This window comes from Pseudopipra pipra, chromosome 13 (assembly GCF_036250125.1).
Source record: "Pseudopipra pipra isolate bDixPip1 chromosome 13, bDixPip1.hap1, whole genome shotgun sequence".
NCBI classification, from domain to species: Eukaryota; Metazoa; Chordata; class Aves; order Passeriformes; family Pipridae; genus Pseudopipra; species Pseudopipra pipra.
In genome coordinates, this window is record NC_087561.1 from 18,524,136 (window position 1) to 18,637,917 (window position 113,782).

At 46.9% G+C, this 113,782-nt stretch overlaps 3 protein-coding genes and 1 long non-coding RNA gene across 12 annotated transcripts; 2 read left to right on the forward strand and 2 right to left on the reverse strand.

Moving 5' to 3' along the window:
* Window positions 1–338: 338 nt before the first annotated feature.
* Window positions 339–30,366, reverse strand: LOC135421610 (ligand of Numb protein X 2-like). Of its 2 annotated transcripts, none has more exons than XM_064670210.1 (10): window positions 30,281–30,366; window positions 17,473–17,927; window positions 14,770–14,996; window positions 13,219–13,415; window positions 11,490–11,855; window positions 9,325–9,507; window positions 8,105–8,279; window positions 7,723–7,933; window positions 3,512–3,670; window positions 339–2,449 (listed from the first exon to the last, which is right to left on the reverse strand). In XM_064670210.1, exons 2-10 carry the CDS (start codon window positions 17,871–17,873, stop codon window positions 2,314–2,316), a joined length of 2,055 nt encoding a protein of 684 aa, XP_064526280.1. In that variant the 5' UTR covers window positions 17,874–17,927; window positions 30,281–30,366; the 3' UTR covers window positions 339–2,313. The 2 variants fall into 2 exon arrangements, with proteins under 2 accessions (XP_064526280.1, XP_064526279.1); XM_064670209.1 differs by lacking the exon at window positions 30,281–30,366 and adding an exon at window positions 30,132–30,261.
* A 3,110-nt stretch (window positions 30,367–33,476) lies between these two features.
* LOC135421616 (uncharacterized) lies at window positions 33,477–78,514 on the forward strand. 5 transcript variants are annotated; one of them, XR_010434123.1, is made up of 8 exons: window positions 33,477–33,622; window positions 35,494–35,688; window positions 43,340–43,465; window positions 47,813–47,950; window positions 49,686–49,868; window positions 55,030–55,080; window positions 65,255–66,181; window positions 71,156–78,514. It is a non-coding gene; the product is annotated as an uncharacterized LOC135421616 (long non-coding RNA). The 5 variants fall into 5 exon arrangements; XR_010434121.1 differs by lacking the exon at window positions 43,340–43,465 and having other exon boundaries at window positions 33,480–33,622; XR_010434122.1 differs by lacking the exons at window positions 43,340–43,465; window positions 55,030–55,080 and having other exon boundaries at window positions 33,481–33,622.
* Window positions 63,763–75,093, reverse strand: LOC135421615 (ras-like protein family member 11A-like). 2 transcript variants are annotated; one of them, XM_064670216.1, is made up of 4 exons: window positions 74,949–75,093; window positions 73,534–73,590; window positions 71,227–71,309; window positions 63,763–66,439 (listed from the first exon to the last, which is right to left on the reverse strand). In XM_064670216.1, the coding sequence occupies exons 1-4, from the start codon at window positions 75,091–75,093 to the stop codon at window positions 65,972–65,974; spliced, it is 753 nt and encodes a 250-aa protein (XP_064526286.1). In that variant the 3' UTR covers window positions 63,763–65,971. The 2 variants fall into 2 exon arrangements, with proteins under 2 accessions (XP_064526286.1, XP_064526285.1); XM_064670215.1 differs by lacking the exons at window positions 73,534–73,590; window positions 74,949–75,093 and having other exon boundaries at window positions 71,227–71,661.
* Window positions 78,515–81,214: 2,700 nt separating the features above from the next.
* LOC135421619 (ubiquitin carboxyl-terminal hydrolase 12-like) lies at window positions 81,215–107,539 on the forward strand. Of its 3 annotated transcripts, XR_010434126.1 has the most exons (10): window positions 81,216–81,420; window positions 91,768–91,848; window positions 95,134–95,347; window positions 96,279–96,505; window positions 97,692–97,768; window positions 98,551–98,634; window positions 99,274–99,471; window positions 101,364–101,442; window positions 105,229–106,329; window positions 106,451–107,539. XR_010434126.1 is itself a non-coding variant. In XM_064670224.1 (9 exons), the coding sequence occupies exons 2-9, from the start codon at window positions 91,823–91,825 to the stop codon at window positions 105,328–105,330; spliced, it is 867 nt and encodes a 288-aa protein (XP_064526294.1). In that variant the 5' UTR covers window positions 81,215–81,420; window positions 91,768–91,822; the 3' UTR covers window positions 105,331–107,539. The 3 variants fall into 3 exon arrangements, 2 of the variants coding, with proteins under 2 accessions (XP_064526294.1, XP_064526293.1); XM_064670224.1 differs by having other exon boundaries at window positions 81,215–81,420; window positions 95,274–95,347; window positions 105,229–107,539; XM_064670223.1 differs by having other exon boundaries at window positions 105,229–107,539.
* The last annotated feature ends 6,243 nt before the right edge of the window (window positions 107,540–113,782 follow it).

Below are 113,782 nucleotides of genomic sequence, written 5' to 3' on the forward strand. Positions count from 1 at the left end.
GTGGTAGTGCCAGGGGCAGCTAGGAAGTTAAGGTTTTAAATTGTTCTCTTTTAATTAAATAAATAGAGATCAAATGCTTGCCCTTAATACCAGGGAAACGATCTTTGCTTGCACCAGGAAGCTGCTGCAGGTTTGCTGGTGTTGGATGTGGGCCTACAGTTGGTGAGGGTTGTTTTCCCAGCCCCAGGGTATTTCAGGATAGTCCAGCTCCTTTCCTGGGGGCTGTTTCCTGCCACCCAGAGCCAGCTTCCTGGAGCAGTGTCTTGTCGAGGTCACCTATTCAGGGGGCATTAACTGATACAGTGGAAAGAAAGTGAAAACCACACCTATGACACATATTTTTCAGCAATATTACAATAATTTATAAAGGCATCAAAACAAATTCAACATCTATTAACAAGCTGATTTTTGAAACAACATTTAAATTATGAGGACATTTTGGTGAAGTTGAAGGCACCTTGGAAGGAGGTGGAGTGACAGTAAAATCCTTCTGCAGCTCCTGCTCCCTCCCGTTGCCCAGCAGCTCTTCCTCCTGCCCATCAGCCACTGGCACGTGGTGCAGGCAGGAGGAATGGCCCTCTCTGTACACCAATATTTACTGTTCCACCCCAGGCACAGGTTCTGCACATTGATTGGAAAGAGACAAAACATTGCTTCAGGTTTTTGTGTTCCTTTGTGTCCGAGCAAAGGTCGAGGAGGAGTTTTCCTGTGTGAATGATTTTGCTCTCAGCATTCAGGAGAAACAACAGGGTGCTGTCAGAGTCCCCGGGGTGTTTGTCAGCCAGAGGGAGGCTGTTGTGGGGCTGGATCCCGAACTGTTGCTGTGTGCTGGCTCTGGGAACAGCCCTGCTGTGCCTGCCTGGAGCTCCAGCGCGGGCAGTGGGGGCCCTGTGTGTGCAGGGGCCAGGGCCAGCTCTGCAGCAGCCCCAGGGGCAGCCTCGCTCAGCCAGGGACGGGCTCCACCTGCAGGGGCACTGCAGGGAGTTCAGCATTTCGCCAGAGGGGACTCTTGATTCGTACAAAGCTGGTCCTGTAAAAGGTGCAGCAGAGGCAGCAGGAGAGGGGAGACCTCTCAGTGCAGCCCGGGTTGAGAAGGACCTGTCACTGCTCCTGCTCACTAAGGACCTGCTGGAAGAGGATGAGTTGCTTCAGGTGGAGCTGGAAAGGAGGAACGTGGCAGGCTGTCAGGACAACCCCCCTGGCCCAGCTCCAGCTCTGCAGGTACATTTTCCCTGTGCAGAGGGTGTGAACTGAAGCCAGGCCGGGCACTGTCCTGGAGGGACTTCCTGCTGCCCTGGGCACAAAGTGGCCAAGGAGCAATGGCCCTTGGAGCCTCCCTGGTCCAGTGAGTTGGTATTTGGCTCCAGCTGTGAGTGGGATGTGAACAGAACTGCAGGAGCAAATCTGCTCTGCTTGACCATGCAGGGGCTCCTCCCCCTGCCCCAACCCCGCCTTGGGCACTGGGATTGATAAGGGAAAGCCAGGCAGCTGAGAGAATCCCAGACAGCATGTGGGACACAGGGTGCTGGTTACAGCCTGTTTACTGAATCACCTGCCTTCTGTGGGAAAAGCTGCTTTATCAAGTCATAAAACCAGGGAAGCTTCTCTGTGAGCCTTGCCATCGCCCTCTGCTAAAGTCACACTCTGCAACATCACACGTCAGTGAAACCACTTCTGCTGCTCCCTTTGACAGGGGTTCTTTAAGCAGTTTAAATTGTCCATTTGCAATAAATCAGTGGAGTTGGCAGGATCCTAAACCAGGATTTATGACAGGACCTTCGTACAGGTCAACACAGCCCCACCATCCTGCCCCAGCAGCTCTTCAGGTGCCAGCTCTGAGTTACCATTGGTTTTTTCAATGTATTAACACATTCCTTGGGTTACTGAAACCTGAAAATATCAAGAGTGGGTCCCTGTCCCTACAGGATGATTTATTAGCAGCTCCTAAGAGCCACTGGTTTAACCTGATCAAAATAGGAAAAGGAAAGCTGAGCCCTAAAATCAAGGGAAGTGCCTGACCAGCCTCCAAGGCAGGTTGTGAGAAACGCTGGGAAGAGCTTCCTCTGCAACAGCAGCCTAAGGAGTTTTAATGAGCCTGGGAAGCCACAACTGTTGGATTAACTGTTCCTCGGAGTTCAGCTGCCAGATTTGGTGACAGCCTTGGCACAGGAAAATGTTTTCCACAGGAAGGAAGCAAAGAGTCCTCCCTGGCACTGCCCCGGGAGCAGGAGCGGAGCAGGCCCCGGGTCCGTGTGTCCCCCGTGGTGGCAGCTGGTCCCTGATCCCGCAGGCAGTGCTGGATGGTGTGAGCTGTCACACGAGGCTCCCTGGCCAGGACACCACCGTCAGGGTGACTTTGTTGCGCTGCTCCTTCAGCATCGGGATCAGCTCCGCGTTGCTCATTCCGATGGCCGGGACGCCGTTCACGGCCACGATCTCGTCTCCACACCTGGGAACACAGGACACGCTGGGCAGGCTGAGGCAACCCGGAATTGCAGCCCCCAGGGTCAGATCACCCACCCTGAGCCAACGTCACCAACTCCTCCTGGGAGCAGCTTGTTCCCTTGTGAGTCCGAGGGAAGAGAAAGGGAGGACACTGCTGGTGGCAGAGGGAATGGCCCCAGGAGCACGACCAGGGCAGGGACAGCAGAGGGAGAAGCTGCAAGGGCAGGTTTGTGCTGTCCCACACTCCTGACCCAGGTCAGTGCTGCAGGTCAGGCACAGTCCCCCAGGGGATGTGCTCTGCAGGCTGGAGCTGTACTGTCACCCTGCAGCTCAGGACAGCAGGGGCTGAGGGTCCTGTGGGATCTGCCCCTCTGGCACAGCAGCACCTCTAGAGGGCTGGGAGGTGCTGGAACCTCACCCTGGCTCTGAAGGGGAGACACATCCCCTCCTGTCCTCCCACTCCCACTGAGCCCAGTCCTCCCACCACAGCTCTGGCCTCTCCCAGCTCTGAGGAGAGCAAAGCCCGGCTTCCTCCACCCAAACCACAGCCCCTGCAAAGACCAGCCTCTGTCCTTCACAGTCCTGCACCTGCAGCCTGTGGGGAACCAGTTCCTGCTTCCCAGGGATAGCACTGGGGCTCCTCCAGCTCCACTCCTCCCCTCGGGGATTTCTCACTCACAAACAGCTCGGCAAAGCTCCATTTTAAGTTTCCTTTTGTTGCTTCTATTGGGATACTTCTGCTTACCCAAGAGATATTATATTCTAGAACCTCCAAGATTCATCTCAAACATCCCCTTTCTACTTTTCCCTAATTACTCAATTAAGACCTTTACAGCCCTTTAAAACCTAACTGTTAATTCCTTTTCATTGCACCTTTATGGAGAAACCAAAACGCTCCTTAATACAGGACTTGGTTTGTTACATGTTTGGCATCAGCATTAACTGTGCAGTTGAGTGTGTAGGAATTACAGTCATTAACTTTTAGCTGGGCTGGTCTCAAGGGGCAAAGGGAAAACCCCGGGACTGTTTGTGATGCCCCCCAGCCACCCGGGTAGTTCACACCTACTTGAGCTTCCTGTCCCGGAAGGCAGGAGTGCCGGGCACGATGGTTTTGATGAAGAAGGGCTGGTTTCCTTTGCTCTCCTCAAAGCCCCCAACAATGCTGAAGCCCCAGCTCTCCAGGTTCCCTTTACTCAGGACAATGTCCTGGCAGAAGTGCAGGTAGCTGTGGCAGAAACAGAGAGAGCTGGTGAGAGCCTTTGAAGGAAAACTGCCTGACCAGAAGCTTCTGATTCCTCTCAGGGAAAGCACATGGATCCAGCTGTGTCACAACCTCATTTTTTTCCAGGATTTGAGACACCCCTTTGCAGGGCTAATTCTAAAATCTGACCTTTGGACTCTTTTCTCAGTGTTGTCAAAGAGTTAACAGGAAATTCCCATTCTCTGGAGGGGTCTGTGACCTGAAAGACTCGGGAATACCTTCAGGAATTCTCCCAAGGAACACATGGCCCAGTGACAAACTCACGCTAACGGTGAGCAGCAGCTACAGCCACACAATTCCTGAGAGCAGGGCTTGCTGTCCCAGCTGTAAGGGCAGGCAGAGTGCAGGCAGGCACAGGGCAGGCACAGGGCAGGCACTGAGCAGCTGTCCAGCCCTGGGAGAGGGCAAACACGGGAGGCAGAGCTGCCTTTCCTCTGCCTGCCAGCTCGGAGCGTGGCCTGTCCTGAGGATGCAGGGTGGCTGTAAGCTGAGAGCTGCCAGGCCCGTTTTTGGCTGCTGGCCATGGAGGTTTGTCTCCTCAGGGAGCCTGGGAATGCGATGTGAAGTGCTCAGCAGCACTTGCTGCCCAGGGTGGCACAGCAACACAAAGCCTTGGCCAGGCAGGGAGGGGTGGCAGGACCGTCCGTGTGCCCTGGCTGCCACTCAGGGCTCGTGTGAAACTGCTGCTCCTCACCTCTGAGCTGTTCCAGCAGCTAAGCTTTTCCTAATAAACGTTTTGGCCTCGAGGGCTTCGCTGGAGCCGTTTGCAGAGGAGTTTCAGATTTCAAAAGCCTTCTCAGTTCACTTCTCACCAGGAGAAAGATCCAATTATCTACTTCAAACTGTTTACTTTGGTAGGAGTTTTTCACACATAAACACACATAATCCAGCTCCAGCTTACTGATTCCTCCATGGATTCCTTCACAGGTACCACACAAGTGCAAAACCAGCTCTGAGACACATCTGGGGCAGTGCAAATAAACAGCCCTGAGAGCAAGAGGGGCAAGTGCACAGAATGGAAATCAAAGCATCAGACATAAAGGCAGTTTGCTAGAAATCAGTTTTCAGTACAAAAGAAGAGGTTTTAGGAAGGGAAACATTAACTTAGTATTATGTAAAATGACTGTGGGAAAAGAATTGAGGACTTTAGGGAAGGTGGAGGTGCCGGTTTTACAGTGCCAAGCCCGATGCTGAGCTGGCACTTCCTCAGCCCTTTGGGAGTTTGGAGTGTGCAGCTCCAGCAGGGCCCAGGCAGGAGCACCACAGTGGTGTGGGAAGAGCTCAAACTTGTCCCTGTCTTGGACAAACCAGGGAAGAAGGCAGGAGGAAAACTGCTTTTCCACCCCCAGGAGTTACCCATAAGCCATACTGTGCACAGTTACTGTTTTCAAGAAGCAAAGGTTTTACAGAGAAAAGATACATCAGTCTGTGACCTTGGTATTTCTGGTACCTTTAGGGTGCAGTGTTTAGGACACAGACCCCCTCCAAACCAGCATTTGAGATGGTATTTTGTACTGCCTATGGCTGGTATTGATTTAACATAATACCATCAAGAAATCAAAGTTTCTATGCTCTATCTGTGACGAACAAGCAGCAGCAATAAATGGTAGGAAACCACTGGAACCCTCTCTGCCACCAGTTAACGCAAAGAATGGAGGGCAGTGAGTTTATGAGGACAGCAGGTTTGCATTACAAGACAAGAAATGCCAGCCCCTGGGTCAGCACAGCCAAGGAGTTGCTCTCCAGAGTCCCAAAGAGGGCACAGGACCAGGGCTTTCCTCTCTCTCTCTCTCTCTCTCTCTCTCTCTCTCTCTCTCTCTCTCTCTCTCTCTCTCTCTCTCTCTCTCTCTCCTAAAACCCACAGCAGTGCCTGGCACAGAACCCAGGCCAGGCTGCAGGGGCTCCACTGTCACAGCACATCCCCAGGAGTGCCCAGGTGGCAGCTTTTGGCAGAAACAGGGACCACAGATCAAGAATCAAAGCCTGAGTTAAGCACTGTGGGCTCAAGTGCTGCAACAACCAGATATACTTCCCTAGTTTGGGTTCAAACTAGAAAGAAATACATTCCTCTAGAAACAAAGGGATATTTCTGCTGGATCAGAGGAATAACTGAAAAAATAAAAGCTGAACAAACCCAAAATTGCACATGCAGTAAGCATTAAACTCTCCCACTGCACTGCAGAAGGTTCTGGCACACTGAGGCCCTTCAGCAGGGCAGCCCAAAGGAACAGGTGGCACTGCTGAGGACACAGGGGCAGTTTGGGCACACTGCAGGGGATTCCTGCAGTGCAGGGTCAGGGTGGCACACGTGGGGTCTGTGCAATGGGCTCCTCTGCAGCACTGCAGGGTCAGTCCTGTCCCAAGGAAACCCAGCTCAGGGGGTGACCCCAAACACTGCAAGGGGGACACTGGAGGGATCCTCATTTCAGCTGCACCTCCCTGAAACCTGAAACCCCAGGTAGCATTGCCAGGGGACCAACAGCGGTGTCTGTGGGTCACCAGCCAGTTCCTACCAGGTCTGACTGCGAGCACATGGGAAAAGGAGTGAGGAAGCACAGGAATTTTTATTGTTGGAAACAAGGAAGAAGATTTGGTGAGTTCTTGAAATGAAATGACCTCACCAGGTGCCTTCTGAAAACCCTCACGACCAGAACTGTACACAAGGACAGGGGCTGGAATTTGGGCTGGAGCAAAAGGAAGAGAAGAGCAGAAAGGGCACCTGAAATCCTGCTCCAGGTCCAGTCACAGTCAAAGGAAGGGGGGCAACATTAACACCAGCAGCAAAGAATATCAAGCAATGTATTAAATGGCAGGGAATGCCAGGAGACTCCTGAAATGAGGGCAGGTGATCCACAAGCAGAGAGGGACTCCAGTCCCTGGAGCAGAACAGGGTGTGGTGAAGCTGCAGGTCACCCACATCCAAAGAAACTGGGAAAAAGGAAGAAAGGAAGAAGTACAGCCAGGTTCTGTCTTGCTCTAGTGCTGCAGGAGCACCCCTGAGGAACACACACAGGCAGCATCTGAGGGTTTGTGCTCCAGTTTGTGCTCAGCTCAGGGCTGCTTCCCACTAGACCTGCCCAGCACAGACAGGGATTCCTGGGAGAGCAGAGGGAATGGAAGGAGAGTGCTGAGCACAGGCCAAGTTACAGTCACTCCAGACACAAAAGCCCTTCCTTGGGCTGGTTTGTTCAGCATTTACAGGCTGCTAAGTAACTCAGGGGTAACACAACAGAGCCTTTGTCAAGTGTTTCTTCTTTCAGGTGCCTCAAGAAACAAGGCTGTAAATAATCCAGGCTTCCCACAGAAGGGTTTGGCTTTACTCTTCCACGTGCATCTCCTGCACAATCCTCCTCTAGTCACTGGGATGACAACAGGTTCTGCCTTTCGCAGCTCAGTTGCTTTTGGTGCAACTGCACAAGTGAGCAAACCAGACTTTCACCTTTCCAGGAAGTCTTAGTGCTGTCACCTGGAACATCCCGTGATGCTGCTAAAAGCTGTGCTCAGTCTGTGCTCCAAAGCCTTGCAGCAGGAAAACTCAGCTATTCAGAATCATTTCTGCTTCATGCTAAAGATGACACAATTACAACAGCCAAGAAGAACAGACTGAAAGAATGTCTGCCCCTAAGTGAGATGAGCAGATTAGAAACTACCAAACAGCTCCGGGGTCTGGCCTGTGTGAGGAGATCTAGAAAGGGAATTCAGTTAATACCAGAACAGGGGCTGGATCAAACATTGACTATTTCTCTTTGAAAAAAGGGGGTTCAGGAGCTTCTACCACACGGTTACTGTCCCACAGGAGTGGGGCAGTGATGGGTCACACCATAAAAGCCGTGGAAGTTTCTTATGCATTCATTACACTGTGATCTCATTGGCAAACAAGGCTTCCCACTGCCTCACAGCTAAATGGGAATGCCAGCAATGCTTCCAAGGTAGTCAACAAAGCAATTAATTCCCAGTGTTTGAGTGAAAGTCAGGCCTGTGATTACCTGCTCTGCACAGCCACTGAACACACATACCTGGGCAGTCCCAGCCATGTGATCCAGAGGGGGGACCAGCTGAATCCCTGCTCCCTGATGTCCAGGGGTGCCTCTGGCGAGTTGAGGCAAAGGATTTCCAAGGCTTTCAGTGTGACTGAGTGGGAAGCAGCATTAGATTTCAGTGCTGCCACAGCTTCATAATAGTTCAGATGAGTCAAATCAATGCCATTGATGCTCAAAAGTACATCTCCTGTTGATGAAATAAAAAGGGACTATTATAGACCTCCTGCTTCGAAGCCCGTTTCTGCCTCAAGGTGTCACGTGGAATCCTGTTTCCAGCCTCACTTTGGTGTCCAAGTCCACCTTTCACTGAAAAAAAACCCCATTTCCAAAAGGATAAAGGGTCCCAGAGCCTCCTTACCTCTCTTGATTCTGCCATCCCTGAAGAGGCACCCGATGGGCTGCACACTCGTTACATAAATAGGGAGCTTGTTTTTGTTATCCCTTCCACCTCCAATTGTTATTCCTAAAGATTCCTTTGGTTCCTTTTTGATTGCAACTGTCTTTTCATGACTTGCATATCCCTGAGGTAAATCCTACAAAGGAATGACAGCACAAAATGCAGCTTCAGTAATGTAATCAACACAAGAACCCAGACCTGGGAGATAACCACACAACATTTATCTGTTATCCAGAACATTCCAGCAGTGTTGCTGGGTGGCAAAGTCAGCTCCCCATGTCTTTGCTCTGGGTGGAAATGCAGAGTAGTGTTTCCCTGGTGAGCCAGCAGGAGCAGGGCAGTGCTGTCCTGGTGTTCCCACATCCATTTTGCTGTGGAGATGCTCACTGAGGAAGATAATTTTACACTGAGGAAAAGCTTTGAACTCATTTCAAGGCCATTCCTATCAAGCAATCAAGCTCTGACTAAGTGTTGAGGTTGCAGTGAGAGCACACATTAGAGCACAGGCTGTACAAACAGTATGGAAATGTTCCTGCAGGATTAAATCAAGGAACCACACTCCCTGTATGACAGCTACCTACAGGACTCAGGGACACTCAAACACACAAGCCTAAGCACATGCAGCAAGTTTTCTCACCCAACTGGAAGTTCTAAACACAGAGTAACTCTCTCCTGGTACACTAGGCTGGTGATTCTCCTCTGGCTCATGGTGCCTTCTGTGTTGCACAAACACACACTGCAGCCCCAGAGCACCAGTGTCCTCTGGGATTCTGCTCCTGCACCATAAAGGCCTCTGGCCCCACACCAGCATCACCTGGGTCAGTGCAACACCCCGAACATGTGGGGCTTGGAGGGTGTGGAGAAGCAAGTCTCGAGCAACACATGAATGGTAAATTCCTCATTGCCCTTTCCAGACAAGAAAGGATTAAACACCAGTTCTGCATCCACATGAGAGACGCTTGAAGAAATTTTGGCACCTTTTCCCTTAAAATGATGTTTCCCAGCAGATGACAAACTGGTTCTCCAATACCAAAAGCCAGAAACCTGCTGCTTTTCAACAGGTCAAGTAGCAATGGAGCTGCTGCTCAGCCTTACAGGATAAGTCAGCACTGCAGAGCAAACACAGCCCCTGTGCTGGGCCAGGAACAAGCAGCCCTTCTGCCCTCCTTTGCCAGCCTGACCTTCTGGTAGGTGGATTTCCGTCTGTAGTGGTTCTGGTCCAGCCGCCTCCGGTGGTGGACGGGGCTGCCCCCACTGCTGCTGCTGCTGCTGCTGCTGTTGGAGGAGCTGCCATCCTCTGCTGGCTCTGGCAGCTGCACCCCGGGCTGCCTCAGGATCACAAAGTTCACTCTGGATTCAGTGGTCTGCCAGGAGAAACCAAGAGTGTAAATAAAACAGAGAGAAAAATAAATGAGCAGTTAGGGACAGCCCCTGCCATTCTCCTGGGGAAAGAGAAGGGTTGGCATTGATCCCCACAGAGTCTGGAACAGCTCCTTGACATGCTGCAAAGTCTTTTGTGAAGAGCCAGGGAATGCTGTTGGAAGAAGAGAAGAGGATTGGCAAACACTGGCCAGAAGGAACAGGAGGAGACGCAGGCTTCACTCATCCCCCCTCTCCAACAAATGCCAAGCAAGAGAAGGTGGAAAGGGATGATTAACTCCTCCACTTGAGTACAAATAGCCAAAATGACATCTTGTGCTGTGATCCAAGGTGAGCAGAGCTGGAACACTGACTGGGCCACACCATTGTCGTGACGAGCACTGGAGGCTTTCCTTCCATTGTAAAGAAACTTCTTCAAGCTCTTTCCCTCCCAGCCTGTGCTCTCCATTGTTCCACATCTCCCAGCCATTTTTCCCCCAGAGTACCTGAAGACACGACCTCTGCTCTGAGTCTGCTGCCAATTAAACACTTAACCAGCTGTATGTCTGGCCTTGGCAGAACTACAGGGGAAGTCCCCACTATTGTTACTGCTCTTCTGGTTTGGTTTGTTCTTTCAGATCACTTGACAAACCCTTATTGGGAAGGACTCCACTGGGGTAGGGTGGATGTGCTCCCTTGGGTGTTTCCTACAGGGCATGACAGAAATACAGTTGCTGCTTCACTTCTTGCCACAGAAGGACCCCATTTCCCTGCTGCCACAGCACGCAGGCAGCAGGGAATTCCCTGGCCTTGGAAGAGGGACTTTTTAAGTTACATTTAACCAAGAATTGGAGTTAGCCCTCAGAAGAACAGATAACGTTTGGAAAACTGTAACAGTTTCACAGAAATATTACTTCAAAAGGATTCAATCCCCAAACCTAATGAAGCCAGTTCTGAGACTTCAGTTACTGGTTCCAGTGGGATGAGACAGAGTTCCTCTTCTGGGAATTGTGTGTCCACATTGCGACAGAAATACAGCAGCACTTGTGGGATGCAAACAAGTTCTAAGAGGCCATAGAATGGAATCACATATTTAACATGAAAAGGGATCTCAGTAGTGGAACTATTCCCTTTCCCTCCTTTTCTCCCATGCACTGTGCTCCTCTGATTGCCAGGAAGAGAACTGGTTCTCCCTCAGCACTGACCTCACATCCTTTTGGGATATAAACAGTGTGATGAGATGTATTGTGTCAGGATCCTCAGATAAAACCTCAAACTGGAGGTACTTGCCCAGGAGATAAAGAACTTAAACTGATCTATGTGATATCTGCTGCACACGAGCAACCCTTAATCCTTTCACCAAAATTCCTTCCCCATGCTTCCCCCAAAACATTTGGCATGCTGCAACAGCAGCAATTCCTCACTGTACAGGGGAAGACCACCCCTCCTCTATCCATTTAGCATCTTGGAATGTTTTCGGTCTGAGGGGCCCCACGTTGTTTTCTAGACTCTTCCCAAATACAGGGAAAATGGGGAAAAAGGGCTTCAAATCAGCCCGAAGGGTTTTGTTCTGTGCTGCCAGCCCATCACAGCTCCCAACAAGCACCTTCCCTCTGTTTGAATCACAAAGGGCTGTCCTGATCCCTGCTCTATGAATCCACACAGTGCAGACAACATTCCCTCTGCAGGAAAGGCTGCAAACAGCACCAAGGAGATCCAATCACCTCGGGTGAACCACTGAGCCATGAGCCACTGCCTGGCCCCAGAGCTGTCAGAGTGACTCACAGTGATACACACTCTTCATGTTTGTCTTCGTGTGGAAGTGGTGATCCCACACATCCGCAGGGAAGTCACTTTCCCAAAGAGATATTTGAAGGAATGCAGGTTGCTCCTGTGTGTTCTGCCAGCCCTTGGGTCAGAACAGGAGCCCTGCCATCAGCCAAAGAGCTGCAGAGCATTCCCATCCACATCTTACACCTGAGCTCACCTGGATGATCTGTGCTGCGGCCTCAGGTGTCCCTTGCCTCAGATCCTGCCCATTTATTGACAGCACTCTGTCATTCCGACTCAGCCTCCCATTTTTGGCTGCCAAACCTCCCTCTAAGAGATCCAGAATAAAAATCCCAGCCTCGTCAGTCTTCCTGATCAGTTTGATTCCCAGGGGTTCGGAGCGGTCTCTCTTGATCAAGGTGACGTGGATCACTTCCCGGTTTGCAGAACTGGAATCCTGCTGTGCAGTCTTGTTGGAAAAGCCCTTTTCCTGCAGGACCATGAGGTGGAGAACAGGGCCTGGGTGGCGCAGGAAGGAGACAGCCTGGCAGTGAGTCACACTGCTGATGTTGACACCATTCACCTGAGAGACAAACACAGCACAGGCTCTAATCAGGATCCATGGAATCTGGGCTCTGTGCACAGGGTGGGACATCACCCAGCTGGAGCAGCACGTCAAACTCCCTGTGCAAGGCTCTAACTGCAGCAGCTGCTTCTGAGGCACGTCAGAGAGTAGTTTTCTCAAAAAGAATGAAGAAAGCTGCAGATGAAGTTAGACTGTAATTGCTGGTGATTAACTGAGGGCAGGGAGAGATAGGACACCTCACATACCAACAAACCTGACACTGTGAAGTGTTCAGTCATTCCTTCCATCCCTTGGCAACTTTCCCTTAACTTCCAGCCTTCAGTACAGACTTGGAAAAGGCTCAAATTGAAGGCTGCCTATCCTCCCTTTTAAGCTGAGGAGTGGTCCACAGTCCACAAGCTTCTGGAATCACCTGGCTAATGACGCTGTCACCAAGGTAACTCTGAGAGTTCTCATTTTGTCAGATATCACGTAAGACTCTGTGCAGTCTTTTGGGACTAAGTGTGGGGACCTGCCCTATTAACACCTAGCCGAGACTGAGACATGTACAATCCCACTGGATAACAGAGAAGTTACTCCAGTGGTCTCCCTAAGGAACCAGGTCAGAGATGGGATCAGCCACTTGTGCATGTGGGGCTGCCACTCCTTCATGGAACCACAGTCATGGAATATCCTGAGCTGGAAGGGACCCACGAGGATTATCCAGTCCAACTCCTGGCCCTGCACAGGGCCATCCCCAGGAGTCCCACCATGTGTGGGCATCAGGAAGGATCCCACAGGACAGTGAGGTCCTCGTGGCCTGTCAAATGCCTGGGCAACCAGGGCTGGAGGTGTCCCCTCCCTGCTGCACAAAGCTGGTGTCCCCTTGGTCCCCCACTGCCACACAGGTGACTAACCTGGGAACTCCCCTGACTGTGGGCTGGTGCTCTGCATTGCTCACATCACATGTCTAATGCTCACTTCACTCATAAGGTCACTTTGGACCTGCCCATGGAGAACATGCAGCTTAAGCAACATGGGAAAACAAGCAATTATGAGACTTCCTGACTAGAGCGTCACCCTTTGGAGAGAAACAGAGCTACTGTGTGAAAATTACCAGATAGAAATCTTCCACTTTATCCAAAATGGTCTAAATTTAGACCATCAAATATGCAAGGGAAATATGAGTGTGCCTGTAAGGAGCCACAGAAGTCTGCTCCTCAGCCCCAGCAGATACACAATGCTGCTGACACACAGGTCTGATCAGTGCTTTAAAACCCTCAGCTGTGGAAATTTCCCAGTTTTTCCAGGCAGCTCTCCTCCCCCAGCCCTCATGTCAAGTCAGGAGTAGCAATGGCACTACCAGTGGGGTTTTTCCTACCTCCAGAATATGATCCCCAGGTGCTATTCTCCCATCTGCAGCAATCACAGAGTCCCGCAGCACTTCCTGAACAACAATGTTCCCCAGTGGGGTGTCTTTACCCCCCACGATCCTTATCCCCAGCTCCTCCTCCAGGTCTTCTCGGTGGATTTCAATGGTGGTGGTTTCAGCCACAAGACTTGTTCTGTGAGGGAGGTCTGCTCGAGGAAAGTGAAGAGAAAAAACAAGACATTCATAGAATTTTCCTTCTCGTAGCACCACAAGATTCATACCCCTGGCAGGCTGTGTTCAAAGCCTGGAGGGAAAGCAGCTATCAGGAGACAAAAGGTCAGATGAAAGGCTTAAAAACCCTCTGTTTCTTTACAGTTCCTCCAGAATGCTTCCCATTTTCTCCTAGCTTATGTTGAATTCAAACTCTTTATTATTATGGCTTGAGTTCTATTAAAGGGCATTCAGTATGTTTTGGCTACTCTTTAGAGGTGTATTTTCCTCCTGCCACAGCTGTCCTGCTAGAAGCACACACATAGCAAATTCCAATTTCCATGATGCCCATTAGGGAAGGGGACTACCCAGTAATTACTGCTCTGCTGCTGCAGTGACTTTACCATAGGCACCTCACCGCAACTTCCTTCCTCTAATTTCCTCTGCTCCTCTTTTCCCAGCCCCCCTGTAAAACAGGAGTCATGTTTGGCTATTTCCCAGCATCCTGAGGATGAAGCAATGCCTCACTTTGAAGATGAGAGTAGTTGTTAGCAGGTCCTATTGAATCTCCCAGCACTGGGCAGCCCAGCACGGACACAGCCCAGAGCACTGCTTGGCAGGGTGAAGGGCACTTGTCACCAAACCTGCTCCAAGTGCACTTGAGGAGAAGCCAAGAGAGAAGTGAACTGACCTGTGTGTTACCTCTGTCCCAGGCACAGCAGTTGTCAGCTCCAGCTCACTTGGAAGCTGAGAGTAACTTTGAAAGAGGCACAGGGATTTCCACGCTGCTGCCTCCTAACAGGGCTTGAGACAAGCAGTGCTACACTGGAGATGGTTATTTTATCTGCAAGGCTTTCAGAACTGACTATTAATCCAAACCCTAACTTATGCTGTAAAAACACACTCACTGCACACCATTAGGGAGGGACTGACCAGGAATATACAGGAAACTGTATATTTAATTTTCCTAACGAGATTAAAAAGAACCTGGAACAGTTCCTAGTTACTAATTATTTGGCTCCACGTTCACATGGACAGGGACTGCCTTTGTTTCTGCAAAGAATTCTGCAAATACTGGCTGCTGTCTAACAGAGGCTCTCCAAATTGTTTTGCTCAGTTCTGTGCTTGTGAGCAGATCCTGCCACCCCTGATGCACATGAACACATCTCCCTTCTGCTCAAGGACAAGCTGAGCAAAGAGATTACTCTGATGGCTGCTAATGGCTGAATAGCACTGAGGATGTCTGAGAGTGCTGGGGGCACTTTAGAAACTGAACTGTCTGAGATAATTACCTCATTTTTATATTATAAAAGATAAATACATAATTACACTTGTGTATCAAACTCTCACCTTCTTCAGTCTCCTCAAAAGCTGGATTAACCAGCCCAGGCTCAGCAGTCCCCAGTGACACCACAGCAGCTCCAGAGCTTTCTGCCACAAGTGATGAGCCTCCACCTGGTACCTCTGCATCCTTGGGTGTGTTTGTCTCCCCCTTGGTGGGAGGATCTTCCTTCCCTTTGGAAATGGGATTCTTTTTCCTCTGTAGTTCAGATTTGTATTTCTTGAACCCGGGACACCTGGAGAGAGATTGTCAGGGTCTGTCAGTGCTGTCCCTGCCTGGATGACCTGGCACATGCAAGCTCTGGCTGACAAATGTATGTTCCAGATCTCACCAGCTGCAATGCTGGTAGCACAGATGCTAAAACTTATTCTCATTTGACCTTCAGCTTCCACCTGTACTAATATCAGCTTAAGAGCAGGCTTGCAGTTTCACTACTTTCAAAATTATTAAGCAAATTATTTTAAGAAGGAGAACATAAGAGGAATGGGAGTCTCCCTTGCTAAATATTTACCTGGCAAACACTCCACGAAGAGAACAATACTTAAAATATAAGCAAATACTCAGCTCTGACGTTTTAGAGACGACTATGAACTGTATCTTTATGCAAAGAAGGTGGCTCAAGTTTCAAGCTGGGCCTTGAATTAGGCTTTGTTTTTAGCACACAAGAGCAGCAAGGGAGGCTTGTGCATTTTGTTTTGTGGAATGAGCCCTGCCCCTCAGACACACTCCAGCCCCAGCCTCCTCCAGTCCATGCAGCTGACGCCTCTGCCTCAATGAGAGCAATTTAGAGTTTCTGATCCCACTGGGTACTCCCCACACAGAAGTAATTCTCCATCCAAAATGTTCCCTGTGCTCAAATACACCACAACCAGCCTCTCTCAGCACAAGGGGTGAGGAAGAACAAGCTCTTTTATCGTGAGTCCTTATACAAAAGGTGACGGGTGAGGAGGGTGGTGAATGCAAAATCATCACTTCCAGAGACATGGGTAGTATTGGGTGTTTACCACTCACTTTTCAAATTAAACTTGACTATTTACATTCTGGCTAAACAAGTCTCACCCCAGTATTACTTCCTCTGGTTTATTCCTACTCATTTATTCTCCAAGCAGTAAGATGGTCCTGAAATTTAACGACAGGAGCTGATTGATCCACTTGTGCCCTCTTTAGATGGCAAGAAAAAAAATCATTTTGCAAATGGCAGAGAAATCCCCTGAGAAAATAAGTTTTTAGATGCTTCTTATTTTCTTAAATCTTCTGCTATCAGTTAATCTCACTTAAAACTGAAAAATAGGAACACCCAAATCCCAGGGTGAGTTTTTAACCTGTTTCTTTCCTCCCCATTTTTCAGTGTGACTACAGCCACAGCCCAGGTGAAACAGTTTCACTTCCTAGAATACACCCCTCAAGGGAGATACAAACAACTATGAAGTGTATAAGAGAATGATACAGTTTCCAGACAGCTCTCTAAACATTTGAGGGTGCCTCCCTCTCTCCTCACTCTTGTGCCAGAGGGATTAAGGAGTGACAGGAGTTTACTGATAGCAGGGCAGATTTGCAGAGCAGAGGAAGGCCCAGCCCTGGTGTGAGCCACAGCCCCAGCCCTGCAGTCTGAGCACTCGGCCTGGTTACAACCAACCAGGACAAAGGGCTACTTCGAGAAAAAGGAGATTGTAAACTTCCACTGCTCCAGGGAAAGGGGCACACAAGCACCTTCCAGCACTTCCCCTGCTCTAACATAAGCCCTCAGCTCATGGGAACCAAAGACGAACAAGAACCAGCAGGGACTGCAGAGGTATCCCAAGTGTAACTGCTCCCTGCACGTTGCTTGGCTGATTTTTTAAATATGCCACTGCCACTAAAAGCTCCAACACAGCTGAAGGAAACAGCCCCTGGAATTTCTCACTGCCCACTAACAGAACACACAGTGCCAAGGAAGGGCTGCTTCCACCTGTACAGGGTTTGTACTTAGCTCCCTGTCCTGCAATCATTAACCAGGCAAGAACAAGGGTTCAAGTGCCACAGCAACAGCTTTGTCACCTGCACTTCTTTTAAAGCAACATCATTCTGCCTGCCAACAGCTCAACCAGCAGTGGAAGCACTGAAACACAAAAAGTCTCCCTTCCTCTACACAAGAAGGACAGAAACAGAAATGAAAACTAATTTTCATTTTCTTCTCTTTCTTGGAAAAAGAATGAGAAGATAATGGAATTATAAGTAGGTGATTCAGACACTGTGTAATGTGCAGCTTGGAGGGACTTGCATTATTTGAATCAAAGACTTATGTATTGCACGTCTTAATTGGACCAATTAAACTGGCAACACTGCAGGGTCCCTGCCTTTCAGAGGGCTGACTCTGTGCCTGTCTATCTTCTCCGTGCAAGTGAAACAAGAATAAGCACGTTTATAATCGTTTCAGAGTTGAGTGCCCCAGATCAGGATATACAAACATATTTTTTGGTAGGTTTAGTGTCTGCAGAGGAGCTGCAGGTGAGCAGATCACTCTTGGAGCACGTGTGAGCTGGGCTCCCAACACACACACACACACACACACACACAATTACCCTGTCTGCACACACCCACCTCTGCAGCCTCACCCTCTGTCATCTCTGGTGTCCCACCTTGCCCCAGTTTAGGAGCTGCTCTGAGAGTGGATGTGTCTGCTGAGCAGCACGACAGCCCTGGTGTGACACAAGGACAGAAGGGGACAGCACCTGTTGTGCAGATGAGCCTCCAGCTCACAGCGCTGCATGGTCTGCTGGCACTCGGCCTTGAAGGGACACAGCACAATCAGCTTATCCAGCAGGTTCCGGACCAGCAGGCTGGACTTGTGGCACTGCTGGAAGGAGAGCTTCTTCCTGTCCATGGGGCAGAAGCTGTACTCCTGCATGAAGTTCTCGAGGCACCTGAAGCAGTAGGTGTGCCCGCAGGGGGTGTCCATGGGCTGCAGCAGGGGCTGCAGGCAGATGTGGCAGATGAGCTCATCGTCCACCTCGTCCTGGAAGTTGTAGAGGTGATTGTCCAGCACCAGGTGGGACTGGCCACACTCGGAACACAGCTCAGGCACCTGGGACACGTGTTCTTCCAGGGCAGGATCAGCCATGACAGCCAGCATCAGGCACTCCCTCGCTGGGGACTCTGCTCATGCAGCAGCTCTGCCGCAGGACCTCTGGGGAGAGGGAGAGAGAGACATTTCCAGCCAACTGCCCTCTGGAGAGAGCTAATTAAAAATTAAACTGAATGCCTGCCTTAAGCTTCCTCCCCCTGGAACCTTCACCCCCACTCACCCTCCTGGGGCTCTTCCTTCCGGAACACCCCCATGGATGAACAACCCAGGGATCAGAGACCCAAGGCCCTCGTTCAGCAAAAGGTTTGAGCACGTGGGCAAACTGAAGCTTGAGTTCCTTTCCATACACACCATGACACAGGCCAGACAAACCCTGCCCAACACGTGGGCTGGCACAGCTGAGACAAAGCCTGCGTGTTCTCCAAGGAGAACAACCCAGGGAGGGAAGGCAAGGATAACCAAGACAGTAATTTTTAAACTGACAATTTTTCCCTTGCTTTCCAGATTATACCAAATATTTTGAAGATATGTACATCGAAAAAGCCATTTGGAGACTTCCAGTTGTTTGGATTTTTGTTTTGCTTTTTTTTTTGGGGGGTGGGGGGGTGATGTAAAAGAAGAGGAAGAAATTTCAAAAGAAACTTAAATCTAAACCACATTTCCTTCCTTTTAAGCCCACTCCCTTAAAAAAAAATTGTTTTAACAAACAATGCATTGTTCCCCACTCATCCATGCCTGAGTTCAGCCATGGAAACAAATTTCCTATAAAAAGACTAAAGCTTCCTAAGTGGAAAAAATGTAAAGAATTGTCCACATCAGTGTTGTAACATCACAGAAAGGTTTGAGCTCTCAGTAAGGGAGAGAGAAGAGGTAAACTGAGTCCTTTGTAGCTGTTGCTTTGATTTTAATAGAAATATCTTCAGTCACATCCATTTTGAATGTTGCCTGTTGTAATTCATTTCAAATTCCCTTGAGTTTGCTAGCAGGTTACTCTACAGCACAGACATGACTGCAGGGAGGGCTTTTTGAACCTGGCAGTTATTTTAATGAAGTAAGAAATGTGGTACTAAATGAAGCAAACACTCTGTGAGACACAGTGGGGGGTTTTGTGGTGCTGAGGTGTTTTGAAGAGTTTGGAGTTGGGTAGTTTCTTTTAAGTTTACATAAAAAATCCCAGGCTCTTTTAAAACAACAAAAAAAAATTGCAAAACTCTGAGGAAATGGAAAATTTCTGAAAGGCAAGGTGGAAAATATCTGCAAACAATTGCTTTCTCTGGAACAGGTAAAAGCCAAGCAAGAGTGAACACTGGTCTGTACCAGTGCCTGGAGGCCATGGCTGGCACAGCAGCACCTGGGGAGGAGGGGAGACAGAACAATAAGAGAGCAAGGATGGCAAGAAAAAATTAGTCATGGGCTTCTAGTAAAAACCATCCATCACTCCAATTAATTCCCAGCTCTTTAATTAAAGGGATAACGTATCACCAACAGAATGAAGCCATTTCACAGGAGAACTTTTCCCCTTGTTCACTTCAAAACATTCAAAGGTTCCTGTCACGGTTCCAGGTGGGTACAGGGCAGGAGTTGTTTGCTCCTCTCTCCTGCTGCTGCAGTGCTGGGAAGCACCTTCCCCTTGAGGAGCTCAGGCTGGTGAACATCCCTAACTCCTGTTTGCCTTTACTCCCTCACTGCTGCAGGGCTCACTCGGTGCTGCCCAGAGAAGACAGCTCCCAGACAGCACATGAGCTAATCAAAGCACATGTATCCATGTCCTGCTCTCCCGGGAATACCCTGTTCCTTGGTGCTTTTCCTGAAACAGGCACCCCTGCCATGTGCTTTGTAAGAAATCCTCAGCTGCTCTGGAGTTATCTCACAAGTGAAAAAGAAACATTTCAACATCAGCCCATCACCCAAAGTCACCTCCCAGTTCTAATCAATCAGCTCAGCACCAGCAGTTAATGAACACCAGCCTTCCAAGGCAAACACCTTCCAATAAGAAACACTTGTGCTCCGGGTTGTACTATTTGCATAAAACTTTGGCAGGTTATTAAACAAATCTACTTTCTCAGCAAAAACAAACCCCATGGTAATTTTGCTGATAAACTACTTTTATATGGGGGGTTTTCAGATTGTTTACCAAATTCATTCTCTCCTCTCTGTGTTTAAAGGTTATAAAACATGAATCCCATTTATGAGTAATTTCAAAACTCCTGGAAGATAAAAATATCACCACAATCTTGCTGCTTTTATCTTCCCTGGAACTCTAAGCTAATCTGCTGTCTCACCTCTAGATCCTTGAAAGCCAGGGGTGAAGATTTCATTTAAAGTGCTGGGGTGAATTTCACATTTATGCCACTGTCCTTTCCTTCCCATAAGGAAAACAGTCCTGCAGAGCTGGGGAACCCAAGGCTGACACCTCAGAGCTGAAAGGCAGCCCAGAGCCTTGGACAGGGTAGGAGGCAGAGAGCAGGAGGGCAGCAGGCTCCAACAAGCCTCCTGCTGCTCAGTGACTCAGGCACAGAGCAGATGTGCTGGGAGAGGAGAATTGCTCACCCCTCATTCAGCACAGACCTCTGAAGGCTCTGGAACATGCTCTGTCTCCACACAGTCCCCTCAGCTCCAACAAGCCAGTTTTAAGGCAATCTGAAGTCCCCAGCAGTCCAGCTTTGGAGGGGAGGCTTGATACAAACTCAGCCTTTTACAGTTACCATCACTTCAGTCACTCCTTCCAACCTCTGAAGGTCAGATCAGATCAACCCAAACAACCCCCTTGGTTCTTGTGTTTGTCTTCTTGTTATCCCATTCTCCCCCTCCAGCTTCCCCCCAACAATGCCACCGTGGGTGGCACCTTCTCTGCTCCTGCCTTTCTCCACAGTACTGGGGTCTCTCCCTACACCTCACGTAATGCACAGAATGAGGGAATCAACATCAGGATCTGGCTTGGTCCCACATTACCACTTACTGAGTCCATGGAACTGCTAAAGCCTGACATGTACATGTGCTGCTGCTCCAATGGACTGTGCTGCTCTAAGAGTATAAAATGTCTCTGGAGCTTGAATTATTCAGGGTAACACACCCCATTCCTACACATAACAAAGAACTGAAGAAAATAAACCAGCAGATATCTCTTTATATTTCCTCGTTTCTTACCCCATGTGGGTTAGAGAAAGGATTGCTTTGGGATCACCTTTATCTTTACTATCAAAAATGAAATTAGAAAATCAGTGTTGGCTTTCTCTTTTTTTAAAGTAGGATTTCTTGTACTGTAACACTGACTCAAAGAACAGATTTTTTTTGAAGAAGAAGACTTATCGGGCAGTCTAATCTATATTCCTGCCAAAGCAAGACTATTCCTGACAATATTAGCACATTGCCTATTCTTGTTTGAACTGTGCCAGGGCACAGAGCCTCAGATAACACCCCCTGTGCACATGCACATCCCTGGGAATAGCTCTGGCAGGGACAGTGCCAAGAACCACAGAGCAGTGAGCCATTCCTGAGGGACACACTCTGCTCAGCACCCCAGACTTGCAAATAGAACTGATGACTCACTTCTACAGCTTTAAAAAAAAAAAAAAAAGGCACAATTATCTAAGAACTCTTTCCCTCCCTGTGCCCGCCCTGGCGCTGGGTAACAGGGAAGGACTGTGGCTGTGGCACCTGGCTGTCCCAGGAGCAACATTTCCGCTGCCTAACTTGGCATCTGAAGCCTCAGCATTTCCAAACACAGCTCTGGCTCCTTGTTTTTAAGGCATTTCATTCTGCCCCCTTCAGTGAGGAACACAAATTATGGCCCCATTCAGTCCAGACCTGTCTGCTCAAACAATTCCAGCATCTGATCCAAGTCCCTTTGGGTCAGGAATGTGTTTACCTTCATGACATCCTCCTGAGGTTTAACATTGCTGCTATTCCCATTTAAAGACTGATAAATTACATCACCAGAGGGTAAAAATCAGACACATAGAGGCACCAACTCATGGGAATTTAACACTTTAGTTATGACTCCGAATAGGATCTCAAGGGACCTATCTAGGATCATACAGAAAGCTCCTGGGAAAAACAACCAACCAGCTCAAAACACAAAAACCAACCCAACCGAAAGAAGAAAATCAAGACTGTTTCTGTTAACTAACTGATTTATAAAACCACAAGTATGGTGAGTAAGCCAGAGCACATATTGCAAAACACAGAACCATGCAGCCAGTCTGCAGTGAGGACACAGAACAGAGTGTAAAATGCCTCCTAACAGATATGATGACTAGAGGAATGTCTCCAACTGTTTCAGTTCAAAAATAATTAAAAAATAATAATCTCTCAAAGAAATGGTTCTCAATATTACAGAACTAGCTGTACCATGGAAAGTATTTCAGAAACACAACTGGTTTATGCTTTTGTGCAGCTGTGGGTTATCACTGATGTGTTTCTCTGGACTGTGCTATTGAAAAGCCCAATAAGAGCTGCAGGTGTGTGCCCCACATCTGCTGCTGTGCAATGGTTCACTGCAATAATTATGCCATTATTATATTTATAACAACATTTCCCTGGGAGACTGGAAATGCAACATTCCAACTAAAGGCTAAACAATTAATTAATTTTTTGGGGCTGGACAAAACAAAGCCAGCACATTCTGGATTAAGAGGACTGAGGGCACACAGCAGCAGGGCACTGACCCAAACCCACCCGATCACATCAAAGCGAGTTCAAGGGGGATCTGAATGGAGCAAACCCAAACCTGCAGCAATAAACCTTGAGAAAAAGTGGCAGAACTCTCACTAAACTTTCTTTAAACAGTTTTCACTCAGTTAAGAAGTTTTGTGTTTCACAGAATGCCACTTTTTTGATTCTAAAAACAGAGAGAAGTGCATTGAAAGAGTGTTCTGTAACAGGACGTTTTGTGCCAAATTTCGTGGCGATTTGGAAGGAAGATTTCGGGTCCCTGGAATGGGACAGGTTTTATATGACACACTCTACGGTCCTGACTGAACACTTTCAGCATGTTCCACAGCATTTCACAACCACCAGTAAACTGTCTCTAGTTTACAAAGTGGCCCAGAAAATAGTGTTGAAATATCAGAGGATTTGGATAAGCAATACTTAAAGTAGGTCACTTTTACGAAAAACACAATACCAAGCAAGAATAGTTTCAGGTGTAAATACATTTTCCTATTATCTTTATTATTTTCTGATATCACTGAAGATCAGGCCACTGAATGTAAAAGTAAGAAGTCTAATCTCATGTAAATGGTGAACTTATACAGCTAAATAAGAAGCAACCCTTTCACTACCTGACTGCCTTCAAGCCACAGGGTTTCTAATAAGCCACCTCCCTCAGCATGTGTGTGAACACTTCAGCTGAGAAACTCTACATCAAAGCTGCTTCACTGGAATCAATAGAAAGATTGACATTTTAAAATTTCCACTGTCCCTGTCATTTATGCCCATTCTTTAACCATAAATGTGAAAACAAGTTGTGTTCCAGCCCTCTGGGGTTTCTGGGTACCCTCTGGGTATTTGATCTGCTTGAACCTCTGGGCAGTACCTGTTTTCCCAAAAAGAAAACAGAAAACCAATTGTATTTTCACTAGTTATAATCAGAATTGTTATCCTGTTAGACTAGAAAAGACTTATTACTCCAGGAAATCCTATCCCAAGAGATGTGCTAAAAGGTTTGGTTGAGTAGAGCAAGACTTTCCCAAGGAGTTTTGTCCAGCATCAGCTCTCCAGCAGGACACACAGATTTCCATTTTTGACATAACTCACTTCAAGGCAGATTTACTTTTTTAAAAAAGAAAACTGTTTTGTTGTTACATTTGAAAGTTCAACAGAAGAAAAGATGTCTTAAGTTTGTAATACTCAATTTTCAAATCTCACTAGCAATGAACACTTCATATTGCAAGCGTTTTTAATTTTAGCAGAATGAAAAGCTGACATGAAAACTTGAGAAGCTGGTACTTATGGTTTATTTCTCTCTACCATATGTTAACATAATTTGCTTCTCAGCTCAGTTATTGATTCCACAGAACAGGGACTGTCTCACAGGGACCCTAAATGCTAAAGGAGCAGGGCTACACAGATGTGATTTCGACAAGGAATCCCAGTTCTTTCTACAGAGCAGGACATTCTGCTGTCACCATTCACTTAATATTAGCTGGGTAACAAGAGCCAATAAATTTCCTCTCTCCTCCCTTCTTAAGGAATTAAGCAGTGGTATAAAATGCTTTCTACCTCCCCTTTTCTTTCAAGGGATCAAATAGGAACTGTTTTAACATATGGCTCTGAAAAACAGATAAACTAAATGCCACCAAATAGAAGACATTGCTGCAGAAAAAGCTGTTTTATTGATTTGTCTTCCTGCTTCTCACCCTTGCAAGATGCTTCTACCATATCCACTGTCCTTCCACACCCTGTGTTCCACAAAAACATGCAAGTTGCTCCTTTTGTGCTCACAGGAATTCTTCTGTCAGACCAGCCACTTAAATCAATTTACAGCATTTGGCCCAAAGACTCCTATGGAAGTTTTACCACTGGCAACTTTTGTGGATTTTCTTTATTTTTTTTTATTGTCTCTTTAATAATTTCTTGCTAGGAAAATACTCCTACCTCCACCCTCACCTGCATTTTGAATTTGGCAGCTATCTGTTATTCCATACCTAAAAATCACTTTGATGTTTGTGGGAGAAGCTTTCTACAGAGCAAGAAGGATTACAGTGCTATTATTTATGGACCCAATCAGTAATTAATAACAAAAGCTTCTCCTGCAACTAAAGGAAAAAGCCCAAACCCAAACAAAGAGGGATTAGGAGATGTGATGTTAAGATTTAGGTTCATCTGAGTGTCTGGTGGTACATTTACTTTCCAAAGGGCTGGGTTTGCTTTTGGGGACAGGAGGTAAAGCTCGTGTGTCTAATATATATTTGAGTATCAGATGCTCTTATCACATTGTTGTCTGTGTGTCTACCCATAAATTCCTTGTTCACAGAGAGAAAACAGCCCCATGGTTTACAGAAGCTGCCAGAAGTGTGTAACATTCAGTCCCGCCTCGGTGCAAAGCCTGGCAGCCAGCCCCCAAACCTGCCCATGGCTGTTCCTTTGTGACCTCGGGTTGTGACACCAGGCAGGGAAAAGCAGGTGCTCTCTCTCACAGCCCCTCTGAAGTGCACAGTGGAAGGAGCAGACTGTGCAGTCCATAACTGTGTGCTTTTAGAAGTCACTGTTCAAAGCCCCTCACCGAGATGGTCAGAGATATTTAAAAGTAACGTGAGAAGGGAGGAGGTGGGAGAGAGAGACTCTTGCTTTTGGTAGACATAAAGTATTTCTATAGCTCTAAGCCTTGCCTGCCTTGTGAGAAACTCCTACAAAGCTTTAATCTTTATCACTCTATCAAGTGTTACTTTGAAATTAAAAAAAAATAATTTCAGTTTAAAGCAACTAATCTTGGCTACTCTCAACCTTCAGCATGAAATAACTCATTTTCTAGGCTAGCTAAAACACAAATAAACAACAGTTTTGCAACACTGTTTTCTACAAAACTTTACCATAAGCAATCCAGCAGCATGAAAGCAGTTCTGCACCTGGGGATGAAATGTTTCCTATCAACAGACATAGTTTTTAACATCAGAAACACCAGATTAGGGCTTTGCTGCAGGATACAGAGCACAGAATTCCTCATTACCCTGTCCAAGTCTCAGCTACAGTAGCACTGCTTTTTTAATGGTGTTCTGTTTGAAGTTTGGCACAGTCTGTAGCAGCATCCCTTTATATCAACAGGCATTTGGAATCTCAGCTCCACAGATACAACCAGACCATTACATTCCCCTGGCCCAGCTCTCTTTCCCAACAGCTCCAGCCTGTGCCTGATGCCATGGGTGACAGCAAGGTGACAGCAGGACACATCACCCTGCTCGTACCACACCCCAGACTTCCTTTCACAGAATCACTGGGCATTTTATCAAACCCAGTGCAACAGACTTTCTAGCCCAAGCTTGTTCCCACTAACTTAAAAAAGTGAATTAAGAGATAATTAAGTCTGTAATTCCCCTTTACATTGCATCTCACCAGGTAAAGGGGAAAGAAAGTAAACAAGTTATCTTCATTTCAACAAAAGAACCCAATACTTAGTTCTCTAGAGCAGGTCTCCTCAAACAGCAGCTAAGTTTGAGGTGAACTTAAACTCCTGCCAGTGCCCCTGGGCAGGCAGAGCTGCTGCTGCAACCGGGAGCTGGTGAAGTAAATAAGCAAAACAGCAGAAATAAAACACTCCAAATAAAAATCTCTGGATTAAGAATTACATACAGACCAGTGTTATGGCTCAGGTTTACAGGACTTGAGATACAACCTGCTGCTTAGGACACCTGGATTACTGGTGCAGGAGCTTGACTACAGCTGCACATGGAATTTCAGATGCCTTTTCATAGGACAATTTCTCCTGGCGTATCTTGTTCACTTGAAACAACCCTCACAGCTGGGGGAAACAAAACTGCAACACATTTTTTTGATTTGAGGTTTGTTGTTTTTATTTCAATTCCTATCCTGATTTAGAGCTTTGTCAAAGCAGAAACAGAACAATAAACCCCACTGTCATGTCACCGTATTGGGCACATATTTGCAGGGTGCGTGAATTGATAATTACATTTTCCCTTGTTCTAAAACTAATTTAAAAATGGGTGTGGCCGTCCCGCCAGTTCAATGAGCTGAGACAACAGAGTAAAGCTGTTCCCAGATCAATGCAGCCACATTCCTCCCTAGCCACCCGTGAAGACCCGCAGCCCCGCTGGGGGCAGGAATGGGGAAGCAATTCCTTCCTCTGGCCACTCTTCAGCCCTCGAGTAGGAGCAAAGTACCCCCGGGGTGAAACTCCCCGGGAACTGTGTTTTATCCCGAGGACAAAAAGGCCCAGAAGACTCATTCCCTGTATTTTCATGTATCCTCGAAATAATCAGGAGGCAGTTTCTGTTCACTACCAAGGGAGATCAGTAAAAGAGGAAATCCTCAGATCGAAGTTTCCCAGGGCAGGCACTGCTTTAGTTATTTATTTGCTATTTAGAGATCTGCAATAGCGTTTATGAGGTGAGAAGAATTCATCTTTATCAACCCCCAGCCCTGGGCTAATAGATAAGTGAGAACTTTTCAGATAAGGCTGACCACGATTTAGAGGACTTTTAACAACTGCCACATTGATGGCACAGGTGAATCCCTTAAACTCTCAGAGGAGCAGGTCAAGTTTTATCTCAACCCGTTTTTAACTGTCAGAAAATCTGCTTTTAAAGAGTCTGCTACAGCTGTTTACAAAACTTGCATGATTTAAGGTCCAGGCAAAGAGTAGGCAAAGTTGAACAACACTTTTTAAAAATACATAATCCCTTCTAGTACTTCCCTTCCAGAATATTCTAAATGAGGAACACTACAGTCTTCAACCAAAATTTGCACAGAGACCCTCTAAACTCAGGGGATCACTACATATCCATCAAACCAGCCTTGGCCTGTAAGCTGCTGATTGTCTCCCCAAATCCCTCCAGCTTTATTCCATTTCCCTCCTTCCAGCCTGGAGTGCTTTTCCCTGGACCAGTGCAGTAATTCCTACTACTCGTTCATCTAAATCCCCTCTAACCCTTTAGATGGTTTGTGAGATACTGACTCACAGGCAATTTCTTATCTGAGGCATCAGAAAAACTGCCAGATATTTTCGTATTTTCAAACTCAATTGGTGTCAAGAAATTCCTAAGCCAAGAGCAACATTTTCTGTGTTAGAACTCAGGGAACATAACGACGAGGGACTGTCAAATGCAATTCCTAACAACTATGTGAACAGCACCACTAAAGCAAGAGGAGGAGGAAAAGCCAAACAAGAGGGGTTTGTATTAAACCAGCAAAACATACTCAGGGCTGTGAGTAAGGCAACAGCTGCGGCTGCTCTGGCAAGACACACACGAGCAGAATGAAATGATGCAGCTTCATTTTCAAAGTGAAACCAATACTGTAGCTGTTGCAGCAGGATTTTTTTTTTATTTTAATGCAGAAAAGAATATATGACAATACAGGAGGAAGAGTAACTAAATACAGCCGGGGTGCTTCATGAACTACAGATATTTCGTTCTGCACTTATATTTATTCTTATTAAATAGCGTAAGTCTAAGACTCTACAGTCTCAAATGTGTAAGTTCTTTTATTAACCATACTTAGGGAAGTACTGCACTAGTTTATGAAACTAATTACAATTTCTAGAAGGTACTGGAACTACAATTCAGGCAGCACTGAAGTTATCCAGAATAATCCTCAATCTGTTTCATCAGGTATCTCCAAACCTTGTGGGTTTCTTTGGAGGTCACATGGCTCTGGTCCCTGCTGGAGCTGTTTCTTCCACCTTTTTCAGCTCTCACTCCCCAGGCCATATGGTGGGTCTTGCTTCTTAACTCTTCCTCCCTTCCCTCAGTATTCCTTTGGTTAGGAACTTGAAACTTGTTTAACAGCCGAGGTTCCTTTTTGCTGCACACCACAGGTCCTTTCTCCCCATTGCATGGGGTTTCTTGTAGTGTAGCCCCATTATTTCAATGAGTTTCCTGTGCATCCAGCTCTCCTGCCAGCTCAGACACACGGATAAGGTGAGTAGATTTACAGCACAGCTGGCGAACCCCAGGAAAGGTTGGCCTCCTGTTTATCATTTCTCTGCTCTATCCTCAGCCATAAGACCCCTTTGTTTTTCCCTGGACAAGCACTGGTGCTGTTCTGACTTCATAAGCTGGTTCAGGGAGCAAATCTCTTTGGGGGAGGGAATAAATATTCCTACTGCCTTAGGCCCTTTCAGCAGCAGACACACTACATCTGCTTAGAGAAATGGTGAGAGATGACTCTGAGTGTGCAACTTCAGAGAAAGAAGTTTTGTTTTGAAGGAGTCGTGTGTGCAATGTGCTCCCTCTGTGCTGGAGAGCTGCCAGAAGAGCTCTGGCCTCCCCGCATCAAGGACAAACGTCAGTGCCGTCTCTCAAAGGCACACAACTGGCACTGCTGGAGAGCCACAGCTCTTCAGACCACATCACCCAAACCTCGGGCTGCTCTGGACCCTGCAGGGGCAAAAGGATTACATTGGACAACCGGAAACATCCCTGGGCTGCCCATTATCTCCATAGGCTTGCGTGCCGTGCCCCTGCTCCGACACACCCTCTGCACAGCAGAGACCTTCCCGACCACTTAGTGTCTGCACTGGAGTTGGAACAGTTTCTCCTACGGAGACTTTATATCCTGGTTCTTCTGCTTTGGCTAAAAAACTGGAGCAGAAGTGAAAATATGACCCTTTCTCGGGTTGGTAAGCAACGGGGAATCACTCATTTTGCATTCCTTGCTTTACCAAGGTAGAATAGGACCCCAAAACCGCTCAGGGAATTGAAAGTGCCGTTTCAAGCGTAGCTTAAAGCAAACTAAGCCTGCACTGCCACCGAAAGGGGCAGTCCCGCTCTCCCTGCCACCTCCTGCGCTGGCTTCAGCCGGCTGCTGCCCCTCCTGCTCCTTCTCAGTCCGACAGCGAGGATCATGTCAGAAGGACAGAGATGTCAAGAGCACACAGCCAGCGCGGGATCACCCTCTCACAGCACGGCCTCACCCCGCTTTACACCCGTCATAAAAAACTTCCAAATAAAAATCTTTCCACATATATGGTAACTCTTAAACACAGGTTAAACTTCAGCCTGTCCAGAGCATTACCTCATATTTATCACCACCTGTACCTCCTACCTTTAAGGCATTTCCAAAAGGTCCACCATCCTCACCTTGCAGTGCTTTGCCTGTTATCTCAACTTCTATTTATAGGCTATTTTTCCTGCATTAATTACCAGTAAACCCGCCGACTCGGCCTCTCTCCGTCTCCCGGCAAAGACACTTTGCCCCACAGGCTCCCTCTGATCCCCGGCGAGAGGAGTCCCGCACAGGACCGAGCCCTGCTGGGCGGCAGGGCCGAGCTCCGAGGAGCCAAACCCTGGGGCTGAGCCTCCACCTGCGCTCCCGATCAGGGGCATGGGCTCGGAACCCTCCTGGAAGGGCCGGGCGGGACCTGCCGCCCTCGGCTGATCCGCGGCCCCTCGTGTCCCCTCAACCCTCCACGTCCCCCGAGGGGACCCCCGCGCTCCTCAGCCCCAGTGGGACCTCCACGTCCCCTGAAGGGACCTCGAGTCCCCTCAACACTCCACGTCCCCTCAGGGGACCCTCCTGTCCCCTCAACCCCAGCGGGACACTCGCTCCCCTCAGCCCCGGTGAGATCTCCCCGCCCTCAGCCTGCCGGGACCCCCGAGTCCCTCCCACCCCGCACACCCCCCCGCTGACCTGCGGCCACCGGGGCTGGGAAAGGGCTCTCTCGCCCCCGGGAAGGGCAGTGAGGAGGCGCGGGGAGCCCAGCGCCAGCCCGGCCTGCGACGGCGGCGAGCGCGGCGCCTCCACCAAGTTTCCGGGCGGGGAAGAAAGTCGAAACCTACGTGAGAGAAGGAGGAGGAGGAGGACAGCGCAGCCGCCCAGGTGTCGTCCGCGCGCCCGCCCGGCGCGGCTCTGCCCTCCCCTTCCCTCACACCGCCGCGCTCTCCTCCGCCTCCGCCGCCGCCCCCCGGGCCGCCCACACACCCGCGGCAGCCATGGCCCGACCCGCCAGAGGGCGCCGGGGGGCGCGGGGCACGGCCCGGGCCTCGGCTGCCGCTGCCCTCAGGGCACTCCCGCTGCCCTCGGGGCACTCCCGCTCCCCTCAGAGCATTCCCGCTCCCCTCAGAGCATTCCCGCCGCCCTCGGGGCACTCCCGCTCCCCTCAGAGCACTCCCGCTCCCCTCAGAGCATTCCCGCTCCCCTCAGGGCACTCCCGCTCCCCTCAGAGCATTCCCGCCGCCCTCGGGGCACTCCCGCTCCCCTCAGAGCATTCCCGCTCCCCTCAGAGCATTCCCGCTCCCCTCGGGGCACTCCCGCTCCCCTCAGAGCACTCCCGCTCCCCTCAGAGCACTCCCGCTCCCCTCAGAGCACTCCCGCTCCCCTCGGGGCATTCCCGCTTTCCTGAGAGCACTCCCGCTCCCCTCGGGGCATTCCTGCCGCCCTCAGGGCACTCCCGCTCCCCTCAGCGCATTCCTGCTTTCCTGAGAGCACTCCCGCCACCCTCAGGGTATTCCAGCCGCCCTGAGGGCATTCCCGCTGCCTTCGGGGCACTCCTGCTCCCCTCAGGGCGTTCCCATTCTCTTCAGGCATTTCCAGCTCCCCTCAGAAGTGTTCCCGTTCCCCTCACAGCACTCCTGCTCCAACCAGGTAATTCCTACTCCCCTCAGGGTGATTCCCACCACCCTCAGAGGAATCCCTGTCCCTTCGGGGCATTCCCGCTCCCCTCAGGTGAATCCTGCTCCCCTCATAACATTCCAGCTGCCCTCAGGGGATTGACTGCTCCCCTCAGAGGAACCTCACTCCCCTCAGGAGTGTTTCCATTTCCCTCAGGGCAATATCGCTGCCTTCAGGGGCATTCCCGCTCCCCTCAGGGTATTTCCACTCCTCTCAGGTCAATTCTGCTGCCCTGAGGGCATTCCCTGCTCCCCTGAGGCTGTTCCCTGTCCCCTTGCTGCCTGGGGTGACTGCTCAACCCCCTGCCCTGTGAAGTGTAGAAGGCTCTTTCCTTCTACTAGTGTTCTTAGGTCTCTGCCCTGGGAAAAAACCCCTGTAAAATAGAATATAGAGAGTAAACCTAGTGCTGTTCTGAGTGCAAGGAGCACATAGTAGCTCAGCTGGCTGAAAACCCACAGAATTTGGGGGGAAATTATTTTTTGCCCTTACATTCTGCCCATTCTTCTGGGCAATAAATGGAAGTACTGGCAATTGGGAAGGATTCCGCTGCATTTAATTTGTTGTCAAGGCAAACCGTAAAAGTTTAGGAAATGAGTGAGCCTGCTGCCAGCCCTGGTGCTGTGGGGCCACGGGGCACCTCGTGATGCTTTTTAAGAGCCAGGGAGGGGATGGCACTGGATACAAGGGAGTGCTGATTTGCCCATTGTTTCTATAAACTCTAAACAGGTCCAGGTTCCAGTGTTCACACTGAGGCAGCTCCCTGTAACTCTCATGCTTCAAACCAGTGGGGCTTAAAAGTTCTCAAGCTATGTTAGCACTACATCCAAGGTAGGAATTCCTCCCAAAGGAACAGACCAACCCCCCCAAAATTCACCCCATCATATTTTCTGGGTTATAATTGCCTTCTCTGATTCATCACACAGCCTTGGAAATGCCCTTTCTGCAGAGGAGAACATCCTGAGGTAATAAAGAGGATGATGTTTCAGCCAATAAAGAAAAAAAAATGAACTTTAAACCATCGTGTAGAGGAGGATCTAAGAAGGAAACCTTTGTATATTAAGAGTATGTGTGGAACTAGCACAGACCTGTCTGCATTTGATCATTTGGGAATGTCCCAGAGTTGCTGATACAGACCTAAATGGAGAGAGAAGGAAGTGCTTTCTATGCCCTGAAAACACCTTCTCTGCTTCAGCAGGGCTGGGGATTTGTGTTATTCAAGAATATTCAGGAAATGTTGGTACAGAGAGAAGAGATCATCTTTTATTTGGGGACTGGAACTAGATGATGTTTAAGGTCCTTTCCAACGTAAACCATTCTATGATTTTATTTCAGTTTATCCATTTTGTGCTAAATTTCCCATGTAATCTTTCTGGGTTTGTCTGTAATTCTGTCTGTTCCCTGGTTTTGTCTGTGAAAGTGTCCCAAGGAGGGGCCGTGAGCTGTGCTTGTCAGTGAGTGAGGGAGACTGTAGGAGATGCACCACCAAAAACGCAACAAGGCCCTTTCTCCTTTTCATTTAGACCATTTTTGGAAATCCACTGGAACTGAGTCACACCAGCAATCCATCTTTGCTCCGCAAGATCCGTGTTACCACTGGACCTGAAGTGTCAGGCATTGACTGAGAACTGTGATCCACTTGTGCAAACCCACTGATTTTGCTTAGACTAAATGAAATGTTTGATAGCATTTCTTCTGAAGCACCAAGGCTGAGGAGAATGGATAACATCTATTAAACATTCTGAATGAAAAATATTTTAGGAATAAAGCTGGAAGTGCACTGCCAGCTCAGAAACGAGCATGAGAGCCTGGTGCAGAGACATCAGGCTGTGTCTGCACTGGCAGCCAACCTCACACCACAGCCTGGATTCACTAAGCCAGAACTCACTGATATTGAATAGTCTTGTGTGTAAACAGGCATAGCTTAAGCTGAGCTCCGTGGAGCTGGAGGTCTCCTGAGGGGAGAGGTTTAAACCTTAGCACAGAAGCACTCTTCTCCATGCAGCCTGCAGCTCCTCAGTGAGGACAGGAAGTGCGTGGGTGAACTTGGGGCATCAGAGACAAACCCCGGGGGAATTCCTTTAAAATTAGGAATTCTGTCTAGTTAGCACTCGCTGGAGATTTTTATCCTGTGTGCTGACCTGTTTTTCTGAATGGACAGTGTGTCCATCCATAATTAAGATATGGTGAAAGTTTATTGTACAAGTATGCTGGAATTTTGGTTTGGTTTTGCAATAAAGGAATGGCACTGAGTCATGGTTACTAAATGGATTCATGGAGGACACTGTTCTCCTGGAGAGCAAACACAAATGTGAGGAACTGAAATTAATTTCTGGTTTAGTCCAGGCAAAAGCAGCCACGTTGTAAATAAGGCTGTGTCTTGATGATACAAAGTCTTTGCTCTATTACTGGTTCCTACTTACTCCTTGTTCCTTCCTTGTTACACAGCACACCAGCCCTCAGCTCTGTGTGGTGCACTGGGAACCACATCTGGACACTGAAAAATTAACCAGGTGGGAATCTCTATAAAGATATTTTATGTAAAATACATAAACACTTTTAAAATAGGTGCATGTATTTTTAAAGCCAGATAGATCAGTTCCCCAGTCTGGTTTCTAATTCAGAGGTGGAATGGATGGATGAGATTCTTCCCTGCTGGTACAGAAAGAAACAGTCACAAGAGCAATGTGGTTAAATATGAGCCTGATCCTGGTGAAAAAGGATCCCAAACCAGAGCTGAATATTCAGTGTGAAAAGCATAAAACGGATTTCTCCACTGGATTGTTGTGCTAGCAGTTAATGTATTGTGTAGATCTGCGTGGCACTTTTAGACAGAAACATTTTGCTTGGAAAACATCTCAACATTTGGGAGAGAAACAGTTTCTGGGGTAACTCTCAAATGGTAGCTTTGATTAACCTTATGTTGGTGAGAATCTCTGTCAGCTGTGTCTTCTCTCACAAAGCCCCCACTCTTATGATCTTCACCCTATCGATTTTGAAACAACAAAATTCTTCTGCAGAACTCTAGGAGTTTTTATTTACTTGCAGTTCTGCTGAATTACTTGTGTAGCCTTTGCTAACTGAAAAGACTCTGTGACAAAGTACAGCAATCTCAGCTCGAGCTTTTATCAGCTCTAACTGCTGATAATTTCCTGCATGTGATTTGTACAGTAACCACTGTGTGAGGAAAGATTATGGGCCACAGACCTGTGCAATGCATGTGCCAGGATTAAAATGCTGCTTTCTGACAAACAGAATCAAAAGTATCAAATAAATATGTGTGGCTGTTTATAGAATATTAAAAATAATTTTTATTTCACATGAAGATTTAGAAAGCTGGGGTTGTTTTTTTTGTAAAATAGGAAAAAGGAACATAAAATTCAATAAGCAAACAACAGAAAAAATAACAGCAGGGAAATTGAATGAGAAAGCAAAATCACATCCCACAAAGGTTTATAGATTAGTTTAATCCCATTGATGTTGCATAAAACTTGGTAACTGTGTGTGTTGCTGTCGTCCTCTTGTGGGAAGGTGCAAGGAATATATGACTGCACAGTATTAATTGGGGACTCAACTTTGATGTTCCATCACAAACAAACCTAAATTCCCAACCCACACACAAGAATGTAAACACAATTAGAAAACAAATCCCACAAACAAGGAGAGAGAGTCATCCCAGGAATTTATGATTAAATGGCCTGGAATCTCCCTTTTGTGGAAAGCAGAGCAACAGAAGCACACGTGCATGAAGACACAGGGGATTCTGGTAAATCCAAGGCCCAAAGCACATTGTCTGCATCCATTCTGCCAGATTCTACAGCACTTTTGTTGCTTTGGCATTATTTTGTTATGTTTGCTGCAAATTACTGCTACCTGTGCACTACATACTGTATATTTGTAGGAAGCAGTCAGAGTCCCAGGGTTGGAATTTGTCTGTGGAAGCAACCAGAATATTAAGAAATATAGTATAAGAATCTTGCATGTGTTAGTAATGATTTAGGACTGTTTTACATTATCTTTCCTTGTGGTGTTTTATTAACAGTAGTCAGTTATTAATGATGTTGGAGTACTTTATTTGATGGATCTGTAGAATGTTTTCATTACATGTAAACAGATTGATTCCCTGCTTCCAGAAAAGTGCCTGTTGGCAGAAAGAGGGCATCTGGTTTTTCTTAGGAGGAGAGTAACCCATCTGACTTTTTACAGTGGAGCAGATATGACAATATAAGAGGGGGAAAAAAGGTACATGAAGCAAATCACTTTCCTGGTTTGCTGTTGTGATCATAGTGATGGCTTTTCCTAATTTTTAAATTACACTGTTGAAATGTTGCAGCTGCTTTGTAACCAACTCAGATTTCTTTGTATCATAATGCTTCTGTTGCAGGATTTTAAATGAGAAGGCAGGAATATATCACCTCCCAAGAAAGATACTGTAGCAATAGATAAAATAACATTCCATTGGGTCAACTTCGGGTCCCACTGAATTTTCTGTTATTTTACAGCACTGGACTTGATCTTTGGTGATGCTCAGCCCAAATGCCTTCACTGCCCTCCCTTATTAACTTCTTGAAGAAAAGAGGTAAGGTACCACCAAGATTCTAGCAATTATTTCTATAAAGCAAGTGTGATGTTCAATTTACTTTATAGCCTTTAATTGCAACACTGTTCTCTTAGTTGAAACTGATAACAGATACTAAGTAGATTTGATCCAATTCAGCAATATTATCAGTATAGTTCTGTGCCTGGGAGGTACTGCTGCTCTCTAATACAGACTATGAAGAAAATAATGTGTCTCTGAAGGGTTTAGAATTTGACCTCCAGCCACCTTTGTTCTGTTAACTGTTTAAAAACAAACCTGACTCTCCTCCGTCCGTGTTTATGAGCAGACACTCCTTGGGCAGGGGGGCCAGAGGAAAGGGCTGTGTATGTCAAGGGGTATTATCCTGTCCCTGACAGGAAACACTTCCCCTTCAAGTCCCAAGGGGACTGTGCAGCCTGCTGCAGTCTTCCTGGAGGAGCAGGAGGCACGGGAAGTCTGCAGCAGCAAACTCCCTGTCACAGGGTTTGGGAGCAGCAGCGAGGAGTGCGGGACACAGAGCAGAGGGAGCTATTTCTGGAGCATGTGCGGGTCTCGTTCATTCATTATTTCAATATAATAGATGAAGCACCTTTATTCCTACAACATGAGTGTAAAATACTCAGTAGAGGTGAGCTTGGGGGTTTTAATCACCTTTCACTTGGAATCGTTGCTAGAGGATAATCTTTGGACAGTTTCCTCCCAGCCTCCTTGGCAATGCAAGAGCTGCTTGCATTCTGCATGGCCACACAGTGTTCTTCGCTGGGACAGCATCTACATGTGGAAAACTAAAGCAGAGAGCCCCTTGGTTCACACCACTACAACCTCTTCCAAGTCCTTTTCGAGAGCAGGATCTTCCAAAGTGTCTCTTTTTGGTGATATTTCATCCAGTCACACACCTGGATCCAAGAAATGACTGCAGCAGTCCTATAGCCATCACTGAGGGGACAGTGCTTTTTGACAGCTCTGCAAAGAATGTCAAAGGATAAAAATGAAGATCCCAAAACTCATAAAAACTGACAGGTTCCTTTCATCAATTCTCCATCAAGAGCTTGCTGCAAGCCCTTCAGAACAGCAGGTGCCAAAGCAATTGAAATCTGCAAGTAGAAAATATCTCCATAGGGATCTCTGCTTTGTTACCTGATTTTCACCCACTTCTGGAATGGAAGAGAGACTCATGTCCATTAATTTAATAGTATTTAACACCATCACAAGAGAGTGAAGAAATATCTCAACATTAAGACGTTAGAGAGGCAAAATGTACTAAGACACCTTGACGTTTCTTTTCTCATCAGAGTTTTTGGTTACTAAAATTGCCCTAGAACACATCTGGTATTTACAAATCAATTTTTAATAACAGTAATATGCATCCCAAAGGAATGAAAAGAAGAATGTGGGATGGCTGCAAGTCTCATCAAGCTCTAACGTAGCTCTGGAGCCATACTAGTTAAACATACTTTTCTTCAAAACTCTGTTCAGGCAAAGTGACATATTTCTAGTGAGACTGTTCAGTCTCCACCAAGAAGACAACATGTCCTGAGGAAAAACAAGATCCATCCGAAGTAATTGCTGTGTGCTGCAGCTGGAGCTCTGTTTCCAAAAAATAGCTAAATATAAACATTCCTGAGTGAATGGGTGGGAAGCCAAGACTGCCCTGCAGCACAGATACCCACTAAATAGGATTACCTATGAACAAGCTAATCCACAGGAATTCATTCTGCCCCAGCACTGAGAAGGAAATCAGGAAAAGAAGCAATACAGCTGCTTAAAGTACAACTACATAATTAATAGGACTTCTCTGGAAATGCCTTTTTGGCATCTGGTACGAGTTATTTCCCACATTCCTCAACCAAGCTACTCCATACCCCAATGCAGAGGTTACATTTGTTTAGCTGTCAGTCAGGAACTCTGCACACATCCCCAGGGACCTGCAGCTCTGGCTGTTTTCTTCTGCTTGTTGCAGTGCCACTGGAGGTGATGTGAGAAGGAGACACACAGCTTCATGATTGTGCCCCAGATTCCCACCTGGAAAGGACACCACAACTCCAGGACTTCCAATGATCTTTGTACTTGTACATCACTTCTGGTTTTTTAGGTGCATTCTAGAATAGAAATCTAAAGTGTCACAGCAATAATACAGCTGTGAAAAAGAGAATAAACCTTTCCTAGGAATACTTTATTTTTAAAAATAGTTCTGCCACCACTTGGAACTGGGTTTTGGCAAACCCAGGTGTTAAGAGTTCCATGCTTCTGCAACATGTACTTTGGGCTCTTTCCTGGAGAAATTCTGCAGAGTTGCCTCCTTAAATTCTGGACCAGATGCTTCACATTTTCTGAGAGCTTTCATGGATGTATTACATGAGTTTCTTGACCATAATTATGGATCTTGGCAGTAATGACAGTCCTCTGTGCTTCCCCATTAAGGTGAATTCAGATGCAGGGAATGGTGGTAAGTTCAGGAAAAAAACCCCAAAGGTACCGGCATTTGACACAGGATATTCCAACACTAATTCTCTCCCAGATAGTTCTCTCCCAGAACACTCAAGTCATCAGGAAACCGTTTTGTGCTTTTGTACACAAGGCTATTGATGGTGTTTTATGGGCTCATCCTGTCAAACAATGTGAGAGCCCTGAGAGACTGTTAAGAGCAGTTGTAGAGCCTGCCTTGAATTTAAACTATGCTTAGGGAGAACGACCTTGTTAAATACATTCTGGAGGGGAGTTAATGTAAGAAAACACACCTTTTCCATACAATGTTAGCAAAAGTGCTGCTAAGCCAGGTGAGTTTAGACTATGAATAATTTATCTGGCTCAAGTTAAGACTCTGCAGGCTGAAAATAATGAGAGTTTTGGGTAAGAAGTGGCTCCCTCCAGCCCAGTCATCCCTACTTGTATGAGCTTCAAAATACTGAGAGAAGAAACATATTGTTACTAGAAAAATGGGGGAATTTGACTTAGATATGAAACAGTTTCTTTCAGAAATAGAATATCTCTGTGACTGCAGTTTAGATATTTAAGATCCACCTTCGCCTGAAGAGCCTTCATCTGTGTTTCAACCACCAAGTTTCTATAATGGACCTCACTGAATGTGTCATCTGATACATCCTGGTGTGTCTTCTGACAGGAAGGGAGCTAATATGAAACCTATTCAACTATCAAGACCAGAAATCTCACTTCTAGTATTATCCTTTTTACATTTTTTTGAAGATCCAACGGTCAAAGTAATGATCCTTATACACTAAAAACAAATAATAAAAATAACAAACAAAAAACCCCACCAAAAAACAGCCAACCAAACAAAAAAGCCAAACCCACAAATTCTACATCCCTGCTTGAGTGAGGGATGTCCAAACTATTGATCTGCATCCCAGGGCTTAGCTAGTTAAGGAGAACTTTGTGAACTGTGAGACAGAAATCTATCCCAAAAAACGAATCACCAAAACAGTATTTCCGTCTGGCTGCTCCATCTCCTGGATCCAGCAATTCTCCCCTGTGGCCAACTGCTTTTCTTTGGGTTTTGCAGCTCACAGGACACCTTTGGATTTCTGGTCTAACTCCATTCCACATTTTCCACGGAAGTTCCCCTCTGCTGCTGAGTCCAGTAACAAATTTGCCTTCTTTACTCATAACACCTACTCCTTCTTAGTTTTACCTACACATCAAAAAGCAGTCTGCAGATATTAATGTGCAGATTTCCCTCCTGGCAGACTCACAGTTTACAACTCATGTTGCCGACTTAGAAACTGAGGCAGGGAATTCAGTCACTACAGCCCAACAGTGAATGTGTTCAGTAGAACTCAGGGAGCTGCTTTTATTCTTATTTACATCAGCTGCTCTATGTCTCTATTCTTTTGTTAATTGTGGAAATTTATTCAGCACTCTCTTGCTTTCTACAAAAGGGAAGGCTTCCTGAGTGCATTAATTCGCTGCCTGGGAGAGGAAGGCTGGTGTGTGGAATTTTTTGAGGAGTTTGCCAGATAAGGCCCCAAGTCCAAGCCAGACTTGCTATATTTATCTCTGATACAGCTCTCAATTGCAGCAGTGATGTTACAGAAGCAGTTAATTTGGTGCTTAGGGTCCAAAGCAAGGTAAAGGCAACTTGATACTCGGTAATTTTGTATTATGATACATTGGTCAGGAAATGTCACTTTTAAAAGGCTATTTTGCAAGTACATCACAAGAAAACTCCTTTTCCTTGGTGTCAAGATGTTGCTTCCATGTCTCTTGGCACAGAGCAGTGTGTACTTGTCATGTTGTTGCAATCTAGAGCAAAGCTTGGGTCAGGTCAGATAACAATAAAATAAAAATCAGGGCCCAGCTGTATTAATTATGGTTACCTGTCTGTGCACAAACAAAAATGCTGATCCCAACACACACTGTGTGCTCCAGCAGTGCCTCTGCAAACAGGGGTGTTCTCTGCCTGCCCAAAACAACACTGCAAGTGTGGGCAGGGAGTTAAGGAGCAGGTAAAATACCTGTCCTTGTTTGACACCAAACTCAGGGGGAAAAGAGTTCTCAAGCCCTTGCCCTGTGTGGTCAGACTACAACAAATTAAGATGAGGTTACTCTGAACATCACAGCTTAAGTCCGACTGAGGAACAGACCATGTGATAGCTGAGGCATGAACTGTTCTTCCTGCTCTCTGCTCTCAAGCTGCTTTTATTTAAAAACAAAACAAAACAAAAACTCCTCAATGTCTAATTTTCCTTTTCTCTGAGGAATGGATGGTTTTTTTGGGCCTTTTCCTGGCTACTTCTAGGTCAGCATGTGCCCCTGTGGTGGAGAATGAGCCCTGCTCAAACCCCAGGTTTTGCAGTGGTTTCACTGCTTCAGCAAAGATATTTGTGGGTTTTTTTCCATATCAATTAATGCCTACAAGCATAGCAGGTAAAGTGCTTATATCCTGCTGTTTGTGTTCCAGTCCTGCACTGCTGTGAGCACACACACACTGATAATATCACTTCCTGTTGGACTTGTATTCCCTCACCTGTAACATTTTAGTTACAGAAACATAAAAAATCCACGATGACAGTTCCATCAATCAGCTGGTTTGGAACAGTTGTGACCTTCTTGTCCTGGCAGACCGAAGGTTAAAGAGCAACTTTTTGGAAACAGGTTATGAATCATTGTCTTTGGCAGCATTTTCAGTTGGATTGATGTTCCTTTCCTTGCTCCATCACTCAGGGCTGCTCCTAAGGAAGCTCTTTAGTGACAGGGTGAGCAGCTCCAGGCACCCCTTCATTCCTTGTTTATTCCTGAAGGTCCCCTGCTGTCCCCAGTGCTGTCCCCAGCCCAGTGGCACTGGGATAGTAAAGTAGGAGTACCCTCTGCTGGCATGTTTTGTTCTGGGCTCCGTGCCACAGCTCGCCAGTCTGCCTCTATTAACGCCGAGTTCATTACCCACTTATTTCCATAGACCCATTTGAGAAATTTATTCCAGCCAAAAAATTTTCTTCTTAAGTTATTTATGATGAAAAGCTATTTTATTCCTTCATTTCTCTTCGCATTTTATATAAATATATATATCTAAAAAGTGTTTTATTGCATGAGTTCAAATGTTTGGCGACATCTTACTACATTATGAAAGAAGCCATTCACAATAACATCAGGATTCAGACCCAGAACACTGTTAGGGGTAGATTTCCCTTCAGAGGCATTTTTATACTTTAATAAGTTTTCCTATCCTACCTAAATTTTGTATTTTTCATCATAGTGTAACACACATAAGTTACTGTAAGTCATGTCTTTCCCTGCTTGGTGTTTAGGTCCTTGACTTAAATATTTTCTCCAGCAATATTTTGTCCAGTCTTGGACAAAACATTCTATAATTCATTTTTAAATACTGATACTCTTGATCCCATGCATGTTACATGGAATGCTGATATTTCCAGGGATCACAGATCGACAGGAAGAGTCTTGAGGAAGAATCTGACAATAGAAATCTAAGGGGGATAAGTTTTGTCTTCTTTTCTACCAAGAAAGTAAATAAGAAAGAAAAATTTTCCTTCCAGAGAAACAACTGGGAGGAAAAGATTACCTTGGGCTAGAGGTAATATTTGGCTGCTGGATCCAGACCCTGTTCTGCCACTCTTAGGTGGAATTCCGAGAGCAGACTCTGGGATCTGGGCCCTTTGGGGAGTCTTGAATCCAATGGACATTTGGCACAGCTGGGAGAAAGGAGGAACTGCAGATGGAGATTAGAAATGCCCTTTGGGGAAGGAAGGAGGAGACAGATTGTGCCGACTGTGGTTTGCCCATGGCTGTTCTGACCATTCTCCCTCATTAAGGGTTCAGAACATCTTTAGGAAAGAACAGCCCAAGTTCCCTCTGGCCCCCAGTTGTCCTGCTGTGTTTAACTTGCCTGCTGTCCACACATCTCTGGCACAGAGGAACCAACTGCCTTCTCTGGGACCTCTCACAGAGGTTTTTAGGCTGCTTTATAACTGAGCAGCTGTTGGACATTCGTGGAAACCTACAAAAAACCATGGCAGTTGCTCTTAAAGCTTCTTTAATCACCAGTGTCTAAAGCAAAACCTGGTACCTCTGGTTTCCATAAAACATCAGACCCATCTAGAACAATAAAGCTCTCACTGAGCGAGCAACACAGAAGAGATGAGGAAATAACACATTAGGCTGCACACAAAACAGTAAATGAATGTATTTATCTTATGTGTTTATCTCAAATAGCCCTCTGGAGGTCTGAAACAAAAGCCGGGCAATGCTTGAGAGGTGTCAGACCCTTGGGACTCATTCCGCAGCTCCACCAGCGAACCCATCGATTGGGTAACAGCTGGGCTGCAGAGAAAAACAGCACAGCTCCATTTCCTCTCCTGTCCTTGACACCCGGGGGATCTCTGATGACTTGGCAGGGCCCTGCTTGAATGTGTCACCTCGTGAGACAGCAGTTCTTGGGGACAGCACCTTCCAGAGGCACTTGCACCAAAGAGGAATTCAGTTCTAAACGTCCGTGTTTCTCCTGATTAGTGTTGGCTGTGAACGCTAAGCCACAGCTTTTCAGCTTACACTGCAGCCCCAAACCCCCAATTCTGACAAAAACAACCATTTCAAAATGCTTTGACATCTGCTTTTCCGCAGAAATGAGAGCAGCTTTCTGTTCCTGATAGCTCTGTCAATCTGTGACAGGTAGCTGTGAAATACCTGGTGCTTTACAAGTCCGACACAGTTGTAAGTTTGCAAGTCTGCAGCCGTGTGATCACTGCAGGTAGAGAAGTCTGTTAAACTAATAGACTTGGATTTCATTTCTGGGAGGGAGGTTGTACAGTTTGGGTTGCTTTGCCTTGCTGCTCTGATACCTATGTAGAGCCAGACATAAGTATAGCTCACCTCAGCCTCTTTCTTATTTCTTGGATTAAAAATCTTAGTGAAGTTGCAGACTTTTGACTTGAGATCATCGGGCTCCTTTTCTCGGGTCTTCAGATCTGAATGATTTGTTTCCAAGAGGCTTTATCTGTCTTTTGTAAACGGAGTGGTCGGATCCAGCTGAGATCAAAAGGTTCCCGTCAGATTAAGGGAGGGGGTTAAATAGCTCTGCCGAGACCCCTCTCAGAACTGACACAGAGCTGTGGCATTAGCAAAGCAGACATCGGACTTCTCCTCTCCAACCTTAACTACTGTCCCTTTCACACTCCAACAGGAGCCTTGTACCGTGTTACGATGCTGATATCCAGTATCCCGCTGTCATTTATGCTGGGTAATTGCAAACTGCATGGAGAACGTACACCTGAAGCACAGCAAATAGAAATGGGAAATATCCGTTAAGGTATTGGTCCAATAACGCGTTTGTTAGGGGGTCGTCAGAAGAGGGCAGGAAAAAAAATCGGTGCTTCTTGGCTTGACACTTCCTAAAACATTCTTTCATTTCCATCTTCCTCCTCATCCTCCCCAAAACAACCCTCACATCAAAGTGCTTGGACTGCAAAAATTTGCAATCTTGAAATACAATTCCACAATTGTTACATCTCCATCCCCAAAAGTCTCACCGGAGCCACCTAAGCTGTTTCATAAGGATCTGCAGTCCCCCTTAAAGCAAATGAATGGTGCAGGTGTTCAGCAAATTTAGGGATTTGGGACAACCTGCACTTTCCCGTTCCACAGTGCAGTGTCAACAGCACAGCCAATATTTATCATTCATTCTCAGCTATCAAAGGACAGGCACAATATTTGCCCAGCTTTTTTGGATGACTGGCAATCTTTGGATGCTCTGTATTAAATTAGCTTTAAATAGCTTATTTTGCTGGGGATGTGGTGATTGAAATCCGTGTCCCTGCTGGCACAGCGTCCAGGGGACTCACATGATCGGTCCTGCATTCCCAGGTTATTCACGGAGGCTGCAGCCGGGAGACAGCGCGTGTGTGTCTGGGAGAGGGTGGGGTGGAATATTCATGCCATTGGAAACACTCACTTTGTTACTTAACAACTCCATTAACCTCGTGTCACAAGTCATGACCTTGTGCTGACCCTGGCGGGCAAAGCAGCGCAGCTCTGAAGTACAAAACATGAAAGTGCGAGAAAGAAGGAGCAGAGGAGGAGCAAAGCTCAGCTCTCCGTGGAAGGGACTTGCCAAGCCGCTCAAAGCGCCCAACAAAGGCAGTGCACGGGCCATCCCGCCCAGGCGCTCACTGCCACGGATTGCCAGCGGAGTCTCCCGCAGAGCTCCGCACTGACACGGCCTGTCAGCCGGGAGAGTCCCTGTCAAAGACAGAGCAGAGGGGAGAGCCCCAGAGCAGAGGGACCGGAGCCTTTAGATCTCCTGCTCCTGTCCCTCTGCTCTGCAGCACAGCCCTGGAGGCACAAGTGCTGCATTCAGAGCTGAGCCTGGAACATCATCTCACCTCGATTTCAAAAACTGGGGAAAGGAGAAAACTTCACTAACCAAAGATGCTTTTCCCGTAGCTTTTTGTCCCAGGAGTCTTTTTGGTATCAGTGGTGGGATGGTCACAAGCCCAACCAATGTCAGCGCCAGGAAATGGGCAAAGTGACCCCAGTTTTAAGTGAGAAGGAAGAAGGTGGGATCTGATTGGCTAGGGTAGAAGGGCAACAGGAATTTGTTTGGCAGAGTAAGAACTGTTGCAAAAGTTCTGTGGGACCTGTAAAAAGGTACTTTGAAGGCAGGCTGGGAGTGTCGGTGAGAGCTGTAGAGAGGTGATGAGAAATTCCTCTCGGTGAAGAGCTCTGGGGGGAAACATCAACTCACAGAAGCTCAGGCAAAGTGCTTTTTTCTTCCTCTTGTTTTCCATCAGAGTAACAACACAAGTGGTGACACCTGAGGATGGACAAGGGTGGTTCAGTGAGCATGTGAGGAATTAGTCACATGTTGTGCTGAGCACATATTTTGGTCAGAGCAGCTCAGCGCTTGAGGAACTGTGACCTGTGTGACCGAGGGCTTGGTTACTGTTTGCCCTCTCCAGAAAACATCAGGACAGGATGTTTCTGAGGAATTTCCATAAAGAGCCTTTCTAAAATCACTTACTTCAAAAAGAGGCCCTTGGTGCAAGCAGAGATTGGCTTCTGTTCTGAAGTTTGAGGTTTATGAAAATTGGTGTTTCTCTTTGATTTTCCAGGAGTAAATAATTACAGGTTTGACATCCGCAAGCTTTTAAGTATGATGAGTCACACCTCCAGCTATGAGATGGTTCATAAAATTCTCACTAGCATCAAAATAATAAACACTGGGTTATTTTTGCTTTCTTCCTGGATTTGTACCCTTTGGGGTTCCAGGGTTTGGGTCTCCTTTGGCTGTCTAAAGTGAGCTCCTTATTGCGAAGCCTGTGCACAGCAAATTCCAGGAATGAAGTCATCCAGAGGAGCTGGACAACTCTCAAGAATTGCAACAAAATCCCGACAACAAGCAAAGGAGGTCTGGCATGAAATCCTACCCGGTGCCCGTGTGCCAGCCCAGGAGGTGCCCCAGTGTATGGAGTGCTGTGTTCTCAGCAGGGCTGTATCTCCTCTTTGATCTCCAGGAGCACCAGAGAGCCCTTCCCGGCTGACAAGAGCCAGGCCAGGCCAGCTGTGCCACGGACCCTCCCACTTCCCGCTGCCGATCCTGCTCGAGGCTCAGGGCTGCTGGCCCGGCTCTCCCTGTTTACATGTTTCCAAATTCAAGGAGGAAAAGCGAATATCAAACAGGCCTGGCCCTTCTGAAGTGGCTAAAGGATGCTATCGGGTCCAGGGGTGTGCTGTGCCTTTGAGGCTTGTTTGTCTTTGCCTGGTCCCTCAGCCAGGCCTTTAAGGAGCCATTCCACCCTTCAGAGCCATCCCAATCCCAACAGAGCAGCCCTGGCACCAGAGCCAGGGCTGGGTGTCCTGGGTTGAAACACTTTGCTGGGAGGTTTTCAGATGTGGAAGTTTCTTTATTCTTTTGCAATAAATCATTGGACTGAAATTAGTTACTGTCCAACGGGAAGAAAATAAGGGACTTGGTTTGGTTTTTAAGGAGGAGGTTTTGTCCCTCAGCACTGAGCTTCCTTTTTAATGTCAGCTGGAACGGTTTGGAGCCCTTTTCTCATACTCACACACGAGCAAGTGTGTCTCTAACCAGGAGCTCGCTGTGGCTTTTGGCTGGATCCTCGAATCATTGTGTGCTCCTGCTCTCTCCTGGTCAGAGGCTGGAATTGCTACTTGAGCACAAAAGTCGTGTTGGAAGGAGAAACTCAAAGCACTTGGGATTTCTTGTGGCTTCTTTTAGGACTGTCTCACTTTGCCAGATCTTTTATAAGATTATAAAAAATATTTTATAAGGGAAAGAAGTGCTTTTGCTAATTAGAAAGCAGTGAGGAAAATAAAATTTTGAAACTCCAAATTCTTAAAGTAAGTGACAGTTTTGAGTATCAATATTAGAAAAACAACAATGAAAAAAATTGCAATTCATTACTAAGAGCTTTTTAAAATCTAGGATCTGATTCTTTTTATGGGTTTGAGTCTTTTTATAGGTTTTCCAAGAACTAGAATAAAAGCAGCTCAGACATAGAATCACAGAATAATTTAGGTTGGAAAAGACCCTCTAAATCATTGAGTCCAGCACTGCCAAGGCCACCACTAACCCATGTCCCCAGGTGCCACATCTACATGTCTTTTAAATCCCTCCAGAGATGGGGACTTCCCTGGGAGCCTCTTCTCCTGCATCTGACACAAAGAGTCTGAAAATCAAAACAATCAACAATGTCTCTTGAGAGGGGAAAAAAAACCAAAACAAAGTTTTTAAGTTTTATTTTCATCTTTCGTTTTTTGCTGTAAAAATACAAAAAGTATCAATTCTGTTTCTGTGAATAATTTTAGATATTTTTATTTTCTAGGCAGCTCCTTAACAACTATTTTTGTTTGTAGGTCAATTAGTTGTGCCCTGAATGGAAAGTAGCAGGAATTTTGCACTTTTATAGCGTTGTAGTCAGTGAGTTCAGGTAACCATGAGAGGCAGCAGGGTTGAAGTTTTAGAAAGAGATGGATTGTTTAGTACCTGGGCTTCACTGTTACTGTGAGCAGCCTTTTGGCTCCTACAAGATCTTCTTTGATTGCCAGATACCCTGGAGACCCCTGAAAAGTTCAGGGTACAGCAACAGGGGGAAAACATCTTTTGTCCTCTGCTAAAATCATTTCCACATCCCTTTCCTTGCCTAGTAAGGGTTTCTCTGTTGTTAAAAATCTCCGTTGGTACCACTGGGATGATTTTCATGTAGGAACAACCTCACAAAGGTTTGGACACCTGGTGATTGCACAGAGTGTCTCTAACAGACAAGATTCAGACATCAAAATGGTCAGCAATGTGAACGAGGTGGTTATGTTCTGGTATGGTTTGTTCTTACACTTTGCTGTGTGATGTTTAGGAAGAGAGGTTGGAAGCAGCCAGAGATGTTCTGGCCAGTCTTCCCCAGATGATACAGAGTATATTGAATCCTGCAAAAAAACATCTCCCCCACATTGTGAGATTTCGTACTTGATTAGTTATAAAGAATGGGCAGAGATTAGAGACTAATCTTTGATTGGATGCCTTTTAAGGGGGCAAAAATGTTGTGTGATTTTTTTTCCCCTTGTAAGTATTGTCTTATACCAAAATATTCTCCTTCCTTATCTACGGTAATTTGTTTTAAAATTGTTATCCTGGTCTTAGGGACATGGTGATAATTTCCATGACAACACAGAAAGATTCCAGAAACAGAGATTTCTGACTAAATATATGAAGGTTGTTGAAAAGCACAACTGCAAGAATTCTGCCTACTCACTGGGAATAACAGACAGAAGAGTTAAGGTATGTGATCTCATCTTTGGAAACCAAAATGTTCTTTACATTGCCTTGATTTACTTCATGTGGGATGTTTTTAAAATTGGGTGAACAAGCATCTCTCCAAACTACAGCAATTTGCCCTTGATGTGCTGATGCCCAAAGCCTTGCTGCGTGTCAGGTCTTAAATTGGTCCTGATTCCACATGTAAATTCACAGAACAAACCCCCACAGAACCCAGGCTTTGTGACCAGGTGGCTGCAAAGCACTGAAACCCTTCTAACCCCCCATCTGAGCCGAGTGTAAAGCTGTGCTTGGATCCCACCGGCAGTTTAAACCTCGCGTTTGGGAACGTCTCCAAGCAGAGTCCCTGCCCCTGAGCTGCCACTGCCCGTGCTGGCTGAGGTACCTCTGCTGCAGCACCCAGCTCTCTTAGTGTCACATGGCTTTCCCCCTGCATTTATAGGGGCTTTCTGGAATTCCAGCCACCACTCCCTGTGACAGGAACACCTCCACTGTGCTCCAGGTGTTCTGGGACAGGATCCTTCAGCAGGTACCAGTTTATAAAGACAATAAGTCCCTGTGCCTTTCCCAGGGGTAGCACCAGGGCCAATGACATGCAGCTCCATGTTGGGGAAGGAGTTACTTTGGAATAGTTTATGGATTTAGAAAAGCCCTCACTGGAAGTGATGCTCCTGCACCCACACCTGGCAGTGACTAACAGTTCCTAATTTATGCTAATAGCTTCCCCAGTCAGATGGGGATGGTTGGCCCTTCACACTGCCCTGCTCTTTTGTTGTGGTTCCCCTCCAGAGATCACCAAACAATGCAATTTAACCTGGGGGTTGTTCCTGGGAGAGAGCTGCCCACTCCTATCTTTCTACTGCCTCCATAAATGCTCCCTTTGCATGGCAAATAATGCAAATCAGGGCTGAATTTTTGCCTTCCCTAATTGCAAAGCTGGTTACTCCTCTGTGTAAACAAGCTGATGGTGTTTTGTTTGCTGACAGAAAAAAAAAAGAATTGGGCCAGTTTATATTTGGCAATGCTTGGGGTTTTGTGGGTGGCTCATGGGCTAAGCCTGATGGAGACATTTGGTTTCTATTGAGTGTTGGAAAATAACAAGATTTTGGAGAAAAAATCCTGAATCTTCTTGGTGTGAAGTGTTTGACTGGGCTTTGATCCCCTGATTTTTCTGCTGTTACATTAATAAAACCTGAAGTAGCAAATGAAAACAGATTAATTGCATACTGTCATCCAGCAGCTTTGGTTCTGTTTTCCAAAATTTTCTGTAGCTACTCACATCTCTAAAAGGCTGTAAAGTGCCACAGTGCTCTATTGGTGGAATTCCATATATCTCACCTTTCCTTCTAGAGGTAGAAATAATTCCAAAGGTGGAGGAAAAGGGACTTTTGCATTTATGTTTTTCTGTGTCAAGTCTTGCATCCTGAGGAAGTCCAGAAACTGTGTATCCTTGGATATGGCAGCATCCAGGGACACCACTCCTGTGTCTCCAGCACAGCACAAGATAATGCTCAGGTTTGGGGTTTGGGGGAAAAAACAGCTGGAAAGGGTTGGAGGCATGTGCTGCACTAGGGGAAGTCCTGGATTCTCCTGAATCAGTTCCCAGCCTTTCCTTGTTTATCCTGGTGTGCCTCAGGTTGCTCTGTTCCCTCTAATCAGACTTTCCACAGAGTTCCTTTGGAGGTGTCTGTCACATTCCAGGGAATTGTTCAATCAGAGACACTCATTTTCCCTGCAGCCTCTGTGTGTGTGACAATGCTGGTACCACCTGTGAAGTCCTGGGATTCCCATATCCTGGTTATCCCAGCCATGCACAGGGATGGGAACTGGGCATCCTCCCTACTTGAGTGCTTCAGGAACTGATCCAAAGAGAAACCTCTGGATGGACAACTGTTGAAGAGAAGGTGACGTGGGGAAAAAGGTAATCCATCTTTTCTTACAACAGACTCGCCAATTGGATCAGCTTCCCGGATTTGCAGTGATCCAAAGGACATTGGCTTAGCCTCATGACTCCTTTTCATTCCATAATAGCCTGTGGGATTTAGTGATAAGGAACTGTCACTAAAGACTTGTCATCCTGAGCCAAAAATCTGTTCACAAGAAGTGACTCCTGCCAAAGACTTGGTTCTCTAAAGCCTCGGATTTTGGTCTCCAAGTGTTGTGGAATGTCGTGGGCTCCAAATGCAGGAGGAAAACCATATTTGCAAGCAGAGTTTTCACTTGGTTCTATCAGTGGGGACACTGAGTAGTATAAATGAAGGAATTCAAGAACAGACTGTATTTAGCTCTAATTAAAGGGCAGTCTCAAAATTTGCCAGATTAAGTAAATAGTGTATTAGCTCTGTCTGTCACAGCCATGGACAGAGCAGTCCATTTGGAAGCTGAGTGATTTCCTGGAGGCACATAAAAAGTGTGTTTTACATGGCATTTTACCACACAGAGTTTGGGATGAGCAAAGTGCTACTTATGCCCTGATTTAGGTGCCTGTTGCTCCTGTGCAGTTTGGGGTGGTTCTCTGTGGTGGCAGGGATTGCCCCTCGGGGGCTGCAGTTACACAGCTCCCAGAAGCACTGGGCTGAGAGCAAGGGAAAACTCTGGGAGCAGTTCGAGGAAGTTACACCCCCAGCTGACTTTGCCCCTGGGGTCTCAAACCAAGAGACTCTGAAATATGGGGTGATTCTATAGAAAAAAACCCAGAAATATGATGCAGTTGTACCCCTGGCACTGCTACTGTGGCAACTCATTGGTGCAGCCTTGGCTGAGGGGTTTCGTGCCACTGAGAGAGCCCCTGGGGGCTTTGGTGCCCAGCCTTGGACCATCCACTGTTAGGGGTGTTATTTGTCCCACTTGTGTTAATCAAAAAGATAAAGGTAAGCCTTAAAATATGTGGGCTAATCTGATCGTATCAAACCTATTTCAGATGAAAATTTAATTAAAAATGTGTAATCTCTTCATTAAAAGAACTAACAAGGCCTTTCATTATGCCTTCACAGTAGAAGTTCAGGCTGATGCAAGAAAACCTCTAGTAACATGAAGGGAGAGTTCATCTGTCCACATATTTGTCAGGCATTTGCCACACCAGAGATTTGTCCAGACTCTCCTTATAGGATCTTTTAGACAAGATTTTTCTATCTATTGTATAAGGTTAATATATATGGTATCTCCATATTAGGGAAAAATAGGCTCTCCTCTGAGGCACAATTCATCTCACCCTGGCAGAGATATATCCAGATGTCCAGGATAAGACAAAGTGTGCCCTTCAAGTGCTCATTTCTCCTAGCTGTAGAGAGAAGTTGGAAAACTAGCCTTCAGCCATATTTCTGTGTGCTCTGCAGACAGAGCTCCTGACACTAATTTGGGCTGTGCACCCCTCAGGAGTGCCAGCAGACAATCCAACTCTTTACCTGTTAACAAGTATAGAACATTCTCCCTGTGGTTGTCTTTAATGCAGATGAATAATTTCAACCAAGTGGTACAGCCTTAGACATAACTCAGGGAACTTTCATGACTTATGCATGGCTGTAGTGTCACCCAGGAAAAGACAGAAGAGACAATTAAAAATTCGGGACAAATCCAAGGAATTCAGTAAGAAAACCCCCAGTGGGATTCCTGAGTCTAATTGCTTTGCTGTATTTTCCCTGTAATTTATGGCACTCTGTCCAAGCATTAACCATTCTGGCAGTGTTCCAGCAGGCTGACAGGCTACATGTTAAAACCCAGCCAGCCTTCCAAAGAGATGAAGTTTCTCTCTCCCCATTCCTCCCTTCCTTTCCCTATTGTATCTTCAAAAGGAGAAGGCCCAGTGGTAACTCCAAGCTGAGGATTGAGGCTTTTCACAGCCTGGTCACATCTCTGCTCCATGAAGTGCTCAGTCCTCCAGAGATTTGGTCAAAGTCTTCATTTTAAAGTGAGAAAACAAGGGGTTTTTTTGAGGGAAATGTATTCTCCCTGGCTCTGGAACTTGCCAGTGCCAGGTTCTAAGCCAAGACTTCTATCAAACATGGCTGGTGTCCCTTGCTGTCTGCATTAGCACTGTTCTGTGGGAATGGTGGTGCTTCATTTCCCCAGCTCAGGGGGATCTCCTACATGTTACAACAGACAACTGCAGATACAGAGGGTCACCTCCAAGGCCTTCAGAGAGCAGATCCTGAGGTGTGATGTGCCAAGGGCTGCAGATGGAGGGTAAGTCCTGCCCCGTTCAGCTGGAGCAGAGGAGACTGAGGGGAGACCTCAGTGCAGTTCCAACTGCCTGGGCAGGGGCAGAGGAGGGGCAGGGACTGAGCTCTGCTCTGGGGGGACCAGGGACAGCACCCAGGGAACGGCTGGAGCTGTGTCAGGGCAGGGTCAGGTTGGATCTCAGGAAAAGGTTCTTCCCCCAGAGGCTGGTTGGGCACTGCCCAGGCTCCCCAGGGCAGTGGGCACAACCCCAAGGCTGCCAGAGCTCCAGGAGGGTTTGGATGATCCTCTGGGGCACAGGGGGTGACTCTTGGGGATGAGCCTGTGCAGGGCTGATGGTTGGACTTGATGATCTTTGTGGGTCCCTTCCAGCTCAGCACATTTTGGGATTCTGTGATAACAGAACCATTAGTGTGGAAATACAGGAGTGGTGCATGGAAGGTCTATCCATGCACACTTCCCTGACCTGACCAAGGGCAGTGTGAGCTCCCAGTGCCCACACACACCAGGCACACACTGACAGGCTCCTACACGGATAGTTCAGTCAGATCAGGAGAGAAAAATGATAAATGAGTGGTTTAAAAATGTGGCTAAACAGAGCTCCTCTTTCTGCACCAGGATGGACAAAACCACTGTGGGGAGTCTTGCTGATGGAGAGCTGGGATACACAATAAATCTCTAGAGTCTGGAAGCAAGTAGGCTCACAGTTTGTAAGCAGGAACATCTTTGGTTACCAGTAGGTGTCATTACAGGTTTGTGGACACTGGGCCCAGCACTTGTGACATGGTCACAGCCATGGCCAGGCTTCTTGGAACTCCACCTGCTCCTGTGGAGAGAGACCAGCTCCTCATTCCCACACTCCTGGGAGTTCAGGGCCCTTTCTTCAGTAATTCCTGCTCAGAGTTTTTCCTTAGCTCACACGTTCTCTTCAGCACTGCAATGGGTGTGTAGGAAGTAGCTGTGTTTCTTCTGGGCACACTTTCCACAAGCCCAAAGAGGGTACCTTTAGAAGGCCTGGGTCTACAATGGAAATGCCATTTTGCCAACATTTCCAAGTCCACCAAGCAAATCTCAGATTTGAAAGATGTCCAGATGTATTTGACTGAGACTTGAATTAGAAAAATGGCCTTTTTACTGTTGCCACATTGTTCTTTGGGTGGTTCGGTTCTCTGCCTCCATTCCCAGGAGAGTGCAGGATGTTTGTGTCAGCACCACAGAGACAACCAGCAGCTCGTGGGGCAGGAACAAGAGCATGGAGGCTGCAGTGGGGGCACAGGGACTGTGTGTATAACCCTACCCAAACATCCACCCCCCAAGCTCACATTTCCATGTGCAGCCTGCTCTGCCATGGGGATAGAAACCCACACTTGTATGGATCTTTGGTGGTCAGAGGTACAAACACACAGTCCGAGCTCCAGCTTCCTCTGGTGAGACAGGTTTCCTGCCCTCAGTGACTCCTCCATCTCACCTCTGTGGGTGGCTGGGGCTGTGGGAGGGCTCAGAGAAGGGCTCAGGCAGCCTGGAAGTGCTTTTGCTGGAATTCCTTTGCCCAGCACATCCTCAGGTCACATTCCCTGTTCCACAGCTGCAGCCCACTGAGATCCACACTGCTTCTGGAACTCACCTTGGCCTTTCTCTTCCTCTGCTGCTTCTGACTGACTAGAGAAGAAATCCTTGTTCTCAGTCCCAAGGCACTTGTTCCTGCATCCTATTCCCATGGTCCAATTCCCCACAGGAATGCCATTCTTCCTGAGGCCACTCTGATCCTCCTGGATGTTAATGGTGCCTCCCAGCTCCACAGCATCAGCAACTTTGACTCCGTGTTCTGACAGCTGGTGCCAGGGTCGTTCCCAGAAATATTTTACAAGGTTGGTTGCAGGTCTGATTCTTCAGAAATGTGATTAAATGGCCCATTCCAGCCCAATCCTGCTCGGTCCTTTATGCTACCATTTACTTTTTTAAAGAGCGTTCTATCTACAGCAAAATTCTTATACCAAGCCTTGTCTTCCGTGGTTTAACTACTGATGCCCCAGCTGATATTCTGCCAAATCCTACCCTGCTGTCCATATAGCCCAGAGCAATGACATGTCCATGGACATCTGGTAAACTGAATCCTCTCTCCTTAAATCCCCAGGTGCTTATTGGGATGCCTGAGTAGGGGTAGCTAAAGCACATGGTCTGGGACCTCAGGAGTGGAATATGTTGGCCCTGAAATCTGGAATAAAGAACACCCCTCCCACAGCCCTGCTGCCACTCACAAGTGGCACAACACTGCCCTGAGTTTTCAGTGCCACAGAACTGCCTCCATGGAGTGTGTGGAGAGGATGTTAAAGCAATGAGGCACAAGTGGAGAATCGAGAATAATAATTTATTGTAGACTATATTAACCAGATTCCCAGTGCCCAGGTTTGTGGGCTGTAGAGAGCTGTCAGCCATAACCACATGACTGCCATGCACCTCCCAGCATTTTCAGGGGGAATTTTGGAAAGGGTAGTGTGGTTCTGCAGGGCAACTGCAGGTCTTTTCTCCTGGCCTTGTAAGCCCCCAGTGATCTGGGAACCACAGCTCTAGCTCTAGCTCTAGACAGTGTTCAAACTCCTTTGTTCCATTCTTAGAACTGAGATTAAAGTATCTTCCTTAAAAGAGGTTAGAATTTCAAGGCAAAAATTTATTCAACAAGCTGATCCATTGAAATCAAATGAAAAATCTGATGCATACAGAAGTACTGGTAATAGGAGAACAGGTTTACAATGGCAAGGCTCTCTATTTTTTGCTCTATAATGGCTTGAAATATGATGGTACTAAATTTATGTCTTTAAAATTTTTGGACTTCATAAAACTCACATAATGGACTAAGCCAAGCGGCTCCTTAGAGTTCATTTTATTTCCTGCTCTTTTCTTTACAGGTAGGGATGATATCTTTATTGGGGCATCTGGACTTGCTGCAACACTGAGAGGTAAATTAGGCATAAATAGTCAGAAGAGCACTCAGAGATCTGGATATTTGTGTAGCTGCCATCAGCATCAGAAACAACAGTAAAGCAGAGGGAGGGAAACACACCAAAAAAGGAACATAGCCATAAACCCAAATTTAAATAGTATGGTCTAAATTTTCCATGACTGGTTTCATCAGTCACTCCCTAGTAGCTTTTATGCCCTGCTAAATGACAGCACAGGGAGTCCTGTGATGTGACAGCTCTTTGCTAGACCTGGGTTTGTGGGCAGGCACAGCTCCTGCCACCACTGGTGTTGTGACAAATGTGCTGCTCTGGAGAGCTGAGCTGTGCCCAGGACACTGCTCGTGCCACATCTCCAGCTCCCAGCACAGCAAGTGAGCAGCACTCATGAGGCTGCTCCTACCCCAGAGAATCCACTGCCCACTGCTGCAGCTCTGAGGGCAGGGGATGGGGCTGCTGATGAATTCAGGCTCTGTTCTGCTCCTTGAATTCTTGTGGGGAGATTATTTGCGTTACGGTGCCATTCAAAAGCGGTGGGGAGGTAACTCCTTTTGCTGTGTGTGTTTCCACTGATGTCGAGCAGTGCTGTGTGATTGTATGGGCTGTGCTTTGTTAATTATGACCACTTAGAAAACAATCCAACTGCATTGTCTCTGTGCTGGGTGGGCGAGTGTGTGAGCATTTCCAGAGTGAATTCCCAGCTGTGGAGCTCCAAGGCCATGTCCAGCTCACACCACAGAGCGTGGGGCAGCGAGTCCTCAGGGAATGTCGACCAAACCAGCCCCAAGACTGGCAGCAGCAGGGCTGTGTTAGCACAGGGCTCCTTTTTGCAGTGAAATAGGGACTATTAGGAATGCAGCTCTCTGCTAAAGGAGCTATGCTGCCTCCGGGTCTATATGGATGTACCAGCACTGCCAAGGGTAGCTCACCACCTTCTGTACCACAGAAAGGTACTGCTGCACCTGCAAATAATCTATTGGGTTGTTGCTGTAATATCATAGTTGTTTTATGACAGTCCAGTAGCCCACAGCTGGATTAGGACTCCCACAGCTGGATCAGCACTCCCACATCCATCCTATCAGTCTGGTGCTGCACAACAGGGTACTTGATATCCTAAAGCCATCAATCCCAGTCACTAGGAATTCCTGTGCCAGGATGAATCTCACTGGGCTATTCCTGGAAAGTGAATGCAAAATATGCACGAGGAGTTTAAAGCAAATCAGAGGGCACCAAACATGCAGAGCTTCTGTTTATACAACTCCAAACTTTTTCCATGTGACTTCATGGAGATGGCCAGCAGACTCCAAGGCTTCCTCTGCAAGGCTCTCTCTGCCATTGCAGATGCATTTGGGCTTTGAGAACATGTGTGCCCTGTTTCTCCTGCCTGTGTGAAACTGCCTTCTCAGCCTCAGGAATGGCTTCTGCTGGGGGAGATCTCCAGGCTGGGTAAATCCTCACTTAATAAAAGCCAGCAGCTGGATTTCTTTTGATCCACATAACTCTCCTGGTGCTACAGCAATTTACACCACTTGAAAATGTGGCTGAGGTACATATAAAATAAAAAATCCCAGCCTGCACGTTTGCAACAGGAAAGCCTGTGTGAAAGCAGCTCTGTCCCAGCCCTGCCCCTTGGAGAACACTCCCAAGGTGAGGAGGAGGCAGGCTGCCAAGCCCAGCTCCCTGAGACACATCAATCTGGGTTTCTGCTTCTGGGATTCACTTTCCTCAGAACAGTTGCTCATTCTTAGGTTTAATGAGAAGCTACAGAGCTCTTGTAGCTTTTGTTTGTAATTAGAGAGCAAAGCCTAATCCCCACTTCCTGCTCTATTAATAACAAACTATCAGCTCTTCTCCACACAGGAGAGCAGCAATTGAATATTGAAAACAGGGACACCTGCCTTGCACACAGGGACTCTGATCAATAGATCTCACAACACTTCACAGGGGAAGGAAATATTTGAATTCTATGGGAACTGAAGCACAAGGGTGGGACAACCTGAGCACCACCGAGTGCTCCTGTTCCCTTGGATTGCTTGGTCTGGCACTGGCAGGAAAACAAGCCCCAGAGAAAGGGAATGTGAAGATATGGGGCCAGAGGAACTGGTAGTATCCAACAAAGGATGTTCCAAAATACAGAGAGATATCAAATATAAAGAGACACAAACTAGGATCTTTAAGTTCTGCTCAAAGGCTGAAAACTGGTGGGTCTGACCCAGGGAACTTTCATATGGCCCGTTTTAGAAATAAAATGTTTGGAGCTGTGGGCAGGAGTTTGACCTTTTCCTAACTCATAAGAAACATAGAACTCCTAAAAAGATTTCTAGAACCCTCCTCAAGGAGCTTTATCCTGAAAGCTTTAGGAGCCACGTTTGCCTTAAAAATAGGATTTGTACCTCTGAGCCCCCAGAAATGCTCCCTGCCCAGCCTGTCTGGCTGTATCATTCACCACTCCAAATCCAGTGTTAGCAGCTCTGTTATTTAAATCTTTCTGAATCCTGGTGACAAACTGGCCTGAGGATTTCCTGCCATGAAAGGAGTTTGTTTTTTTCCTGCAGCTTAGGGACAAGTGGTGTTGAGCAAGAGGATTTGTCAGCTGATTCCCTTCAGACATTTGTTATAATTTGGTGGGAAGATGCAGAATTTACTATTCTCAGCAGTAGGCTGAGCTCTCAAACCTCTCTGTGTTCCTGCCATCCTTTGGGGAGGGGGATGTCCTGGTCTCTGCCCCTTGGGAGGGGGCTGTGGGGCATAAATTGTAGGGTTTATTGCCTTGATGTGCACTCAGTGCTGCCATGTGCCTGTGACACCCCACCACATGCCAAAACACCAGCCCCCAAAGGAGCACGTGGTGCCCTTGCTCTGATGTGTTTTAGGGAGAGAAACAAGGAATTAGGGTGGACTGAGTAAGCCAGGGAGGTCGAGGCTGTTGTGCCTGGCTTAAGAGGCAGTGGTCTAATGCATTTAATTAAGTGTTTGTGTAACTGTTTATGCTCTCTTTTTTTCTGAATCCCTGTATCAATGATTAGAAGTTTATGTTGATTGGCAAAACATTAAATCAGCAAAAATTCCCCAGATGGAAATTTTGCCCATGGCAGAGAAGGTGAAAACTACGTGGAAAGAGATAAATGTGATGCCCTGAGATGTAGAAATATGTTTGGACATGGTGAGAGCCATGAATGAGGGTTTGGTCCTGCAAATGAAACCAAAGCAAGCCCTTTCTTTGTGTAAGAAATGATGTGAGATCAGGTTGGTCTGAAAAATCCAATGAATTGGAAATCTGATGAGGCTGCAAACTGAAGTTGGCTGTGCTGAGTGGAGCCCTTTGGAGGAACAGAACAGACCTGGGAGCACAGGAAAAGATCCACACAGGAAGGAAAAACAAACACAATGAGTACCCCCAAAGGGGTCCCAGCTCCTGAGCTTGCAGGGTGCAGGAAGGACTGAGGGACTTTGTGTCTGGGCAGGGACACTGTGAGAAACTCCTGTAGCGTGGGAACTGTGCCCAGAGCAGAGCAGGAACTCCTGGGAGAGGAGAGGCAGGAAGTCCTTAAAGCCACACACCCTGTGCCCATGGCTCCACCAGGGCCATCCCAGCTGGGCTGAGGTGCCTGGGAAACCATCCTTCCCATTTCCCTGGGTGTCCCTGTGCTCCTCTGGCTTCACCAGCTCACCATCCACACTCCCCCTCTCCCATCTCTCCCACACTTTGACCTCACACCATGGAACTGTCAGAGTGAGGAAACAGTTTGAGCTGAAACATTCATTCCACATTACGTGATTCCAGATTAAAGGCAGGAAACATTTAACCCTTTGACAGCCTTCTCCCCTCATCCTGTGATGCCTTGGCTACAAACTCCTGGCAAACCACATGGAAATCGGTGGCGAGCATTGATGGTTTTTGGATGTATGTCCTTGTCTTACCAGGGGCTCTTACAGGGGTTCAGGGGTGTCTGGGCTTTGTAAACTGAACATTTGCCCTCAGCCCTACTCCCAATCCTTGGGTCTTCCAGTGCTGAGACATATTTGCAGTGTGGGGAAAATGTGCACTGCCAAAAGTACAAAGAGATGAACCTCTGGCTCCATGTGTTTCACTTCACTCCCCAGTTTGAGGTTCATAAGTGCAAATGGCTGAAATTAAAACTACAGAAATAGATAAAATGAGGACTCAATGCTTAGCAGGCAGGATTTACAAACAAAACCTCTTGCTTTCTTTAAATAACACCAGCAGAATAGCACTTACATAGAAAATGTATCACTTCACAGCCCTGACACAAACATGTATTCTGGGTTCTAAAAGCTGCTCTTTTGGCAGATCGTGGCTCTCCTGAGGGCCAGTTCCTGCTCTCCAGCACTGACTGATGAGCACTGCTCAGAGATATTTGCTATTTGGGGCTGGCTCTTGGACTCTGGACTTCATAGGTGGTCTTGGCAGCTGAAAGGGTGGCTGAGAGTGGCGACTCCAACCCTCCATTCCCTGCTGGAGCTGTCCCAGCATGTGCACTGAGACCAGCCATCCCACTGCAGGCCTGCAGGAGCAGGAGTGACTCTGCCCTGGGGGACCCATGTGGGCCAGGAGGTGCTCAGGCCGTGGGGTTTCCCCACTGCTCTGAAGGATGGAGATGGGAAACACCCCATGGCCCTCCAAGGCCTGGGCTCTGCTTTTCCATGTCAGCAGAGCAGCTCCAGATGAGGAGTCAACAGAAACAACATTTTGATTCAGGCCCAGAGAGCCCATGGTTTCCCAGTAACCATTTTCTGTGCATTGGGGAGGTTCTCACAAGTGTTGACCTCCCCCAGCATTCCCAGACCGAGGGATGGGAGCACAGACTGTTGAGGCAGAACTGCCATCACCACTGTCTCTATGTCCAGCACTGCCACCAGCCTGTTACCTTTCCCAGGGCTTGAGGGAGGCTCAATCTCTCTTATCAAAAATCAAATGCACACAGCAACATAATTTAAAGATTTTATTCCTCCCCCTGCTCTTTGCTGACAGCCCCAGAGCTGCTGAGGTGTGCACAGTGTACCTTGTTCTGCTGGGTAAAGAGTGAAATCAAAATGAAACAAAGACTCTTGCTCATTCAAACTCATAGAACCCCAGACTGGTTTGGGTTGGAAGGGACATTAAAGAGCATCTCATCCCACCCCCTGCCACGGGCAGGGACACCTCCCACTAGCCCAGGTTGCTCCAAGCCCCGTCCAGCCTGGCCTTGGACACTTCCAGGGCTGGGGCAGCCACAGCTTCTCTGGGCAATCTGGTCAAAGCCCTTTGCTCAGAGAGTGCGAGTATGAGTTTCAATCCCCAGCAAATGTAAAACCACGATCTTCACCAAAGAGAGGCAGGCAAGAGAAGAGGCTGTTGCACTTCAGTGGGATATTCCAAAATAGTTCCGCTTTTTCCTCATGGCACAGGACAATACTGAGCTTTGAAGTGAAATGCAGTGCAGAACACTGTGAGGAGTGGTGGCTCCTGCAAGCATCTGGAAACCTGGATCCCAGTCAAAAGTGACATAATTCAACCCTCTTTGTGAGAGTTCAAAGCCCAGAAAAAGCCCAACCTCTGCTTATCTGGTGAGCTTTGTAACCAGCAGAGAAGGTACAGTGTGTCTCCAGATTCAGCAAAAAAACCCCTAATATCTTTTCAAAATGACTGGTTACTGATTGTGAGTGTTCTGCATGACTGCCCAGAGAGAAGAAAAACGTCCTTAGGAACGGTCTCCACAATCATCCATAATAACAGCACAAGGCATCATCTTCAGAAAATGTGCAGCTTCCCCCTGACCTGCCTGAGGAGACTGGAAGTGTCTCTGTGACGAGATCCAGAGCCTGAGACTTGAAACCCATTTGGATAAGAAGGAAAATGTAAAAAATGTATCTTCTAAAGAAAAGGAGATTGGTATGACAGCTCCTGAATGAATTGGGTCCCAGGGTTTACAGAGCCCATCAGCTCATCTCTCTGCTTCATATTTGGTGGTTTTCCATCTGCAGGAAAAACTGAAGCACCATCATTTAGGATGAACTTTGTCCACTTCATGATGGATGAAGTTATTGCTTCAAAGGAGGCTGACAGATGAAGGGAGACTAGAACTGGGTTTGCTGCTGTGCTTTCCATGCTTTCCAATCTTCAATAATGGGCAAAAATCTGACAAAGCAGAAAATCCCCAGCTGTCCTGAGCTCATCTACCACTTGCACAGCTGCTTAGAGAAGAGAACCTGCTTGGCTGAACCAAAGGGATTTCAGAGGGAGCAGCAAAACTTAAGAACTGAGCAGGTTTAAGTGAGCAATGACCATATTAATGAGCTCAATATCAAGCACAAAACAAGGGAAGGAAACATTGGGCTAAGCCAGTGGGAGCACTGGGGAGAAATGGCCAGGAATTCAAGAGTTTGTCTAAATGCAGAGTTGTACTGACTTCATTTAGCTGTGCTGTAAAATGCTTTGCGTAAATAAGGTCAAAAGACTAAGTAGACACTTTTCTTTCTCTACAAACCATGTTTGGAGTTCAAATATTGGGAAATAAATTTGAAACTAACCAGCAAAAAATCTGTTTCTAAACCAAAGGAAGAAGAATTGAGGAAGTTTTTGGTTGCTAAGTTAAATGAGAACAAAGGCATGAATGGAGAGGGACAAAGAGGGCAGAGCCAGTGAGAACAAGGTGGGGGGAATTACCAAAGGAAGAGCCTTGCTTTGTCTCCACTACTGATAGATTGGATCATCTTCTCTAGCCCCATTGTCCCTGATATTGAGGCTTCTGAAGTGAAACTGGAGATCTTTTGTAACTTTAATGACACGGTTTTCCTGTGCTGGCCCCAGAGGAGACAGGCCCAGCTCAGAGCACTCTGAGAATGCACCAACAGCTCAAAGTTAGCAAGTGTGCCGTTGTGTTCTGCTGCTCCAGGGCCTGTGCTGGCCCTGCAAACAGCTCTGCCACGGTCAGGGGGACCCTCACTCAAAATCTACCTTACCAGGGGGCAGAGAGAAATCCAGCAGAAACAATCAGCTGGCAACCTTCCAGTTCGCCTCGGAAAACAAGGGGATTCCTGGTACAGCCCAGATTCCTTTTGATGCCTCAGGAAGTCACTCTTTCCTCTTCATTTGTACACCTGACACCAATGCTGGGAGCAGCCAGGTGCCCTGAATACAAACATTCCTGTCTGAGCTGGTCCCTGAAATCAGGGTCTGAATCTTCTGTTCTGAACCTCTGCTTCAGTGTAAAAGTGGGATCCAGACAGCTCAGTGTTTAAGGAATGCAGAAGTGAGATGTGACTTCTGCTGTCAATATTTCGTCTCTCCCTGCTGCAGTGTGGGCAATTCCTTTCTTTCTCATGGCTGACCCTCTCCTGTGGGTGCTGAGGGTGTGACAGACGTGTCCATACCCTTCCCCTCACCTACGGACACAGTGACTCCAGTGAAGAGATCTGGCCAAGAGCAGCAGGCAAGTCACAGCAAAAGTTAAGAATAGAGCCTGACTTTCCCATCTCCCAGGTCCCACTGTATTTCCGTGGGGAACCACTGGAAACGTGTGAGAAATGCAACTGTCAGCGACAGGGCAGAAAATAACCCTTTCCAAATCCCCTCAGTAACTCCCAGGGTTGCTGTAACTGCTCAGTGCCAGCCTTCAGCTCAGCCAGGTCCTACCACAGCCTGTCCTTTCCGTCACTTCTCCCAGTTTTTAATTACATCCTTGGGTAACACAAGGCTCTGTGCATACCTGGAGGGAGGTGCATGGCCTGGCAGCTGCTGTAAAGGGTTGAGAATTAATTACAAAGGACACAGGGTTTGAGCTCCTCTCAAGTGCTTGCTCAGCTGTGTAACCTTGGGGCAAGTCACTCGGCTGCTTTGTGCCCAAGCAAACCCAGCTGTAAAGCATCCTGAAAACCAGATGGTGCTGAAGGTTTGAAGTGCTCAGGAGAATGATGATGGATGGAGGAAAAAAATTTAAAAAAAGAAATTCTCTAGCTCTTGCTGCCAGTGGGGTTAATCTGGACTGAATCAATGTAACTGAGAAGAGAATTTTCTTTGATATCTGAAAAACACCCCACACTCCCAAATCTGTTTTTCCTTTCCTCTTTTGACTTTATGTCAAGTACCTTCTCTCTCTCTCGGGTTAATTTAAACCTTCAGTGAATACATGTTTTTCCCTGGCAGCCTGAAGTTTCTAATTCAGGATCAGGTTCTACATGACTAAACTTTGATCTTTTACATGATTATTTTTAGGCACTTCATTCCATAGCATTCTTTTCTCCCTGCTTTTCCTGCTGCCATTGCCTTCAGTGGCACAGGGATGTTCTGGGGCTCAAGTACTGCCCCCCAAAATAAATACTGAGCTTTATTGCCTTCTGGAGATGGTACACCCTGGCTTAGAACCAGTGTCAAAGCCACTCCAGGATTTGTATTGCTGGTCAAACAAAGGAAACACGGAAGTTTCTGTAGCAGACTAAATGTTTGCCACATGTTAGTATTTAAGAGAAGACTTAAGTGTTTCAATATTTTTTTGCTTTAGCTAAAATGTAGCATTTTTCCCCACAGGAGTGTGGGAATACTTACTTATGTAAGGAATATTTGTGTGTGCTTCCAAAGCAGGGTGTCTGAGATTGCAAGAAGGGAAACCAATATATTTTATTCTAGTGTAAACAAGGAATATTTAAAGATGTGAGACATATAGGAGCCATTTTATCCACTACTCAGGAAAGACCTTGCATGGTTTTAATAATCACTAATGAAAATAAAACTTTGACAGGTTTGAAATTGGATGAACTTTCTTCCCAAATAAGAAAGGATCAGAGCTGAAGGAGTGAGTTACAAACAAATCTCACAGGCTGGAGCACCAAAACCTCTTAGGCTTTTATGAAAACAAATGCCAGCAAATTGTCTTCAGCACATTTAGCCCTTGTTATACAGCCCTGGGATGGCAAAATACTTAATTGCCATTCAAAATTGGTGATCATTTTTCCAATAGAAAAATGCTTTGGTTTGTATGTCTCTGACAAACTGCTCTGTTTCATGATATTGAATCTTTGGGTTCAACATTTGAGCTATTGAATCTTTAGACTCAATATTTGAGCTGTGCTATCAGTAACTTAAAACATTGAAATTCTGTGCCATAAATACCATTCTGAAGTGCCTGTGATGACTAATGACACTGCTCAAACATCAGACTGTTAATTAACCATTAGCCAAAGTAGAAATCCCCTGACATCCTTGGAGACCCCATCTGGGTGATTGAACTTTCCTTTTCTCCTCCTACCACCACTTGAAACAGAATTTAAAAACAGGTGCAGGTCATTTGTGGGAATAAAAGAATTTAAAATTAATCAGAACACAAGACATTCTCAATGCCCAGCTGTGGAGAACAATAAATAAACCAGAAAGTGAGCTCTAGATAAAGGCAATCCAGGTGAGCAGAGTTGTCTAATGTGGGGACACAACAAATACAAAATACATTTTCAAGTCCTGGGCTCCACAAATCCTCATCAGATTCAATTTACATTTGTGCTGCTCAGGATGAGTAGAAGGTTGATTTAGATCAGTATTTCCAGCTGAAACTGCAGCTGGGAGTGTTTTTGTATATCCATCAAACCTGGGGGTTCCCTTCTGTGGCTCTGAGTATAAATCATTGAGCTTCATTTCATGGTCCTGTGAGTTGCTCACATGGGCCTGTTTGAAGGAAGGGTTGTTGCATCATGAATTTTACCTGGTCCAACCCCTCTCACTGAGAACAGAATTATGGAAGTTCATGTTGTTGTTACTGGACCCATAAACCAGGGCAGCTCATGGGATACAGCTTCAAATCCTTGGAATGCTGGGACACAACTGAGGCACTGCCACTGAAGTGTGTGTTAATATGATCTGGATGCTCTGTGAGGTACCCAGGGAGGTCTGGTCTTCAGGAAAACAACAAAATCAGGAATTCACGAAGCCAAAAATTTCAGGCGTCATAAAACATTTTCATCTTCAAAAAAGCCCCCAAAACTATATATATATATATAATTTAAACATACTTCACATGAAGGCCTTGTTTCTTTAAAACAGCATCTTGAACTTGAAGTCTAACTAGCTTGGGAAAAAAAAGTTCAGTAGTTTTGGGTGACCTCCTTGCTCTTGATCAATACAGTCTGGTTTTGGGCAGATTTTAAACCACTCCAATCTATTTGTCCCTCTCTTGTTCCCATGTAGGAAACCTTCAAAAGAATGAGAAGTGTGAGAAACTGCCTACAAAATGCTGCTCCAAGGACCTATTTTGCCCAAATAATCACTTTCAGAAACAGTCAACATGCTTTTAAAGAAAAATAACCTGGAAAAATAGTGATATAAAAGCTCCCTTTGAAGAGACCCTGTAAGGCTGAAGCTTGCATTTGAACAAATCTCTCCCTAAGTTTCTAAGAACACTTTCTAAACCACCATTTAAAACCTTTCAGTTACTACTTTTTGCTATTTATGCTCTTCATTGACTTTTTGCCTTTATTTTCCACTCTTGTGACCAAACAAATCTGGTACCTTTTGCTTGCTCAATACAGCTCACGTCGTTCTCCTCGTGCCCTGCTGCAGTTCATTGCCTGTGGTTGGGAACACCACCATCCCCAAGAGAAGCAGGATTTAATTACTTTTATTAATGAAATCCACTTTTGAAGACTAAACCATTTGACTATGTCCCTTTCAAAATGGAAATAACTGGGAACAAAACCTATTTTTAAAAACCGCAGTTTGCAAATTCTTGTCTCAAAGACCAAATTCTGCGAGTTCCTCTGCAGACCCAGCAAGTTCTGTAGGTTCCTTTGCAGAACCAGCTCAGACTTTATAGGAAGATGTGAAGACCAAGTGGAAGAGCCTCTCACACAACCTAAATTGTTACAGCTCGTTGCCTTTCTGGGGAAAACAATTGCTGTGGCTCCCTCAGAGCGCGGTGGCAGATTTCCCTTTGGAGGTCAGGGCCTGTTTCAAGCGTCTCTTCAGGTCCTGCATGTTGGGGGACTTGGGCCGGACGAGGTGGAGGCCGCGGCGCTTCTCTCCGTTGCAGCTGCCGATGATCCTGCTGAGCTCCTGGCACAGCTGCTGGAAGGCCTCGTGCACACCCTCGCAGTTCTCCCGGGCCGACACCTCGTGGTAAGTGCCCCCCAGCTCCCCGGCCAGCTGCAGCCCCTCCTTGGAGGACACCTGCCTGGCCCGCAGCAGGTCGCCCTTGTTGGCCACGAGCAGCAGGGGGATGTTGGCGTTGGGGTGGATCCTGCGGATGTGCTGGTGCAGCGGGCGCAGCACGCGGTAGCTCTCGTAGTCGGTGATGGAGTACACGAACACGAAGCCGTCGGCCCAGTAGATGGAGCGGTTTATCTGCTCCTGGCAGCAGATGCTGTCGGTGTCGTCCTGCGCCAAAGCAAGAGGGGGATGTTAGGAAAACAGGGAGCAGGGAGAGCCACGGAGGTGCCGCGGGACTGGAGCGTGGGGTTGGGGGGAGGCTGTTGGTCGTTGCACCGGCAGAAACTTCTCCCAACATACCAGGGACAGGGGGCACCCCAGTCACACCGGGCCAGGGGGCTCAGCGTGGAGAAAAGGAGGCTCAGGGGGGACCCTCTGGCTCTGCAATTCCCTGACAGGAGGAGGGAGTCGGGGGGGGGGTTGGGCTCTGCTCCCAGGGAACGAGGGACAGAACAAGGGGAAACGGCCTCGGGCTGTGCCAGGGGAGGGTCAGGTTGGACATCAGGAGGAATTTCTTCACAGAAAGGGTGGTCAGGCATTGGCAGGCACTGCCCAGGGAGGTGGTGGAGTCCCCATCCCTGGAGGTGTCCAAGGAAGGACTGGATGTTGCTCCGAGCTGGGGGACAAGGTGGGGATGGGGCACAGGATGGACTCGATGGTCTCAGAGCCTTTTCCAACCTCAATGATTCTGTAATTCTGTGATTCTGTGAAAAATAAATAAGATGGTTTTATTACAAGCAGGGATTTCCGTGGTTACCTCATGTTGAGATACCTGGAGGTTATTTGGGGAGATTGAAGAGCCATTTTGTGGTCAGGAGCTGGTGGGTTGCATGTTGTTCTGGTCACTGTTACTGACTGCTGCTTACTGCCTTGTTTGCTGTTCTGATTGTTCTGGTGGTTCTGGTCACTGTTACTACTGCTGACTCACTGTTTTGCTTGCTGGTCTAGTAGGAAGGTGAATTGGAAAGCATGTAAGGCAGTGAGACCCATCGGGTCACTGCCAGGGGCCCGTGCGGCCAGGGGCAGGGAAACAACCTGACAGGTGGATGGGAACAAGCAATGAACCGCACCAAAAGGCAAGGATTGCCTTTTGAGGAAGAGGAAGGATTGCCTTTTGAGGAAGAGGGGAGCAGGTGCGAGGGGGAAGTTCCGTAAATCAAAAAGGTTGTCCCCTCCCAGCCAGGTGTGCTCGGACCTGGTCACGAGGTTGAGTCGCCCAGCGCGCTGAAATTAAAGGTCTTTCTTTCACGTTATTTGGCCGTCTTTGAAAGTTTAATTAAGAGATATTTCTCACAATTCTGTGAACATACTGCAGGCCAGCAGTAAGGTGGAGTGGAGAGGGGTCAGAGCAAATTGGTTGAAAAGAAGAGAACAGCCAAAATACTGCTGTTGGAAAGTTTGCTCTGTGTTCCACGGTACCAAACCCATCAGAAACTCACGCTGATTTTGTGGATAAAACTGTCCTGGGCACACAAAGGGCATTATAAAATTCAGCAGACTTGGCACACAGTTGTCCCTCAAGGTGTATTTTAGGGTGTTTTCCAATCCTTTATTCAGTCTCCATGGACAGAGGTTCTCACTAACTCTGTCTGGTGAAGCCTGAGGGGTTTTCCGGCCTTGCCCGTCTCCAGACAGTCAAAGGCACTTGAAAAAGCAATTTTTTATGAAGAACCAATCCCAGGAACTGGAAAGGAGGTGAAATCTCCCTGCTGGTTTGCAGAGCAGCGACGGGTTCATATTATTTTCTGTTGGTCACACATTTGCTCAGCCCATCCCCATCCTACTCACAGAGCCACAACAATGCCCAGCACTGGGAACATAAAGCTGAATGAGACACTGCAGGGCTTGAAAACAGATCAGCTCACTTTTCAAGATGAAGCTATTTCCAGCTAATCCTCTGCCCTTTGTTATCCCTGCTGGCTGTGACCCACCCAGGGAGATCCCTGCTGCAGCCACTGCCGGCCTGCTGGGTGTGTAAGGACTGACATTCCTGTCAATATTATAGGATTTCTGGAACTCTGGCATTGCTTTCATATCCAACAAGGCACCAAGAATAATCTGTATTCGGCTCTTGATGAACCTGGTAGGAATTAGGGGTATTTTGGGGTGAGTTCAACACCATAAATACAGAGCTTGAACTTTTATTATTGTTGCTAAATTCCACTCGAGAAATTTTCATCAACTATTAGAGCATATGCTCCATTATCTACAAAATAAATATCTGCCATTCACACTCATTTTAACAGAATTTGCATGTGCTCAGCAATCACCCCAAAGAGATCACTTTTATTTAGGCACCTAAATATGGATTATAAAGCCCAACTTCAGGAAGCAGAGGTAGAAAAGAAGGAGTAAAAATAATCAGTTCTTTCATGACAGTAAAAAAAGAACTACTGACAAGTTCTGTGGGAAGAAGGAAGCAGAATTTCTGAAGGCTCAGAGTATAAATTAGCCTTACAACTTCCATCAGGAGTTCTGCCAACAAACTGCTCTTTGGGAATATTTCAGGATTGCCCACAGAGACACCGGCTCATCACACCTTGCCGTTCCCTGCCCTTGCCAGCTCAGCGAGGTAAATCCTGTGAAACCGTGTAACAAACACCTCCTCACTCCCCCCGAGCCCCCGAGCCCAGCAGAGCTGCCCGCGGAGGGCAGGACCCTCCTGGCAGCCCTGCCGGGAGGTCAATGAGGTGCAGCCCGGCCGGGCCGGAGCAGGCTGTGGGAAGAAGGGCAATTTGCGCTGTTGGTGCCTGGGCTGTCTCCAGGGTGGGGATAATTAACCACCCTCCACGGCCTGGAAGCCTCTTTTCACCCCCGAACTCCTTTCACGCCACAAATAAAAAGCGCTAATTGCGCTGGCAAGCGCTTGGAAATGCGTTTGGAGAAGGTGAACGCTCAGGGAGCCCTAATGAGCAGAAATGCTCAGTTACCCCAGCAGGGCCCACCCGGGAGGGAGAGGGATGCAGAGTCCCCAGCGGAATGCTTTATTCGGGAAAATCAAAGGCTAATGGGCTACTTTTTAAATGGAAATCTCTGCTCCAGAATGGGTTTTGAAGCACACACAGCCGTTTGCCGTGTATAGACCAGCAATGAATCACCCAACAAAGCCAGTTATCTGCTTGCTTCTGTTTCTTTCTTAAACATTAACATTTCTGGTGGCTTGAATCCCGAGGGATTCCACATGACTTCCTCCTGGAACACTGTACTCGGCCTGCAGAGTGCAAGAAACTCTTTTCCCTAAGGATTTTAACAAAAACCTCAACCTATTCTCAGTCTTAACCAGTCCTGTTAGGGAACAGTGCCTTCAATTATTTCAGATGCACCATTTGATGCACACAGACACAGGCTTTTATAAGATACAGGTGTCTGTGGGAACTGTTGGGACAGTGAGACCTTTGACTGGGACAAAGAAAGTGAAACTCCTTCCTAACTAAGTTAAAATCGTGTCTGAGGAACCTCAGCTGTTGGCAAGATGGAATTTTGTGGAGTTCTGGGTAGAGTCACTGAACTATAGGCACAGCTTTAATTAGAAGAGAACTAGAAAATAACATATATGTGGTCTGAAAGAGGGAATTAAATCATTCCACTCCCTCTTTTCTCCCTAGGATAGAAGGGAGAGGGGATTCCCTGTGTGAAGGGCTCATTAGGCAGCACCAGTTGTGCCTAATCCCCACCCACAGCTCCTTTTTGCAGGTCCTGCCTTAGCAAGCTGCCAAAGGGCCTGTGTGCTGGGAAGTCCCACTTGAATATCTGGAGCACTTCCATAGCAGCTTTTGTTTGCTTTTTAGTGTCCAGTGCAAATGAGGGCTCCTCTCTTCCCTCTGTGTCCCCCGGAGGCAGCAGAGTGTGGAACCTCATCAAAGCTTTCCACTTAATCTGCTTCCAGTCATGGGAGAAGCTGGAAATGGGAACTGAGGCTGGGGGAGCTTTGCTTGTCCCGTCCTGCAAACCCAGGCTGGAGCATTCTCCAGCCCAGAAATGCACCCCTGGGGCTGGGCGGGTCAAACAAGTGTACAGAGCTGTCCAGGGTGGCCTGAAAGAGGAGGAGAGAAGGTGCTGTTCCCATCCAGACGTGTTTGGCCAAGTCTAAGTTTAGACTGAGGTTAAGGCCACACCTAGAAGTTTAGGCTTCATGGTGGAAAGAGAAGACCTGATTTTATCATGACATCTCAGCTATTCTATAGGAATTATTGCTCTCGTAAGGTTTCCACTACTCATGTAAAACCAAATTTCACTGCATTTCCTGCTGCTTTGACCCTATTTTCATCCTCCTGTTCTGTGTGTGAAGCAGGTCTTCAGGAAAGGCATCTTAATCTTTAATCCTGCTTGGAAAAACATTTCTAGAAACGGGTTCCTAGTGAAATATGAAATCTAGAATATCATAGAATTATTAATGTTGGAAAAGACCTCTAAGATCCTTGAGTCCAACAGAATATCTAAAACACTGATAGAGTGGTGTAGATAAATGCCAACACCTTAAAAATAAGGAATTAATTAAAAACAAAGCAAGTGAAAAAGCACTGGAAATGACAACTGCTGTGAGGCCTCTCCCCTTGGAAAGGGAAACTTTTCTATATAGGAGAGACTTATGTGTGTAACAAGGTCTGACCTGAGCCAGCTGGGCCTCTGGGCAGGTGAGTTTTCTGCCATGTGGGGACAGAAACCATTTGACAGGAAATAAAACAACCAAGGAGTTATGATTTCCCAAGATTATGATTTTCCTGCTGTTTAATCTCGGGATGCACTAATGTGTTTGAAACAGATATGGGTTAATTTTGACTTACTCTTAAAGGCACCTGATTTAACCACTCTAGGGCTATTAGGTGGGGCTTAAGGTACCCCCACGAGTCCTGGGTTTAGGCCAAGGTATTTTCCTGCTGCTAGGTGGAGTCACTTAGAGATGGAGCAACCATGAGACAACAACTGTGTGGAAAAGCACTGAGCAGATGTTTTACCTCCAGTGAGACAAAGGGAGTGTCCTGCACCTGCAGAGAGATCTGCTCCCCATCTATGGTGAACTTCCTGGAATACAGAGCACCTGGAGGGAAAGGAAGATGGTGAGTCCGGGACTGGAGGAGAAAAGAGCACAGAAAGGCAAAAGGGAACTGTTGGAAGGTAGAATTTTGTGGGATATGTAGCTGCCCATGGGGAAGGGAACGGCCTGGCAGTGGTTGTTGTTGGCTCAGTGGTGGGGGGTATTTACTGGGGGGGATGTTTTGGATGGACAGCCAGGATGGGGGCTGGGAAAGAGGCTCTTTGTACTGAAATACTCCAAGTGGGGGCATAAATCCCAGTCAGGTTTCACCCCCTATTATTCACTTTATAAAATGTGAACTGCATTTATATTCCATCTCAAACCAAGATATCTAGATGTTGTCTGTAAGAGGAGTGAGCTGTTTCCTACTGCATTTTTCTGGATGTCTTTAAAAAAGAAAAGCATTCTAGTTTGGGACAGTGAGTGACTGTATCCAAACCACTCAGATACTCTTTGGGATTTGCATGATTTTAGCAGAGTTTGGTTGAAATCCCCAAAGACTGGATGCCTTGAACCTGACCTCTGGTTAATCTGGATGACACATGTTCAGGGCCAAGTGCCAGTTCAGACCATCCAGGACTGATCTAGCTCTAATAAAACCATCACTAGTCTGGCCCGAAACTTATTTTGTTACTGGAGTGGGAGTTAAGTGACAATGAAAATCTAAATCTTGATCTTCTGAAATATCTGTGGTTGTGACAAGAACAACTTCAGAGGTTGATGTCATCATGATTTTTCTTTAGAACTTAACACAAGTCACGTGGATATGTGAAGAAGTGCTTTCTGCACAGCTGGGGTGTACAGCCCTTCTGTCTGCTCCAAATACAATAGTCACTGCTGCCTCTAGAACAATGTGCTGCAGCTCCAACACAGAGGAACCCCAGCTGCTGGAGAGGCAGCAGTTCAGATTAACAGGGAGGTCAGCCAGTGACAATAATGCTTCTGAAAATCATCTTGGTTTCAAGGAAACAAGTGGGTTTATTCCAGTGGCAAAGAATCCGAGCCCATAGAAACATTTACAATACAAGGGAATTTAGCACCTGAATGCAAAGTGTTTTAATACGGACTGTAAGGGAATCTAGCCCTTGTGGGATTCATTTTGGGCTTTTTAAACAGGTCAGATATTAAGCTGAAAAGATGGCACTGTTTTATGGGAACCATGAGCAGCCAACATGTTATTCCCATTGTGACCAAAGAGCAGGTTCTCCAGAGGAAGGAGAACACGGCTGAGTGATCCCAAATCCACTGCCACCTGTTTCTTCTTTCTGGCACATTTAGCTCTTCTCCAGCATGGCCGTTGGCCTGGGAGCTTAATGAGGAAAGCATGTGGTTCCCAGCAATGGCTCTGGCAGGAATCCACTGCACAGCTCGAGTCTGACTTGATGTACAACCTCCCCGGGAAGGGCTGACGGAACAGGAAGAGAACCAGTGCAGCCAAGCATCAGGGTTACCCGGGGTCAGCGAGGGGGAGCTGTCAGGAGGAGCTTTCACATTGTATTTCATCAGACAGGCAGAGATCAAAGGTGTCGTGTACTGCTCCCTCTTTCCTGCTCCTCATCCTGAGTTCTGCAGGCACCTCCAAAGTGAACCAATCGCTGCTTGGAATCCTGTCCGCCTTCACCCAAACACTGTGAGCTGGATGTGCCAGTAGGAATGAGCACAGGGGACGTGACCCATCCTACAAAACCAGCCAAATCAGTCAGCATTCCTTGGAACAGAGGCTGTGAATGAAACAGGAACATACCCTCTGAGGTGCCAGCATTAAACAAGGAATGAATGGTCACTTTGCTTATCTGAGGGAAAGAAGACTTCAGTTTGAAAGTCTCCCTGGTCATAACAGCCTCTGAAAAAAGGGAATGCACAGAAAACCCCCTGAGCTGCATTTTACACCCTTTGGAATTGCTTTGGCTTCCCCGGGGTTCCAGGGAGAGCAGCGTTGGGTTTCCACGGTTTAGTTGTTCCTTGAGTCTGTGTTTTAGTATAGGTATGTGCCCAAGCAAACCTTTTACTCTGATCCTTTTCCATCGAGTAGGAAAAAAAATAGCTGAAGGGGTCATAAATAATGAGCCGTTGATTTATTGCTTTCATAGCTCCAGGCTATGAACTGAAAATATGCACCTTATGGACATCTAACACCGCCTGGCTTTCCTGTAATGTGCACCAGTCACTACAGAGAGCAGATTTATTTTCAAACTATCTGCAGTCCTGCTGGAGAGAGCAAACTCACCAGTGTTGGCTTCATAGTCCCCAATAAATCTCTTGGTGAGAAAACGCACAACCAGGGCTGCAAAACAATGACAAAAACATGGGCCCTTAATGGGAACCAAAAGCAATCTGTGCAGAACACATGTAGCATCTTCCTGGAAGAATTAGTCTCATATGAAACCAAGTTAATCTCTGGACTGCTCACATGTTACTCTGCAAATACTTCTCTCAACACTCACAGAGGAAGATCTGGGGCCAGGCTGTGATACCTGATCCAGAGCTTTTCACAGCTTGTGTTGGAAGTGAGCCCTTGGTTCAGTGTGGCTGTTCAGGGTGGGACACAGAGGTTGGCTCCTTGTGACTGGAGGTAAAACAATCTGTGCTTTGCTCTGAAATAATGTAGAAAAGGACTAACAAGCCAGTGGACTGCAACTAGTCCAAATACCACATTTGTGTCCTGTGTCATACGAGAAGGGAGGGGGATGGATGGGATGGTTCTTCCTGGTCTTAAAAACCCTCCTGAAACCCAGGAGTGAGACCAGATCACACCCAGCAAACAAACTGCATGTGCTCTGCACACTTGTGTCTCCTGCAGCACCCCGGGCCTTCTTATTCCCCTTAACCTGTGCTGCTTTTACATTAGAACATTTTCCTTTTTCTTGATAATTTAGAACACTTAAAATCCCATCATGGGAACAGTAACTTATATTCCTGTAGTGCTTTCCTGTAGTAGATTCCTAGGACCTTGCAAAACCACTTAATTACTGGCTAAATAAAACGGTTTATTCTGCAAACAACTCTTATCATAGATTTCATTTAAAACAATCATTTTTTTTCACAGTGGTCACCCTTTTAGCCCCTTTAGATGAAATTGCCTGTGCAATGATCTTCAACAAACTACTTAAAAATAACAGGGAAATGTGGCTGCTTCAAAGCCAGTCCAATGAAGTATTTTACTGAATCCTGTGGAACCTCAGATGTCATCAATCAGATCTGGTCTTAATAATTTCTGACATCATGAACCATATATTCAAAAGCAAAAATGCTCATTTTACCCTCTTTCCCACTCCTTTGGAGAATAATCCAGAAAGACACCTCTTGTATGCTGCTGTTTGTCTGCAGAGCATAAAATAGCATAATACAGCAGGGGGATAAGAGCCACTGGTGCCATTTTGGGGGGTGGAAATTTAGACACGGTTCAATAATTTACACAAGGCCAGGTAGAATCATCTGCGAGCACAAAACTCCCAGCTCTGCCCCTCCCTTCTCAGCCTCTGCTGCTCACAGCCCCCGACAGCAAAGCCACTTCACTTTAAAAAATAATAACTCCAAATGTTCGAGATGCACCAAATTCTGCGGTGCTGGGTTTGCATGAGGTGCAGAGGAGCTGGGAATTCCCGCTGGCAGGAAAAGCAGGGAACACACCTGAGTTCTTACCTGTCTTGCCGACGCTGCTGCCGCCCAGCACCACGAGCTTGATGATCTTGTTGGGCACAAGGTCACCCACGGGGTACTCCGGGATGGGCAGCAGGAGGAAGTTAGTGGAATACTGGGACATGGTATCCTGAGGGATGAGCCGCATGCCAGGAATGAGAGCTGCTGCGCTCGGCCCGGGGGAGAAAAGAAGGAAAGCGGCCCCTCGGCGCCTGTTCCTGGCCGTGTATCCTTGGGGAGAGGAGCCTTCTCATCTCCTCGGAGCAGTTTTCTCCAGGAATGTGAGAGCGCCCGGCCTCCTCTTCCCGATGGCTCCGCTCAGACAGAGACTTTGGAAAGCAAAAGGGAACTTTCTGATCAGCCCCCGTGAAAACTGACTCCTCCATCCCGCAGCCAATCACGAGGGGAACCGGGACATTCCTGGAGCCGGGCACGGGGAGCCTGAGCCTCCATCCCCGGCTCTCCCCGCGCTGCCTCCCTCCCCACGGCCTGTTTGATGTGCTGCTGTCCCTTGGCTCTCTGCTACCACGAGATTCTTGTGTTTTCCAGCCGTCACGATACGGTCACCCCGTGCTCTGCTCTAATCCCACCCTGAATAACCCGGTTCTGCCTGTCCGGTTCCTTTGCGTTTTCAATGGGCTCCAACCCCGCTCTGTTGTTCTCCCTGTCCTATTGTGTCCTGCTTTGGGCCCCTTTGGAGCGCTGATGGGACACTCCTCTTCAGGAAAACAAACACATTTCCCCCCTACACCCCCCCGAGTTTTTAGGCAGCTGGGGGTTATTCCCAAATCCCAGCTGACATGTGTGTCCTCCAAGATACATTTGATCTGCTGGTTTATACGTGTTGTTGGTCCTAATGGCCCTCTGGAACATGGGTCAGCATTGGGTTGGGACACTGCAGCCTCTCCAAACATGGAAAAGGAAATTTAGGGCTGGTGACAGCCTTGGGGAGCTGAGGAAGGGCGAGCCAGACAGAGGGAGTGAAGAAAGAATGACTTCTACAGGAAAAGTGAGCATAGTTTTAGGACAGCTGGGGCTGTGAGGGCTGTGGGGATGAGAGCCTGTAACTGTACAGCAGCTACAATCAGCTCTCAGCTCCCAGGGATAACGGGCAGGGAAGAAAAAGGGAAGAGCACTGGGGAGGGAATGACCCAGATAAAGCAAAACTGCAGATATAAACCAGATGGAAATTAAAGAACAGAAATGTAACTGGAGCATTTAATCTTTGAAAGACTTCTCTGAAGGGGACTGAAGAAGCAGGAGAGGCAGAGCTGCAGAGATTGCTGAGCCATGGACTGTCCGGCTGTGTGGGACACGTGGATATGAACAGAGATAATCCACCCACAGCCCCTGGAGAGCTGAAGGTGCAGGTTTTCCCTGTGCTCTGCACACTCCTGGCAGGCAGGAGTAGGCTGGGCTCGCTGTGGAGAGGCTGGAGACACCAAACAGCCTCTCTGTGCCCAGCTGCTTCCACACCACTGCCCTCATCCCCAGCACACGCCTGAGCCCTCCCCAGCAGGGTCTGGAGGGCAAGGGGGGGGTGTGAGATACAACGAGAGGATGGGAAATCATCCCAAAGCTCTGGGGACTGCCATGACCTCAGTTTCCACACCAACACCAAGAGGATGTGAACTGCCCTTAGAAAACTCCAGCTCCAGGGCAGAGCAGTCCAGTGAAATCAGCACAAGAATCTGAAGATTTATGAACATGTCACTTCTCTAAGGTTCTGTTTCCCCCCTAAAAACCACTTGTGCAGCACTATTTGTGCAAGCACAGGGTGTTGTTGCTGTGACCATCATGACAGTCAGCTGAGGAAGAGGTGGAAAAAAAGTCTGGAGGCCCACGCAGCTCATGGTCCTGGGAGGGAGCCTCCAGATCATGTGTCTTTGGGGACATGGCTCCTGTGGGAATGGGTTTCAACTCTTCCAGTGTAAATTGGCTTCCGGAGACTTAAAACACTAAAGCACTAAAAAAAACAAAAATCTTTTCCGGGAAATTTCTTTCCCAGGCTGCTTTAGTCTCACGTAAGTTTTGTAAGAACAGGCAAAACGAGAGGAGAAACAGGAAAAAAGCTCAAAATCTTGTGGTCAATTAATATGGCCCTTTGAAATGTGTTCTTGAGCTGGACATGTGATAAATCTGAGATTAGTGGCAGTGTGTCACTGTCTGCCTCGCCAAGGGAAGGATGTAGGAACCTTTGTTACAATTTGCTATTAAAAGCATATGTTAGTGAGTAATATGAAAGGATTCATCACAACAGTCCTCCTACAAAACCGAGCAGCAATATATCTGTCAGCTTCTAGGTGGCCACAAGAGTTTCAGCCTGGGAAGAAAAGCCAGAAAAGAATATTCCATATGTGCAAGGACATTCCTAGAAGAAAACACCTCTGCTGGTTGCTCCAAGATTAACTGAAACAATTCAGGTCCTCCTGGACTGTCGTGCCAGTGCTGAGAAGCTCCAGAAAGACCCCTCTGAAGAGAGTCAGTCGCAGTCACACAGAGTTGGAGGGTGAGCTTCAGTGTAGATAAATGTAAGGCGGAAAAAGGATGTAAACTGTGCTTAAATAAAGCTGAACTGGGATGTGGGATGTGAAAACGAGGAGTCACGACCACGGGAGCAGAGCAGCTGCTGCGTGAGGAGGCTGGGAAAGCTGTTTGCCATGTGCTGGAGGGATGGATGCTGTGCTGACACGGGAGAGGAGATGTGTGGGGGCAGCAGTGAGAGCAGTGGTGCAGGAAATGTTGAACTGCTGCTCTTGGCGGCTGGGAGGGCTTGTGGTTGCTTAAAACAAATGTGAAAGCAGTTGTAGGCTGCCTGCTGGAAGCAGACCAGTTGATTTCCAGTTCCTTTGCAATGGGGTTTAATCTGAATTTCTTGTGCACCAGCCCAGGCTTCTTGTGTTTCTCCCCAAAGCTTGTTCCACTGGGCACAGAAATCTCTGTCCAGAGAGAAGGGTAAACATAAAAAAGCAGCATATTCTCCAAAAGTTTTAAATCTATTCTCAAGCTCCTCATAACTTTTAGCCTCTAATTGTGAAAGAATTCAAGCAGAATATAGAATCAAACCCAGAGGTTTTCAGACCTGATCCTTATCTGATTTTCTTGATTGTCAAAAGAGTCTTTTCACTGAGTGAAACCACGCAGAAGGATTCACACTCTTTGAGATTGTGTAACCGTTGGCATGTAAAATAACAATTGTTTTTAAAGGAGATTTTAATTCCTTGTGCACAATGGACTTATATTTAGCTAAGAAACCCATGTTTTAAATTCAAATTCTCTTGGAAAAACAATAACTTAAATTAGAGGGAGAATGTTTGCAAAACTGAGAGTGACTTTGGAAACATTTGGAGATTTCACAAACCACTCCTTCAGCTGCTCATGCAAAGATTTGTGCCTTTGCATGTTGTACAGAAATTATGTTACTTTCACACCGAATTTTTAACAGATTTATTTATTGGTCTGTGTTGCTTTTGGCTCTGCTTTTATAAGATTTTCTATTTATATTGTTGTTGGCCCTCCTACACATCTTCAGAGATGAAGCTTTCCAAAAATAAAAATATTTGCCATTACCACAGTGCTTGTCACAGGGGGATGGCAGGTTTCTGTTAAAACTGGTTGTAATTCTTCCTCGTGCGTTGTACAAAAGGAGTAAGAGATGAGCGGAGTCACAGCAACCTTGCAAAGATCCCAGAACACTGGGAAAAGGCTTTCCCTCCTGCCAAAAATGAGCTTTCCTCCAAAAATCCATTTGTAACGGTTGCATTCACCTCTAACTCATCTTTTGTACAGTATATTGATGTTAGTGGGGCTTGGATGGGGAAACTGGGCTCATTTGGGGGCAGAAATGGTAAATGTGGTCCTGGGGAAAGGCCACTTGCTTTGGCAGATCCTGAGATAAAACTCGTGTTCACATCCCCTGCTCCTGAATTTATTCCAGCCCCCAGCCCACTGATCCCTGCAGCTCTGCCTGACCCTCTTGGTTGCAAACTGGGGGCCCAAACCGGACTTAACAAAAATTTTATTTTAACCACCTTTTTGCTCCCAGTAACTAAATACCCTCAAAGCTGGGAAAGGTAAAAGAGGAGGAGATAAGAAAGGAACAAAAAGGGATGGGATGCGCTCGAGGAATCAGACTTGATGTGCTTTTAGCCCCATAATTATAACCAGCACCATGTTGTTCTGATCCTGAGGCCAAGGGGACAGGAAATGTCCTCAGATGCTGCTGCTCCAGCTGTGATAAATCACATTGATTCTATTTTGGGATGTGAGAGAGATGATCATTTAAATATACAGTTCAGTGTGGTTAAATGTTGCACAGATCCCACTATTCCTGCTTTTCCTGTCCCTAATTTTGGTGCCTTGCTGTTGATGGCAACCCTGTAAGGAGCACATGTCCTGTTTCACTTTTGGGATCCTTTGTAAGGAGTGGGGTTTTTTAGGTTACTAAACACCCTCCCTGGGGAGCCTGGAGGGGATGACGTGGAGAGCACAGTGTGCAGAGGAGAACATCGCTGCAGGCAGAGACTCAAATGGAATGGAAACATCTTGGCCTCAGAAAAAACTTTGTGCTTTGGAAACTGAACCATCCTCCCTTCCCCACAGATATTCCCACAAGGTCAGGGCTGGGGTGTGGAAATGGTCCTGGCACTGCTGGGAGTGTGAGCAGGGAGCTCCAGCCACATTTGGGCAGCCCTCAGTTCACGGTTTGAGGAGGAATATGGAATAGGAGCCAGGTCCTTCCAGGTTGGACACAGTCTGGAGATGTGCACCAGCCAGATGACAAATATTCCTCCCCATCCCTGGCTTCACGAGGGATGAGCCTCTGAGGAGCATTTGCTCTCAGTGTGTGCTGAGGGAAGAGCTGTGTGGTGGCTCAGGAGCATTTTCCACTCCTTTTCCCCTGGGGTTACAATGGACGCTGTTGTCATTCCCAGCTCTGTGCTCTGAAAGCCTTTTTGTGATTGTGTTGGAGCAGGACGCGTGGTGTGGGACAGCACAGTGTCACTGGGGCAACACCACTGTCCCACCCTCACAAAATCCCATTTCTGGGCGCTCACAGCCCCTGGGAGGAGTCTCAGGAATGGCAGTTTCCTCGTGCCCCAGGCTGTGGGGTTGGTGACATCCCCCAGCTCCCCATTTTCATCCGCCACAGGGATGGTGCTCCCCCAGTTCCACCTGTGACACATGCACTGTCCATCCCACCGGGACCCCCAGCCTCCACCCTGGGCCAAAGGAATGTCCCACTGGAGCCTCCAGTCTCCTGCTTGAGCCCAGGGAATTGGGGAATCATAGAATACCTTGAGTTGGAAGGGATCCACAAAGACTGTGGAATCACAGGATCATAGAATGTTAAGGGTTGGAAGGGACCTTAAATCTCATCTTGTTCCATCCCCTGGGCAGGGACACCTTCCACTAGCCCAGGTTGCTCCAAGTGCCTCCAACCTGGCCTTTGACATTTCCAGGGATGGGGCAGCCACAGCTTCTCTGGGCAACCTGTGCCAGGGCCTCAGCACCCTCACAGCCAGGAATTCCTTTCTAATATCTAAACTAAATTTCCCTTCTTTCAGCCTGAATCTGTTCCCCCTTTTCCTGTCACAGTTATTGATGAACAGTTCCTCTCCAGCTTCCCTGAAGCCCCTTCAGATCCTGGAAGGGGCTCTGAGGTCTCCACACAAGGATCATTCAGTCCAGCTCCTGGCCGTGCACAGACACCCCAACAATCCCACCCTGTCCCTGAGAGCGTTGTCCAGACGCTCCTGGAGCTCTGGCTGCCGTGGTGCTGTGCCCACTGCCCTGGGGAGCCTGGGCAGTGCCCACTGGGAGCAGGTCTCACCCCACACCATCCCTGCAGTGCCCCGGAGGGAGCCCACACCGGCACAGCCCCCTCCAGAGCCCTGGAGCCAGGTGGTCCTGCAGTGATGGTGCAGGGCCTGGATTCGAAGCCGTGTGAGGGCACTGAGGGCACTTGGTGTGTTCAGCTGGAGCAGAGGAGACTGAGGGGAGACCTCAGTGCAGTTCCAACTGCCTGGGCAGGGGCAGAGGAGGGGCAGGGACTGAGCTCTGCTCTGGGGGGACCAGGGACAGCACCCAGGGAACGGCTGGAGCTGTGCCAGGGCAGGGTCAGGTTGGATCTCAGGAAAAGGTTCTTCCCCCAGAGGGCACAGGGTGTGGCTCTTAGGGCTGGGCCTGTGCAGGGCTGAGGGTTGGACTTGATGATCTTTGTGGGTCCCTTCCAACTCGGCACATTCCGGGATTCTGGGATCCCGGCTCCCTCCCACACCGTGGGTCTCTGCAGTGGGACCGGGAAGGCGGCGGAACGCTGCTGTCGGGCGCGGGGGACGCTGTTCCGGCGCACGACCGGCGCCGTTACCGGGTGGCGCAGCTGGCGCTGTCAGTCGCGGCCCAAGATGGCGGCGGCCGGGCGCGGATGGAGGCGCTGGTGACCGTGCGGAGACTCGCCGCCGTCTGTACCATGGTGAGCGCCCGCACGACCCCGGGGGGGCCCAGAGCAGCCCCCGAGGGGCGCCTAGCCTGCCCGCCGCGCGCGGCCGCTGGGCGATCAGCGAAAGCGGCTAAAAGATATTGTTAGGGCAGGCCCCGCCGGGCCCGCGGGCTGAGGGGGGTGAGGAAGGTGTATGGTGTCTGGAAAGTGTGACGGAGTGTGAGGGGGTTGAGGGCGATGAGGGCCAGGTGAAGGGTGTGTGAGGGGTGAGGGGGGTGTGAGGACTGTATATGGGGTCTGGGGGCTGTGTGAGGGGGGTGTATGGGGTCTGAGGGGGGTGTGTGAGGTCTAAGGGGGGTGTATGTGATCTGAGGTGGGGGTGTGAGGTGTGAGGGGGTGTATGGGGTGTGAGGGGGTGTGTGAGGTGTGAGGGGGTGTGTGAGGTGTGAGGGAGGTGTTTGAGGTCTGGGGACTGTGTGAGGGGTCCCGGCGGCTGAAGCGGGGCGGCTGTGCCGGGGAAGGGCCGGGCTGAGCCGCTCCGGGTTCGCAGGGATTTGGGATAATCTGCCCCGAATCCCGGTTGGAAAGGTGCGGGGTGGGCACGGAGCACCCAGGGATCAGGAGTCATCCCTCCCGAGGGGCTGTGAGCAGCCTCCCGGTGCCACAAAGGGTTTGGGGCAGGTGGAGCTTTCTTTGGGAGGGAAGAGGAATTCTGGAGCGCTGATTCCCCTCGTGTGAGCGGAGCTCGGTGTGACGCTGAGCTCGGGGTAAAGGTGGTTTTACTGGTTGGTGCGGGCTCTGCAGTCACTCCCCGGGGTGCCCGGGCCGGGGAAGGTGGCTCCTGGGGGTTGTGCAGAATTCCTGGTGGAGTCCGTTGCTGTGTGAATGGAGCAGCAGTGCCGGGTGTGCACCGGGGCACGGCTGAGTCGCACTGAAATGGTGCAGCTAAAGGTGTCCCAGAGATCCTACCCCTGGGAGGGGGCCGGGCTGAGCTGGGACAGGGGCTGAATCCCTGGAATCCAGCGGGGGATCAGCCTAGGGGGGTCAGGTTTAGTAGGATTTTCATAATCCCACATTATAATTGCTCCAAGTGCAGGATTAGATCCCCTTTGGGTCAGCAGCAAACTGCAATCCTGGGAGGGACTCCTGCACTCCAACTCACTGATTTCACCCCTGTAAAGGGTGCAGGGTCCTCCTGTTCCTTTCCCACTGATTCCCAGTTGAAGTCCAGACCCAGCTGAACCGAGCCCCAGGACAAACTGGGTGTTTGCAGTTTCCCGGTAATGCTCTGACCAAGAGAGGTGAATCTTTCCTTCTCAAAGTTCTGGCAATGGATACCTGACTGGAAGGTTTTGGGACAAGACTTCCCAGAACTTCCCTGATCTCACTCGATGGGTTTTTGAACATAATTTGTATTTTTAATTGCCCATCACAGACATGGGTGAGACTGAGGCCACCAGGGGTGCCTGAACCGTGACTGTGCTGGGCAGTTCTGCACCCCAGGGTGATTGGCTCAATCCATGGAATATTTGGGGTGCATTCCTGAGATCAGGTGACTGAGCCTCAGATTAAGAGGGCACATGTGAGGCAGTGCCTTTCCCTGGGGTTGAGCAGCCGAACCTGAGCACATTCCAGTGGGATTTGTTTGCAGAGGCTCTGGCTACACACAGCCAACTTTGGAGTCGTTTTTGCTGCTGTGCTTGCTCTGATTTTGATTGAGATGAGGGATGGAAGCTGAGCAGGTGCTTGTACCCCCCAAGGGTCCTCCTGGAATGCCCTGGGGAGGTTTTTCCAGGAAACTTTCCAGTGTTGCAGCTTTGGGGAGGCAGGTTCTGCTCACTTTATTTTGAGTGGAGAAGTTACTGTTTCTCTGCAGAAAATGCTGGGCAGTGCTGCCAGCACTAAATAATTGTATAAAACTGGCTTCCACATTTCTTCTGGATCTGTTTAATCAAAGGCTGTGGTATTTTCAGCACCAGTTTTAGGTGGATGTGTAGCTTGGCTAAACTCACTGTCCATATTCCCATTTTTAGTTCGGCTGGCCCAGGAAAATGAAGGCCTGGGTGCTGTATTTTAAACCTGAATCGGTTTATTTGCATCTATTTCTGTTAATGTCAGCAAGTAAAAATACTGTTTTGTTTGCCATAAAGTGAATATGAAAAACCTGAGTCTTCTTCATAAAAGCATTCAAATCCATGGACAAAGTCCCTTTGGGAGGCTGCTTTCTTCAGGATTGTGCCAATTTATAGTGATGGGACAGTACTTCACATGATTTTTTTAGTAAAATTTGCAGGTTTTACTAGCAATTCCAGTTACCATGTGTGCTTCAGGCTGGAAAAGTGCCACCCAGGCTGTGACAGTGTCAGAGCCCTCAGCATCCCAGGAACTGCTGTTCTTGCCCTTGCACCTCAGACACTCAAGTCCTCTACAGCATCTCTTTCCAAATTAAATCAGTGCCTGAACTCATTAGCAGACAGTATGAGGTTTAACTTTAACCATATCCCCCGTACAGGAGCCCCCAGGTTTCAGTGGGATCAGCTCTCAGTGCCTCGGGATTGTTGCATTTCCTTTCCAGTGATTTCACATCCCTGTGGCAGCCTCAGCCATGTGAAGATGGGCAGCTGGGAGGGAGCCCTTGTCCATGTGGCTCTGATTCACTGCTGGGGAGGCTGTGGCACCACATGGAAAACACATCCAACAGGAGCTACCGACAGGACTCTGCCTCCTGCTCTGCCTCTTCCCTCCCTTTGGGTCCCACCCTTATCTTTACCAGGGGCTCTGGGAGTTCTTCTTTCTGTTTGTAAGCAACTGCAAAATCAAGTGGGAGAGAGAAACACTACTGAGGCAGGAAAATTGTGTGGTTCTTGTTTCAGAACTGTTTCAAGGTGGTGTCTGTGCAAGGCTGTGCTGTCCTGTGGTCATGAGCAGGTGGGAATCCTCTCCTGGCTGAGGACAGAGAGCCAGGACGGCTGAATTCCCATGGCCTGACTGCACCACCTAACCCAGAGTGTGTCTTCTGTGCTCTGAGGCAGTTGGAGAAAGTAGTTTTGTAGTCAGAACTTGGGATTGTTTGTTGCATTGACAAAACTGGTTTTTTGTTGGAGAAGCAAACCAGAATATGAGGATGGAGCAAGGGGGGGAGAGAGATTTCGTCTTGTCCTCTCTGCCAGCTTGGGAAGGGTCAGCAGTGAACTGGTACAGAAATATTGTTTCTTGGGAGGCAATTAGAGCCACTTCCCTTGGGTTCATGGCTAATTGTTTGTTAAAGCAGTGAGTCATGCTTGAAGAGCTCCAAGCCAGGGTACAAATTGGTGTAGTCTTATATTCTCCTCTGAATTACAGCAGTGGGGACATACTGAGGAACTCAGTGCTGGAGAGGAGCTGCATCCCTTGTGAGTGATCCATTTGCATTGCCACCTGGATAATGGGCACTGCTCCATCCAGGAGGGTGCCACTGCTGGATAGTGTCACCTCACTTCACCTGTGTCAGTAGAACTTTGGTTTGACTTTATCAGACAAACAGCATTTATAGCATTTCCATTCCTCCCTGAGGAAGGGGAAAGCAGGGAGGATACAGGCAGAGCTGGCTCAGTGTGTTTCCAGCAGTGCTCTGCTGCTTGGTTCACTTGGGAAGCTGAAAGGAACAAAATTCATCTTTGCACTTGAAACCCAGCTTGGGAATAACCTTCTTTGTTTTAGGGGGAAAAACATATGGAACCCTCTGGAAAGCAGTCAGTAGGTCAGGCATGCAAGGTTTTCCCACACTGTCTGTGCTTTGGTTCAGTACTGTGTGTGAGGGCTGGTTATTGCTGCATTCTCTGGATTTTGGTGCAGCAGTTTGGAGTGGAAGCAGAGCAGCCAGTCCGCAGTTACCAACCAGCTCAGGTGGGCAGGTGCCCTTGGAATGAGCTTTGGGATTTTACAGGAGCCTCAAACTACTGCATGGGTGAGGTTTGTCTGCAGTTCAGTGTCTGGTTTTAGCCCAGATTGCCAATAAACCTCTCAAATGTCGTGACTTCACTGAGCTCCTCAACGTGGTGTGCCCTGGAGAGCTGAGGGAACTGAAACATTGAAACTAAACATCAGTTGTACTGGGAGGCCTCTGCTACAGAGCTGGGACAGGTTAAAAATGGAGTGGGAATACCTGGGGAAAGTGCTGCAGTAACAGAGTGGGGGTCGTTGAAGAGGTACTGTGTTACTGAAGCTTTCTTGTTTCATTCTTTAATCAGGATCTAGAGCAGATGCTTTTAAGGCATTGAATTAACATGTTTACATGCAAGTAGCTTAGTATCTTGTTCCTGTAAAAAAATAAGTAGCTTTCAGTGCTTGCTCCAACAGGTATCAGTTTGGGAGGTTCCTGGACTTGGTGCCAAAATAAAGGGCAGCACTGCAGATCACTGGGGTTTGTGTCTATGGGGTACTTTGTATTTTCAGCTCCTTTCCTAGTGAATACTGAAAGTGGGCTTGTAACACAGATGGGGACAAAGTTTGTTAGAATAGGACAAGGGGAATGGTTTTAAACTAAAAGAGGGTTGATTTAGACTAGATTTAAGGAAGAAATTCTTGGCTATGAGGGTGGTGAGGTGCTGAAATGGATTTCCCAGAGAAGCTGTGGCTGCCCCATCCCTGGAAGTGTCCAAGGCCAGGTTGGATGGGACTTGGAGCAACCTGGACTAGTAGAAGGTGTCCCTGCCTGTGGCAGGGGGTGGGACTGGATGGGCTTTAAGGTGCCTTCCAACCCAAATTGGGATTTCTCCACCGTGTCCTAGTTGTGAACATTCAGCTCCATCGATGGCCCCGGGTGTGAACTTTGCTCTCTGTACAACCTGGGGAATGTCTGGAGTTACAACCTGCTCATAAATCCGGGGTGTTTGGCTTTGCCTTCCCACAGCATCCACTTCCCCACTTCTTCCATCATTTTTCCTCCACAGTTTGATGTGTGAGGGTCAGGATAAAATCTTGGCAACTCCCAAAAGAACAGTGCTGGAAAACACTGGATTTTGGACAGCTGGGGATCTGTTTGGGTTTGTTCTTTTAGGGGCCTGAAAAGATGAAAAACATCTGAGAGCTGCAATAGCAAGACACCGACTGTGTGTGTTACTGGGGCAGTGAGAGGAGCCCGAGGTCAGGAAGGATCTGGCAGGACTGTTCTCAGGTGGATGGACTCCTGGGAACTCTGGAAATCTGGGATGCGGTGCCCAAGGAGGGGGAATGGGTTGCTTACAGTACCACAGTGAGACAGGCAGCAGTTCCTGTGCTTCCTACCTTTCCTCCAGCATGCTTTTCACTGGAGCCCAACTCTACTGTCTAATTTAAGAGCATGGAATGAGAGGATTTCCCAAGTGTCTGTGAGTGGCTGTGCCTTTGGGAGCTGTGGATCCTGTGGACCTTGCAGGACCAGCTCCTCATGGAATAAACGTGTGCATGGAGCTGGTTACAAAGCACCCTGCACTCATTTGTTTGAAACCACTCCAATTAAGGCTTCAGAGCAGTAAAGTGATTGGGAAATACAGCACTTTCTAGTTTCCCTATGGTCTCCATGCCATTGCAGCAGCCAGAGTGTGCTCTGTGAGCTTCCCTCCCTGTGGACAATGGGAAGCTTCCCTGTGCTTGTGCAGGTCAGGAAGGTTCTATGGCACTGGGAAGCATGGAGTTTTGGCAAGTCTGACACTGGTACACCTGCTCCTTTCAGGATTATCAGTGTGTTCACCTGCTTGTGCAGGCAAAGTGCTGGAATCCAAGGTTCACTTTACAGGGATTTGTTGTGCCTGGGATGACAGCTTTCCTGGGCACATGAAAAGGGATCGTTGCAGACCCTGAGCTCACAGCTCTTTATCTGACTTCAGTGCTACGCAGCCAAGGAGTTCTAAAAGATGGGGGAGCAGCACCTGCTCTGTGTTTGGAGAACCATGACAGTATGTTCTGTAAACTTGGAGCAATACAACCCCGATCTGCTCCATTTCCACTCCTCTACAGGGTGATTTCAACAGTCCTGGAGCTGAGCAATTATCGGGGTGAGTACAGCAAAGCCAGTGCAGGCAGACTCTGAACTGCACCATCTCGTGCAGGTTCTGCCCTGAGAGGTTTGCAGGAGCTCTGCCTGGGCCTCCTTGTTCTTGTTTTGCCTTTTTGGTTTGTTTATTCACTCTTTCAGAGCCGCTCCTCAGACATGCAGTGTGTTTAACCAGCTCTTCTAACCTCGGGGCTGTAGGAGGGTGTCTCTGCAGCCTTTCTGCACATCCTGGAAGCTGCTGCCCAGCTTTTTTAAGTGCTAAATCTGATCCTGCTCTGATTTGTTAAAAGAGTCAAATGTCTAATTAGAGATCTCAGCAGGACTTGTGTACACTGAAATCTCTTAGATATTTTTCCCTTTTTTGCCTTTCTTTAAGGAAAATGTCTTTTGCAGGCAGGTGCTCAGTGGGAAGAAGCTGTTCCAGCCCAGAAGCTGAGTTAGGATGGTGCTGAGTCCAAGCTAATATATCCCAAGGGATTTTTATTTCAACACCAGTGATGCTTCACAGGTTCTGAGTGTGCCTCCAGCCCCAATCAAAGGTTACAGATACCCAGAATTTTTGGGAGATACATCCAGATTTTAAGAGTTCTCTTCTGCAAGTCTCCCACTGTCTACAAATGAACTGTAAATGGAGCATCTAAAATGCTTGAGTGCCCCAAAGTAAGCACAGCAACCTCTTATTTTGACTTCCTGTAGATTTTATCGGGGCCATTAGTATTGGAAAAAGATCAGACTGTAACTTTGTAGTTGTATTGTTCTCCCTGCTTTTAGAACCATCCCCGCGGCTGCAGAGGCACTTGGAGAGCAGCAAAAAGCAGCTACTTAGGACTGGAAGTGGGAAGTCCTTCCAAGGGGAAAAGTGTTAGTTCAGGGTAAAACATTTTGACATAAGGTTGGAATAATAGTCCAGTAATTCTCAGCCAACTTTTGTGGTCCAGCAGGATTTCACTGAAGCTTAGTCAGTCATATTGCTAAGAAGGGGAAAAGTTGTAACTTGAAGCAAGAACCATGTGGATGCTGGAAATGTGGATTTCTCAGCTGACAGCAGCCCATGTTCTGAGCTGTGGAGTTGTTATTAATCACTCCCTGTTCATCTGTACCTTCACAAGAATGTTGGTTGTAGATGTGCAAAGTACCAGAAGGTGCAGAAGTTTGCCTGTGGCACCTGGAAGAGATGCATTTCTCTTGACTCCCCAGATAAAAAAGGTAAATTTTCATCCTATGGCCACTTGCCACTTTGCTGAGATTTTATTTCTAGATAATAATGCGGTTTTTCTGTTTCTACAGTTGTGAAGTGTGGATTGTTTCTTATGAGCAAATATTCCTGTGACCTGAGGCAGGTGGAAAAATCTTTCAGCTGGGGTGGGAAAATGGGCATAGAACACCCCTCAATCAGAAAATAAGCTGCTTTTTAGGCTTCATTATGGCAAGATGTGGTTCATGCTGCACTAGATTTCATCTCCACTTGGTTAATTTGCAGATTAACTTGCTAATTGCAGATTAACTTGCAAAGATCACTGGTGGTGAGTGGCTGGCTCCAGTTCTGCCCCTGACTCACAAAGCTGATGTGTTTCCATCAAACATGGCCGTAAAGGAGTTCCCCCCTCTCCATCCTTGTTGCCCCACTCAGGGCAGTTCTCCTGGACACTGACCCCCCCTGAGGAATCATGGAGACTTCTGCAGTGTCATTTTTGACATGGAATGCCAGGCATGTGCATTTCCTGGAGCTTCTTCAGTGTGTCACGGATTTAAAGTGCAAATTTGCATCTTCAGAACTAGTCCCAATGAGTTGGTGATTTTTTTGATTCCTCCCACAGCTGCTATGATTCCTGTTTTGGGGGTTTTTTTATGATTTGGGGAGGCTAATTTAAAATATTCTCTGAGAAAGAACTTCAGAATCACCAAAGGATGGAATGGTTTGGGTTGGGAGGGACCTTAATGCCCATCTCATTCCATCCCCTGCCATGGGCAGGGACACCTCCCACTATTCCAGGCTGCTCCAACCTGGCCTTGGACCCTTACAGGGATAGGGCATCTACAGCTTCAAGGTAAATAATACCTTAATTAGCATTTAATTTGTTAAGGAAACCTTAATTTTTTAATTTTTTAATCTGCCCCTACAGTTGATTCACCCAAATTTATAAAGTTTGGGCAGCAAATACAAGGAAACACTTGGTAAAAACCCACCTGTCACTTGATGGGTTGGATGGGTTGGGACATGTGGGGTACAAGTTGGTGGCTTAATTGAATTGCAACCCTGGTTTGTGGTAGGTTATTGTTTATAGCACAGATTTATTAAAAATTGCAATTCTTCTGCTTTAATTTCATTGTTCACATCTTTATTCCGTGTGTTGCTTTCCAGGCTGGAGTGTTTGGGCTGTCTGGTTTCACTGGTTCTCTGGAGTGTGGTCTCTCCTTTAATTGGCTGCTTCTCCAGTGTTTCTTTAACATAAAATTGGAGACCACTGAGGAAGGGAGAAAACTGTTCAGAGAAACTTCAGCTGAACTTCCCAGCACTGCAGGTTTTACACATGTCCCTTCTCTGATCTCAAACGTGCAGGATGTCAGAGTCAAGGAATATCAGTTCCCTTTCCAAGAATGACAGTTCTCCAAACCCAGTGTCACTTCTTGTGCATTTAATGGAGTTTTGGTTCCACTCTGCTGTTACCCCAGGGTGGAGCTGAGCACTTGGAGAGCCCCATCTCAGGAACTCTTCCTTGCTGATGGTTGTCCCTATATCCAGGTTTGGGTTGGGGTTTGGGGGGGAGACAGTGGAGGTAAAAAGAGCTCTTGGGAAGCAGGGAGTGGATGGAGAGAAACAAATGAGAGGAGCTGCTTGAACTGGCACTGATGCCTCAAAAAATTGGGTGTAATTGCTGCTTGTGCAGAGCTGTGCTTGTAAATCTGTCAGCACCTGGTGAGGGCTGTGTGGGTTTTATAGTCCCAAATTTGAGCCTGTCTTGTTTTCTGTCTGGTTTGATGTGTGTAAGTCACTGTAAAAGTACAGTTTCCACTCCTCCTGTTGAACTGGATTATTTCCTGGTTTCTTTCCCGTCTCTTAGAAAATTTTAAGTTATTTCTCAATCCAGATGGAACTGCCTATACAGTCTCCACTTGTCTGTGGTTTATATTAATGGGGAGATGATTGAAATATTTGCTCAGCAATTAAAAGGCATTAGTAGCTTCAGGGAAATAGATGAATTGAGTTTTGCTGGACTGTAATTTTTGGTTTAGTGCTTTTCTGAGGTGTTTAAGAAGGATTTCTGTTTGCAGAAGGTTGTAGTTGGGGTGACTTGGGTATTTAAAACAGAATTAAGAGTCCAAAGTGTTTGGATTCTGCATGGAATGGTGGTAACTCCATAAATAACAGCACAGATGCAGCTCAGGGCTGTTGGAGGATCAGCAAGAATTAAAGAACAAACTGGAGAGAATGAGGGAAGGGACCAAATCCGAAGTGGGAGCCTGGCATGATGTATTGGGGGATGGAAAACGGAAAGAGATGCATAAACCACTTTGACTGTAAAAAATTCAAATTCAAAACAGAATGTTGGTGTGTTTTAGTGGTGGTTTTCTGTGCCAAGGAAACCCATATGGATGTGCAGTGGGATTTTTCAGTTGTATCTGAAATGACAAGTTCTATCCTCATTGTATTGCAGGAAACTCAAGGATGTGTCAAAATGCAACGTAAACTTAATTTACAGCCTTAAATTAAGCACAGCCACAGCACTTTTAGGTGATCTGAGTTTGTGTCTGAATAATAAAATTCTTATTTCCTTATTTCTTTTGTGGTTCTGTAATCATGCTTCTCTTGGCCAGAAACAAAGAGAAGATTACAGTATTTCTAATGTTAAGTGTCAATGAAGGCAAGATTTTTTCCAAGAATTCTTTGCACAGGATGCAAATAATAAAGAGCCACATCAACCCTTTTGTGCAGTTCACATCACACAGGTGTTTTTATCCCATAAAATAGCCTATCTGGTTTCTGTCCTTTAGGTTTAGAGGTTCTCTGTGTGTTACAAGTGTCTTTATTCTTACAGTGCACTCTTGGCTAAATGGAAGTTGGTGTTTCTGGGTCACCTGATGCTTTCAGTGAGAACAACTTCTTGTGTTAATTTTCAAATAAATTCACGTGTAGAAAACACTTTGTTACATCAGGCAGCTAATTCTGGCTTTGGAGTTGAGTTTTTAAATGAAACCTTGGTACCTTTATGAAAATAAAGCATCACATTGATTTCATTTTGAAGAACACAGCAAACACGAGGTGCTGTTTCTCAAAGGAAGTAACTTTGTGTTTCTATGTGAATTCTGTTGGATATTGTTGAGGAAGTTTGATTTTTCTCTAACACAAACATCCTGGTTTTTCGTAGGGCGCCAATGCCTCTGCTTTGGAGAAAGAGATTGGTCCTGAGCAGTTCCCTGTGAATGAGCATTATTTTGGCTTGGTCAATGTAAGTGAAATTCCTATGGTTGAAAAGCTCTTTTTTAATTCATATCCTAATTTGGAATTTAACAGGCTGGGATCTGCTGGGCAGCAGGACTTGTCTGCCCAAACTAACTGTGGAGAGTGTGGGTGTTGATCCAGAGCAGCACATCCTGCTGGGCCTGTGGCCCCTTTTACCAGGGAATAAAGGGAGTTAGTTCATAAGAACCGTGGTTCTGTGCTATCCTGTTTGTGATGGGAAAATCCCAATTTGGCACAACCCACTAGAAACAGGGATATTTCTGTTTGCTGCTGGGCTGGGTGTGTTTTGCTGAAAGCTGAAAGATGCTCAATCTCATCACACACCAAATAAGGGCAGTGTAGCTCCTAAGTGGTATTAATTGCAGCTCATTAGAAACCCATTTAATTGGCTTGTGGGTGGGTTTGGAGCAGTTTGCATTTGCAGACACCCAGATATCCAAACACATGGAATTCTGTTCCTTAAGGATGGTGTTAATGGCCATTCCAAAGCTGCTGAGGTTTGCTCCAGGAGGAGAAAAATGGAAGGCATGTCCCATTGTAACATAAATAGCAGGGTGTTGAATAGTGGGAGGAGGGAAAATAGCACCCTAAAAATACCCAGAATTACTATAACCACGGCTATTCTCTGATTTGAAGGACAAAATATGACTAATTGGGTTGTGCTCCTCGCACTCGGGTCCTTTAGGGGGAGCATTTCCATGCCATTGTTCTGCTGAGCTTTTTCCTGAGCTATTTCCAGTTCTTTCATGATTCTGAGCTAATTGGAGCATTTTAAAGAGTCTCATGGCTTCAGCATCAGTGCTCTTGAACTGCAGATAGAGTCAGGTGTGGGACTCGGGGACAATGGAGGCTTCCAAATTTGGTTTTAATAGTTATTTTCCTTTTGGGTCAGTGAGCTGAACCAGCCTGGCTGCAGTTAAACTGTAGCTAAAGCCACTGCAGGGGATCTGGGAGAAGGGACAGCCTGTTGGAATAATTTCTGTGTAATGAAGTGCAAGAGAGGGGGAACAATGTTGTCATTCCAGAATTTCATCTTTGTTTCATTTTAAGAACCCTCTATCTTAAAATAAGCTTTCAAACTTTATTTTTACATTGCACAAGTTCTTGGGCAGTTAGGTAATACTGACTCTAAATACAGGCAGTTTTAAGCAAACCCCCCCATGCTTTAGCATCTATTTACAATATTTATTTGTACCAGAGAAACCATGACCAAAAGCTTTTAAAATCTTTGTTCCTTTTTTTTTCATTTGTGTTTTAGGTCACATTAGACTTTACACACCATTGCTGTGTGTGATCTGTGCATGTGGCCCCAGGTTTGGAAATGTCCATCAGCCCACTTGGGCTGAAAACCTGGGGTTTGGGGCTCTGTTAAACTGTTACAGCCCTTTCTTTTTTTTCCCAGCCAGAATTTCTGACAAAGTTCAGGTCATGGTTGGAAAGATCTGATTGCTTTATACTTCTAAACACAAACTAGTTGTAGTTTAAGTGTGACACTGCTGGGTAATAGTGGTCATTTTTGGAGGACTCTCTGTAATACAGAGAGGGAGAGATCAATAATTGAGATATTCAGAAGTTTCCCAAGGCCCTGAAGTGCTCAGAGTTGGAAGGATTCTGTTCCAACATGAAAAAAGTCAGATTTGCTGGAATAAAATGCATCACTTGGTCTTGTTGTAAAGTACTTGGCAAGTTGTAAAATATCTGAAATGTTCAAGGAATAAAAGTTCTCCCACATTACTCTCTGTAAAGGTGGTAGGAAAGAGAAAATACTCCTTAGAAGGACATTTTAAAACCTAAATCATGCTGTGAAGTGAATTTTTCACCATATCACTTGGACTACTGTAAAACATCTTACTGGCAGGAATTTTTAAAACTGTTTGGATGGAATTTTAGTTCTTTAACTCCTTTAACTCTTCCCTTTAGTTTAGTTCTAACGATTTCTCTCCTGTGTGGGCAGCACCAAAGCAGGACATGTATAACCAGTTGAATTCATGCTTTTAGACAAGATTTCTCCCTGAATACAGCCCTGAAATCTGTTTTAACTCCTTGCACTGTAAACTTTTTTGACTTAAGATGCACCATCTTTTTTAAGATGCTCATTTCTTGTTCTGTCTCTTAATTTCCTGAGGTGATTATGGACAGATATAGCAAATACCTCACCTGAAAACAATAATATGTAATCAGACTTCTAGTAGTTTTGCCTGCATTGATATTCTTTTATGTTTTATGCAAATGTATTTAGCAAATTTAATTAGCATGACACTTATTTGTTTTTCTGGGTTGCTGACAACCATGTGAGTGAGGCTCTATCCTAATTCCTGTGTTTGCTCAGCTTGCATATTTATTTCCTCATGTCAATAAGTTGTAACTGTTGCTTCATGTGGTATAAATGCCTGTTAATGTAACTCTACCCTGTAACCTTTCCAGCTGTATTATTGACAGTGATTATTGACATCATTCTGCTGCAGGAACCACACCAAAGTTTTGGGCGCACTGGCTGGATCTCTGAGTACCAAAACAGTCTGTGCTCTGGAGTCACAGTTGTGTGCTTTTTTGGTTTCTTTAAACTATTTTGCTGTCATTTCTGGTTTATTTCAAGTGTTTTTGCTCTCATGCTCTTGAGATGCACAGTCTCTTTACCAGAGTGCCTGGGGACTGGCAGAGCCAGGGCCGGGTTCGGTCCTTTGGAGCTGCAGCGTTGGACAGGAGCTGGACAGTAACGTGCAGAGGAGCAGCTCCAAGCCCATGGTTTCGGGTGATAGGGTGATATCTCCCTGTGCCTCCTTCCCCAGCCCTGCAGCTGCCTCTGGAAGTGGTTATCTCAGGGGTGACACTGCCCTCAGACAGGGCAGGTGGGAACCAGCTGCTCTGCATTTCCTGGCTCAAAACAGTCCCTTATAGGCAGGAAATACTTATTTATTATATTGTTAGTTGATAAGATATGGCATTATTTATTTATTTTATTCTGTGTCCTTGGCACCCCTCCACAGCAGCATCTCCCTTCTCAGGATGAGCAGTGCTGTGTCTCCAGAACTTGGGATTTTGGGATGAGCCCTTAGCTACTTTTTGTGTGTATTCCCAATATCCCTGTGATTGTTGTCTTCTCTTACCAGCTGATAGAAGGCTCAGTCTTTCTCACCATCCCAATAAATGAACTCTGCCAAACAACTTCTCCAGTCTTACTCTGTGCTGTTCTTAATGAGCCACCTCTGTTATTCCTTTTTAACAGACCTGCTACAAATCTATTTATTCTCCTCTGTTCTGTTTTGACCAGTTTGGCAACACCTGCTACTGCAACTCAGTCTTACAGGCACTTTATTTTTGTCGTCCATTTCGGGAAAAAGTGTTGGCGTACAAAGTGCAGCCTCGGAAGAAGGAAAGCCTCCTGACCTGCCTCTCTGATCTCTTCAACAGTATTGCCACCCAAAAGAAGAAGGTGGGGGTCATCCCACCCAAGAAATTCATTTCCCGGCTGAGGAAAGAAAATGGTAAATGAATAAATAAATGGTTTTTAAGGTGTGTAAAATGTAAACACGACTCCCTTTTTGAGTCGAGGTTGAAGAGGTTTCTCGTAGGTTTTGCGGTGGAAATTTCACCTCCTCTGGGGTTGTCCCAGCACTGTGCTTGTCCTGCAGGGATTCTCTCCATGTCGTTGTTCCTGGGCTTGCTCAGGCCGTGCCCATGTGCCAGCATTCCAGTTATCCCCCCCGGCATGGTGTTCCCTGGAGCTGTGCTGCTCTCAGCACGCCCCAGCTCACTGCTCCAGCCTGGCCTGGGCTCAACTGGCGTCACGGACCCGGCCCAAGCTGAACTCTGAGGAGACGCAGCACTCGCGGGCTGCTCTGCCATTTGTGGCAGGAGAAATCCCTCAGGATGAGAACTAGTGGTTGTTTCCCAGGGCTGCTTGGTGAGGAAAAGTTCTGGATGTTGATTTATCATCTCTGCTTGAACTTGCAAAGATAACAGACTTACAGTGGGGGATTTTTGCCCCTTGATGGTGGACTTAATGAACTGCTGGCCAAGGGCAACACGTCTGAATTTCTTCGTTTCTCTCCCTCCCCGAAGGAAAGGAAAATAACTACAAAACCCCCCCAAACTCCAAGCTAATAATTTCCTTCAGTTCAATGAAGAAATTTCATTGAACTGAAAGAAATGAAGAAAATTCAGTTCAATGAGAAATGTCCAAACTAAGTTTCCTTAATGCTATTTTTCAGCTGTTTGTTGGTTGCAACCTGAGGATAAACCAAAAACCCTTTGTGAGAACAACAAAGTGCAGTTCTTCCAAACCTTCTCAATGTCCCCCCAGTTGTGTGACAGGGGAGAGCAGGGGCAGGGCGTGCCCTGATGGCCGAAAGCATTTTGCCTTGGCATTATGAAGGAGCTGTATTTTTTCATTCTCCTTGATCTCTTCCGTTCCAGAATTATTTGACAATTATATGCAGCAGGATGCACATGAATTCCTAAACTACCTACTCAACACTATTGCTGACTTACTCCAAGAGGAGAAGAAGCAGGAGAAGCAGAATGGGAAACTGCAGAATGGCAGCATTGAGAGCGAGGAGGGGGACAAGGCTGATCTGACGTGGGTCCATGAAATCTTCCAAGGGACACTAACCAATGAAACCAGATGTCTGAACTGTGAGGCTGTACGTTCAACCCCAAACCTCTTAGAGCTTCCCAGGTTCTGGAGCCTTTTCCCTAACGCTAAGCACCCTTTTTCATTTATTAGGGTAGATGAAATTGCACTCTCTCTATTAAAATATGGAGCATAGCCTATGTTAGGAGTGTGTCACCTCTGTGTTCAATACTCCTGAAGGTATGTTGCTCAGCAAAGCGTAGTGTTTTCCCTGTTCTCTTCCCTGTTCCCAGCCAGGCAGTCTCCACCTGGCTCATCCAAGCTGCCTTTTTGTCTCCTTGTTCTTTTCTGTGTCAGTGGTTGATAGTTTATGTTGTGTTTCTCCATGAGAGTTGCTCCCTCTTTATTTGACTCTGGGATGAACTGAGTTGCTGTTGGAATTCTTGGTGCTGGTCTGTGGGCACTCTGTTTGAGAGCAAAAGAAGTGCCATGAAATCTAGAATTAGAACCACACCACCTTCAGATCAGGAATTTGTAGTTAGTCATCTGCTCTCATTTAATAGTTCTAAAAAAATGAAAAACCCAGATGGGGAGAGGAAAAAAAAAGCAGAAGTGATTACAACAGAAAGGACTGTTCTTGGCATTTTAAATCTAAAGTTTTGGCTCTGTGGTGAAGAGAAGCTCTAAAAATGACATTAATAGGGTTCTGTATCAAGGATTTTGAAATGAAATGTGACTGTTCCACAAATGGAAAGATGGTTTTCCTCCCTGCTAACCCATTTAATTGAGGAGCCATCTGCCTGTTTCTGCCTTCCCTCTAAGTATTGACTGTTCCACTCTGAAGTGCAGCAAAAAGCTGTCCCAGTCTGCAGAGCAGAGTGGACTGTGGGGAAAGCTTCTCTGAGCAGTTAAAAACTTGGTTTTGCCAGTGAAATAATCAGATGTGCCTTGAAGCCTCAAGGGGGAGAGATGTTTTCTAAGAAAGGGTTTGCGGTTTGATTTTTTTGATGCCTTTTTTCCGTGGGTTTTGGGGTTTGGCTTGTTATTGATTTTTTTTTTTTTTTTAATATTCCTCTTTGTTTTTTAACAACACATCAGGTTATTTCTGCAGTTTCAGTTTACCTCAGGAAAGGACCTGTGTGTGTGTGTGCATACATCTTTTCTATCATTGAGGACATTGCACCATCCCAGAGATGGTTAAAAGAAACCTGCCAGTTCTAAACTGCTGTCAAATACCTCTTCTCCTTTTTTTTAAGGTTAGTAGCAAAGATGAGGACTTTCTGGATCTCTCGGTTGATGTGGAACAAAATACATCAATTACACATTGTCTAAGGTAAACGGGGTTATTTGGGAATGGGAAAAACTCCTGCCCTTGGTCAGGAGGAAATGGCCTGGTTTAGTTGCTCTATATGGTAAAATATTTTGGGTTTTTAGTGGGTTTTAGTAGCTAAGGAGCACTAGTGGTATGTAAGATTGATTTTCACTTTATTTTGTGGGCATTTGAATTTGCCACATCACACAGTCAAGTTTTATCAAAGCTAAACATGCTGTGTTTGGTTTCATCATCAATTCTTGATTATTTTAATATTGTTGCTGCCTTTCAGTTGCCTGCTCCTCGTGTTTAGGGGGAGGTTTGTTTTTGCTGATAGACATTTGCTCCATGTGTTTGTCTGTTACATCCAAGGCTTATCAGCTGCTTGGATACTGCATCCAGCATCTGCTCTTTAATAGCTGATAATGGCTGTGGAACTGCTGGGAGCTGGAAGATAATCCAGACTCGGGCTGGTTAATGGCTGTAGATCTGGACAGTTCATTTCTGCCACCAGAGAAAACATGGAATGGCTGCTGAAGGCAACAAAACTCAATCACCTTATTGCAGTTTCTTACCTTTCCTACTCAGAAAACAGGCAGTTAATACCCGAGGGGGTGATTTCCAGATTTTTCCAGCTGAACATCCCAGGACAAACACACCTCAAATGGGTTTATGAGCAATGAGAATAAAAGGAGCTTCATCTTCCATGTGTCGTTTGGGTTTTTTCAGCATTATCAGCAGTAACTTTTACCTGGATGGCCTGGAATATTCCTGCTCATCCCACTCCTCTCTCCTGTCCACAGGGGATTTAGTAACACTGAGACTCTCTGCAGTGAATATAAATACTATTGTGAGCAGTGCCGCAGCAAACAGGAGGCACAGAAGAGGTAAGGAAGGGGCAAATACGCAGCCTAAGAGGAGATGTTCTCTTAAAATGGGCAGTTGGTGGAAAAATGCACCTTGTGAAGTCAGTAGAAGGACCAGGTAAGGTTGTTTAGGTCTGTGTTTGGTGGGGAAGGGAGTAAGGAAAAGAGGAGAGACCAAGTAACTTTGTGGCGACCTCGTCAGAGGAATAAAGAGATTAATTTTGTGTGTCTCCCAGAAGAGTTTATATCTGGTGCTTCCAGACATTCACATTTTCCCCAGTTAGGATTAATCAGCTTAGAGCCCCTGCAAACCATCCCATCTGCTTTGTCTGTGAGCACTGGATAGAAAAAAATCTCATTTCTCACCTCACACTTGGTCACAGCCAGAGCAGCAAGACAGATTTATTGCATCTCTTTCTTCCCATTGATGTGATGAAAAATTGATGTTTTCAAGATAGCCAGTTGTCCTGCATTCAGGTGTCAGTTGTGTAGTTAATAATTCAGAGTAGATGTTGCACGAGTGAGGAAAAGCAGCATTTTGAAAAGCCGAGCAGTATTTTTTTAAGGAGCTTCCTCCTGGTGAAGCTGCTGTGGAGCCCAGCTCTGTGGCAGGTCCCTGCTAACTCCCTGTGCTCTGTTGGCCACGCTGTGGTGGTGCAGGATGAGGGTGAAGAAGCTGCCCATGATCCTGGCTCTGCACCTGAAGAGGTTCAAGTACATGGACCAGCTGCACCGCTACACCAAGCTGTCCTACCGCGTGGTGTTCCCCCTGGAGCTGCGGCTCTTCAACACCTCGGGGGACGCCACCAACCCCGACAGGATGTACGACCTGGTGGCCGTGGTGGTGCACTGTGGCAGGTGGGTTGTGCTTCCTGCCTGGCCTCGGAGTTTCAAAGGAGTCCGTCCCCCCCAGCATCATTTAACAACAGCCGTTTGTAGGACAGGAGCAGGCAAAGCGGGGGCTGAAAATAGCTTTGTTTTTAAAAAGTTTTCTGTCTTTTTCACTACTTTTTTACCGGTTGAAATTTTAATTTCTGAGTCTCGGGATTGGCATTTTATCAGCTTTCAAATATGGTGGCAATCCCGACCAGGATTATTGATAAACAAACTCTCCCAGAGTGGTGTTCTTTGTTGTTTCTGTGCTCTTACTTTGCTACAGTTCAGTCTTTAAAAACACAAAACTGACACAAAACCCTGAGCCTGCTTTCCAGGAAAGCTAAATGGAATCAAAACAAATCTTGGAAAAACACTTACTGAAAGAGAAGTAAGTTGCATTTGTCATTGAAGTTCCTTTAGAAGCTGGTGCCATCGTGTGGAATAAACTGTGCACTGCTGAGCTTTTAAAACAGCCTTGTTTCCTTCATCAAATTTGTGTTGTAGAGGCTTTACTTCTGGTTTTAAAAGCAAAGAGGAAAAAATTTTAAGCACTTGAGGAAAAAAGCACTTATGGAAAGCAAAAGAATTGTTGGTAAATGCCTTCTGGAAGGGTGAGTGTTGAAGTAACAAATGTTTTGAAGTATCTTTGTGAGGAGCAAATATAATCAATACTAATCTTGCATGGATTTAGTAGAGCTAAATATAATGACTAAATATGATATAGATGAGATAATTCTAAGGGATTTCTGTTCTGGTACAGTAGTTTTATTTAATCTTTATAATTTTAAGATTTCATCCTATGCATTTTCTTCCATAGTTCTTAATTTGCCATACCTGTACCTACACTTATATATTTTGATAATAGTGATTAATAATTCAGATGTATTAAATGACTTTGTTTTCTTTTCTCAAACCTGTTATGCCACATGGGGTTTTCGGGAGTCCTGTGACTCATCTGGTTTCAGTTCTTGCTGGGAACTTGCCAAAGCTTAGGATAAATGAGATTTTTTTAAATAACTGAGTTCTCAGAACTTGTTTTATATAAATATATATGCCCTTACAGTTTTACTTTTCATGTGGTTCCTCTAAACAAAAGAGTTTCATTCTGTGTTGGTAAATTTGTTTATCAATAATTCTGCAAGAACTGGAAAAGTACTTTCTCTTGCCTGAAGCTGGTATATTGGTTGTTTTAAAGCCTTATGTAGTTCCTAAGGAAAAAGTAAACCCGAAGAGAGGGAATATTTTGGTTTTCCACTGTATCCCTGGGCTGTTCTCTCAGGATTTGAGGTCAGTAAGGGGTAGTTTTCCATCCATGTAGTTTATTATCTCAGACCCCTCCCTTCTCAGGGCAGTCTGCCTGCCTTCACTCTTGGAATTAAGTCATTCTGTTGACCCTTCCCCTTAAGGTAAGAATTCAGGATATGGGCAGTGGGATTGGACTGGGAAACTGCTACCAGAAGAGTGGGAACAGCAGTCACAGAAAGGCACAGGTTAAACCACCCTGGGAATTAAAGAAATGCCTCCTGTGCAGATAAAATATCTCAGACCTGATTTAATTCAAAAGTTAAAATTTTTGAGCAGCAGTCACAAGACTCAGAGTGGTGAATGCAACAAAGCAGGGATTGGAATAATGGGTTTGAGTTGTGGGTTTTCTCTAAATACATGAAATTGTGTATTTTGATGATGTAGCAAGTCAGAAATTTAAATTCCAGCAATTTGGCAAAAATCTTCAGCCCCTGAACAGTGTTCTGGGTAACATCAGAGGAGCTGGGAAGTGCAGCTGTGACAGCAGTGGCTGGGATCCTGTGGGAGGACGGTGCTCCTGCCTTTGGAGGCACAGGAATGATAAGTTTTCCACCCTTTTTTCCTGGCAGTGGCCCAAACCGTGGACATTACATCACCATTGTGAAGAGCCATGGCTTCTGGCTGCTCTTTGATGATGACATTGTAGAGGTGGGTGCTGTGCCAGAGCTCTGAAATGCTCTGATTTCAGCCCATCTTTTGGGCTCCTTTTTGTCTCTGATTTGCATTTTATTCCTGCATTTAAGAGCTTCTCACATTTTTTTCCCAGTTTTCCCCAACAAATTGAAGTGTAGAAAAAATGTGAAAAAAAAAAAAAAAAGGCTTTGGGAGACTCTGGTGAGGTCCTGAGATGATACAAATGTTTGGGCTCAAGCAAATTTTTCCTTAACTTTTCTGCTGACATACCTGTAAAGGCTGATATCCACAAGATTTATATATCCACATATTTCACATAATTGTTAAGCAAATATCAGGCAGTAGAACAAATGGCACAGTAGAGCTGCTTTTTGTAAAGATGGAAATGTTTGCCTCTGAGACGTTGTGGTCAAGGTTGAGGCCTGATGGGAAGTGTTAAATAGGTGCAGGAAAAGCCTTGCTTGTGTTGAAATAAAAATGTGATAAATTCTCAGTTGTTTATTTTTGTTAAATCCTTGCTGAGCTTTGAGCATCAGGGGTGACTTCCCAGTGATTTGGGCTGATTGTGTAACCATCAACAGTCGCCTGTCTCCCATTTTTGTATTTTTGGGGTTATTTTCCTCTGTTTCTGTCATGAGCCAAGTACAGAATTGTGTCACCTCATTCTGGAAATAGTATTCAATATTTTTAAATCTTCTCCATCCAGGAAATAAACTTTGAATTTTAAAAGCAGATGTAAAGCAACCATCTTATTATTCTGTAATTGTTTTTTATGAGTCACTTCTGTGTTGTAGCTCAGCTTTTAGGACAAACCAGAATTTCTCTTTATCTGCAAACACTTGGCACTATTATAGATATGCCAAAACATGGCTCTGAAATGTGTGCTGTCACTGGGCAGGAAATCCAAGGAGCTGTCACAAGCTGGAATGTAGTTCCTCCCTCATGGAAAAAACTACTTTTTTCTTCCCCTTTATGTTGCTTTTCTAACTTTAATGGTGCCTTTCTTTTTTACAAGCTCATCTTTTATAGAGTTTATCTAAAATGCTGTAAAAGTAAAGCTCTTTGGAGACTTTACATTCTAGATGTGGCCACCTAGAAAACCAGACTCCTGAGTACAGATATTGCAGCTGAAAGAGAGCACAGGAGGAAGGTTTTCCCCCTTAAATACAGTTCAAAAGCTTTATTGCATTTTTGGCAAGTGATAGGAATGACTAGTTCTGAACTGCCAATGGGAAGTAGTTTATCCTGATTACCCACTAAATGTCAGCAGTGGGGAAGGCATATTTATTTGTCTATTAGGATCTCATTGGAAGGCCAACTCTCAATTAAATGGGAGATAGATGATAATCAAACATTCTGCAGCATATGTGGAAAAGCATCAAATCCAGGAGGCAAATCAGTCCAAGTGGGATCCTGTGCCAAGCAAAATGAATTGAGAAACCTGAGTTTCTCTGGCTAATCTCTGAATCTCTGGCTAATTTGACATGTTGTTGTTATTAGAGCAATTAAGTGATGCATCACAGGGACAATATTTACCTGACACGGGGAGGGAAAGGCTTCCATCCAGGGAGCTCTGCACATGGAGGGAAGGGAAGGAAGGGCTGTATGTCCTTGCTGATTTGCAGGAAGCATTTGAATGCTGTGAATGGTCTTCAAGAACTGCCTTTGGTTTAGAGAGCCAGCATAGATGTTTGGAAGTGAGCAAAGGGTAGTACAGCTCAGTTCATAGGAAACAACATCACTTTTAGTGCCATGTGAGGCTGCAGAACCCTCAGAGTAGTTGTGAAACCCTCCACTGGTTGTTACTCTAAAGCTGCAGCTGGTGAAACTCTGCTGTCCACACTCTGTGGTCAGCTAAGGAGGGGAAGAACAGTCTGAATAATCCTCTTCTAGTTCCACTGTGCTCTCTGTGGATAGTGAAATTAAAGAAGGAAGCCAGTTTTGCTGTGATAAAACTAAATATATCTGTGGGATGAATTGATCCAGATCAAGTGTTTGCCTTGCATTCAGAATGAGTGGTGGAAATAGGCTTGATTGCATGGCAAGTTGGTTGGCACTTAAAATAAAACAGGAGTTGCTAATGTTTGAGTTGTCTGCTAAATATATTGCAAGGCCTGAAGGATGTTCTTGGGTTGTATTTCTGTTAAGTGTGGCTCTAACAGTCTGTAGTAACGTTCTGTTAATAAATGGTGTGAAAATGCACACCCTCGGTGGGATGTCTGCTTCTCTGCACTCCCTCAGTGGAGAAGAGAAAAACACAAAACACCTTGGAGGGTTTTTTTCCCCCCCCCTCTCTTTTTTAAACAGAATGTGTTTAACAAAACTATTCAAGAGAGAATTTCTGCAGCTGCTGCACCTTCTGAAATCTCCCGTCTGTTCTTCTTGTGCTTGGACAGCCTGGGAAAGGCTGGGAAAGGCTGGGAGAGACTGGGAAAGGCTGGGCTCAGCTCACAGGTTGTTTGGCAGTGCCACTTAGAGCAACCAGTGCTGCTGAGGCTGCTGGGGATGCCAAAATCTGGTTAATGAGCAAGGATTTAACATTCTGCCCAACACATTCTGCAGCTAAGGAGGCTCCTGGGGGTGGCAGAGCAGAGTCCCTTTCTTTTAAGATGGAAACACAGGTTGGTCTCTGCTTCTCCCTCTCCCAGTCAGAGCAGGTATTCAACCCACAGCTTCTTGTATTTGGAGCATTTCTTTGCTTCCTCAGCTTAATATAAATATAATATTTAATATATAAATATAATATTTCTAGGGAAATATAATATATAAAGAGAAACTTTAGACTTGTCTCCCTTTAGGCCTCCACAACAAATTCAGGCTCCCTCAGCCTCTCATCTCTGTGGATCCAGAGTCCTGAACGTATTTTAGGATCTTTTTTTTACAGGTATTTTAAAATCCTCCCCCCCCCCAGTGCAGTGCTGAGCAACACAGGCCCCTGGGAGGGTTTTATTTCAGTGTTTTTCTCTCCCCTGACTGCAGATCCAACTCAGTAATCTGAAGCCAGTTGTTCTCAGGAACAGGATCAAGACATGTAGAACTTGCATTTTTGAAAGCCCTTTCAAATGCCCTACAGGCCTTGATGGTTGGAAAGAAAACCTACTTTTCTGCTCATAGTTCACAACTTAAAATATAAGCTGACCATTTAATTATATCAATAGGGCAGATAATTAATTCTTCTTAGAACAAGCCTTGTGATAATATTCCTGTAGACTCTGTGCCAGCAGATCCTAAGGAAGGAAAGCTCTCTTATGGCCAGAAGATCATAATTAGGTGAGATCCACAGATTTCATGGTGTAATTACCAGTAGCACTTGCAGGACTTCTTTACTAAAGAGGGTGACAATAGCTTTAAAATCTGGAGTTATTTTAGCTGAATGTTAGATCTACTCAACGTGTACTGTACAAAAATCTTCTTTGCTGCTCAGTAACGGCTTTTTTTTTTTTTTTTCATTTACATTGCAAAATATTCAGGAAAGGTGACAGCAGTCTGAATGAGAAAACAAATATAAAAATGTCATGTAGTCTTTTAAGGATACATTTTCCTGGATCCCTTGTTTTGTAGCCCAGCTTAAGAGTGCCTCCATTCTCTGAGCTTTATTATTTCATCCTGGTTTCCATTTTTTTCAGCAGTGAATGAGTTATGAAGTGGAGAACATGTTTGGTTGGATTCAGTGTCATTGTGTCAATACTGCTCAGCTTTCCAGCATCACCTCCAAGAACTGGAAATAACCCCTTGTCTGGGAAAGGGCTCCTTAGGGGGATGGTTTGACTGAAGCTAATTATAACTCTCATTAATTTTCAGAAAATTGATGCCCAGGCCATTGAAGAATTCTATGGGTTAACATCAGACATTTCCAAAAACTCAGAGTCTGGATACATCCTCTTCTACCAGTCACGAGACTGAGGCAAAAGGAACACGTGTCCAAGAAACAAAGGGATCAAGATATGTCCAAATGGAACATATTTGTGAGGGCAGGAGCAGTTCCTCGTTGTTGCTGTAGGGCCAGGACAGAGCCAGCAGGAGGAGGAAGGTCCCTCTCTGCCCTTTTTGGAGGATTAGTGCTGACTGCCATCACAAGAAGAGCTTTGTTCCAGTTTCCTTCCTGGGCTTTTTTCACGTGCTATCTTCCAAAATCCATATTACCTCTACTTGAAACCTGGCTGCTTGTTTGTCTATGAATGGAAGAAGAGATTTAAAAGTAGCATTGTAGAATTCTGACCATTTAATGTTGGCCTGAGGCTGTACCTTGGTTTCTGCCATCATGGTTTTTCTGTATTTTAGCAGAACGATTTCAATATTCAGTGTCAGCTGAAGGCATATTTTAGGATATGAACAGCAGCTGGTTGCTGGATATTTTTGGTGACTCAGACTTGAGAAGCAGTACAAAGCTAAGACATACTGGAAATGTCAAGTCTGTCATTTTTATAAAGCAAAGCAGACAAACCCCTCTCTCTGCAGCATTGTCAGCCTCCCGTTCTGCACTGTGTTGGGTTCAGAGAACACTAACAGCACTGCGCCTTTTGTATCCTGATTTGTACTCTCCTGTCTCTTCTGCAGAAGGGAGGGAGCTGTGTTCACCTCAGCCTTTGCTGTGTGTTGCTTTGGAAGCAGCAGTTTTGCCTCAAAGCCCTGACTCCAGGGGAGCAGAGCAGGTCCCTTTCGAGGAACATCTCTTGCTGTAGGAAGTTGAAGTTCCAGCATTTCTTGGAGCTGTTGCATAAACCAAAAGTGCCCTCATTCTGAACCAGAATCTGTTCCACATTTCAGTCAATTCCAAGCAAACTGGTGCATTTTGAATCTATGCTAATCCACAGAAACAGCACTAATTGGGAAGGGTTAACCAAGGGAAGCAGCATTTATGGAACTAATCCAAGTGTTCTTATGCTTCAAGGGGATGAACAGGTAAGAAGGAAAACCAACCCACCAACCCAGACATTGCCTTGTAAGTGTTCCTTGTCATTTGTTGGTAATCTGGGAATCATAACACCCCCTAAAAATGCTTCTGATTGTTTTACCTCTCTAGGCCTTGCTTAACAGGAGGAATTGCTGGTCTTTGGAAGACTGAAACAAGCAATTCCCCATCATGTGTGTATATATTATAATCTCAAGGATAACTAGAAAGAAAAGACTGAGGAAGTTTGTAAGAATTCTCAGAAAATCTGGTGCAAGTTTCTTGTTGAGAAGCCCTGTTGCAGTGCCAAAGCTTGTCACAGCTGGCTCTAAATACCAGTGGGAATGAGTGTGTTCCTGACTCCCCCTTGCTGGGTGACCCTTGTCCTGTGTGTGTGGCTATTCCAGCACAGCCCCTCCTCTGTCCTCCAGTGCTCGTTGTTCTTGAGGATATTTAACTTATGCAATTCTGTGGCTTGTACAGGATATTCACTGTTCTACCAAAACACTGTCCTCAGGAAAGCAGCATTTCACGTTTCTTGTGGTGACTTCGTGTGTCTGTTCCTTCCTCTCATGACCACAAATGTTTGGCAATTACCAATTAACTCCTGCCTTCAAACTGCAAATGAACCCTCACCGTGGTATTCCAGCTGGCTGCTGCTCTCGTTCTCCTGGCACATCTCCTCTTCCAGAAGATAAAATAGGGACACTGGGTTTTTTAATTATTTTTTATTATACAGAGTACTGTCATTTTGAGAGACACATTCGATAGCAGCAAACGTCCTTGTCATCTTGTTCCTATTGTGTGACAGTTGTTCCTGGCTAAGAGTCTTCTCCCCTTCTCCATACACAAGCTGTGAGTCCTCTCCTGGTGGTGCCACCAGGAGACTGTCATCACTAAGTCTTGCAAAAAATGAAAAAAAAAAAAAAAAAGAGAGAGCACTGAGTTAAAAATAATCTAAACAGTAAATACAAAAATTAATGTAGTACACTAGACATGTATTTTGTATATCTGGTGATACATTTTTACAAATGAAATACCTGACTGAGAGATAATATTGAAAGATATATACTATAGATTAAAAACTGTTAAAAGTGCACTTTTGCTACAGATTTATAAGGAGACTAAAAGGAGTTAAATGGGAAGAGAATGGTGTGATGTTGCTTCTGTAGAATAAATGACCCACCTCTCTCCAATAAAGGTCATGTATGATCAAATGCACATAGCTCAGAGGCTTTTCCTTGAATTCCAGTCTGAGGCAGAATTCCAATCCTTAACTTTTCCCACCTGGCAGAGGGATCCTGACCCTGCTGTGTCTGCACCCACAGAACCTGTGCAGAAGAGGTTTAAAGCAAGAACAGTGAAGAATTCAGTGCCGTGGGTTCTAACTGATGTGCTGGTGAAACAAGGGCCTCCACCATCCCCTCCCTGCTGTTCCTGCATCCCTCCATCACCCCCACAGCTCTGCCCTTGCCTTTCCCTGGGAGCCCTGCTTTTCTCCCTCTTTCCCCCCTGTGTTGGTCTCCATGAGACTTTGTTGCAGATATTATCTGACTGATCTGGAACAGAGACATTGAAAAGCAAAAATAGTACTGTGTGTTTGTTGCTTTCCAGGTTCATTACAGGACAGGTCTTCATGTCTGTGTGGTTCACTGCAGTTCACCTTTACAGGGGGAAAACTGGATCAAAGGCTGCTCCCAGCAGTAGGAGTTTATGGGATTAGATGCAATAGAAGCAGTTGAGATTTTCAAATGGCAGCTGCTCTGCAAAACCTCGCTTTAAATGCACAATACTGGCTGGTCCTTGCCCTGCTGGGTCACACATTAGCAGTAAATGGAGCTAATTTTAACTCCAGTGAACGTGAGTCTGACTTTCAGACACTGCAGAAGGAGCATCACCCAGAAATAACTTTGAACAACCAAAGTCAGAAGGCCTGGAAGTGGTTTGAGCTTGGAGTGCCAGCAAGGCAGGACTGGTGTTGGGACTTGGGCTGGGATTGTCACAGCAGGTGACTCCGGAACTCCAGACCATCCCATGGTTGTTATTTCTCTCTGAACACACCCTGTGTTCCTATCTTCCTGCTAATTCCACAGATCCTGCAGCGTGTCTGGGGAGAGGCCCTGCCCTCGCGTGTGCAGCAGCAGAGGTGATTTCTGGGCTGGTGTTTGTGCCTGGCATGTTCTGATTCCCAGCAGGAGCTTTTAGAGTCACTGTGCCAGCTCAGGTTAGTAGCTGTTTAAAACAAATCATATTTGATTGGTAAAATAGACTGACAGAGGCCCCTGAGACAAGTCGAACCTTCCCACTGTGGCCCTCGAAAGGAAACAATGCCCTGGAACATAATTCCCAACGTGGAAAGTCCTGCCAGCATTTGCTCTTGGGGCACTAATTAACCTCGGGGCTGATTCTGTCTGCTCCCCTCCCCTCCTGCAAAGCCAGGCCTGGAGTTCGGGCCACCTCCCCATCCTGCTGCTCTGTTTGGTCCCAGAGAAGCAGCCAGGTAGGATGAGATGTCTGGGATGATAGCTCAGGGTGAGGAAGGGCAGGAATGGAGCAGTGGCAGGGGGATGGTGTGGAGGCATCTTGTCCTTGTATTCTGGAGAAGAAGCTCTGCAAAGGGAAATGTTTGATCCTTCACACATCTGGCTGTTGGTCAGAACTCCCTGGGCTTTGTGTCAGAATTAATGGCCTCAAAAAGTGACAGGGGGCAGTTTAGATGGATATTGGGAAGAAATTCTTCCCTGGGAGGGTGGTGAGGCCCTGGCACAGGTTGTCCAGAGCTGTGGCTGCCCCTGGATCCCTGGAAGTGCCCAAGGCCAGGTTGGACGGGGCTTGGGGCAACCTGGGATAGTGGAAGGTGTCCCTGCCCGTGGCAGGGGGTGCAATGAGATGGGCTTTAAGGTCCTTTCCAGTCCCTTCCCTCCCTCATCTGGTGCATTTATGGACCTGGTGGGGTGTGGGGGGTGTTCCTGCACTGCCCCAGCAGGAGAGAGGAAGCCAGGAAAGGGAAGGATGAATTAATTACACAGCAGCATGTTTAATATTTGAGTTGCTAATAATGAGCACGTTTAGTGGCTGTCAGTTGTTCTGAAAGCTGCTAAATACATATAACAAACGCAAACACAGACCACTGCAGTGCTTCCCACGCTTCAACAATGTACTCAACTCTCTCCCCCCTTCATCTTTGTCAGAAACAGAGCAGTCTCTGGGAATTTTGTCCAAAAACTACTAAAAACTGCGTAAGATTATGAAAATCTGACTTTCGGACCTTTTTGTAGGAGAATTGGTTACCGCCTGCAAAGCTTTTCCTTGGAAGTGGAATGAGATCGGCCGGGCCTGCAGAGGTGGACCGTGACACCTGGGGAGGGGAGGGTGGCCAGCCGTGTGTCCTGCTGGGGTCCCCAAAAGGAATGGGGCGTGGAGGGAGAAGCGGGATTGCTGGGTGCTCTTCAGAGGCTGGGGTGGTGCCTGCTTCCCAAAGGAGGTAAGAGTGAGCTGCTGGAGGTGGATCTGGAATGTGGGAGACAGTGGGAGTAGGAGCAGATGCTCTCCAAGCCCCACGTGGTGTGATCCCATGAGCTGGAATCAGCTTGGATGGGGAGTGACACACAGAGGCCTTGGAGAGGGGAACTTATAAAAACCCCAGGAGGAGGAGTTGGACTGGAAGGGCAAAGCTCAAGAAGGGTTTGTGAAGACCTTAAAATATCAGAGCCCCCACAGTATCACTTCAGGTATGCTGGCCCAGATTTATTGAGGGCAAAATGCTTTTGGTGCTTCCCTGAGAAGCATCCTCTGCACCTGCCCCAGCGCAGGGCACACAGAGAGGCACGGGCTGCACTGCAGGTTGGGTCAAATAAACCAGAACCACTCAGGTGTTCCCAGCTGGGCCTTCTCTGGGGATTCCCAAGGCACGGGCGGTGTGAAGGAGGGGCAGAAGGGCAAGGATGGGGGTTGAGAGCTGCAGCTGGAGTCAGCAATGTCCCCACATCCCCCCGGGTTCATCCCATTCTCCAGATGTTTGTATCTGGAGCGGAGCTGCTTTAGCAGAACATATTGGGTGAGGAATAGAGAGGTGGGAAGAGGCATTTTCTGGGTTTTAAGGCCCGGAGCTGGAAGGCACAGGACAACAGGAGCTCCAGCTGGAGTGACCCCGGGGCTGCTGCTGCTCACAGACCGTGGGCAGGGTGAGGGGGAGGGAAATGCAGCTGAAGCCGTTTGTTCTGGGCACCCCCGGGTGCAAACAGTGCAGAGAATAGCAGGGGGGGTCCAGCAGGAGCTGAGTAACTTTGTTAGTGATTAAGTGCCTTAATTAGCACTCTATTAAGTGCATTTGTTTCCTTCCCCGAGAAGCAGCCGGCATTTACTGCAACTAATCACTGCGGGGCTGCCGGGAGAAAACAGGGGCTGCTGTGGAGGGACGGGACGGCTCAGGGGAGGGGAATCACATCTGGCAGTGCTGCTGTGCAGGACCAGCTGTGTCCAGAGGCAGTTGCGAGCAGAGGGTTGGTATCTTAGAGGTCTTTGTGGGATAGACCCTCATCAAAGCCACAGGAGAGACGGCCAGGAACCTCACACTGATGACAACACGGATTTCAGACCTTGTGGGACCTCCTGGTCCCGACTCGTTTGCATCCCCTACGACTTGGGTCTGATGCTCCTTTTAGTGGCGGGTCATTTGAAATACTCTGAGTATTTTGGAAGCCTCAGCCCCACAGCTGTATCTTTGCAGGTCATGGGGGCTCTGGGTGTTGATGGGGGGCTGTGGCAGGTGGGAATTCCCATCTCTGTATCCTGGACAGTCCCAGGGTGATGAAACCCACGTGAGTCCGACCCACACCTGTAGGTGCCCCTTCCCCATCATCTGGCCAAGCCAAGGTAAAACCCCTCAGTGCCAAAAGATTGCTCCCTTAGGAAACTGCTCCAGGTCCCTTTGCTTCCCCCCTCACACCAGCAAAGCCTCAGCTCCTCCCCAGCAAGGGCTCAGGGAGCTGCACAAGACAACACGTGGGGGTGATGGGGAAAAGGGTTATTCTTGGTCATCCTTCCCATGGCCTCTTTTTTTTCACTTTTTTTATTTTTTTAATGTTAAACTGTTCATTTTCAGATTTTGAGTCACAATATTTCTCCAAGCGAAAGGCCATGAGTTTGGAAAAAATCCAGTTTATTCCTTCAGAATTCTTTGCCATCATTTCAGCATAAAAGAACCAAACCAGGCTGGTACCTGGTGCTGATGGGGATGGAGGGATGGCCCCTGTGCCAAAGGTGCTCATCTCTTTCCAGAGCTTCCTGCCAGGTGCTCGGGGTGTCCCCTGAACGTGAGGACAAGAGTGGGTTGATGAGGATCAGAGAGTGGGTTTTCAGGCCAAGAAAGGGCATTAAGGGATGTCTGAAGCCATCAGACAGACCAGAAATGGGAATATTTTTATTAACTTATCCCCAAGGTATAGTAAAGTGAAGAGTTGAACAGAGATTTTACCTTTGTTTGTCTGGTTTCTCATGGTACAAAACCAACCATAAACACAGGGTTACATTTTTGGGCCCTTTCAGTTTGTTGAGCTTCAGACCCAACAGAAGAGCCAAGCTTTGCTTTAGCCAAAGTTTTCCATTTATCCCCCAATGGGAGGACATGACTGGGTTTGGGAAAACCAATTTCTCTGCACTGTTCCCGCACAGCTGGAGCCAAGTGCTTCGGGAGCAATGACTGGGGGCAGGAGGGTTCCCAGGAGAGCTGGAACCGCATTATCTTCCACTAAAAATACCTCCCACAGAGCATCAAACCTCTCTGAAATAACCCCTGGGAGGGAGCAGGATCCAGCCTGGGCTCCCTGGGGCTGTGGCTGCGGGTCACAGCTGGAGGGCAGGAATGGGAGCGACAGGAGACACGGCTTTCCTGGAGCAACAGCAGCAGAGAGGGGAGAAACCCCCCGTGGGAAAGGGGCTGTGCTGGGAGGGAGTGGGAGCAAGAGCATCCTCTGTGTGGAGGTGCAAGAGATGGGGAGAACAGGAAGGGAAACCAGAAGGTTGGCAGGGGAGTGGGTTGATTTTTGGGTGGTCCCACTCATGGTTCTGAACATCTCGGTGGCTCCCACCGCCTGTCCATGGCTCTGAGATTCCCTGTGCTGGGAGGAGCCATGGGTGTCCCGCGTGACTGGCAGGTGGCTCATCCCTCCTCGAGCACTGTCAAGATTTGTTCTGCTCTCTGAGGCTGCAAAGTGGCTCCTGAAGTTGGGTTTTTTTTTATTTCCCAGGGAGGAAAGCAAATACTCACTTTTCCCTGCACCTTCCCGGCGTGTTCAGCCATTTGCCAGTTAGTCATGCTCCCAGGAAAAGCAAAGGCTGCATGATGGTGAGTGACAGGTCTGAGGAACTGGCACTAATTATATCCTAGCACTGAAAAAAATAATGCACCAGGCTGGTGAATCCTGCTGGGAGAGAGCCGGGTCCTCTGAGAGCTCCTGGGAGCAGCTGGGATGCCCCAAAGCCACCCTGTGGACCCACAGACCCCATCACCATGTCCTGGCTGTTCATGTCATGGAATCATCACAGGATCACAGAAAGGTTTGCATTGGAAGGGACCTTAAGCCCATCTCATTTCAAACCCCCTGCCATGGGCAGGGACACCTTCCACTAGCCCAGGTTGCTCCAAGCCCCGTCCAGTCTGGCCTTGGACACTTTCAGGCATGGGAAGTCACCTTGCTGTGGGCTTCATCCCATCCATTTCTACCCTGATTTTCCTCCAAGCCTGCTAGGAGGTGTTTAGGCAGGTTTTTCTTCCAGCTGTGTGTCTTTGATAGATTCAAACTCCTGCTCCCCCTACCAGGAGCCAACAATCCTTGGACTGGCACCAGCAGCTCTTGCTGTCCCACCACCACTCCAATGGTGTCACCTCTTCCTCAGGTGCTGGGAGAAGCTGGGCTTTTGCTTTTTCCCCTCTTGCCCTCACTGCAGCATCACTTGGGGCTCTCTAGGAGCTGCCCCAGAGCCCTGATGAGTCGGGAGGGATGGTCTGTCCAAGGAGTGTCCGGCAGCTCTTATGTATTAACTCTCTTATTTATCCTGCTGAGTGGGTTGCACTGCCCAGACACAGCCCTGCTCCCCTTGCCAGGGTGCCTGTGGTAGCCAAACACCCTGCTTTGGGGCCATCTCTCCCTCCTGCCCCCCGTGGCTGGGCAGCAAGGCCAAGGCCCAGCACCCACCCCACTGCAGGGCACAGGGAAGGTGAGGTCTTGGCACTGGGACCAACACTGTGGGTGCTGGAGTTATGATGCCTGGAAAGATTTCAAGGATGAAAATGCTGTAACTAAGGGGGAAAATTACACCTCTGGTTTTGTCTGGTCATGTAAGTGTAGTTAGTGGCAGGGATAAAGGTGCCCACAGGCAGCCCCATGTGGGGGGGACACCCTGGGGTGCCTCTGCTGGGGCTGCCAGAAGGGCACGGGGATGTCTCTGAGCTCTGAGGGGGTG

Bases quoted from the DNA above. Each gene is read 5' to 3' on its own strand.
- LOC135421610 (XM_064670210.1), bottom strand. From the start codon at position 17,873: ATGCTGGCTGTCATGGCTGATCCTGCCCTGGAAGAACACGTGTCCCAG. The intron at 9,508-11,489 runs GTGAGCTCAGGT...TTCTCCTGGCAG, and splicing joins CCGCAGCACAGATCATCCAG to ACCACTGAATCCAGAGTGAA. The intron at 7,934-8,104 runs GTAAGGAGGCTC...TTTCATCAACAG, and splicing joins GGATGGCAGAATCAAGAGAG to GAGATGTACTTTTGAGCATC.
- LOC135421619 (XM_064670223.1), top strand. From the start codon at position 81,373: ATGGAGGCGCTGGTGACCGTGCGGAGACTCGCCGCCGTCTGTACCATG. The intron at 99,472-101,363 runs GTGGGTTGTGCT...TTTTCCTGGCAG, and splicing joins GTGGTGGTGCACTGTGGCAG to TGGCCCAAACCGTGGACATT. The intron at 101,443-105,228 runs GTGGGTGCTGTG...ATTAATTTTCAG, and splicing joins TTGATGATGACATTGTAGAG to AAAATTGATGCCCAGGCCAT.
- LOC135421615 (XM_064670215.1), bottom strand. From the start codon at position 71,556: ATGCCCCCACTTGGAGTATTTCAGTACAAAGAGCCTCTTTCCCAGCCC. The intron at 66,440-71,226 runs GTAAAACATCTG...GCTTTGGCGCAG, and splicing joins CTCCCTTTGTCTCACTGGAG to GACGACACCGACAGCATCTG.